Here is a 139,798-nt window from a genome sequence, read left to right as displayed (position 1 = left end):
GTCAGGTCACTCGGGATTAGCTCTTTGTTCTCCAAGACTCCATCTGCACATCCCGAGCTCGGTGCAGGACGAGCTCTGTGCCCGGAGCCTGCTTGGTGTCAGAGAGAAAAGGCCTTATTTACACATAAATGAGGAAGGCAAATATCCACAGCAGATCCCAAGGTGGAAGGTCCTATTGGCAATTTCCTTCCCTACTTTGCCAAGGCTGAGATAACCCTGGGGGCCTGCAGGGATTCAGGCCCAGAAAATGGCAGGACCCTGAACCCACATGATCCCGTCCCATGGAACAGCCTCATTTTGGGGCTGGGATGTGCACGGAGATCATGGTGGAGCCTCGGGGCTGCCCGTGCCGTGGGTTTAAGAGCCAGACAAGATTCCCTGGGCATTGCACAGGGCAAAGCCTGCACAGGAAAGGGCCGAATTCCCACCTGGGATTCCCAGTTCTCTCCCTGGGGTTCCTAAACAGCCGCTGCCGTTCAAGAAATGCAGAGGTCTCCTTGTCCTCAGTACAGGGACACAAAAGTGGGATTTGGAGATGGGTCTCACTCGGGAAAGGTGAGGATCACTGGGGGGGTGGATGACCCCAAGGAAACGCAGCTCCCAGGGCAGAGACCCCTCCCAATCCCTGCTCAGGAGACTCAGTGCTGCTTCTCTGGGGCATCGACCCTGCGTTAGGGAAGGCAGACACTTTCTATTTGACAATGGGGAATATGGGAAGGAGGAAAAACCCAGTCTGGCGTCCTCCTTCAGCTCCCACTCGAAATACCAAAATAACCATCCAGGTTCTTCCCAGCCCGTCCGAGGGAGGGGGGTTTCTCCTTCCCTTGCTCAGATTCAAGCCAAAGGCAGATTGATGACAAATCCCTGGGGTGGGAAGGGGAAAGGGATCCATCACCACAGCGCTATCTGCAGACAGATTCTCAGAACGAGAAAACAGAATCTTTTTCTTTTTCTTTTTCTTTTTCTTTTTCTTTTTCTTTTTCTTTTTCTTTTTTCTTTTTCTTTTTCTTTTCCTTTTCCTTTTCTTTTTTCTTTTTTCTTTTTTCTTATTGTATTGTATTGTATTTATAATTTTTATTTTAATATTTACTCTTTTATTTTCTATTTGTATTTATTTTTCCTTTTTTTTATTTATCCTTTCCTTTTTTTTATTTATCCTTTTCTTTTTTTCTTCTTTTTCTTTACCCTTCTCTCTTTCTTTTATTTATTTTTATTATTTTCTCTTTCTCTTTCTATAGTTCTCTTTCTTTTATTTTCTTTTTTTTCTTTTCTTTTCTTTTTCTCTTTCTTTTGCCCTTTCTGCTTTTCAACTTTCTTTTTCCCTTTCTTCTCCTCTTTGTGTCCAAATGAAGTTTAACTCCTCGGGCAGGGCTCCGAGCATCCCCCAGGCGGGCCCTGCTCTTGCTGAGGGCTCGAGAGCCCTCTGCTGTCCACGCATCCGTCCCCTGACCACGGCTGTGGGACCTGCTGCTCCTCACGGGCCGTGTCCCCTGTCCCCAGGGGCTGGGATGGACGCGGTCAGTGGCGATCCTTGTGCCGGGAGGCGCCTGCCAGATCCCAGCAGTGCCCACTAAAAATGGGTTCACAGGGCTCCAGGACAGTCATAAAGTCAGGAGAGGACACTGGTGGCTTTTCCCCCGTCCTCCAAAGCCACCAGGTCCAGGCAGTTGTTGCCCTGCTCTTGGTGCTCCATGAACCTGGTCAGGACTCTCCAAAATCACCAAAGAGCTGAGCACAGAACCACTAAATCATGGAATCACAGGCTGGGCTGGTTTGGGAGCAGCCTGAAAACTCATCCCATTCCAGCCCCTGCCAGGGGCAGGGACTCCTCCCAGGAGAACAGTTTCCAAGCCCTGCTCCAGCTGTCCCTGGCTGAGTCACTCTCAGGCAGCCTGAGGAGTTCTCTGGCCCGTCAGAACCATCCTGGGCTCGGCAGCCTTTCTCCTTTGGAAGTGGGGATAGCTCCCTCTGGAAGGCAGGAATGCTTCTGCACTCCTCACCTGCCTCCATCCCCCAGTTCTTCTGTTACCTCACATTCTGCCTCCAATGTCAACACTCAGCTCAGGATTCTCCATTTTTCCCTGTGAGAGACAACCTTAGAAATGATAAATGAATAATTAATGCAATGTTTATCTACAGCATAATAAATGTGTAAGAAACGCTCCTATTACGCAGAGAGGTGCTAAATTGGATCACCTACACAATTCCCAGCACAAAGGTGGTAATATCATTCCAGTTCCCATATAGATCACTTCAGCTCAGTTGTGCACACACAGAAACCCCCACAAGAGCGTTCCTGCTGGGGCCCTGCCAGTGCTGCCACAAGTCCTCAGCAACACAGGACATGGCTAGCTGGAATGCAGGGAAAATTTGGCTGGATTCAATAATTCATGTCTGTATAAAAATGGCCTGAGTGGGGAAAGGGAGGATTAAACACAAAGTGGTCCCCAGAGCAAAGATTACTCGCTCACGCTGGCGGCGTTACCTCAGACAGAAGGAGACTTTTCCTGTTCTCTTTATTAGTTGTCCATAAAAGCCTCGTTAGCCCATTCCGCTGGCCATCCATTATTGATGTGTGACATCTCCTTTGGAGTGCCTGTGGCTCTCTTTCCTGGCCTCTTTTGGGTGTGGGGGGTTTCTGTCCCTCCTTGGCTTGAGAGTGTGTCCTGAGAGACACAGGACAGGACAGAAATTCCCCAGCCCCATGGCCAGGGCTCTTCCACACCCACATGCCACCAGCAGAAGGGTGGCAGGAAGGACACTGGGACAACCCCATGAGACTCCTTGGCATCTCCCTCACACCAGCTTCAGGCAGGCTGCAGCACGTGGATTCCTACAAAGACACTCTAGGAAAAGGAAATACTCACTTGCTGGTGTGAATGGCAGGACTTGCTGTTCTCTCCAACGAGATGTGAAGTAATCCTTCATTTTTGTTAGGTGTTTAAGTGGGAACGAGCCAGACCCCGTGGCTGGGGGGACTCAGCCAGACAAATGGCCAGCCTATAGGCAGAGTGTTTCCAGAGGCAAAATCCTCCCTGGCTCATCCCTCAAGGCCAGGTGTCGGGAAGATCCCTGTTCTCCATCTCAGCATCACCCACTCCTAGGGGCAGGGATGGGGGCAGGAAAGAGATCCCCCATGGGAGCAGGGACAGCTCTGATCCCTGGGGATCCAGCTGTACCACAGCACTGCCCAGTGAGGTTTTGGCCCTGCTGGAAATCCCAGCAGGAGTTTGGAGCTCTGTGGAGGGGAAGCAGAGGCAGGGGTTTCCTGCACATGCCCTGGCAGCTCGTGCAGCTGGGATCCAGGGCCTGCTTTTGGGGGAATCTCATTCCTGTAATCCAGCAGCACTGAGGTCTTTTTAGGCTGGGACCTGGGCTCAGGCTGGAGCAGACATCTCCACGCCAGCAACAGCTCTAAATATCCACAAGCCTCTGAAGTTCATGCTTGCTCAAAAATCCATCTCTGCTTGCAGTTTTCCTGCCAAACCAATCTTTTCCTAAGGATGAGAACACCCGGCCCATGGGTCTTGGGCCACGGAATCATCACAGAATCATGGAATGATTCAGGTTGGAAGGCCCCTGTGTTGGGCCAGCATTTCTGAGCCTCCAGAGCCAACCAAACTGGGCTGAATAGGAGGGATTTCATCCCTGGGTCCAGATGTCCCCAGGCCAGGAGCAGGTGCCCAGTGCTGCAGCCAGGCTGTGGCTTTGCTCTGGCTGTGGAGGGCAGAGGAGGGAGAGGAAAAGGGGCGAGGACCCATGTTTTTGCCTCCTCTGAATCCTGCTGATTAGCATTCCAAATCTAATGAAGCTGGAGCGAGGAAGCTCCTGTTTGTCCTCTGTAATGGGTCATGATGCCGAGGTGGCTGGACGCTGCATGTGGAAATGGAGGGTTGTGGTAATGTGACAAGAATTAATGAAACATAACCAGACTTTCATATAATTAAAACCAGTAATTGCTGGAAAGATGGCTCATGCAAAGCGATGGGCTGGGGGTGGGCAGGGTTGATTAAAACTGGTGACTGGCTACAAATGATTAGATTAAAATCAATTAACTGTAGAATTGCTGTCTGGCATATGGAAGGATAATTCAGTTACGTAACTGACAGCGGGATTTGCACTTTGCGAATGTTGTTTCCGTACATCAGACCAAGCTTAGGCAACCTGGTTATTTAACAGGACACACTCGTGATTCCCGGTTCCGAGGGTGGGATTTGGTAACAGGATGCAAGGCAGAGCCCAGAGCCTGGGGCTGTTCTCTCTCTGGGTAAGGAGCAAGACAGACCAGAGACGGCTGCGATCCCCTGCTCTGCCCTGGTTATTTGTAAACAGGAGCTCTTTTCATTACTCTTTTAAAGACTGGCTGGATTAAGGAAGCATTAGTGGAATTCAACGCTCGGCATGCTCCCTCCTCCCGAGAGCCTGTTGGTGGCGGTGCCCATTAGCGCTAATGCAGCCGCATTAGCACATTGAAAGGATTCCTGTGTTACAGCATCCCTGACGGCTCCAGTTCCTCTTCCTTCCCTAAGCCCCGGGAAAAGCATCGGGGGGATGAAACCCTGCGCAGGGACAGCAAGCAGCTGCTGGCTGCAAGGCAGGATGGAGCCGGGATCCTCAGCTCCTGCCACCAGCACTGCAGGTGACCCTGCAACACGCTCCTGCTGTGAGCCTTGGAGACTGGTGGCTCAAATAAACCCTACAGCATCTGTGTGTCATCCTGTCCCACCTCTAAGGCTCCTCTCGGCCCTGGGGATGAGCAGCCAGCTCTGGGAAGAAGCGCTGGAGGTACCAGGGCAGGGCTGGCAGAGCAGAGGCATTACATTTTAATGGGCTTCCAGGTCCTGCTGAGATCCTGGAATGGTTCCTCTTGGCTACAGCTGCACTGAAGATTCACCCTCTCCTTACACATGGTGGTTTTCAGCTGACATTTTGTCTGCTCTGAGCTCCTCTGTGGCCAGAGACAAAGCGTGACACACCTGTCACCAACACCGTGACACACCTGTCACCAACACCGTGACACATCTGTCACCAACACCGTGACATGCAGGGGCAAAGCAGCTCCACTTCAGGAGTTGTTCCAGGCCAGTCTGGATGGGCCTTGGAGCAGCCTAAGCCTAGGACACTGGGAGGTGGCACTGGGTGGGCTTTAGGGTCCTTCCTGCCCCAACCCATTCCATGATTCTCCTTCTGGTGAGCTCCACTCCAAGCCCATCTTGTCCCCCAGGCCAAGAGCTGCACCCTAGGATGGCTCCCAAAACTTCGTGGTGGTGCAGAAGGAGGTTCCAATGGTGCAATGGATTTGGCCCAGCTGCACTTATGTCCTCAAGAGAGAAGAGCTGCTGGTTCTGCTGTCTGCAGAGAACCTGGTCTGGTCTCTGGGAGGAGTCATTGTCCTACCAGGGGATGGCAGTGGGCTTTCCCCACTCCTTTCCCAGAAAGCCGATCCTGGAATTGCTCTGGAAATCTCCCACACCAACAAATATCCGTGTGCTTTCTGTAGAAGAGGCAAAAGTAGATTTAGGTCAAAAATTACTATGTATAGAGCAGAGAAACATCTCCTGAGCCATCTGCCATGCACCAAAGCCAAACTCTGCTTAGAGCCTGATGAGGCTTTAAAAAATATATAAAAACCTGACTGGCTTTCATTCAGGGCTTTCAAACCACTTCTGCTCTTCGTAGGGCTGTTCAAACATGGCTCCACTAAGCTGCTGTCCATCATAAATAAGCTCTTGGTTCTTGCTGTCAAGGAGAACATTAACCCCACTTCTGCCTCTCCACTCCAGGAAGATGTGGAAAGAGCTTCTTGGAAGAGCCCTTATGTCCAACCCCAGCTCTGCCAGGCTGATGGAGCACTTCTTCCATTTTCTGCTGCTTCCAAAGGTTCTGGGAGGAAGCTTTGCAAACAGTAAAAAAATCCCTTATTCAATTAACCTGCACTGGTAATCTCCATGGAGATCCTGCTTCTCTTCCCTTTGTCTGCTCTTGTGTTTGCTTATTCTGGATTGATGCAAGATCCCTCTTTTCCTTGCTCTCCACTTTCCATGCTTCACCCACAGCCCATCTATGATTTCTAGATCTTAGCCAGGATCTTTTTTCCTGCTTCTGTTCCCCCCCTCCAAGGCCAGCAATAATGCAGAATTGTCTGGATGCCTTTCTGAAGACATGGAAGTGCCCAGAGCAGCATCCCCGTGCACAGCCATGTTATTGCTGCATAAATCCCTTTCCCATCCCATGGAAGGTCTGCAAGTCACCAACAGGCTTCAGGATAAAGTCCCTTTCATCACGGAGAAATGAGTAATCATTTTCCCATCCTGAATGAGATGGAGCAGATTTATTGTCCTGACTCAGCCCCCAAGTTTATGTGAAAGAGAAAGGTCAGGACAGAGTTTACAAACTCTGTCAATATTCCTGCCCTAGGAGGTTTTCTTATCCCTGACAAAGTAGTTCAGCAATGCTGCTTGCTTGTTTGATGCCTTTAATAAAGGCAGCAGGACACAGATATTTTGCTGATAATTCACTCATCTGCAGTGAATCAAGCAGCAATCCACACCATGGAAATCATGACTGATGCTGGAAAATAACTCCATTCTCTCCAGCCCTTGGGCCATGCCCAATCCCAAATGAGGACAAAAACTTCTCTGAATTCTCATTCCAAAATAATCTCAAAAACTCTGTCCAGAAGCCAAATAATCTTATTCTAGTTGTGATTCAAAGAGGACTGGTCTAGTTTGGGACTTTTTAAAGTGTTATTACACGCCCAAATTAAAACTCCAAGCAGAAGTCCCAAAAGGGAAAATGAACCTGCTCCATTTCAACTTTACAATAACTGTTTGCTCTGGGGATTTTTCAAGGAGTAATCAAAATTAAACATATCTGTGAAATGTCCCTTGTTGCGTGAGCCATGGCCCATTCCACATCAACATCACATGTGGAATGAGGGAGGCACAGGCATTCCCCCTCATCCTGTGCCTCTATCCCTTGTCCCCAGTCCCTCTCCAGCTCTCCTGGAGCCCCTTTAGGCCCTGGCAGGGGCTCTGAGCTCTCCCTGGAGCCTTCTCCTCTCCAGATGAGCACCCCCAGCTCTCCCAGCCTGTCCCCAGAGCAGAGGGGCTCCAGCCCTGCAGCAGCTCCGGGGCCTCCTCTGGATTCTCTCCAGCAGCTCCAGGTCCTTGTGCTGCTGGCCCAGGGCTGGGGCAGCTCTGCAGGTGGGGTCTCACCTGAGCACAGGGGCAGAGGGGCAGAATTTCCCCTTCCTGCTGCCCACGCTGGGGGATCAGCCCAGGGCACAGGGCATGTCCAGCCTCTCACCCACCAACACCCCCAAATCCTTCTTGGCTTGGGCTGCTCTCAATCTGCTCATCCATCAGCCAGGATTGATCTCAGTATTTAACATCCCTTTGCTCTCAGGTCACTTTGGAGCACACACTTTATTTATAGGCATCCCAGAACAGCCTGTGGAAAAACAAACACCTGACTCTTCCCAGTTTGTGATGTTTCCTCGTGCTTCTCCGGCAGCTCCACGCTGGAAGGCTCAGCCAAGGAGAAGCACACCTCTCTCCAGATGGTGAGAGCTGCTGTCAGCTCAAAGAGGGGAATCACAGCTGAAATGAAGACACAAACTGGCGTGTGGGAAGGTAGACAGCGGAAATCTTTGTGATGCCTGAGCTCTGTCACTCCCTGTGAGCAACAGCCCAGTGATTTCCTGTCAGAAACCTGCCCCTGCTGAACTTAATTGCAAACCTGATCTCGCACATTTTGAACAAGGATGTTGTGTTCAGTTCTGGGCTGAGTACAGCAGGGACAGGGAGTTCCTGGAGCTCAGGAAGGGCCTGGAGCATCTCTATGCCCAGGAAAGGCTGAGGGAGCTGGGGCTGCTCAGCCTGGAGAGGAGCCCCAGCGGAGAGGGACCCTCAGCCCTGGGTGTCCTGTGTGCAGGGAAGGGCAGAGCAGGGCCAGACTCTGCTCCAGGGGCCACAGTGGCACCAGAGGAACGGGCAGGGACTGATCCCAGGAAGTTCCAGCTGAGCATGAAGAAGAACTTCTTTCCTGTGCGGTGACCAAGCACTGAACAGGCTGCCCAGAGAGGATGTGGAGTCTCCCTCACTGGAGAACCCTCTGGACACAATCCTGACCTGGGATCATCCTGCTGAAGCAGAGACATGGCACCAGATGAGCCACTGTGGTCCACTGCAGCCTGACCCATCCGGGAATTCTGTGATTCTGTGCAATGCAAGAGCCCCTCATCCCAAGTCTGGGAGCTCGCAGGATGGGAGGCACTGGTCCCAGAGGGGTCACAGATCAGTGTCATCCAACCCCAGCTCTCCTCTCTTAGGAGGGGACAGGTGCTTTTTGGGTGGAGAACAACTGCCCGCCGCGGTGACTCAGCCACCCTTACGCTCCACTTCTAGTTTACACTCCCCAGTGGTAATGTTATGGTACTTAATGGCTCACAGGGCCCTATTTCATCTTCTAAATATACATCCCCATTGTGCTGCCTGAACTCCCTTCATTATATCACGAGCTGACTGCAGGCATCAGTCATGGCTGTGATAAACACAAACTGCCCTAATATCATTTCCCAGGCTGTGAAGAGCCTGATCTAAGCTGTGCTGGAGCCAGATGGAAGAGGGAATTTGGAATAGAGATTTACACTCTGTTAAATGTATGTGACATTTAATTATGACTGCAAGAGCTTCTCTCTCATCCAGGGTAACATGAGGCTGAATTCTGCAAACAACAGGAAAAACCCAGATAATTCCAGTTCTGCTGTTCCAGCCCCAGCCTGGGCACTCGCTGGTGCATTCTGCAGCTCAGCCCTGTTCCCGGAGGATTTATTATCTCAAATGCTGCATCACACAAACACAAGAAGCTGCTCAGGTTCAGAAATAACCTACCTGAATCCCTAATGAGTGCACTGAGTTTTGCAGCCCTGGCAGGGGCTGGAGCACAGGTCAGTCTCTGCTGATTTCTGCTGTTGCAGAAAACTCCAAGGATGTCCCCCAGAAATTCTTCCATGCCTGCCACCTTCCAGGCCAAGCTGAGCCCGGCTTTCCATGCTGGAGAAGCGATGGAATGGAAAGCAGGGATGGGCAATAAAGGGGCTTAAACCAAGGAGGAACAGCTCATGGTGCTTTGGCAGTACTGCGTGCTCAGGGAAAGGCTGGGTAATCAAAAGGAACACACAGATAAAAATCCTACTGATGACTTCCTAGTTTGTCCTGATATCCTTTGTGAAATCAAGGTATTTTTCTTCTTCTTCTTTTTTTTTTTTTTTTTTTTTTTTTCCTCAGCTAGTGGCAAGCACAAATATCAGTAAACAGGAGCCCATTTAACACCAGACTTTTAGCAATGGTTAAGCCTCTATCCAACTCTGAAATTCTGATAATAATCTGCTCCCCAAAGGTCTGCTTTCCAAAATAATAAAGCCCTTTCCTCCAATAAAACATAGCCTTTAGACAGCTTTAAGGGTGGTGGGAACAGAAATAGGACCAATTTGTTTCATGCCTGGAGGAATATTTCTTTTCTGGCAAATGAATGTCAGAAAGGCAGTGTGTGAAAACACAATTTTCCTGCAGGTGGGCAGCTCTCCCTTCCCAGACAACACCCCCACACTTCCCTGCCCAGTCCTTGGACGACAATCTGGTGCAGACTGGACTTTTGGAGCAGGTACAACATCTTATTTATGCAGAACTGGGCCAGGATGGATTTCTCCATAGCTCAAGGCAGAGTTGGTGGAATCACAGAAGGGGTTTGGTTGAAAAAGACCTTAAAACTTATTTCATTTCTCCACCTTGCCATGGGCAGGGACACCTTCCACAATCCCAGGCTGCTCCAACAGCTCCACCTCCTTCTGCTGTTGGCCCCAGGGCTGGAAAAGATGTCCTAGAGGAGCTTTTCTCCACACAGAAGACCATTAAAACCCTCCTGTTCCCACAAGCATCCCATGCCAGGCAGGGCCCCAAGTGCAAGATGAGATTTCTCTGACTGTAGGGTTTTGATTCCCCCCTGGAGGAAGAAAACCTCCCCATTCCATTCTGACTGGCACACGCTGGCAGATCAGAACAATACCCAAAGTCAGAAATAAATGGGTTGAATAATTCAGTGGGCTCTGGAACATGGGAATGGCAGAGAGCGTCGTCAGGAATAGGAAAGCACAGCTAATAAAAGCAAGAGACAGAGGGAAATTTATTAAACATTTTTCAGACAAGAACATTTTGCCACTCGCAGAAAAAAAATATTAAGCTGGAAATGAGGGAAATTTTGTTCACAGATGGGGTTTTTGATAGGAACCATACAAAAAGCTAAAAAAAACATTTGATTAAAGATTGGGAGAGAAAAGCTTTCCAAAAAATGAGCAAGGAACAGTCTACAAGCTTAATTTCAATTTTCTGAGGGTCAGATCCATTCCTTTGGGTCCTGCCTGTGGAAACAAGCCAGGGACTGGTGACTTCTGGGGTGCGATGAATTCCTCACCCCTGACCTTGGACCCTCAGTCCCATCTGGCACGGAGATTTCAGCTCAGTCCCTCAGTGCTTTTGGAGCCCTTCTGACGCTTTTTGGCACTTTACCATTCCCCAGGGGCAGAGCACTGCTGTCCCCTGGGTGCAAACTTGTTGAGGACTTGTTAGCAGGAAAATCCCTCATTAAGTGCAAGGAACATAAAGATCCTTCTTGAAGTGCCAGGGGATTTACTGGCAGACATAGCATTGTGTTGCACGAAAGTTTCTCCATGTCTCTATGGATTTCTCCTCTTTCCTGTCCTTTTCTCGGCCACAACCCTTTCTCTGAACCTGCAAATCTCTAAATTTACTTCTGGTCCCAGCTTTTAACATCAGGATGGGTCATTTCTATCAGCCTTTCCCTCTCTGTTTGCAAACTGCACCACTTCTGACATTTGAAAACTAAACAAACCAGGCAAAAAGCTTCTGGCCTTTGCAAGAATAATGGCTGCAAGGGTGATCAAACTAATCGATGCTTGCAAGCAAATATGTGTGAATAATCCCGAGTGCTCGCTGGCAGCCTTGGAAAGGCAAACCAGAGCAGACACGGGCTAGAAAAAAGAGGTGGTACAATTGGAACAGGAAAATTGCTGGCATAAAATCACCAAAACCCAGGAAAACATCTCCCTTAGGAGCAACAGCTTCACCTGTGCAGTGAGAGGAATGGAGGAGCCTCCTCTCAGCTGGGGCCACGAGCTTTCCAGGAGGCTGTGGTTTGTGGAGCACGGATGGGTGGGAGGTTTAATTGGTTGCGGATTTATTATTTGGGCTGGCCTGAAGGAAAATGAGAATTTCTGTCCCGGCAGCCTCTTTTCTTTTTTATTTTCTTGACTAAGTGCCTAGCTGGCAGGGAAGAAGCAGGGCTCCAAATGAAACCAAGACTTTTCCACCACAGGTACATATCAATGTAATCTTCCAGGCCATAAATCCAAATTTAATCCGACACGAGAGTACAACTCCAGTCCCCACAAATTCACCTTCCTTGGTTACACGTGAATATAGAGGGCTGCCTGACTCATCCAGCCAGGAGGAGCTGCTCGGTGTTTCTTTAGCTGCTGAGGCTTTATCTACCAATTCCCACTCCCCTGTGTCCATTCCTGAGCAGCTGATTAGAATTTATTGAGATCTGTACTCCACCTCAAAGCAGATCCACTTCCCCTTACTGTACTTTCCCTTTCATCAAGGGAAATGTGAATAATTATCAGCCCCGGATATAGAGACATCAGAAAAAATAAGAAATTGCCATTCTAAGGCTTCTTTTCATTACTTTTTTTTTTTTTTTTTTCTCCAATGCCACTTTCCTGCTAAACCAAGAGTAACAGCCCTCTCACACAACTGTGCTGTCCTGCAAAGCAGAGGGAAAGACTGACCACACCCAAACCCTGAGCTTAATTCCCTGGATCCCACCAAGAGGGAGGGGAATTGGGGCAAAACCCTGCCTGGATGGAGATTTTAACTCCATGGGGCTGCTTTAAGATACGGAAAGCAAATTAATTACTTCCCTGTGCCAGTCTGCTGGCAGAGAGTCACCATTTGGGGCTGACCATATGACTGTGGTGCAAAAGTTGCACACCCTCAGCCCCATTCCATCACTCCCTCAGCCCCATTCCCCTCGTTTTGCACCATAGCTCCAGTTCCCCTATCGCTGTCAGGGCTGTAGCAGCAGCTCTTCCAAAGCCCAGCATCTTCCCGGCAAAGCTTTGTTAACTTTAGATTAAATGTAGGAGAAAAGTAACATCAAAGTTTCTCAAGTGTTAATTGCCTTTTGAGGGCACAATCCTGTGTCTGTGGCCATCCACATATTCAGCGAGTACTTTGATTTTTCCAGATTGTATTTCCAGTCCCTGGCCACCTGCCTCGTCTTTCCCTTTTCCCACCTTCCTCCTTCCCCACTTTTTCCATCAGCAGCACACAGCAAACGTTTAATTCTTGCACCCAAGTGCCTGTCACACTGTTGTGTAGCCAATTGCCTTTGGATGTGGGATCCCAGGGCTTTTAACTGCCAGAGGGCAGAGTTAGGTGGGATATTGGGAAGAAATTGTTCCCTGAGAGGGTGCTGAGGCCCTGGCACAGGGTGCCCAGAGAAGCTGTGGCTGCCCCTGGATCCCTGGCAGTGTCCAAGGTCAGGCTGAACAGGGCTTGGAACTTCCACTGGGATAGTGGAAGGTGTCCCTGCCCATGGCAGAGGTTAGGAATGGATGGGCTGTAAGGTCCCTCCCAACCCAAACCAGTCTGTGATTCCATGATTTCTCTCCCAGAAGGGCCCAGTGCAGCTCTTCAGGCCGAGCACTGTACATCCTCCCCATTCCAGAGACACTTTCCAGCAGGAGCCAGATCTCTGGACACTTCCCCACGAGTCCCCTGCGCCCCATCCCTGCATCCAGCCCCGCGGTGCTTACTGTCATTTCCATTACCCAGCACTTAAGTTCCTCATTAGGATGTGTTAACTCATTTAATTCTCTCTCAGGACAGAAAGTGCTCATGTTTAATGAACTCTCTGCAGAGCCAGAGCTATCTGGGGAGATTTAAAACAAACCCTCCAGCAGCTGGCCAGAGTGTGATTAATGGTGCTGTGGACTCCAGAGGAGCCAAACTGAGGGGACAAGAAATCAAATGCTCCCACACAGGGTTACACATTCTGCCTTGGTGAAGAGGCATTGCTTCCCAAAATCCTGGGCAGCTGGCGGTGAGGGATGCAGTCAGTAAGGACATCCATCATCTCTGCACCATCAGAGACAATGGGTGAGGGTCAGGGTTGGGGTCACCAAGCAGAAATGGGGACCTAGAAGCCAGGGATGAACTCACCTAGGAACTGGCACACAAGGATTTCAAGCCTTTGAAAAAGTACTCCTGAACCACAAAAGCCTTTTTCTATGGAAAGGAGGATACCCTGGAGTGTACACCTGAGCCACAGTGCCATGGGACATCCCTGAGAGGGAATTCCTACCTGGACACTCTTATTTCTACTGCCTGGACTCCTGGAGGTACAAAGACAACCCAAAGACGTCTTTTCTTTGTTTCCTCTTTCACTTTTTCTGCCAGTCTGTAGTTAAGCCTTTGCATCCTCTACAATGTCCCCAATGCCTCTGTCAGGGAGAAATCTGTGCTGAGGCAGTGGCCGTGCCCCTCACTGCAGCCCACAGCAGGCAAACCCCTCTGCTGTGGGACTGTCATCGAGGCAAGGAGCAGCCGGGGGTCACTGGGAGCAGCTTCACACTTGTGATCCATCACAAGAAAAGCTCTGGCAGTTCTGCAGCCATCAACGGAGCACGAAATAACTTGGCAATAATTTTGTGTCACCAGCAAAGATAACGAAGTTGCAGTCAGCTCCTGACAGATAACTCAGGGAAATTCATTTAACAAGTCGTGGCTGCTAACAAACATAACTTCCCCAGCACCGGGGGCACACTCCGTGTCCCTCCATGTGCACACCTGACACTGAGCAGGTTTATTCCCTTTTTTTTAATGCCGAAGCATTTCCCCAGCTCTTTTTTTGTGCACTACAAAATCTGTACGGCAACAGATCACGAGCATGCTCTGCTGTTTGACATCCACAGTGTTAAGGAAATTGTAGCAGTGAGCTGGAAGCACTGGAATATAACCTGGGACACAGTTGCTGTTCAGTATGTAGTGGTCAGAATTTGAGCCTTTTGCTGCAGGAGATGAGGCTCTCCAAGTCCTCCTCCAGACTATACAACTGCCCCTGAATTTCTAGGGAGGTCATCAGACATTACCAGCAGTGGCATTTACCCAGAGCTCTGCCAGGGGAATACTGAAGCTCCAGAATGTCACGCTGCGATGTCAAGGCTGTAAAAGTACAGCTTTCCCCCAGATAGATCATATTTCTATGTCACAAGCTAGGAAAGTTGTTTAACTCTGCAGTGCCTGGCAGAAGGGTCACCTTCCCACAAAACCAGCAGCAAAGCCAAGTGTAATCATCCCTGCACTTCCTCTCCTGACCCCAAAGGGGTTTTTCAGCCATTCTTGTGCAGGAGCCATAAATTCTTTCAATCCACTTACTTGCTCCTTCTTCCCCTTCACTATGTCGGGGTGAAGGGAAGCTCTCAGGTGTCTGGGAGAGCTGGGGGTGCTCACCTGGAGAGGAGAAGGCTCCAGGGAGAGCTCAGAGTCCCTGCCAGTGCCCAAAGGGGCTCCAGGAGAGCTGGAGAGGGACTGGGGACAGGGGATGGAGGCACAGGACACAGGGAATGGTTCCCACTGCCAGAGGGCAGCGTTGGATGGGATATTGGAAGGAAATTCTTGGCTGTGAGGGAGGGGAGGCCCTGGCACAGGCTTGGAGCAACCTGGGATGGTGGAAGGTGTCCCTGTCCATGCAAGGGGGTGGAACAAGATGATTTTTAGGGTCTCTTCCAACCTAGGCCCAGGCAGTTTTACAAAGAGGCTGAAACAGCACCTCCCACCCTGCGTGGAGCGTCCTCTCTGCAGAGGGGGCTGTTCCCACCATCCTGCCCGGAGAGGTGCTTTGCACCTGGCATTTCTGCATGCCCAGAGCTCCAGGGAGGGGGTGGTGCCCCGGGGAGCACTGAGGAGCCATCATTTGGGATGGTGGCACTCTTCCCAGCAAGCACACTGATCAATCCCTCCGGCTGCTGCTGGAGCCATCAGGCTGATGCAGCACTTTCATTCCCACAGCGAATTGCTCTCTTCCTCCTCATCCCTCTTTATGATATGCAGGCCTTTTATTTTTCCCTCTCAGTTGCTTATTCATGCCTTAATGCCACTTGATTTCCAGTGGGCTCTCTGAGCCCTTTCTGCCCCTGCTCTCCAACGTTACTGGGATTTTCTGCCTCCTTCACTCCTTAAACAACCTCTGCCTGCCTGTCCTGCAGAGACACCTCACTGTGCCAGGGTTGCACAGCTTCCCCTCTTGGATCTGCCATCCAGCTGCACGTGGCCATTGCCAAAGTGAAGTGGGAATAGCTGCAAAGCCTTTGGAATATATAAACAGGCTGGGTGAGCCCCTCTTGGTCGCTGCTCAAAAGCAGGGACGCCTCCGAGCAGACCAGCTTGATCCAGGTCTTACCCAGGTCCACAACCTCCCTGAGCAATCTGTTCCAGGATCTCACCACCCTCACAGCAAAGAATTTCTTTCTCATACCCAGCCTCAACTTCCACTCTCCCAGTCTGTACCCGTGGACTGCAGCTCCTGCAGAGTCCAGAGAGTTTCCTAAGCAGAGCTGGGTCCCAGGAGATGGGGCTGGCAGAGTCCTCCCTGCCTGATCCAGCTGCAAACGAGGCACCTCTACCCCTGCCCAGCCTTTTGCATGTCTGCTCTGTACAAAACCCTTTCCATCTCCCAGAGGTGTTTCCTGAAGGGATCTTGCTCCTTAAGCCTCCACATTCCCCTCCTCCTCTCCAGCAGCTGTTCCACCTGACATCCTTTCCTGGATGAGAAGGAAGAAGGGATCACAAACCCTCCCATGGATATTGATACTGGTATTTGCTGTTCCATTTAACAGGCAATCTTTCCTTGAGCCGTTTGCTTTCCAAGGCGTTTAGCTGTTGCTGTGAGGTCTGGTGCACCTCCAGCTTTCACTTCACTAAAAATCCTCCTATGGGAGCAAGAATTGACCCTTTGCACATGCCCATGGGTGTTATTCCTTTTCTGTGGGGCTGACCAGGGATGGATGAAGATGGAACTTCTCTGGAGGCAGCTGAAAGGCCTGTCTAGACTAATGCGATCTTCCAGCTCACTCACTGAAGCTCTTTTTCCATGGCCAAAGCACAGATATTTTAACTTGCTCCTTAATTTGCTCCTTAAAGCAGTTAGCAGAATTCCAATCATCAATCAGTCCTGGCAGCCTATCCAAAAGGCATGGCCAGGAACTGTGCATTAATTGTGAATGCTTTGCTGAATTTACTGCATGGCAGCACCGAATTTTTCACTCTGAGATGAAGCATGAATGTGCTGCCTGGCACAATCAATACTTTTCTAGGTTGCTAGGAAATTATCAGGGACTCAGTGCCCACGCATGGGGTATTTCCACCCTCCCTGGCAATGCACAGAAATGGATCAGCTCCTTCCCTGCAGAGGAGCATCTGTGGATCAGCCTTGGAAACAGGCTGGGCACAAAACGGGACCCCCATCAGCCAGGGCATCAGCAGCTGAGACAGAGAAGTCATTATCCCACTCAGCACTCCTCGTGCCACTCCTGGAATACTGTGCCCAGTTTCGGCCCATGCTATACAGAAAAGGTGTGGGAGAAGGCCCAGGGAAGGGCCCCAGAGATGACCCAAGGACTGGTAAAGCTGACAAGTGAGGAAAGGCTGAGAGCCCTGGGTTTGTCCAGCCTTGAGAAAAGAAGAACATTATCACCATATTCTGGGGTGACTACTGAGAAGATGGAGATTCCCTTGGACAGAAAAGATGAGGGGTAATGGGTGCAGGGGCTTTTTTCCCTGAGTATATTCCAGCTAGACACAAGAGGATCATTTTTCTCAGTGAGAAGAATCAGCCATTGGAATAATCTCCCCAGAGAAGCAGAAGATTCCTCAACTCTGGACACTTCTAGAATTCATTTGTAAGGGTGCTGGGCTGTCCTGTCCCAGAAAGGTTGGACGAGATGATCCCTGAAACACCTTCAAACCTCATTTTCCAGGATGTCCTGCACAACCTTTCCTTCACCACTGCATCCACTCCCGGGAGCCAGCCCAGGCTGGGCCAGCAGGGGGACTCTCAGCGTGTGACAACCAGCCGGCCGCTGTCCCCAGAGTGGCGGTGGCTTGATAACAGCTTGCTGCACAGAGGTTGGGGTATCTCCCCTTCCCAGCTCCACGGAAGGATGCTTGGCCAGCTCTCCGTGCCCCAGGAGGCTTGGACTGCGTTTTGGAGAAGGCAGGACACGCGGTGTGGCACTTGTCCTGCCGGGAGCTCTAAAAGCTACAGCAATTAGCAAGGGGCTTTTTTTCTGCTGAGGGGTGAATACGGTCCCTGTGTGTGTTATTCAGGAGGGCTTGAGAGAAGTTCCATCATGGTTGGGTCGAGAGCTGAGAAGTTCCAGACATTTCTTGGTCGGAGTTGCAGGTCTGTTGGTTTTTTTAGGACAGACAACAAAAACTTCTCATTTCCTGGAGAATTTTTTAAGGGATCCCAAGTGACACTGGCATGTCCCAAACACATGGGCTTATGCTTTTGCACATCCTTGGAGCAGCTGCCAATCCATGCTGCTCCCATGGGAGATGCTCACAGGAGATACAGAGGCATCGCTCCCTTTTAATCAGCCTTAGCTGGTCAGCCTATTAAATTTTGTTTATCTTAACTGAGCTGTGTTCAGTTTCAATTAAAATTATCCCAAGGCTTTGCTCAGCCCCGAACCACGTTTTGACTCCCCATGGATGTCCAGAGCCTCCTGATGGTGTCACTATGTCCCAGAGTGAGCTGCATGCTCCTCAGCAGCCCCATCATAGGTCTGCTCTCACAGAAAAGGCTGGCCAAAGTCCACGACCTCTTGCTTTTCCCCAAAACTTCAGTCATAAGAGCCTGAGGATTTTGCTGGTCCCATTTCCAGCACTTCAACCCTTTGCTACTCAGCCTTACAGGACAGAGTAAGCATTTTTCATTCATTACAGTAAACAGAGCCTTAATCCAGGCTCTTAAATCTGTCTAGATTTTGAAATAATTACAAACAGCCTCCTAACTTGTACGAAGTTTGATTTAAGCCTTAATTTAATGGCTTCTCTGGAGAGCAGGAAGTAAGCTGGCACTGCCAATTAGGAGCCATCTGTTTTCTCCTAATCTTTTGCAGGCCTCAGACCAGTAAACAAGAGCCACCACAGCTGGACCATCCCTGGTGCAAGGCGGAAACAACCCGCCAGGGCTGCCTCTGAGGACTGGGTCCTGGGCTCCTCACGGGTGTGTGACTCCTTCCAGCCCTGGAATAGTGCTGAGTGGGGCAAGATGGGACAGGGATGCTTGGGAGAGAGGGTCAAGGACCAGCATGGGTCAGTGCTGGAGAGCTTCCTCGACAGAGAGGACAGAGGTCATTGTTTTAAGCATCCCTTACTCCCTGCTCCCTGGAAAAAAAAACATTTTCTCCAGGGCAGATGGGTGGGACAACCCTGGACAACAGGGGTTGGGCAGATTCTTCGTGCAAAAAGAACTGCTTCCCACCCCCATCCTTACAGCAGCCCAAGGAGAAGGTGCCAAGGAGCATCTTCCAGCCTGGAGAGGAGCAGGGCTGCTCGAGGCCAAGCAATTCCCTGCCCAGAACAAGACACCAGAGGCAGCCATGTGCCAGAACAGCCAGCACAGGGACGTGGCTTTCCCTGCTCCCAATCCCTGTGTGCAACAAGCCCAGGCTGAGGATGGATACTGGGCACAGAGCTGGCCCTGCTCCTGGGCCAGCTGGTCCCACACCCTTGGGGCATCACCAGAGTCAAGCAATTCCAGCAGCTCTGAAAATAATAATATGTCTGGACAGGACCACATCAGGCTGGTGCACCCCTAAAGCCTTCTCCACAAGCATTTATTTTTTTAACCCTTTAATCTAAGCCCAGCATTTGGGGAGTTATTTGGGGCTGCTGGGAGGTACCTGCCCTCCCTGGTGCAGGAGCCCTGAAGAGGCGACACCTTCCCTCAGCTCCCAGGGCTGCAGCAGAGAGATCCCCTGGAAAGGTGACACAGAAAATGCCTTTGAAAAGTCAGAAGCTGGGGGCTCTCCTTGCCCTCCTCCCACGCAGCAGCCTCAGAGCAGCCCTTTGCTTCTCAGAAGGTTTCACTGCAACCTTGATGAAGCTTGCTGGGGTTTTATACACCAGCCATCAAACAACCATAAAACAGCAATTAGAGAAGGATCATTTACCAGACGTTATCACCCCCCTTGTCTGCATTTTCTTCTGCAAGGCTTCTGGCTGCAGCATTTTGCTCAGGTGCTGCCAGTGCTGCCCTGCCCACGGTGGCAGAGAAAAGCTCACCCCTTGTGTGAATGGCCTGATAACCAGCACAGGGAGAGGACCCAAGTCTCTGCCCCAGCCCAGCCTCAGGAAGGGCTTTGAAGGTTTTTTGCCTCTTTTGGGCTTTAGTTTGTGAATCTCCTAAAGTGCACTTTGAGCCAGCAGATTGCTGTGCTTCATAAAAGAAAATGGGATGCATTTTTCTCGCTGGGTTTCTGCTGCTGTTTCAGTCAGCAGTGCCCAGCCAAGGCCCCGGTGCTTTACAGCCCTCACTAATGCACCGGTACTTCCCAAAGCACAGGATTTACGACTGTGCTACAGAAGGGAAGCTGGAAGGTCCTCACGGCAAGTTATTTATAATCCTGCTGAGCACCGGCCTCTGCTTCTCCCCCTGAGCATCCCCTCTGCAGGCAGGACCTCAAAACATTGCAATGAGCCCTGCTGTGACTCAGAAATCATCACCAGTGCACGAGGGCTTTCAGTTTCTCCGGGATTCAGGATGAATTCATCATAACACTCCCCTGCTGGGGGCAGGTTCCCTGCAGAGGAGCTGCTGGATGCTGCACACACATCCTCCCACCCATCCCAGGTAGACCCAAACCCCATGAAAGCACTGTTACCCGTGGCAGATGAGGAAAAAAGGCTGAGCTATAATGTAGGGGTTTGGGGCAGTGTGGGACACCCAGGTCTCCTACTCTTCTTTGCAGAGGTCTTGCACTGGGTTCTCCTTTGTCTCCCAGGAGGTCACATTTGCCCAGTCCCTGTCCAGAGCAGGACTGGGACTAGTGAGGGTCACCCCCAGTCACTTTCTGCCAAAAAGGAGCCTTGGCAAAGCCATGCTTGCCCTTTTTTCCCCCTCTAGACTCAGGAGATTATTTATGTCACCTAAATAATGCAAAACCAGGCCCTCTCACAGTGCTTCAGCAGCTGGAGGACAGAAATTCCCTGAGGAATTCTCCATCCTGCCTTCGCCATGCCCACAGGAGGAGCTCTGAGTTCAGCTCTGCCATCAGGCATCAAAACCAGGACTTCACAACTCCAGGCTCAGGTTGTCTGTGAGCATTAATTTAATATTCTCCAGGTGCTGTGCATGATCCCAGGTGAGCGTGTAATTTGTCAGATCTCCATTATTAATTGTCAGCTCCAGTGTGAGTAATTGTGACCTTCCCCCCAGTCTCAAGCTTGGGGAAATTTATACTTTTCCATTTGCTCGGTGTAGTAACGAGAGCTCAGCTGGCTGGCAGTGAAAAATACCCAGGGTAGCACATGCTGGAGCAGTGGAGGGAGCTCAACAGCCCATCAGCCGCCTGCTCTCTGATTGCATCGCCCCCTTGGCTTCCACTTGACTGGAGAATTTGGGATGCTCAAGCAGCTTTGCATCAGCCACCACCTGGGAATACATCTCTGCCCCAAGCGGGGTCTGGGAGAAGGTCAGCTCCCCCACTGCCGTCCTGCTCACCCTCTTCTCATCACTAACCCACACCATGCACTCTGCAAGAGGAGTTGGCACCCTGAAAAGCAGGAAATAGCAGCTCTCCAAAGAAATGCAGGAGGATAAACAGGCCTGAAGGGCTCAGGGAGGAGGGTAGGAGAGGGAGAATCAGTGGTGAACAGAGATGCCTGTTCCCTGCACTCCAGCAATCCCGTTTATTATTCTTTTGGAATGGATCTTCATGGCCTAAGTTGTCTTATTAAACAGATACACTCTTGCCATTCCAGGCTGGTCCTGGCTTTGGAGATGGCCGGGGTAGATCCAGGAAATACAATGCATATGAAATTTTATGGGGATATTATTCTTCTGCTTTTAGCAGCTCAAATACACAAATCACAGAATCCCAAAATGGTCTGGGTTAGAAGGGACCTTAAAACCCATCCAGCGCCGCTCCCTGCCACATGGACAGGGACACTTTCCTTGATCCCATGTTGCTCCAACCCCAATGTCCAACCTGGCCTTGGACACTGCCAGAGACCCAGGGGCAGCCACAGCTTCTCTGGGCACCCTGTGCCAGGGCCTCAGCACCTTCACAGGGAACAGTTCCCTCCTATTGCCTAATCCAAACCTTCTCTCTGGCAGTTTAAAGGCATTGCCCTTTGTGCTGTCACTCCACTTCCTGATGGAGAATTGCTCTCCAGCTTCCCTTTAGATCCTGGAAGGCACTGCGAGGTCTCCACACAACCTTCTCTTCTCCAGGCTGAACAGCCCCAGTTCTCCCAGCCTGTGTCCATAGGGAAGGTGCTCCACTCCCCTTTTAACTGTGTCCTCTGGACTTGCTCCAACACTTCCACATCCTTATTCCTGTGCTGGGGCACCAGAACTGTGCACAGGACTCCAGGCAGGGAGTCTGCCCTCACAAGGGCAGAGTAGAGGAGGAGAATCCAGAGGGATCAAGACATGAGCATGTCCAGGTCAGCAGCCCCCAGCCTCAGCCAGACCTTGAGCAGCAGCCCTTGCAGAGGGGAAAACCTCGGGACTGCCGCATGCCCAGCCAGTGCTCCCAGCCCATCCAGGAGTGCCCAGCCTGGCTGCAGGCCTGCCCTGGGACACACTGGCTACCCAGGCTCTCTGCCAGAGCCCCTTGCAGAGGAAAGAACCCAAGCAGACCGTGACACTCCGGATTTGCCGGTTGCTGACCCTGAGCTGGGCTGGCACAGCTCTCAGATCCCATCTCCATGGCTGAGCCCGAAGCTCCCAGGAAAGCTGGGTAGATAAAGGGCTCATCCCTTTGCTCTCTTCCGAAGCAGAGCCATACCTGAGCTGTTTGCAGCCAGGTGATGGATTGATGCCCAGCTCTGGCAGAGCAAGGCTGCAGGAGGAGAAGGGCTCAGAGCCAGCTTGTTTTCCAAGCCCTGTTCTCCTCTCCAGGAGGACGGTGGACTCTGGGATGTATCATTAACAGCTGGTACCAGGCAGGTTTGCTTTTATTGGGGGTTGTGAGGACACTTTGGAGGCGTCAGAAGACCCCCCTGCTGTGCAAACCCTGACTGACTCTGACCAGCCCCTCTTTCAACTCTCAGCACAAGTCTCCTCCCCAGGTGGCGGGTCCCACCTCACATCCATTAATTCATTTAATCTCCTCATCTCTCTGCACATCAGATGGGTGTCCATGCCACCCCTTGGGACCATCTGTGGGCATGGTCACCATGGTGATGGGGACAATCCCCCCCAGCTTGGGAATGGGGCCGTCTTCAGCCACAGGGCAGTGACTTTTGGGGAGCATATGCAACTGGCATGGCTCAACATTTCAGGCGCATCCAAGGGGGATAAAACCTCCCAAATCAGGGGCACTCCCAAGCTTTCTGGGATGGAGTGTGCCAGGGAGAGGTCTCTGACTCCTTGGGAGGGTCAGCCCATGCAGGCAGAGGAGCACCACAGGCAAAAACGCTGACGCAGGCGAATCCAGCGTGCCATCGGGAGGAAGACTCTGCCCTCCGGACTATTTTTGGTTTGTTTTTGCCAACTCTGGAGCCACTGATCTATGATATTGTCAGCGCTGTGACTAAGGGCTCTGCAGTTGGAGTAACATCAAGCCGGACTTAGAGAGAGGGATGCTCGTGGCTCTCGGGGGACCGGTAATGGGAGAGAGCCCTTCACCTCCTGTTTACACTTTAATGCCCATCCAGGTTATCCATTATTTAGTGCTAATGTATTTATAGAGCATTACCAGCACACACAGGGCTCTGCAGGCGGCTGGGAGAAGGTGCTCTCTCCTTCCGATGTCGTGGTTTAAACAGAGCAGTTAAACACACCCCGGCCTCTGTAGCCGAGCCCTGACACTCCGGAGGGGCCCGTCCCTCCCTTCCCGGATCCTGTGGCTTTGCCGTGAGGGATTTGTTGTTTCCCTGCTGGGCTGGGGTAGCATTTTCTCCCTTGGGCCCTGGACACAGCAGAGCCAAGCCTGGGTTTGGGCACTGTTCCCTCGTGCTCAGGGAAGCCAGCACAGCCCTGCGCCGCAGGGTTCCACTTGTTTGAGGTGAAAAACCACCCTGGTGACTCCAGGTCACCCAGGGGGTCCTGATTCACTGCCTTCCCTCGCCCCCTCCCCTCCCTCCTCCACTCTACAGGAACCAGCTCTGCTCCGCAGGGCTGTGACCACGAGGAGCAGCCCCCTGGTCCTGCCCCCCTGCAGCTGCCTTTGCAAGTCTGGAATGTTTAAATGCAAAACCTTCGATACCATCTTAAAATATGCACCAATAGCTCAGCCGTGTCCAGTTCCACCCGGCTCCCTGGATTAGCACGAAGAATCCATTAGTGGGGCTGCAGCACTGACGAAAGGAGCCACCCCATTCCCCGAGCCAACAGCAGATGGGATCTGGGTGGTGCCAGCTGGGACAGACGGACACGGGAGCTGTGCAGAGGGAAAAGGAGGCAGCGTGGAGCATCCAGCCAGCAGTGGGCCTCTGCCAATCCCAGGGATGAGCTCTTCCTACAAGGATAAGCATGGCCAGCCACAACCCACAGGGATATGCTATCCCCATCTGGATTTTTCAGCCCAGCCTGGCCTGGCTTTTATTTCCCACTTTTCGTCTGCTGGTGCTGGGGAAGGCAATTTCTGCCAGGTCATAGGGAAACGGGTTAGCCGTGGGACCAGGGAGGCTCAACCTGACCTTCAGCCCCAGCATCATCCCTGGAGCAAGACACAAAATTTGAGAGTTGGCCTCCATTGTCTTGAGCCTGGGGACTCTCCCATCTTGGCTTAAAAGCAGATTTTTACAAACTTTTCTAATCCCAAGAGAGTGTGAGCAAGGGAGGGAAAGAAATCAGCTGGGACAAATCTAAGCCAGGACTTCAGTGCCAAACCTCTACAAATATAGGTGGAAGAATTTTTTTGAAGTGAAATAAATGAAATTTCCAACAGTTTCATGTGGGAAACATCAAAAAACTATTCTTTATTTTCCAGCATTTTTTAAAGTGTCCTCCCACACTGAAATGAGCAGCTCCAGTGTCACAGGTGTGAATTTTAAAGGGATGCTGCTGCCAGTGTTTGCTGAGCAAAGGTTAATGGCTGGGTTCAAACGCTGCAGTGCTGGCAGGGACACCTTCCACTGCCCCAGGCTGCTCCAAGCCCCATCCAGCCTGGCCTGGGACACTTCCAGGGATCCAGGGGCAGCCACAGCTGCTCTGGGCACCCTGTGCCAGGGCCTGCCCACCCTCCCAGGGAACAATTCCTTCCTCATATTCCATCTAAACCTACTCTGTCGGTGTGAGTCCATTCCCCCTGTCCTGTCCCTCCATCCCTTGTCCCCAGTCCCTCTCCAGCTCTCCTGGAGCCCCTTTAGGCCCTGGCAGGGGCTCTGAGCTCTCCCTGGAGCCTTCTCCTCTCCAGGTGAGCACCCCCAGCTCTCCCAGCCTGTCCCCAGAGCAGAGGGGCTCCAGCCCTGCAGCAGCTCCGGGGTCTCCTCTGGATTCTCTCCAGCAGCTCCAGGTCCTTGTGCTGCTGGCCCAGGGCTGGGGCAGCTCTGCAGGTGGGGTCTCACCTGAGCACAGGGGCAGAATCCCCCTCCCCTGCTGCCCACGCTGGGGGATCAGCCCTGGGCACAGAGAGTTTTTGGGCTGGAGCATGTCCAGTTTTTCACCCATCAACACCCCCCAGGTCCTTCTCCTCAGGGCTGCTCTCCACCCATCCTCTGCCCAGAGAAGGATGAGGAGAGCCTTCAAGCCTCAGTGTGCAGCAGCAGGAAACACAGAGGAATGGAAAGGGAAGGAACAGTTCCCTCCACCACTAGAAGGAACCAGCCAAAGCATCCACTGTCTTTTTGTTCCAGCCTTCACTAAAAAGCCATCTGGAGAGAGCAGCACCAGCAGCAAATAAAACCAAAACAGTGTGGGTCATGGTGGGAGAGAAACCAGAGCTGTGCTTGCACATCCCCAGGGTGCAAAACCAAAAATAACCCAGACCACCACTGAGGAGGGGGAAAGAGAAGCAATGTCACAGAGCAGGTGGCCTGACAGTGGTTACCAAAGACATGGCACAAGCAATCAATTCTCCTTGGAAGCCTCCAGAAGATAACGAGGCAATGAGTAACGGTCTGTTTGGAATTGTAGGAACAAATCACATCAACCTGACCTAATCTCATCCTGAGACATGGCAATGGCAGAAGCAATCTCCCAGCCTTTAACCACAGGAAGTCTTCAATGCTGCTTCAAATGCAGAATTATGGTTGGGGGGGGGGGGGATGGTGGAGGAGGCTCTCAGATCAAACCAAGTCCATCAGGGGTTTGAAGTTCTGTATACAGCATGTTTGAGGGGCTTCAGGTTCCAGCATGACAGCTGGGAAGGAATAACACCAACCTGGTGGTCGATGCTGGTGCACGGGAACTGGTGCACACACTGGCACAGCCCCGGCTCTCCAAAGGCACACAGCTCTGCTGAGCTGGATGCTGCCACCCTACCACCCCCCTGCCACCCCTGGGGAAGTTCAGGGTGTTTGCAGCAGGCAAGGAAGTCACCATGGTGCCACCAGGCAAGAGCCCCCATGTTCCCAAAGTCACCCTGCCGCAGTACGGCCCTGGAACACCCGTCCCCTCCAAACCTTGGAGCATCTCCACCCTTCAAAGTCAAAGGGGTCAGCTGCAGAGAACCTCATGCTCTCCCATAACCTCTAACATCACTCAGCCACTGTGTTTTATGGCTTTTGGACCAGGAGGGAAGGTGCCTGCCTTTTTTTACAGCAGCTACTTCTCCGAGGAGGACTGAGAGGTGCCAGGATCTTCGCAGCCCGGCTGGTGAGAGTTGCCAGGACCTGTTCACCTGACCTGACCTCACCCACCCACTGCCTTGTCTTCCAGAGTGTTATCAATTCTTTATATTTAGCAATTAAATGTGATAAATGGGCTGCAAAGAGCTATTTTGGGAGAGAGGAGGCTCCATCTGGGAGTGCTGCAGTGCTGGCTCAGCACGACCCACTGCACACCTGGCTCTCCCCACTAACCCGCCGTGGATGCTGCCCCACACCTAAATATGAGATGGCACACAGTTATCTGGCATGTTCCCAAGTCTGGTTCTCTCCCCCGTCCCTTCCACAAGCTATCTTGATTTCTCTGGCTACTGTTAGACACCATCACTTTAAATACAGAGCTTGCCCAATTTCTGGTCAGGAGCAGCTCAAGCCACCCAGTTGTAGCAGCATCTACAATTTACCTGGTCCCTGTAAAATTCAGGTGAGCTTCTGGAAAAAGGAACCCAAATAAGAGGGGAAATACTTTGGGGGAAATGTCAGGATTAGCGATAAGGACAGAGAGGAGGACAAGAATCAAGATCCACGAGTCCCCCATCCCTGGAAGTGTCTGAGACCAGGTTGGATGGGGCTTGGAGCCACCTGGCATAGTGCTAGGTGTCCCTGCCCATGGCAGGGGGTGGGACTGGATGCAATTCAAGGTCTCTCCCAGCCCCAAACCATTCTGGGACCCTGTGCGCCCAGGATGGGGTTTATTTAATGTGACCCCAGCTCAGGTCCGTGGAGGTATTCAGGCACTGAAGGGGATCCAACTGCTGCATCTGGCTCTGAACACAGCGCTCACAGTCCCTGGCTGTGCATCGCTCCAGCATCCAAAAATCCCATGCCCACCCCAACACCATCCTCTATGACCAGAGGCTTGTGATCCCCCCCTGTGCCCCCCAGCCCTGGACTGCCCCCGGGATGCCAGTGGGGACCTAGCAGGCTCAGAAGCAGAGGGAGATAACCGTGCAATGCTCAGGGATGCTGTGGGGTATCTGGCTGGTGGGGCAGGTCAGGGAATGGGGTCCGGGGCTGGAAAGGGGAACGGGACAGCCCCTTGATCCTCTCCGGCTGGAAGCGAGCTGAGACAACCCCCCAGTTCCTCCCTGGAATGAAAGGGGTCTCAGGTAATTCCCCAGATCCTCCCTGGGATGGAAAGATGCCGTGACAGCCCCCATTCCCTCCCCAGGACCGGGGGGAACACACCGCGGCCGCCCCCCAACTCCCACCTTGCTGGGAAAGGACCGGGACAGCCTCCAAATCCTCCCTGGGCTTGACGGGGACCGCGACATCCCCTAATCCCTCCTCGGGTAGCAAGGGGACCGCGCCAGCCCCGTCCAGCCCCCAGGACCCCGCAGCGGCGGGGGCTCGGTGGGTTCGGTGCCGAGCCCGGCTCAGCTCCCCCCGACGGCCGCTGCCTGCGGCGCTCCCCAGCCCATCCCGCAGCGCCGGGCAGCCCCAACCCGTCCCCTTCTCTTCTTCCTCCTCCTCCTTCTCCTCCTCCTCGCTCTCCTCCCCTTCCACCACCCCCCCTCCCCGGCCCGATTTGGGCAGCGGCGCGCCCGGCGCTGCCGGCAGAGCCGCCGTGTGCGGGCGCGGCGCCGGAGGCAGCTCGGCCCCGGGGGGGCTGCGGCCAGGCAGGAGCGGGCTCCGCGCTCCCCCGGCTCCCCCGGCCCGGCCCCGGCGCTGCATGCCCGCGCAGGCAGCATGGCCCGCAGGCAGGCGCGGCCGGCGGGCGGCGGGCGCTGGCTGCCCTGGCTGGGGCTCGCCCTGCTGCCGCTGGCCGTGCCCCCCACCGCCGCCCCCCGCCGCCTGCCCCTCCGCCTGCTACTGCGTGGCCACCCCGGAGCTGGTGCAGTGCCGCTACGAGAGGCTGGAGGAGCCGCCCAGGGAGCTGCCGGCCGCCGTCCACAACCTCAGCATCGCCGGCAGCAACCTGAGCGTCCTGTCCCGCGCCGCCTTCGCCGCCCGCCCGCTGCGCGACCTCCGCCTGCTCCGCCTGCGCCACGACAACATCCACACCATCGAGGACATGGCCCTGCAGGGCCTGCCCGCCCTGCGCACCCTCGACCTGAGCCACAACCCGCTGCTCTCGGTGGCCGCCGGCGCCTTCGCCGGGGTCCCGCTGCTGCGCACGCTGCAGCTGAACCAGGCGCTGCTGGCGGCCCCGCTCGAGGAGCAGCTCGCCCTGGCCATGCGCAACCTCAGCCTGCGGCGCCTGGAGCTGGCGGGCAACGCGCTGCAGGCGCTGCCGGCCGCCCTGCTGCCGCCCGGCCTGGAGGAGCTGGACCTGCGGAACAACTCCCTGCAGCGGCTGGCGGCCGCCGAGCTGCGCAGCCTGGACGCGCCCGAGCTGCGGGGGCTGCGCCTCAGCCTGGGCGCCAACCCGCTGAGCTGCGACTGCGGCCTGCGGCCCTTCCTGGCCTGGCTGCGCGCCGCCGCCGCCCGCGTGCTCGACGCGCGGAGCCTGCGCTGCGCGGGGCCGCCGGGGCTGCGCGGCACGGCCCTGCTGCGCCTGCGGCCCGAGGCGCTGGCCTGCGCCCTCGGCGACGGCGGCGAGCCCGGCCAGCTGGAGACCGCCTCCTACGTCTTCTTCGGCATCGTGCTGGCGCTCATCGGCATCGTCTTCCTCATGGTGCTCTACCTGAACCGCCGCGGCATCAAGCGCTGGCTGCACAACCTGCGCGAGGCGTGCCGCGACCAGATGGAAGGCTACCACTACCGCTACGAGCAGGACGCCGACCCGCGCTGCGCCGGCACCCCCGGCCTCTGACGGCGCCCCGGCACCCGCCCGCCCGGCCGCCGCTCGACGCCTCGGCGCCCGGCCCCCGCCCCGCCCCGGCCCGGCCGTCCCCTTGCCTCGGCCCCGCCGAAAATCCCTGTCTGAGGACAAGCGGGCCTCGGGGTGAGCGCCGGGCTGCGCCGGGGCGAGGTGATCCTCCCCGCAGGGCTCCGGACCGGCTGCCCCTTCTCCGACCCTCGGGGTTCCCGCGGGGAGCCCGGCCGCACCGTTCCCCCGTGGCGGTGCCCGCCGGCGGGGAGCACGCCCGGCTGGGCCCCGCGGGATGGCGGCACGCACGGCCCCGGCGCCCCCGGAGCACCGGGAAGCTCGCACGCCTGGTGCCTGCGCGGCGGCGGGTCCCTCAGCACTCGCACCCGAGCGATCGCTTGGCGCAGCCCGGGAAACCGCGGGCAATACCTGAAACTGTCCTCCTAGACGTTCCTGGAGCCTGGACTTGACTTTGACCATGTACAGCTCTCTTTCCTATTAGATTTCTATTTGACAGGTGCAAAGTTAAACTTGATTTCTTTCTTCTTTTTTCTTTTTTTCCCTTTTCTCTGCAAAGAGGAGAATACATCGTCCAGCTGCTCCCCCCTAGGAAGCGACGTGCTTTTCCGAGCCCGTTTTTCCATTTAGTTTTGTTCAATGACATTTCCGGCTGGTTCTAGGCACAAGGCGATGCAGCTGTAGGAAACGCCTCTGCCGGCTGCGTGCATGTTCCCCCGGGCACGCGGGGGCAACCCCTTGACTCTAGAATGTAGCGTAGACCTGGCTGTCTCAGCACTTTGTAATTTAAAACGAGGGAAGCAGAAGCTCCCGCCCTAGTTCTCCTGCTCGTGTTTGCTTTAGTGCCTGTTACTATATCCTAGAGCAAATATATTGAAAGCTGCACCCACTCCATCGTCTATTTTCTATAAAGCTCCTTGCAAATGATTTCCGAACATCCTCGTGGCTGAGGCGAAGTTATTGTGGTTGGTTTGCCAGAGGAAGGGAGCTGTGGGCTCTGTTCTCATCAGTGCCTAGGAACTTCTCTTCCCGAACTGGTTTGGTGGCCAGGGATGTAGAGGGGTTTTGTGTGGCTTGTGCACAGATCTCAGGCTCAGGAAAATTATCCAGGTAACAGTTTTCTAAAGCAATCTTTCTCTCCTGGGTGACTTGGTACCTAATCCACGAGGTGCCAGAGTGCTGAGCATCTCCGGCTGCAGGGCTTCCCCAAAGGAGGCTGCAGCTTTTGTAATGTGGCGTCTTAAAACGCTGAGTTTTGGTGCTGGGATGCAAACTGAAGCGTTGCATTTAGATCCATCTGCGTTTGCCTTTCTCCACGGCGGGAGGTGGGCGCAGGCAGGGCGGGCAGGCTGAGGAGCACGGCTGGATGCAGCCGGGGCCGGTGCCAGGGTTTGCCGGGTGTCCAGGTGCTCAGGAGCAGCTGGTGCGTGATGTGCTGCGTTTGAAGTTACAGTTCTGCGGGAGTTGTGTTTCCTGAGCCTGGCTGCGTGTGGACTCCGCTGCCAGGTGGAAAGCACAGTTATTTCCACCCCAGGCATGCCCGGAGGCTCTGGGGGGTGATGCAGCCTGGTGCAGGATCCTTTGCATTTTTCCCCTTTGAACTTCTTCCCCTTGAAATCCCGGTATCGAGGTGGGTCAATTGGGAGAGGAGAGTGGGAACAGCCTGTGACTGGGTTGTGTTCGAGTAGGGATACAGCACTGGGAATCAAAATGATTTTCCTTGGATGCTCTCAGCTAGTCCTATTGAGCAGGGAGCTGGTCCCCCACTCTATCCTGGCTCCTGGGGAATCCCAATATCCCCACGGCTCAGCTCTTTGCAAAACTTGTTGCAAAGACAAATTTTGAAGACCTTTTCCTGAGGCTTTCCCCCCACTGGAGCTTGTATGCTCTGGTGCCACCTTGTCACTCCTTGCAATCAGTTACAAGGGGAGAAATCTCAGCCTGCCCTCACCTTTGTTCACTTCTCCGCTCCTCCCTCCCTTCCCCACCCCAGTGCAGCCAAACTGCAGCCCCTGAGCAAAAGAAGGGGCAGCGGGGTGGATTTGCACATCTGGCAGAGCAAAGCCCAGCTGTTAGCCCAGAGGTGCAGCATCTGTTCATGGGGACAGAGATGGGAACCGTGGTGAGAGTGAGCGTGGAGCAGGGAGGAGCCTGGAGGTTCTGAGGGCAGACCAGGGGTGTTGAAGCAGGGAGAAGCCTGGAGGGCTCTGCAGGTAGATGAGGTTTCTGGAGCAGGGAACAGAGCACCGGTCTGGCAGCAGGCACCAGAGCCTGGCAATAGATAAGGGGAAGGAAATCACCTCCAGGCAGAACGAGAAGTGGCCAAACACTCGCTGAGCCCAAAGCCTTTTCTCTGAAGGGGTGGCTGCTGTGGGCAGCTGGTTGCTCCAGCTTTTCCTGAGGGAGGGAGGGAAGGGGGTGGCTTTGATCCAGGGATGAGGACACTTCTCCCTTTGGCACCGAAAGGTTCGGAGTATTCTGGCCCTCCAGACTGGGAGCAGTGAGACCCCTCCAGGGACACCAAGCCCCCCTCAGGTGACGTGCATGGGGTAGGATGGGGGTGGATAAGCAGCTGTGGGAGCACAATTCCTGTGGCTTGTTAGCATCAATATTATTCTGTACAGCACATACCCCACACATGACGAAGGAGTAGGATCAGGGAACCTCTAGACTGGGGCATTGTCACTGAGCTGAGACTCAAAATGTGCTTTTTGGGTTTCCAAATGCAGCCCTGTGTTTGGAGAACCCCAGCTGCCATCACGTTTGCATGCAGTCCCTTTCCATAAGGAATGTGGACCTCCCAGTGTCCTAAGCTTGTGGCAGGAGCTGCTGCCCGAGTGGAAAGTTACCCCAGCAGCTCCTGGGGCTGAAGGAAATGCAGGATAGAAACAGCATCTGTGATATGAATCAGGCAAAGCATGGCCAGAGCCCCCTGCAGTGGCTCATCACCGAAACAAAAGGGGAAAAAAAGCTAAAAAAATGTCCATTTATATGCCCTGTATATGAAATGCCCCTGGTGCTTTGCAGCCAGCACAGGCTTTCAGATCTGCTTTTCCTTCCGTATTTTCCAAAGCTCGGATGTTCCCTTTGCCCATCCAGCCAGCAGGCAGGAAGGTTTGCCTGGGGAGGGGGATGTGGGTGCAGCTGGAGCTGGGATGGGCAGCCCTGCCTGCAGCCAGCCCCCAGAACATCCTGGGGGCGTTCAGGTGCTCCTGTCACCCAGCCAGGGGATCCCAGCTGTGGCCCATGGCGCTCCCTGGTGCCCAGGGCTGTAGGACAGAGGCTGAGTGTGATCTCCTTTACTGCAAAAGAGGCCAAAACTCCCAAAAGAGTGGTGATGGCAGCTGGATTTATGCAGGAGAAATACCTGGGCTGGAGCATCACCCTTGTCCTCGCTGAGAGCGTGGATGTGGTGCTCCTGCACTGGGGCAGGGAAGAGAATCAGCCACAAGCTGCCTGTCCCTACAGAATCACGCTGAATTAATGATAATTAATTCTTCCCGAGCAACTTCACCCCTGACAACCTACACGCCAGGCTCCTTAGTCCTTGCACTTCTTCCTCCATTATCAAATTAACCCAAACGTTCAGAGGGAGGGAAAATACCCTCTGCTTTTCGTTGATTCCTTTAGGAAAAGCAAGACAAGGACGTTACCCTCATACCTTGGGGAAACTGAGGCACAAACAAAGCAAGGTTGAGTTCCTGATAGCAGGGGAGGGTTTGCACAGGGGAAAAACCCCACAGAAATGGATTTCAGCCCTCAGCAGGCTTCACCTGAAACACTGGGCAGCTTTGGGAGACCATCACACCCAGGACAGTGCTCTGCTTGTCATTCCTGTGGTTCAGAGGTGGCTCCTGTGCCCTGCCAAGAAAAGGGGATTGTTAATAAGGATTTCTCCCATGTACCTGTGGATGTTTCTAATTAGCCAGGTTGGGAGGTGGGAGTTGTTTGCTGAGCACGGACCTGTCTCCAGCAGCAAGGACTGGAGGTGGCATCACCAAGGATTTGGGGGAATTTTCCTGAGGGACAGGGACTGGGGACACTCAGCTTGGCCAGGGGGCTCACAGGGCAGGTGAAAGTCCCTGGAATGAGCAGAGCTCTGTGCTTTCCCTAAGCCTGGCTCTGGGCAGCCCCTCGGGGAGCTGGCACAGCACTGCCCAGGCAGATGAGGAAGGACATGTTTCCACTAATCTGCCCCAAGCTGGATTATTTTTCCAAATCAACCTCTGTTCCCAGCTGGTTTAAGCAAGGTTTTGGCATGCTGGGGCCAGGTGGGATTCTGGGGACAAGGGAGAAGCTGGCAGGGGTGGAGGGGATGGAGAGGATAACATCTGCTGGGTGTCCCTGTGCCACCAGGCTCCCATCATCTGCACAGAGGGAGGGACCAAACACCTCTGAGGTGGTTTTGGCAGCACATCACCCAAATCCTGAGGCTGAGATCATCCCATTGGACCTTGGGCCTTCGCTGAAGTTTACTCCTATCAAAAGCCAGTGGAAAATAACTTACACTGAGGGTCTGGTGTCCCCCACCTCATCTCCCACCCAAAGCAGAGCTGGAATTCTCTGCAGCTCCTGTCAGGATAAAACAGCCCAGAAAAGGCCTCTGGTGTTGGCTGTCCAGCCCCTTCTGGGGGTATGGGGATCTCTCAGGGAGCCAGGACCAACCCAGATCAGTGCAGGTCCCTCATCCTGCCTCAGGACACACGGGCACAGACAGAGCTGCTGCATCCTCCCAGCACGTTCCCCAGCCACTCGCCACCCTGACATTTACAATTCCCTATTTTTAGATTATCTGCATCACTTCTAATTGTTCAGGCTCCTCTGCCTCAGAGATGCTGCTCTGCAGGATGGGTCCCTGAGCCCATTTCTCCCTTCCCCTGTGCCTCAGTTTCCCTTTTGGGGAAGTCTGAGTTTCCCTCAGACTGCAATTGAGGGTCTCCCTTTGACTCGGGGGACGCGATTTTGGAGGCTGTTGGTCCTGCTCCTACCCCGGGCCCTCAGACGGGATTTCAGGCGCTCCAGCACGCTCCATACAGCCAGACACCAGTCCTCAGCCTTCCACCAGAAGGGGAGAGCAGGAAGCACCCAGCGCTCAGCCCTGCCCTAGCACCAGCCCACGGGGCACCAGCCACGTCCTCCCGCAGGCAGAGGCAGCCAAGCAGGATGAATCCAGGAGGGACGGGCGCCAGAGGTGCCTCAGAAGCCCGCGGGGAGCCGAGCCGAGCCCAGGGGACAGCCCATGCGGGCCGCGCTTGGCGTAGTGGTAATTAATTTAGTTACTAAATTAACATTTAAATTGACAAGACCTGAATGTGAAGTCAGGCACTGCTGCCTGCCAGGACTCGTCAGCTTCCAGCGACCCTGGCTGCTCCCAGGCAGATGTCCCCGGGTCCTGGTGCTCTGCCAGCAGCGTGGAGCCTCCAGGAGATGCTCTGGTCCCCCACACTGCTCCCACCAACCCTTTTGTGCTGTTCCTGGAAGAAATGTCTGTCTTCAGAGGGACAGGGACAGCAGATGCCAGTCCTGGGGTCCACCCTCTCCCTGCTACAGTGTACCCCAACCCTGAAGTGCCAGGGCTCGTGCCTGGCCTTGGGCTGTCCCCCACACCGAGGAGGACACACGGACAGCCCCGGGGCTCCGTCCCTCTGCACGGAGCGGTGGTGACATCCAGTGCTGGATGCTGCAACTGCAGCCAGGCACCGTGTCCCCAGCGCAGCCCCTGCCCTGCCCGGGGTGAGCCCATTTCTTCTCCGGGAAAGGCTGTGGCTGACTCTCTCCCTGGACAGCACCATCGCTGTCAAGGGCTGCAGAGGATGGGCTGGAACTCAGGGGTAACTGTGGTGAGCGGGGGGGAGGAGAGGGGCTCAGGGAGAGCAGCCATGGCAGGTAAAACAGCCACGGGTACACAGGAGCCCTCGGGATGGAGCCTGCAGCCAGCACTGAAGGCACAACTCCAGGTACCAGCCCCGCTCAGCCCCAGGGACACCCTCCACCATCAGGGCAGAGCTCAGTACTAGCAACAGGACAAGGCTCTGAACAGTCCCTTGTTCCCAGGCCTTATCCAAGTGACACACGGATATTCCTCCAAGCCCAACCCAGCTTCCAGGGCAGAAGTGTTTGGCTAAAGACAAAGAAACCCGGATTGAGACTACAAAGGGAATATTTTATTACTCATAACAAACACTTCATTCAGCTACATCCACATAGCAGTACACAGAAACTCTTCAGAAAAGTGCAAATTTTCACTCTGCATTTGTAATACACCCTAGTTTTACAGAACAGACACTGGGTAAACAGGAGTACAGATGCAGAACTCTCCAAGGTTCGAGGCAAGGAGAACGATGCAACTTGAGATACTTCAATCACCTTGTACAAAGCCGTTCTTGAGCAGAGGGAATGAAGCTGGACTGTGACCACCCAGGTGTCACCCTGCAATGAGCCCCCCTCTTTGTTGGGAGAGGACAAAAAGGGGGAGGGAAGACAAAAAGTGATAACAGTATCAGTTTTAAAATTAGAGACCACTCAGGTGCTTCCTAGAGCAGCACACACATCCCACCCTGCCCAAGTGGCAGAACCCATCCTTCCTCTCCTGCCTTCCACCGTGGTGCCACACACACACTTCCTGTAAGGAAAGGGGAGCTGGAATCCCCAGTAACCTCAGGAGCCTGGCAGGGAGGGCACCCAAAGTGCTGCCCAAAGAGCACAGCAGGACCAGGTAGCAGCACCAGGGATGTCAGCATGGAGGTAACAACCACCAGAGCTTGGGAGCAGGCCAGGCAGGGAAGGGAGCCCCAGACAGCAATGGACAACTCACCTGGACAGCTGAAACCCCAGCAGGTCTGCCCTCCTCCTTCACTGATGTCCCCATGGACAGCCCCAGTGTGTAGCTGACCTCCTCACAGGGAAAGGCTGGGTATCTCAAAGGGGGGAAACAAGCAGGGCTCCTCAGGTGAGATCCCAGCTCTCCTGCAGCCCAAGGCAAGCCCAGCTCCTTGGAGTCACATCCTGCTGGGGACTAAGGGAAGCAGAGCTGCCCCAGCAGCCCAACACAGTGTGGGGCTGCACTGCTCCTCTGGGCCACAGCTGCAGCCCAGCTCTCCCTGTGACACATTCCCTCCTCCTCTGCTACACCAGAGTCTGCAGTTCCCTCACACACCCTCGGAGGGGCTGGGAGAGAGACGTGCACAGCACTTGCAAATATTTAATCCATACCCTGGTGCTCTCTCACAACCTCGGTAAGAAACCCAGCTACAAGTTCTGCCTCACAGACATTCACCCTTCCTGGCAAAGCCCTGAACTTGGAAAGCCTTGCCTGGCAAAGCCTCCTCCTGTCCCAGGAAACACAACCTCACCACAGAGATTAAACCTGTCACAGCCAAGGGACAAACCTAAGCCCTCGGGATTTTATCAAACACCAAACCCACACAGTGGCCGTGTGACCACAGCTTTAGCCACTGTCCAGCCTTTGAAAAGGCCAGTTTTACCTGGAAGCACCTTGGAAACAACATCCACAGCATCCTTTGATCTGCTTTCTACTCAAGTTAGAAAAGCCTTTGTTCTTATCTGAGAAGTGGGCAAGAACAGCTGACAACTAAAGGAAGGCTGTGCACAAACCAAGTAAACTCTAACACGATGCATAACAAAGTTACAGTGCAAGGAAACGAGAATTCCAGTCCTTCACAGTAACAGAAGTAAGGGATGCGAGATCAGAGGGAGGAGATAAAGGAGTTCCACAAATGGAACAGTATAAATATATCAAACAGCTCCAAAACAGTAGGAAAACAACAGTAGCAGCAGTTTCAAAACAGCAAATACGTATTATACCCTGAAAGTACATTCAACACGTTGTGCCTGCTGCTGTCCTCCCAAAAGCATCACTACAGCTACAGCTCACTGTCAAACCTACCCATGGGCCAAATCCCAGATACTTGACATCCCACAGCTGGCTTTTCTTCTTTAGTTAAACAGACTTAGACAATGAACAGTTACCAGCTTCTAACAATGCTCATTGGAAAACATTTTCTCCATTTCTAGCACTGCCTATTGACACAAAGCAGATCTCTGGGAAGCTGCAGCTTCCTGCTCTTTGTAGGAGCACAACCATCACTCACAAGACCTGACTGCTACAATAACACCCAGCTGGGCTCAGCACACATATACACTATGCTTTTTACAGTGTTTGTTCAAAGTTATGTCCCAAGTCACTTGTTCTTTTTGCTGCTTGGAGAACAAAATCCTCAACACCTCAGGGTTTAATCTGCTGCCAATGGAAGGAATGGCAAGAGCTCCTTCGGGTTCAGTGCAGTGAGGATCACCCTTTTTGGGAGAGCTGAAGGCACCACAGCAGTCACAAATGCCTTCCCAGCCCTACCCAGCATGGACAACAACAAAAGCATCCTCTGAATGTAGCTGGGTTTACCTGTTTTCCCCACTATGTCAGTCAAATGTACAGTCAAGGTAAAAAAATCCAAGCTTTTGGCATTAGATACATTTCACTCAATGGCAGAACAATTTGGAGATACTTTCTCTTAAAATAAAAAAAATAAATAAATAGCAGTGACAGGTCAGAATTTGTGCAACACAGACCTTCTCTAGTACATGTACATTCACAGACACTGAAATACTTCTCCATGGATATAGTGCAAAGCTGCTGGCAGCAGGAAACCCCCAAACCTCAGGGCTCTCTGAAGCCATGGAGAGAAAACACACACAAACCTACCCTGTGCCATTCTGTGGCATCCAGCTGCAAGGGCATCATCAGAGGGAGGATGAATTTGGAGAGGTAACAATAGTGGCAAAACAACAGCTTGAAATCCAGAGCACCCTGAGGTCTTCTCCCATCATCTCCAACACAGAAAAAAGCCAGCACTGAATTGCTGCTACTTCTCTTTACTTGCTGTCAGTGACAGCAGAGAGCTTCCAGAACCAGCTCTCCTGAGCCAAAACACACCCCAAACCCAGTATAATCACAAGGAGAACTTGAGTATTGGTTTGGGTGGATTTTTTTGGAAAATGTGATTAGCTGTCTCACTTGCTACTTGAGCAGAGGAAGAAAACAAATCAGAGAAGCTGGCAAAAATTTGCCCTTAAAGAAGAATAGAATTTGCTAAGTGCTATTCTAACAGAAAACACCCAACAGGACACAATAAAAAAAATTCAAAAAAAATCACAATTTAGTAACTGTGCCAATCCCTCATCTCCACTTTCTTCCTTTTTTTTTAATACACAGACAATATAAATTCAGGCCAGCAAAAACAAAGAAATCACTGACTGGCATTTTCAGTCAAAGTAATGAATACAGAAAACCATGAAAGCTTAAGACTCTTCAGAGATGTGGGACAGAAAGAAGCTACAAAACCAATGGTAGCCAGAAGGGGCAATTTTACTAAGGAATGACCAAGTTCCTGCTCCTTTGGAAGCCTTGGAAAGGCACCAGGCAATTCCAATCCCAAGTTGCAGTTATTGCCACTATTGTTTCACTGCCAATTATTTTGAGACGCACAGAGGAAAGCTACAATGCCCAAGAACGCCTTTTCCAACAGAAGAATTCTATAGTAGCTGAAAAATGTCCACAATTTGCCTAAACAAGAAATGCTGAGCTCTGCTTCAATGCTTTTGGAAGTGCAGACCCGTATGGAAGGTCTCAGAGAGCTGCAGGGAAGAAGCAGCCTTTGTTGTCAGTTTGGAGTGATCACTCCTTTAAAACTTTAAAAACCTTCTCACACACAAAAAAAGATGTGTTCTAGGTACCTGAACTGAGCTTAAGACAAGATGTAGCAGCTAAGCTCAGCTGCCTCAAAGGTACTAGGGCAGTTCATTTGCATTGGTGTGGGTTAATTAAACTTTTGGTCGAAAGGACTGAAAACTGCAACAACAAATTCTACCCTTTCCTCTGACCTCCACTCCTTGTTCCAATTTGGTGAAAAGCATGACAAAAGAATGCTTCTTCTTTACAGAAAAAGAATGCAGCTGCTTCAAACACACACACACACAAATATGAGACTGGTTCTGCTCCTGGATTCTTTGTTCCACGCGGTGCCTCCGGGGCTCTATGCAGAGCGCCAGGTCAGCCCGTTCTTGTCAGGCTCCAGGAAATTCTCAATCAAGGCCTCAATCAGCTTCTGGAGCTCCTCTTCCAGCACATTTCTGTCACTGCAGGAAAGAACAGGGCCAGACTCAGAGGTTTGGGAAATGCCCAAACATAAATAAACAGCACGACCTGGATGGGGGAATGGACTTGCTCTGCTGGGTTTCCTACCCCTCCAGGTGTACAGACTCCAAACTGCCTGCTTTAACAAGCTCATTTTCAGTGGGGATTATCATGGAATCGCAGAATGGTTTGGGTGGGAAGGGACTTTCAAACATGGTGTCCAGAGCCCTCTAGCGGCCTTTTTCTTCTTTAACTAATTTCAATTAATACTGCAATAATCAGGTAGTGAGGCCCTGGCAGAGCCTGCCCAGAGCAGCTGTGGCTGCCTCACCCCTGGAAGTGTCCAAGGCCAGGTTGGAGCCACTTGGGACAGTGGAAGGTGTCCCTGCCTGTGGCACAGGGGTGGAATGAGATGGTCTTTAAGGTCCCTTCCAACACAAACCACCCCATGATTCCACAACACAGGAAGTTTCTGTGGTGTAAACACACCCTGGATTTTCTCCCCCTTCTTTTAAACTGGAAGAAGCTCAACCCGGGTGAATAACATCTAGTTCCTCTCTGCAGCTCACAGTAACACAGCAGATCCCCAGAGGCAGTGGGAACCCAGCTGGCTGCAAGCACTCACCAGCAGCAGCACAATCTCAGAAGAGAAAGCCTGGATTCCATACTCAGTGCCCTGGTTGTGTTGACAAGGTGAGGGCTTGGTTGGACTCTGTGATCTCAGAGCTTTCCTAGGCTAAATAATTCTGTGATTTTGTCACCTGATCACTTTTTAACCCTAAGTGGGGAAGAGGGTTTGTTAAAGAAGCCCACTCTCTGTGTGTGCCTGCTGCAGGCAGGCAGAGGGCTGGGACACTGACCTGTGCCCGGGCACTGCACACATCTCGGCGTAGTACTTGATCTTAGGCTCGGTGCCGCTGGTGCGCAGCGTGGCCACGCAGCCGTTCTGGAAGGTGAACGTGATCATCTGGCTGCTCTTGCTCACTGGCAGCACCTACAAAACAACAGCAGCCCCTTACTCCCATGGCAGCAGCACCTGGAAGCCTAGGAGCTGCAGGAGCATCAGGCTCAGTGAGCCAATAAAGGTCACCGATTGTTGTATGGGAATAACCACCACATTCCACATCTGCCTCTCTCCCGGTGTATTTCCCTTTCAGTTCCTGCAGGCCCTTCTCTGCAAAAGCACTTTGTAACTCACCGACTTCTTGTTCAGCTGGCTGCTGTCATAGCCAGTGGTGATGTCTCGGACGTGTAAGATGTTGTAAACCCCACAGCATTTGGGATAAGACTGAGGGTCATCGAAGTTCCGAAGTCTCTCAAATATCCTTTTGATAGTGGGAGGATCATAGCACAGGAAATAGGAAGTCTTGGATATGTGATATCCATACCTACAAGCAGATTAATGTTGTCAGTTTTAAGATTTAGAAGGTTTTGGCACATTTGGTACCCAGAAGGCCCCAGTACAAGGCTTAATTCTGACAAACACAACCCTTATTTCTGGGATTGTGTCCACGGCCATTCCTTCCACCTCTCCTCTGTTACAGACCCCTTCTGGCAGTGGGAAGCCATTCCCTGTGTCCTGTCCCAAATCCCACTCCAGCCCTCCTGGAGCCCCTTGTGATATCTGCACTAGTGATGGGCTGTAATCCATCCTACATCAAAAAAAACCTCACAACAACCTAAAATGAGAAATCATCTGAGGGACACAAACATTTACTTATATATGTATTTATATTTAGATAAATATTCCTTAGATTATTCCAAGCTCTAAAACAGTGGGGTAGAATATTCTGATGAAAAACACCACTCACGTTTCATAAATGTCAACAAGTTTCTGTGCCAGGGTCAAGCTCTGGCCCTGCAGGTAAGTTGCCATTTCAGCAATGACCACAGCTGCACTCACTCCATCCTTATCCAGCACTGATGTGCCACACATGAAGCCTAGGAAGAAAAAAGCAATTGTGGAAAAACAACCTGACAGATTATTACACTGATTTACTTGACTGAAGTTTTAACCTTTGATCCTGTAGGGGAAAATTGGCCAGTACATGGAAGCTGCTTTATTGCTGCACATGCAGGAGAAATCTAATTAACTTGGGGGTTAGAGGGCTGGAAAGATAAGCACAACACCAGAATCAGCAAGTCAGATAATTAATTATGAGAGTTGGCAAGTCAATTTAATGAGAGCAAAATACCAATGCTATTATCAACTACAATAAAAATTACTTAATAAGTACTTTCTGTGTGCTTTATTTCAAAACCAAGATCAGTCCTTCCTATTCACATTCCCCCCTCAGTGCTCAACAGTTTAAAGGGATATCAGCACTCATACCAATAGACTCCTCAAATGCAAAGAGAACTTCTTTTCCATTATCTAGGAGATTTTTTACTCTGCTTCCAATCCATTTAAAACCAGGGAGTGTTTCCTAAAACAGGAGGGGGAAAAAAGTGCTTAAAATATGTATTTTCAATTTCTTTTCAATTCAAAGAAAAAAATTATAGCCACTGTTGCCTTCACGTCAAACAAACAAACAAAAAAAAAAAAAACCACCAAACACAAACAAACCCCAAAGAAAATGTAACTGTATTTTGAATTTTAGAGTCAACAGGAAAGACTGCTGCAGAGTCAAAACAATAAAGCTTAAGTCAGCTTTCCTGATTTTTTTAAGCTATTTCCTTAAAGTTGAATCTAATTAATTGACAAGCAGAATAGGGACAGTAAGAAAGCATCAGGCAAGTCGTATCTTCAGTTAGGATGAGTCCAAGGCAAAGAACCACTGGATAGCATTTTCCTAGTGGATACTCAACTAGGACACAAGTATCAAACCAAGGAAAATGTGTGTCAGGGTACTCTGAGATCACATCAGATCATCTGTGCTGCTCATCAGATGAGACACAGTTACTCAGGAGGAAAAGCTACAGAAATATAAAAGCAACACTTTTAGGTGCTGGGAGGGGAGAGCACGGTTCTGAGGTTTCTTTACATAAATCATGCGAAGTCAGTCAGAGGCTTAGAAACAGTTTTTCTTGGAGAGAAGGAAGTTACAAATAAAAAGGAAGTGGAGCTTTTAGAGAAGGCCAAGAGGTTCTGTAAATTCCCAGCTTCTTTTTCTTTCAGTCTTTTTCCAATTAAAGAAAAAACAACAGTATTTAGAAAGAGAACCAAATCCACTGCAAGGAACTGACATTTACCCTGATTAGGCTTATCTGGCCAGTAACTTAAAGTAGTTTTCAAAGTTGCTTTTAATTTTAAATTCCTCATTGTTTGGAAAAATATTTATTTATACTGCACATGGATTGAGTTAAGACATGGACAAAACGAGGCCTGGCACTTTGTATGTTTGTGCTATGATTTCAGGCACTTACTTCTCTTCTGGCTAACATCCATCAGAAATCAGATTTCATTTGGATGCAGGAGCTGAATACCCAGTTTCTTTTTTAGCACATTCTTAACAAGGCTGCATTAAAGATCTGAACACAAGAGTTCCTATGCCTGTCCCTGCCTCAAAACTCCAACTCAAAACCCATCTGAAAATCTGAAAGGCCCCTGTGTAACCTCCAAGTACTCATTACAAACCCATCAACATCGTAGTGAATACTCAGGCTGCACAAACCTCCCTTCTCACACAAGATTTTCTCTCTAGGGAGATAACCACAGCTAAAGGTATTCCTGTTATCTGGAATTTAGTGGTTAATTTGTGTCCCTGAGCTTTGCCCACACTGATCTCCCAGTCCAAGAACACTGAGGAGATTGAAGATTGAAATCAGGCTTGACTGGGTGAAAGAACATTCTGAGTTGGAATCCCTCAAAACTCACAGCCAGAAGCCTGGAAGTCCCCTGCCCACTTTCCATTCCATGAGGTCACCAGCAGGGGCTCAGATGGAGACAACAGCACATAACCCACACTCACCTCAAAGTGAAATCCCTCTTTAAGTGCAATTGCCCTCAAAATCTTGGAGGAGACCGTGGTTGCCAGCATGTAAACATTCTTCACATCAGCATCTTGGGAGCAGTTCTCCTTCCAGCGGGAGAACATCCACCAGCCAAACAAGGCTGCCAGCTCATTGCCCGTGAACACCTTCCAGCAGCCACTGCAGGGAGAGGCAAGGTGAGGGCTGGGGGACACTGAACACCTGGAGAGGCAAGGTGAAGGCTGGGGGACAGGAATTCTGCAGTCACTGAACACTGAGCTGTGAGCACAGCACTGACAAGCTGCTCTAGGCAAAGCCACTGTACCGACAGGACTCCACACTTCTCACATGTCAAGGATTTACAAGCCCAGAGTGTTCTCCCAGCAAGGAAAGGCACCCCTGGGGCATCCTCACTGGCAGCTCTAGCACAGCTCAGGCCTTTGGCTACCCAGCAGCAAGAGAGCAGTCTAGAACTGATCCATACAGATCAGTTGATCCATTGCCTATGCAATCTGTACACTGCAGTCAGGCAGGGCCTGCACAGCTTTTACTTACACAACCATCAGAACTGGGGCCTGCTAGTGGGAGAAAAATAATTTCTATTCAATGCAAACTAGCAGGGGAAAACAAAGGATTAAAAATAAAAATATATTTAAAAAAAAAGAAAAAAAAAGTCCATGACAACTCCACCACAAAAGCCCATGACAACTGCCAAGGAAAGTTTGCCTAATAGGAATGAAAACACATTAAACAACAAGATTTTCCTGTCTTTAGTAACCACTCAGTTTTCAGTTGAGCTTTATTTAGCCATTTACTATAACACCACCAAGTATTTAATCACTTTTTTCTGAGTGAACTGATTTAAAACGCATTTAGAGCTATAGCAAAGGATAAAGCTAGAAGGAAAAATATCCATATACCTAAAGAAAACAGTGTATTGAAGGTCTGTGCCTGGCAACCATTTGGGGACATTCTGTGACTATCACCACCTTTTCTGCAGAAAGACACAAAGAAGGGTCCCACCACTTACTTTTCCTGCTGCTCTGCCACTGCCAATCGATCTGCATCTGGATCAGTGGCTACTACTACTTTTGCATCTTCTTTCTCTGCAAGCCTCAGTGACAACTCCTGGTGGGAGAAGAAGGAGGGGGCAAAAAAATCCCAAAACATAAGAGTAAATAAACCCACAGCCTTCCTACTTACACCTAACACCTAGTGAAAGAAATCCCCCATGGATGGCCTGCTGTATTAATACAGCTGAAAGAGAACAGGGAGAATCTACTTTCTCAAGTTTGTTTTTCCCCACAGAAATCGGACAAAGTAGAAACCAAAATACCAGCACAGATTCTCCTTCCTCAGGATTTGGGCACTTGACAGTAGAGAAGTCTGGATCTGGATCTTTTTGTTCTGGTACTGGAATGGGGGGCTGAAATCCAAAGGCTTTGAAAGCCAACTGCACGTAGTCATGCCCAACTCCATGGAAAGAGGTATGGACAAACTTCAAACTGCTCTGCATGTTCAGCTCCCTGAGGAGAAAACAGAACTTCAGTAAGATTTCAGCCATTTAACAAGACTATTTTCATGACAGAAAGCAAACTGAACTGCAGTTCCCCAGTGTACTATTCTGCTGATTTCTGCATTAATTTCAAAGGAATGAGGGAAAGTGCTTATTTTGCACTAGAATTTGCTGGGTTAAAGCTTCTCCTGGAAAATGAAATATTTCCCTTCCACTGAAACAGATCAAAGTCTCCCAAGAATAAACTGTTGATTTCTACATCAAACTCAAGCTCTTCTGCCACCTTCAAGTGTTATTCCAGATCTGCTTTGTGTTATCCATCCTCCTCTTTAGTCTTATCTTCTACCCCACCTAACCTTTAGACTGAATGTATTTTATGCACGTGCAGCTCACTTCCACTCTGAATTTCTGCATTTTACTCAGAACTCTTGGAGCATATTCCCTTGCATTAAATGGTTTCCACTGAGGTGCTTCACAGTAGCTTAACTTGCAAAGACAGCTGGTTTATTCTCCACTAAATGGTTTAATCCTAAGGATGGTGACTCCTGAATTTAATGACACCTCAGAGAACACAGTGAGGTCTGTCTGCAGTCAGTTGTTCCACATGCAACCCATAGCTTACTTAAAAACGTGACTTAAGGTATCTTTTGCTTTGTACAGTACCTATGATAGCAGATCTTTGTCAGATCCTCCATGTAGCTGTCACAAATTTTCTTCAGAGGATCCTGACTGAGGGGACTGGTGTCTACCAGATTCTCATTCCAGGAGCCATTCCATGGTTCAACACACTCTTCTATACATTTTATAATTTCCTTATCATGAGGAGAGGTGATCTGTGCTCCATTTTCCCAATAAACCTGGTCAAAGTTGAAGGAAAACAAGAGACAGTTTATTTACAAAGATTATTAATCTGGTAAATTATTTTAGCTATAGGATTCCACCTACTTTCTGCCTAAGTCATACAGAGAAGTCCACATCTGACTGGCTTGGTTCTCAAGACATTTGCAATCATTCAATATGAACCTCTGAGTTCATGACTACAGTTGTGATAAACAGAGCTTACACAAACACAACCTGCTTTCACAAAAGCTGGTATTGAACTATTACAGCTGAAATACCAGCATGTGAGAAACCAAAACCAGGCACTTACATCTGGGAGTGCTCTGCAAACTGCAACAGTAAAAAATATCACCTACTCCAAGGCGGGCATTCCTTTTTCAAAAGGAGTATAACTTGCTTTTGAATCCAAAGCAAAACAGATAAGCAGTGTGCCAAGGTCCATGTTTTTCCACAGCTGAACAACTGTAATCTCTCAGCTGGAAACACTCCCTAGAGTGGAAACACCATATCTAACCTCAACTATAAAAAAGTCTTTGTTAAAGATTTAGAGGCCACTTTTCCCACAGTCTGTTGCCAACAGCATGGCTGAGCTCACATTGCAGACACTGCTCAGAATCTGCACTGCCTCTGTTTTCTCATCAGTGTCCTCTGGGTTTGTCACCTTCAGTTAAAACGGTCCAAAACCTTCAGAAGCTGCTAAAATTCACACAGGAAATTGTGAAAGAGGAAACAGTTCTTGGGAAAGACTAGGAAACAAACCAGCATCCTGGCAAAAGTAAACCAGGAAATAAACCAGCATCCTGGCAAAAGTAAACTGTTGTGTATCAGAAGACAAACATAACACTGCTTCTTGACAAATGAAGCATCTGGGAAATTCATGTGGCTTCTTTCCTTACTCATTGCTCCAGCTAAGCAGAAACAAAGGCTGGTGAAGAACTTTACAACTTGCTCCAGAAAAGACAAGAGCAGTCCAATCACCCCCAAGAGTTCTCTCTGGGCATGACAGGACTGCCTTTCCTCACATTGCCATCACTCACTGACCTACCACAGGGCTTCTAGAATGCTCAGCTAAAGCTGAGAGTTTAGTTCAGGTTTTTATAAAGCTGAGGAAAAAATACTCAGTTGAAACATTGCACTTGCTATTGTGGACAGTTTTATTGTCCCAAACTTTCAAAGTGAAGCCACCCAGCTCTCCTCAATGCCCAGAAAACCAGGGAACAACACAATGCTACTGTGTTTTATTAATCCACTCTTAAATAAATGCCATCTTCAGCCCAGTCCCCTACTATATGCATTAATTCCCCTCAGTTCTGGCTTAGTTTTAAACCTCAACAATGAACACAAATTGCTGGAGCATTTCTTCAGCTGCTAATTAGATTCTATGGAATGCCACTACAGATTTATGCTCAAGATACACAAACTGTGGTCTTATGTTCTTATCCCAGACGAGTATGTCAGGTTATAGCAGGATGAATTACTTAACATAACTTGTCCTTCTAATGGACACACACACACAAAAAAAAAAAAAAAAAAAAAGCCTTTTCACCATGAGGGTGGGGAGGCCCTGGCACAGGTTGTTCCATCCCAGAGGGTTCCAAGGCCAGGCTGGACGGGGTCTGGAGCAACCTGGGATAGCGGGAAGTGTGGGAAGTGTCCCTGCCATGGCAGGGGGTGGGACTGGATGAGTTTTAAGGCCTTTTTCAACATAAACCACTCTGTAGTCCCACGACAGGCCAAGCACAGGCAAGGAATGCTGGAAGGCAGCTGGCAGGGCTGTGCCAGGCCACAACCAAGGCCTCACCTTGTAGCCATTGTCCTCCTTGCGGTTGTGGGATGCTGTGATCATCACCCCAGCCACAGCCCCAAGCTGCTGCACGGCGTAGGGCTGCAAAGGAACACAGACAGCACTCACAAACACTGCATCACTGGGACAGCCTGGCAATTACACCCCACAGAAGGGGCTTTTAACCCTGCACCAGCTTATCTGGATACTACATACATGAACACTCTGCACTGGCTCTGCAGCCAGCAGCAGAAAGCTGGTTCTAATTCTTCTCCATAAGAGCATTCTTTTTATCAATTACAAAGATGTTAACTGGTTAGTTAAAGAAAGTCTACACTCAGGTTACAGGAGCACTGGGAAAAAGGCTGAAACAGAGCAAAGGAATTCACAAGAAGGCTTGTTGAAAAATTACAGGTACTCCAGGCACTCCAGTCCTCCCCTCAAACCAAGATCCACAGAATACACAGCATGCTGGAAGAACTTATGGAATACAAGCAAGGATTTAAAACCATGCAAGGAAAAGCTTCTGTGACTAGAAGAGTCTATTTTTGACATACTAAAAGCAGAGGCACTGAGGAATTCGGCAGCCTCATTACAGCTTCCTTGAAGAGCCAAGCACACCAAGAAGCCTCTATTTTTGGTAAACAACAGAATTTAAGAAAATTGCTAGTTGTTCTTCTCAGTAAATTCAAATACCCTCTTAACTGTGTGGTGCAACAATATGGATGAGAAGGTGACTCACCACAAAGGGGGTAGGGACATAGGTGGAGAAGAAGTACACGCGGACATCTTTTGCCAGCAGGACTGCTGCAGTGAGCTTTGCAAGCCTACCAAAAAGCAAAAAGAAAATACTCAGTCACTCCAACTCCCCAGGGCAGCCCAACAGCCAGATGGAATTCCTGTCACCTCCAGGCACTTGTTTCTAAAAGCATTCTACTGCTTTTTGGCTTATGCTTGGAGTGGTATCCTACAAATTGCACCGTCAGGGTAAGAGTTTTCAGGCTGCTGAATCTGAGCCAGCACTTTCAGCTGCTGCCTGGACAGTGCAAGGCACTTTAGTCCCTCACCCAAACAAAGCAGATATCCCACACAAAGATACAGAACTTGCTGGCAAAACACTCCTCCTTTGCCCAAGGACAGAAACAACTTCCCACAAAGTTTGAAGTACCAGATGTCTGCAACAGCAGGTTTGGAAAAGGATTTGGTATCCCACACAAAGCTCGTTTGCAAGCCCTGCTCAGCAGCTTCAGACAGTGTCCAGGAAGCAGGTCCATTCCTAAAAAATATTTCTGCAAAGCAGCGCCCCTCATTCCAGAATGTTTAGAAACAGGAACTGTGCCCATAGTTCTAAATCCTGCTTTATAATAAACTTGCCCTTTCAAGCACCAGGGAAGCTCATTCTCTTCCAAGTAACTGGTATCAAAGTTCTTTTGCACTCAGGGACCCACAGTTCAGGAGATGAAGGGAAGTCTCAGACTCAAAACAGATGAGATATTAAATGGCGTAAGCTCACCTTGCTCCCTTGTTCTCACAGACAAGCATTAATACTGACTTTCTTCTTTCCATCACCAGCAACTCAAGTTTCACTGAATCAGAATTTCACTACAGCACCTGTCAAATGTCACCTGAAACCACCTGGAGGACTTTGAGAGCTCAGCTTGGAGTTGAAGGTACTAAAATTCTGCTTTGTTTACACCAACTTAATCACAGGACAGAGCTGGATGTCCTGCTGCCCACACAGCACTGGAAAAGCACTCTGCTCCCACGGGAGACTCTTTTGGAGGAGTTCAGTTTGATTTTAGCACTGCTGTGAGGGTGCATTATCCCAGGAGAAACGTGTAGTGGGGAACTGAGGTGCTACTTTGGCACGTGAAACAACTGTGTTACCATCAAGTCTGAATTCCAGGCTTTGTGTGGCTAAAACAGCATCACTCTTACCCTTCCCCATTTTTAGACCGTGCCTAACCCACAGAGTCTGGGGGTCAAAAGCCTGGGGGATAATAGGCCACAGATATCCTCAGGCCCAGGGAAGAGCCATTCAGAAGAAAGGAGAGACAGTCACTGGATTCTGTGCTCTGTTAGACATACCAAGGACGACTTCATCCCTAAAACATCAAATACTACAAGATTTTATAAAAAAAGAACTGTTAGTCACAACAATAACTTCTCCTTACCTAATTACTAATTAGCTCCTGGGTTGGCTTTTTTGCACAGCATGCCATCACCACATGTGTTTTGCTCCCCAATGACAAGGGGACTAAGATTCCTTAGAGATTTCAGGAAGCAGTGTTCTCCCCTTTCCTTGCAAAGAACATAATTTGCCATTGCTGGAAATCCACATTTTAAGCATTCCAGGTAAAATGCCCTCAAAGTGCAAATACATTGGGTTGCAGCAAGCTGCAGGTGGAATTGTTCTTCCCCAGTCAAGCTTAAATCAGGTATGAAATACCAGAGAATGATAGTGTTAAAAGTGCATTAATATTTAGGGGTTTCCAGCTGGATGTTAATGCTCTGGATTTACCTTCATAGTCAATTTTAGGCATATTAAGCCTAATGTTCTTGTGCATTTAATCTGTAAATTCCGTGGTGGAGCAAGCAGCCCTACACCACTCCTTTGCTGGTAAACTGGTGCCACAAAGAATTTAGTCCCAGCCTCTCCTCATTACTACTTCAACGGACTAAAGGAGAGGAAAGGGTGTGTGTGTCCAGTTCATCACAAACAAAAAGTGCTGATAGGACAGAAAGCATTTAAAGCCACAATTTCATTTCTAGTCTTGCAAATGTAATCAATACTCATACTTCTTACTGCTGCAGTTGCTGGTGACCTGACCTCGTGTATCATATCCAACAACAAAGCCTCTCTGCTTAAAGTCTGAAAAGTTCATCTCAAGATACTTGTAGATCCCCTGGAGGAAAAGAAAAAAAAAAAAAAAGAAAGAATTAGCTGGACTGCAGCACATACAAACATTAAAGGTGATTTTTAACAAAGGATGGGTAATTTCAATAGGCAAAACTGACAGCTCAAACACATCAATAACAATATTCACAAAAGCAGCAGTATTTTTTTTCCCCTGCTTTCACTGAAAGAAAGCAAGTAACCAGAGAAACTGTTGTGGGAAATAAAAGTGAGTAGGACAACAACAAACCCTCACGAAGCAAATACTCATTTTCAATCCATACTGTGTTTCATTGATTCAAATCACCTTCTCAAGATGAAAGTGAGAAAAATCCATATTTTCGAAGTCCAACCTCTCAAGCAATATAAGATCTCTCTGCCCACAGTACAAGTCAGACATTTTCAACATTGTTTCCAAAGTGTTAGTCCTAAATTTGCCTTAAAAATCAGGGAACGGTCTGGGTGGGAAGATCAGCTTTTACTCCACACTTTCACTTCCATTCATTTCCCAGCCAGAATCTCTCTGAAGATCCACCACGGAAACAGCCCACGATGGATCAGCAGTTTTAGATAAAAAGATGGAAGCACTATTGTTAATGGAAGTTTCCAGAGGCTGCAGCTCCCCACAACAAACACGGTACAGTCAACTTAACAGAGCCACACTGATCCTATAAATGCTGCCTCTCACAAAGGTGCAAGTTGCCTCTTGATGGGAGTGGGGGGGTGCTCTGTACCAGAATTAAACAGATTTTCTCCCTAGGCAGTATTTAGTGCAATCCTTCAGGATGCTTTTATCTGAATCAGACAGGGTATGTGGAAAGCCAGCCTGACTCCTACCCTGAAATCCAGCCAAGATCTCTTTTCCTAAATGGCTTTGGCCCTTTAGAATTACAGATTGTTAAGCCTGAGAAATGCCTTGGAGAACAAGGCCAAGGAGGCACTCCAAGGATGTGCTCCAAAGCATGGCCTGGTGGATACTAGCACCTCTTTGGAGAACCCTCTCAGCTGCAGGCCTTGAGGGATTTACACAGAGAGAGGGATAGAGTTATTCTTAAAACAGATATAACTCTTTGTTATTGTAGTGTGACAGGTCTGGAGGCTGTGCCATGGCAGGATCACCTGCTGAAGTCACCTTCACGCTGAACCCAACGCACACAAAGTGTTCACCCTGCCCTGACAGACTGCCAAGAACTTTCATTCACAGCTGCAAAGAGCGAGGAATTGGAAAAACTCTTCAGCTTGACTCGAACAACCCAAATAACAGGAACAGATTTCTTACAACAGATCCTTTATCTAGGCTAAGATTTTGTATGAAGAAAAACAGGAATGTCTTTACTTTCTGCTATGGAGCAGTTTGCTTAAAATTAGTCCCTTAAGCTCAGCCAGACTTCACAGCCGAAGTTCACTCAGTCCTACTGGACTTGCTTGCTCTCCAAACATCTCTATGAAAGCTGCAGGAAATAAAAGTCAATCAATAAATGCCAGTGAGGAAGTGAATGCAGAGCCTCTCCACTGTCTAAACCCCCTACCTGAGCTCCCACATTCTTCTTCCAGGTGCCCCAAGGGCAGCTACGAATTCCTGCACCTCTGGGGTTAAGTCATCGCTTGAAAAAGTTCCTCAATTCAAAGAATTCCTACTTCCCTTTAATAAGACTCGGGCTTTGATAGTATCCCTAATTGCTACTGCCATTAAATTTCTACCACTTCTAAAGGAGGCCCAGGGGCATCTCGTCGTGATAATTAACGGCTCATTAGCAGGTGTCAGCACACAACTGTATCAGTCCCTCAGATCTAAGCCAAAATTCTCTTCGGGTGACTGAAGTATTACAATTACCTCTCCTATTGGGTGGTTCAGATGATTTCCTGGTGCAAAATCCATGGAACAGAACAAGTGTACATCTACAGCATGCCCAGTCCCTTATGCTCAAGTTCAAAAGAGAAGAGAGGGAACAGTGATTGTATCAAGCATAAGACTGAAAGATTTTTGGTTGATGAAATCCAGAGAGGTAGGAACAGCTTTGGAAGGTACAGCATTTAAATTTTTCATCTTTTACCTTTAGCTTTGCTTTTTAAGCAGCAGGAAACTCCTTGATGCAAACGTGGCTGGTTTTGTCACTGTGGAGATCAGTGACAGGCTTCTTTCCTAGTAATAAAAGCACTTGGACATGCAGCAAAATAGGACAAAAGCCAGGGAACCAGGACTTGGCATGGAGTTTATGTACCTGCAGTTTTCAGCAGAGTCCACAGCAACTGCTGAATATCCTGTACCTTCCTGAATCTGACTTTTCCTAATATCAATATAATCAAATCAAATGAAGAAAAATCAGATCAGATGAAGAACACAGAACACATGTGCAACTTCACTACAGCTTATTTTAACTGAAGAAGGGTTAATTACATTCAAGTCTGCTATTTGACTGGCCATTTATTCCTGTCCCAGAAAAGGGCAAATCCAGAGCACCAGAGCTGCCCATGCTCAGACCAGGTTCAGCAGAACTGTTCCTGCCCTCAGCTTCTGAAGCAAGAATGCTCAAACAAAGATTAAATCTGCTACAGTTTACTGCAGAAACAAGTTCTAATCCACTTCCCAGAGGCTGCTTTTCCCAACTTGATACACAGCTTCAATAAACAACTAAAAATAACAGCCGTGCAGAGGGAGCAGATGCACACACCCCCAGTTTGTAACTCTCAAAACCCAGCAATTCCCATGAAACTGAGCTCGCCAACACATTCCCTGCTGAGCAAAAGGGAAGTTTTTTCCCTTGGTGCCAGGAGAGTAGTTGAGCCAGTAGATCCACACTGGGTCATGCTCCATCAGCCTGAAGTACAAAGGGAGCAGGCAAGGGCCAGCACCTCCAAACTCAAGAGCAGGGAAATGACCCCCAGAAATCTCCTCTGCTTCCAAGAAAAGTGGGCTTGTTTAAAGCAGCTCGGCTGCATTTAACAACTCCACCACTGGCAACAAAATACGGACTTTTAAACCCCCTTTTCTCAATTCTCCTCAGTCTGCTCTCACTGCATCCAGAGAGTCCACCTGGACCTGTTCATGCCATTACAGCATTTCTGGCAGAGGAGGATGGCACACCTCAGGAATCAAGAAGGGCAGAAGTGAAGGAAGCATCATTCCAGGATGTGTCCAGTTTACAGGCCAGACACCTGAAGGAAGCTTTTTGTTAGATCCAGGAAGATAGTGCAGAGCAAAACTGCCAGAGAGAAGGCTGGGTTTCAAACCAACACCTCAACACAAAACCTCTATAAACAGCATTGGAATTTTGCCTCTCTAAAGAGTGTGGGCTCCAGTTGTACAACTCAGACAACAGAATGTCAAACAGCTTAAAACTGTTCCAAGCTCTAAGCACATCCCTCCATCCCAGGCCAACAGAAAGCATTATTTCAGTCACATGTCCTAAGGGAGGCTAGAGAATCAGCCTGCGAAGAGAAACCAGCTACAAAGTTTAAGCACACAGTATTAAATGGAGGATTTACCAACCCTTGCTAAACTGCGTAATAAAACACCTTCCATCGTACAGCTGAAGCTCCATTTCTACAAAAAGTATCTGTCAAAATAGGTAATATTCAATAGTTTTGTCATAAACATTTTATTGATTTCCCAAGAACAAAGGTTCCAAATATATCAGCTCATTCTACTTTCAATAGTGAAGGCTAGAGGTGGGCACAAATAAACTCTTGAAGTACACAATATACTCAGGCCATACATATTCACAACTTGTGCTAAAAACAAAAGGAAAGGCTTGTTTGATTGGGGCTTTGCTTTTTTGGGTTGGGATTATTTTTGTTGTTTTGTTTTTGGCAAATACTACAGGTTGTCCTTATGGCAGCTCATAAGATTCCCGACTGCAGGGCTGTGTAACAGACTAACCACTGGCCAAATTCCAGCCCAGCCAAACCTCTCCAAGCCACTTCCTTTCCTCAGAGCACGGAGCCTTTGACGCTCCCACCCAGCTGCTGAGCGGCTGCAGCGTGCCAGCTCTGGGATCTCAGCAGGATGCTGCTCCCAGCTGCTGTTCCAGCTGCTCCCTGCGGGGCAGAGCCTCTCCCATAGCCCTGCCCAGCTCACCTGAGTGGACTGGATGACTGTGAGGTCGTTGATGTAGCAGAAGCCGGCGCCCATGGCCGAGCGCAGCCCGGCCGTGCCGAAGGTCAGCCGGCAGCACAGGCGGTCGCGCAGCTCCTTGTGCTCCCCGTTCTGCAGCAAGTTCTCAATCTGCTCCTTTGTCTTCTGGTTCTGCAAAAGAAGATTAAGGTCTCCCTTTAGTGCTTGAAATCAGGAGCTGAACTGTACGTGCTCATCAGTTTTAAATAATTCCAAGAGCAAATTCCTCCCATCCTATAAAATGTGTGTGCCCCAGTCTCCACTGTAACTCATTTCTCTCACATTCTTCCCACATTATCCGTATTAACAAAAGGTTCAAGAGCTCTTGCTGCCACTGATATGATGATCTGGTTGTCTGGTCATTAAGAGACCTTCCAGCTCCTCTGCCTGAGGAGCACAGACTTCAGAACAGGTTTTTCCAGGGCAGAAAACACAATTCAGTTCCCCATCTTTGCCACTGGAAGGCAGACAAAAATCCAAACTTCAAAGCAGCATTTCCTTCCTCCCCACCCACAGGAAACAGGCACAGTAAGATCACAGGATGGTTTGGGGTGGAAGGGGCCTTGGAGATCACCCTATTCCACCCCCTTGCATTGGACCATGTTCCTAAGCCCCCTCCAGCAGTGGACAGGGTGTTTTGGAGCAGGCTGGACTGTTATCCAGACTCACACCCCTGTTCAGCCAGGATTTTCCAAAATCTGCACCACCATCACAGCTGAGAACCTGCAAGTGCACAAACGGACACTGCACACATCTACAGTTTGTTCCTCAGTTACCCAACTAATACTGAATTAACCTGGTCATCAGGAAACTCAGCCTGTCTGCTAACACCCAGTTTGGACAAGGCACCTCCCAGATCCTACACACAGCAGAGGACTAAGAAGCAGTGGTTCCACAGCTGGAAAAAACTGACTGCAGAGGGGTAAAACACAGCCCTGATAGCACAAGTGCTTCTCCAGAGTGGTGTTCCTTCAAGCAGGGTCACAAGGAAGGGTTAAAAAAGGCAGATGGAATCTGCAGGGCGGGGGTGAAGCACCCCTGACATTTAAAACAGAGGTCAGTCAGCTCCAGCAGCACTGGGAAACATGCTCCACACAGACAGGGGGAGATTCATCAGGACTGGCAAAATGCTGAGAAATGCACAAAGATATGAACGGTGCACATTCATCAAGAGAAAAAATAATCAACTAAACGCATTAAAAAATCTGAAATTCTTTCTGTAGCTTGATAACAGACCCTGAACACTACACATGTGATTTTCAAATAACTTTTTATTTCTGTGTGCCCTAAACCAAAAGGCAAGCCTTTATTGTCCAGGCTCCTGGATGGCCTGGCAACCGAAGCAAGACATTGCTCACTACACAACTAAACACAGGCCTAGAAAGAAACCAAAACAATGGGGTACAATAGATATTAAACTGCAAAAGTGAAAGCTTCTCTTTCAGCTGTTCATAGGCAGCCAACCAGAAAACAAATGACTGATGTGAAAAGAGTCTAAGTCAAGAGTACTGAAAACCTCATTTCACACTATCATAGTGCATGGCTGTGCTTTAAAATACAGTTATTAAACTACACAGCATCCTCTACAGCTTTTTTTAGGACACATGGCATTGCTTCCCTGGAAAAACAGAATAGAAACTACAAATTCCATAGCTTATGGACCTTTGCAAAACTGAGGCAACACTCAAGCAATAACACAAACATTTATTTTAAAAATAGACTAACAAGCATTTTTGACCAAAGCTACTTAATTTCCTAAGGAACAAAAATGAGTTGACCAAAACAGCACCAGAATAACATTTGAATTTGCTCAGGTCACACTCAGTTAAGCTGAAGTTGCAGAAAATAAAGAAGGGGAAAAAAGTTACAAGTTAAAATCTCCAAGCTTTCTACAGACAACCTGAAACCCTTGGGCTAACAGAAAGAGGGAAGTCTACAGGAGTGGATGTAAATTCACGAGTGCTGGTGGTCTGTCTCACACTCTGGGCTCTATTGAATGGATAAGGCTGACTCCCGGACAGCCCTTACCCCAGCCTGGCACCATCCTTCCTGCTTCTCATGCTTTCCAGCTTGCCCTTTTCCCCCAAGCTGAAGCACACCCTATGGCCCAGCTTAGCTTCTTGCAACAGCCAGCCTGGCTCCGAGCACCATCTGCCACCCTGACCTGGGAATTCCAGAACAGCTTCCGCTGCTGACACTCAGCCCCACTGCAAACCCTGAAAAAAACACACGGGGTTTTGCTGGTTTGCTTGGCAATCATGAAATCCAGTCTTACATCTGAAGCTTTTGTCATGGTTCATCTTCCCAAGTGCAAAAAAGAAAAGTTCCTTAGAGATTTTAGACTAGTGTTTTCATTAGTAATATCCTTTAAAAAAAAAAAACAACCTGATAAAAAGCTTCCTGTCTTCAGCAGAAATAAACTAGGCTATTTGGTACAAAAACAGTCAGGCCTCAAAAAAGCAACCTTTTAAAACATCCCTGCATCCCAGTGGTTCTCACAAAACAACTCAAATTCTCAGGAGTGAAGGGTTCAGAGACTGTAGGTGCTCACCTGAAGGAAAGCAATATGTGGATGCTGATGAGATGAAAACAGCCTTTATTTCAATGCCCAAACGTGCCAAATCTCTGCACTGCTGGTCAACCCAACCAGCCTTCCTGAGATCATGGAATGCTCTGGGCTGGCATAGAGCTTAAAGCTGAGCAGGGAATATCCAGCACCTGGCATGGCATCCAGCAGCACCAACTTCTCAACAGGGAAAAGGAACCCTTCAAAGCCCCACACAAAGCTACTGGTTTTCCAAGTGTCATTCACTGATGGAAAAGGCTTTGGATTTAGCTATGGAATAGCCACTGACTCCAAACTCTATTGTTATTTGATAAATGTTTGCTGCATGTAAATATTTATTATTACATTTCCTCTAACTTTCTTAACAACACCAGGAACTTTCAACAAAAAAATTCCATCACCTCTTTATATTTTCACTTTGCAAACAAACCCACTCCAAAAAACCCCCAAAAAACCAAAATCAAACCACTACCAAAATACAAATTCACACCTTCAAACCATACCATCAGCACCACAATTTCCATAGGAAACTCCAGACATTAGTTTATTTTATCACTCTCCTAAAACACCAGGAATACTTCATAATGTATGTATAAATAAATGCATGATATCTCTCTAACAGACACACATATATGTACACAATAAATCTACAACTAATATAACTGTATATATAATAAATGATGCCAACCCAATACAAATAATGACGCCTATCTAACACATCCCCGTGTTCTCTATGGGGTCTGTACAGCACACATCTGTAAATGTTTAGCACACACAGCACAGCCTATAGACGCCAGGCCAAGGCCACAATCAAGAGGCAACAGCCACCACCCCGCCAGCTCCAGCTGGAAAAGGCTCCTGCCCACGGCCAGCAGCACAAGGAGGTGGCAGATAAGGTGACAGTGGCCCCGGGAGAGGCTCCTGCTACCTGAACACACCCTCTTGGGTCAGGAAAGGGACGGGAGGACAGGGCTCTGGCTGCTGTTTGGGCTAGGGATGGGTGAGCTGGCACTGCCCCAGGGAATCCCTGCTCCTCCCTGCAGGCCCCCCAGGACTCCTGGCCTGGGTGGTCCCTGAGGGGCAGCTCTGCCCTCACCTAATTCCCATTCCTGCAGCACCCACCAACACGATGGGAGTGCCCTCAGGCAGTGACCTTGCCATTTCAAGATGTAAATTTGTGTGGCATCCCTAATTTTCCAGTATCTTTGAGGCTTGCCGTGAGTACGTGGGGAGTGAGCCCAGGCAATGCCTTCCTATGGCTTCCCAAACCTGTCCTCAGATCCATCCATCTCAAGCTCAGAGCACAGGGCTTGGCATTACTGCCAGGCTGGGAGGAAAATGAGACTGTCAGAACCTTGTATTCAGTACTTGGCCTTCCCTGTCAGAAAGAAATAGAACTCAGAAACATTTGGGACAGAGGCAGACAGGCTGCTGTGTGGGTGACAGACTGAACATTGTTCTGTGCTCACAGAAACACCAGAATAAAACAAGTTCTGTAATTCTTTTCTCTAAAGTTATTACACTAATATTCATATATATACACATACATATATAAAACAACTATTTATAAGAAGTCACTGCCAGAATCACAACTCTAAGGTCACAACCTGCAGGAGACTGTGCAACACATTTCAGAAAGCTTTGAAGTATTATTAAACAAAACAAAAAAAACATTCTCCATTAAATTTTCAGCTTTCCATGTACTGCACAGTTACCTGCTGAGGCAGAATTGCACCTTTTTGTGGCTCATCAGGGTTTAGAACAAGCAGAGAACCAAAGACAAGGGCATTAAGTGAGCATTTCTCACGGATCTTTCACACCCAATAATGTTAATCATGTGTACTTACCACCAGAGTTAGGTTTCAAAGCAAATACCCCGTCAAAATAACTGGCAATTTACTACTCACCGCAATTTTTTTGTTGTTTTTTTTGTTTGATGTTTTTTTGTTCGGTTTTGTTTGTTTTTGTTTTTTTTTCCACACTCTTTGCATGTGTAGCTTAAAGAAGGGGGAAAGCCTCAAGCTGCTTTGAGCTTGAACGTTTTTTTTCTGCGGCCTTCATTTTCCCGACGTTATTTCTAAAAATTCACTTAAAAGTCTTAAGCAAAAATACTGCAAGACAAGTGACTGGAGCAAGTTACTGGTCTCAAATGATCAATCCCATTTCCTCCTCGAAAGCATCTAAAAACCACAAAAATTAGAAGAACATCGAAGGACACTCCAAAAGCACCCCAGAACCACCTTATCAGCAAGGAAGAACTCTCCACAGTACAGCTGAAACGACGATATTGAGTCCATGAATTAGTAAAATCAAGGGAGAACGCAGTGAATGGGGCCTGCACAAACAGCTCCTGGATAATTAAATCCAGCCTTTCCCCCGTCCCATGAAAATTTTAGCAGCGCCTTTAGGAGCCAAAGCTTCTCCCAGGTACCCCCAGCCAGGAGCAATGTGTGTACAAAGGCTAAGCAGCTTTTCACACAAGCCAGACTCCCTCACGAGACTCGAGGCAGATGTGGAAGCACAAGAGGAAAATTAGGAAGTGGCTGAAAGGGAATTAAAGGGAGAAAGTGGAGAACAATGACTAATTGTTCACATACTTTACCAACAAGGATTAGACAAAAGGCGCTGCCTTGTGTCTCCAAGCCTGGCTCAAAGGCCAAAGCAGTAACTAAGGAGAGACGATGGGGAGGGGGAAACGCCAGGAGCATTAATGAGGATGCAGGATGCTGGTGAGAACGGGAGGAAAGCAGGATACTCATCCCACAGCCAGGCTTCCTCCACCCACCCAGCGTTTTAGGCGAGGTGAGCACTGAACACCCAAACCACAAAGGACACAGAGCACAGCCCTGGTAATTAATTACAGCAAGCAATTTTCAATTAAGTTGGAGGACAAAAGCCTCCCATAGCTGTGAATGGAGTGCATAGATTTTTCCCTTGATCAGAGGCAACAAAAATCCCTGCAGCTCAAGAAGCTGGGGGTGGGAAAGGGGGGTCAAGTTTGATAAGCAGCAAAGGCCCCACGTCCTCAGTTTATGGTGAAATACGAGGGCACCGGCCCAACAATCCCTGCTCATGCCATATTTCCTGGTTTCTCCTCACCTTCCCCTCCCACAACACCTTCACCTGATTTGTTAACACCTTTCCTAAACGACCCCTGGCCCCAGCAAGCAGCCCCCAGTCCTCCTTCTCCTCCAGGTGATTTTGGGTGGTCAGATTTCCCAGGAGCTCTCCTGGAAACCTCTCCAAGTAGTTCTGAACTCTCCAAGTTCAAGCAGCTTTATAGGAAAGGTCATGTTTGTCACCTAGGGAAGCAAGGGCAAAACAGGTACACTCACACTGACCCTGCAGTTTGCATTTTACTCGTTAATTACAGCCCTATAAGGAGCTCTAGAAATGGACATTTCACTGTTGCCAGTTTTAACCTCAATATTTTTCTCCTGGTGGAAGTTCTCTGACGCTATACACTTTTAGGAAAACAAAACGATCCATTAAAAACAACAGAAGTTTTTCAATACGCTAACAAGATGTTATTAAAAAAAATATTTACTGGAGTTCAACCTGGGTTATCAAATGTGTTATCAGGAATGCTATTTCCTTTCTCCACTCCTTTCCTCCCCCGTGCCACTATTCCCAGATATTTTCACAGCAGCAGCTCTGGGTGCAGATGGCACCTGTTAATTTCTGCAAAGCTGGGAGGAGAGACCATATTTCCAAGTAGGAGAAAACACATCTCAAAGCCATCAGGTGGCATTTTTGCTGCAGCTCTCCTGCTTTGATCCTGACAAAATGACATTAAAGAGGAAACAGTACCAACACACTGGCAGTCCTGGTTTATAAAAATAAAGGTAAAAGCAGTTCAGGAGAGAGAAACCTAAAAAAAAAGTAAAAAGCAGTCAGAAGCCTAAACCATTAGTGTACTGGTAGTTTACCCTCCTCCATCATCAAGGTATTTTTTTTTAGAGCACAGGCCATGATGTCTTGGCAAACCAGCTGCAAAAAAAAACCCTCAAAAAATCCCAAGTAACCCATTCAACCACAGGACACGCAAAATACTCTCCAACACCAATTAATCTAAATTAACCAAGCCTGCAGTGCTCTTGACATCGTGTTGGTGCTGAAAAAAGGGGAATGCTGGAACCTGACTGTTTCTTTCCTGGGAAAGGGTTAAAATCAGGCATCTGAGGAAAACAGACTCCTGCCGCATGTTAAAGAGCCACCGATCCGTCCATCCCTCCTGGCAGCTGGCCGCCCCAGCCCTGCACTAAGGGGGGAGCAGGTGGGGCGGACACAGTGCTCCAGGATGCCACCATCCATGCCTACCCCTGCGGGCGCTCCAGGTGCCAGGACAGCACCATCCAGCCCCATCCCTGCCCAGGTGAGCGCCGGGCGGGCGCAGCCTCACGCTCCCCGCCCAGCTGAGGGATTCCTGGGGAACAGCTGGAGCATCTGTGGGACCCAGGGCTGCGCTCCGAGCGGCAGGAGGGAGACGGGAGCACGGGCGGAGGGGCCGCAGCCGATGTCGCACGAGGTGTGCCGGGGAATGGCCGCCGCTCGCCCACCTTGTCCCAGCTCAGCCACTGCCACACCGCCTTGTCCAGCTGCGGGTCCCCGGTGCTGCGGGCCACCAGCACGTTGGAGTTCACGTCCTCGGGGGCTTCGCAGTCGCCCATGGTTGCGAGGAGGAGGAAGAGGATCAAGACGGAGACGCCGCCGCTCCTTCACTTCGCCACGCCCGCCGCCGCACCGCGCATCGCCCGGGAGCGAAGAAGAGGTGGAGGAGGGCGAGGGGCGCCTGGGGGCTCCCGCGGGGCCGGTTTTTATCTCCGCCCGGCGCTGCCACCGGCGATTAACGGGGAGAGAACGCCCCGCCGCCTCCGCCTCCTCCTCCCCGAGCCCGCCCCGAGCCACCGCCTCACCCAGCCCCTCCAGGGGGCGAGACGGGAAATGTAGTCCCTGAGGCGGGGAAGGGCCCGGATGGCAGCCAGCGAGAAACTACAACTCCCAGCAGCCACCGCGGCGCGCCGTCGCCTCAGGGAGCGGGGCACGGCCGAGGGGCCGAGGGGCCAAGGGTTCGAGTCCCACCTCCTCCGCGATTGAAAAACAATGTCCCGTGTGTCCCCTACTTCCCACTCACGGGCACAGTCCGCGGGATGGGTTCGAGGGAAAGGCACAACTCTCCGCAGTTCTGCCCGTCGGGCTGCCCACAGCAGCATATGGTCCCTGCGAGAGGGTAATGGATACAGCGCTGCCCTGGGGGATGAGCTGCTTGCTTAGAAGCGTTTCCAGATGGCAATTCCAAAGCCATTAGGAGGAGAATCATAACCCTCTCCTGGCTTCATCAACTCTAATTGGATTGCCTGACCCTGAGCAGCAGGCTCCGAGTGAACACACCCTGCTGAGCATCCATCATCCTGCTGAGCATCCTCATCCAACAGAACATCCCACCTCACAGAGCACCCTCACCCTACAGAGCATCCCAATCCCATACAGCATCCCAATCCCACGGAGCATCCCCACCCCACGTCCTCGCAGAGGTTGCCATAGTGACAGCAGGCACTGCAGAGGGATAGAATCATGGAATCACAGATGGTTTTGGTTGAAAAAGACCTTAAAGTTTATTTCATTCCCAGCCCCTGCCATGGGAAGGGACACCTTCCACTATCCCAGGCTGCAGGGAAGATGGGCAGAGGCTGTGGAAGTGCTACACAGGAGGTGTTGGGGGGCACCCAACAGGACACCAAAGTGTCACAAACTGTATGTTGAGAGGGGAATCATAAGAAAGTTTGGCTCACACACAAACAAACCCTCCGGTCCAGAGGTCTGGCTGGGTGTGGGGAGATAAACCTTTTCGTTGGCCTATTACAGTGAAATACTGATTGAAGTCAACAGAAGATAAAGAAAAGGAGGAAGTATGTCACCAGAGGTGAGGGCGCTCCTAAGTCCTCTTCTATCCCTGTTCATGGTACAGAGAAGAAGACCCTGGACACTGACAAAGTAAGGAAATGGGATGTAATCATTCCTTCTTGTACATCTGGCAGCATCTGCAGCAGCACTGATGCCATTCTGAGCCCAGAAGTCTGATGAGAACCACGTCCCTGGCACATTTCTCCAGAGCTCAGTGCTTTGCATGCTTTTGCTACTCTTATCTCTTACTTTGTGTTTTGTTTTCAAGGAGAGAAGGCCAGAGCCCAGGATAACAGGAGCTCCAGCCCATAAAACCTTGGGTTTCCCCCAAAACCAGATGGAAGATAGAATTATCCTTCTCTCTGTTGTCAGCACTCCTCCGTGATTATTCTCCTGGAGAACAAAATAGTCTCACGAGAATAAAAGTTATTTCCTTACAGGAATAGCTGCAGCACAGAGCGTTTGATACTTCCCAACATCTCACCAGTGCACCTCACATTGGGAAGTGATGATTAGTTCCCAACACTTTCCCTGTGAGAAGGCTTTGGATAACTAGCTCCAAGGCACCTCGTGGCAGATGCCAGGCAGCCTGAGCAGCACTAGAGCAGGGCAATCATGGAAAAAGATAATGGTGATACAGCTTAGATGGCACTGATGGAGATTGCCTGTGTTGGCCTGGAGAAAACACTGACCTCATAGGAGATGACAACTAAGTCCAGTATATTTGAGGAATTAATCAGCCTCCAGAAGAATTTTTAAAGCTGATTATCTTGCTCCAGGAAAGCTAAAGCCAGTCCCATCTGCTGGCATGACTGGAGTGTGTGGATGTCCAGCAGAGCAGGGCTCTCCCCGGCACTCTGGGGGGATTGTAGGGCCTCCCCACGCTCTCTGCCTGCCAGCACAAACACTTCTTTTCATCTGCTGCTAGCAACAACATTTCCAGTCCTCACAGTCAGGGAAAAAAAAGCCAGAACACGGGCAATTAATCTGTGAGTGAAGGAAAGCCAAGGTTTCCATGTTTTCGCCCTCATGCATCGTTTCGCCTGATTGAGGCGCAGCACGCCCAAAGCAAAGTGAGCAGCAGCAAACAGCCCAGGGACCAAAAGCCAGGGAGAGGCCAGGCTGCCAGCCAAGGACAGGAGCCAGGCTGGGAGAAGAAGGGCTGCCAGGCTGCTGGCAGCCGCCAGCTCGTGTGCTGGGAGCTGCCAGGGCCAGCAGGGACCGTGGCAGGGCTCAGTGGGAGGGAATGGCTTTTCCCGAGCCAAAGGGAGCATGAGCACCCACACGGGGCTGTGGCACTGTGCAGACATTGCCCCTGCAGCCAGGGAAAGCCCTGCTCTCTGCCTGCCAGGAGGAAACCCAGAGAGCACATTTGGGACCAGATTCATTCCAGTCCCAGGTGGGACGCCTCCCACCATCCCAGGTTGCTCAGAGCCCCATCCAGCCTGGCCTTGAACACTTCCAGGGATCCAGGGGCAGCTTCTCTGGACAAAGAATTTCCTTCTAATCTCTAATCTAAGTCAATTCTTTGTCAGTTTGAGACAGACTTGTCCTGGAACGCCGGGCCCTTGTAAAAAAATCTCTCTGTCTTTCTTATAGGTTCCCTTCAGGTACTAGGAGGCTGCAATTAGGTCACCCTGGAGCTTCTCTAGTCTGGGCTAAACAACCTCAATTCCCTCAGGCTTCCCTCCCAGCAGAGGGGCTCCATCCCTCTGATCATCCTGGTGCCTCCTCTGGATCACTTCAGCAGCTCCAGGTCCTACTGGAGCTACTGGCCCCAGGGCTGGGGCAGTTCTGCAGATGAGGTCTCACCCGAGCTCAGGGGCAGGATGCCCCCTGCCCTGCTGTCCACGCTGGGGGATCAGCCCACAAGAAGGGCTAAGGCACACATCAGAATCAAAAATATCTGTCCCATTCCATTAGCATCCTCAGGGATCTGGTTCCGCAGCCCAAATCCTCGTGCACAACAAATGGGATCAGCGCCATGATCTCACAGCTGCCGGGAGCCTGGGGAGGAACCCAGCAGGAGCAGTGTTTCCATGGCAATTTGCAGTTTATTCCACACCGTGTACAAGCAGCCTGGAGCTCCCCTGACATTCCAGGTTGCTTTTCCACTCTCAGTTTCTGCGGAGAGCCGGGGCTGTGTGGGATGACCCCAGCATGTTCCTGCAGCTGGTGGCTGAACCTCTCAGCACTGTGCACACCCTGGCTCTGGGGCACAATTTTTGGTTTATTATTTATGTCTCCTGAACACCCTGTTTGTTCTCCTGGGCTTCTTGGGCTACCTGGTTATGACACAGCAACTCCCATCTTTCCCTTCCCTCCCAGAGCCGTGGATTGTCAGGAAGGCAGTGCAGTGCTCCAGGCAGGCAGCGAGGACATCCCTGCCGAGCTGTCACCGCAGGGCAGGGGCACAGGTGTCTTTTTGGGCTGGAATCCCGGGTTCTGAGCAGATCTGGGGTCACAGCAGGAGAAGGGCTTTGTCCTGAAGGAGCACAGGTGCTCTGCAGGCAGAGCATGGACACAGAGCACAGGCTGGCAGGTGGGAAGGATGCAACAGGGACTACTGGCATTAGGAAATGGCTTTGGAAGTTCTGCACTGCCCCTGGCTTAATGCCTCATGATGTCAGCTTAGGGAAGGCCTGATCCCACACCCTCTGGCACTGGCAGCACACTCCTTAGCTTCCTCAGGAGCATAACACTCTAAATATGCTTTAAAAGCAGTTTGTAATGTGCAGCTCAGAGCCACTAGAAAAAACTCTGCTGTAGTCCCAAAGGGAGGGCAGGAGCAGCTCCCTTCACCATTCCTGGTTTCCTAAAATTTTTGGATTCCCAAAACCAACTTTCCCCATCGTGACCCCTCTGTCCCTCAGGCTGCACAGAAAGCAGCATTGGCGATGTGAGCCTGGCTCAGCACTCCTGAGGGGAGAGCAGCCCTTTTCTGGCCAACGCCCACTCCCCGCAGAATGCAGCACTCCCACAGCACTGACAGCTCTCTTGGAGCAGCAGCTCCCCTGGAACACAGCTTCCCATTGCTCAGTCAGGCTGTGCCACCCATTCCAAACCAGTATGACCCGAGGCAGCCCGTGCTGGCAGCTCAGCATTCACTGATACAGTCGCTCTCTCACCCTGAGCCGCTATCATTTCACCTCATGCATTCCTTATCGAAATGCCCAGCATCAAAGCAGTCCCAGGAACAGGCTCCTGTGATTCCAGCTGCTCCAACAATCCAACCATTGATCCACCAAGCCAAGGTCAGCCCCGACTTCCCACACATTTTGATATCCTTTTCCAAGTACCAGACACTGTCTCACCCGTGATCTATTGCTGTGTGCCAACAAAAAAAAAAGTATTAAATAAATTAGCCTCCCAGGAGCTTTTTTTTTTTTTTTTTTTTTTTTTTTTTTTTTTTTTCCTAGCTGCATTGCTTAAAACCCAAATGTAATCAGCTACAATTTGCTCAGTTGGATTTAGGGACTCAGCCAAGACCGGCACACTCCCAGTGCTCTTCTCTCTGTGTTCTGAGACCATCTCCTTGCTGTTAAAAGCTTTGTGAGCATGACCCAGGAATTGTCTGCTCCTAGGGCTGCAGTCCAGGGAGTGAGCCCTGAACCCATCAGCTCCCAGGAAGAATCTCTGAGCTCTGGGATAAGCAACTAAATAGTTGCAAAATGCTTCCCCTGGTTCCTGAAATAAACCCTTTTCAAGAGGCTCCCAAATCCAACCTTCCCTCATATATCCCTATTTCTGTATGCCTCAGAGCAGCCCAGCACAATCCACCCAGACCATGGATCCCATGGGGACACCAGCCAGGCTGGAGCTGTGGGTGCCATGGGGACACCCAAACAGCCCAGAGACACGGATCCCATGGACACCCAGCCAGGCTGGAGCTGTGGGTGCCATGGGGACACCCAAACAGCCCGGAGACACGGATCCCATGGACACCCAGCCAGGCTGGAGCTGGGGGAGCCATGGGGACAAGGACAGACAGACAGGAGCCAGAGGTCTCGTGGATACAAGTCCCTGCTCTCGCCCCAGAGGTGCCGGGGTTTCCCGAGCATGTGACACCGGGACCCTGAGGCAGCTGCCACAAGGTGGCACTGGCATCTTGTCACCCGGCTTGGTGGCATCCAACCGGCGACTCCAGAGTGGGGACACCCGGGGCGTCCCCCCAGCCCTGCCCTTCGCTGCAGAAGCTGTGTCTTGCAGGAGGGAATTTTCACCCTCAGAATCTTCTGGATTAGCAAGAGCAACATTTATTTTTTCCCAAATTTTTACGACATGCTATCCTTCAACAGGGCTCCCCCCACCTTGAGTCACAGCATCAGAAAAGATTCCAGAGTCACCAGATTCATCCCTCTCTCCCAAAAATGGGAAAAGCAAGAATTCCACATCACTGGGGGAATTTGGGAGTGCCATGCTCACCGTCCAGCCCCCATCCCATCACAGGGTCCCACATCCCGCCCTGGCCGCTCCATGGCTCATCCCACTGGAGGGGCTGGTGTTAGAGGAGGACAAACACTGGGGAGGTGGAGGAAAAAGGATCAGCACGGCGTGTGTCTCTGTCCCCACCTGGCCTGATTCCCCTGATTTATTTGCAGATAAAGGGTTTATTTCCCTTTCCCAGCACTGCAGGTGCAAGATAAACAGAGCAAAGCCTCTTGAGCTACTTCCCGCTCGGGCCAGGTGCCGGAGGACACCTGCGCCCCAGACAGCCCTGCCTGGCTCAGGAATCCCACTGGGATCAGCCCCAGAATGGGTTTCCCAGAACCCCCTGATGCAGGTTTTGTGCCCAAGCCAAGGGCATGGCAAATCAGGAATAGGTCGCTAAGCTGCTGCTGTCTCGGTGCCTCCGGTGCCAAGGTTTCCAGCCCTACCCCAAACATGCTCACATGCACTATTATTTTTTGGATTAGGGTTTGGCGTCACTGTTTGGGCTCAGGATTGGAACTCAGTTTAACCTTGGAATGCAGGCGGAAAGGCCCCTATGGGCCAGCTAATCTAGCTGCAATTAAAGACATTCATTATGCCGTTACCAACAGGTTAAGACATGTGAGACACTGGGTCACTGGCGCTGCCCCACAGCCTGTTTTAAAGGACAGGGACATTTACTGTCCTGGACACTGGCCACTCCACAGGCCAGGTCCAAACCCAGCCAGCTTAATAGCGGAGTCAAAGCCAAGGAGCCCAGCAGGACCCAAGAACATCCCCTTCCCGTCCACCCCTGCGCCCTCGCCCCATGGAAAACGCATTTGGGACCTGCGGTACAAAAGGCCAAAGCTACAGCTGACAGCAGGAAGGAAGCAGGAAAGACTCCGGCATCGCCATCCGGAACCTGGAGAGACCTTGGGAGATGCCTGGAGCCACACACCCCCAGCCAGGCTCGGGCCACGCTCGCAGCGTGCCCAAGACTCCAGCAGCAGTGCCCGCACAGCAATGGGGACAAAGCATCCTGCTGGGAATGTGGGGACAAAGCATCCTGCTGAGAATGTGGGGACAAAGCATCCTGCTGGAAATGTGGGGACAAAGCATCCTGCTGAGAATGTGGGGGCAAAGCATCCTGCTGGGAATGTGGGGACAAAGCATCCTGCTGAGAATGTGGGGACAAAGCAACCTGCTGGGAATGTGGGGACAAAGCATCCTGCTGAGAATGTGGGGACAAAGCATCCTGCTGGGAATGTGGGGACAAAGCATCCTGCTGAGAATGTGGGGACAAAGCATCCTGCTGGGAATGTGGGGACAAAGCATCCTGCTGAGAATGTGGGGGCAAAGCATCCTGCTGGGAATGTGGGGTCTCGCTCTGTCCTGGGGGATTTATGCCATTGTAGGGGCTGTGATGCCACCGAAGTGCTGTCCTGGAATCCACCTTGGCAGCACACAGGCAGCAGGTTTAGCCCTTTCAGCATCCCCTGGGCTCTGGCACAGAGTAGTGTCCCAGAGATTGCCCCAAACACCAACTTTGCTCAGAGGAGAAGCAAACACAAGTCTCTTGGAACCCACCACCTCCTTTAATTCTCTTGCCAGAAAAGCAGGGCCAGCCCAGCTCAAACATTACAGGGTTTCAGCACCAGAAAAACCCACGAACCACTGTCACAGCTGCTGGGAGCCCAGAGAGGTCAAGACTGGCTGATCTGAGTAGGGAAATGGGGAAATATTCTCCTTGAAGACTCCTGCCAGCCCCCGCAGGTCACGGTGGGAAAGGTGCTGCCCCTGCCATCCCCATGCCCACAGTGGAGCCGAGGTGGGTCAGCAGGACAAGGACCTGGTCACAGGTCACATTCTTCCAGCTCCTGCCAGAGCTGCTCATACCAGGACTGAGCTCTTCCATGGTGGGGATTCCCAGCAGCTTTGCGGGGTTCTCAGCAGCTTTAGGGGGTTCTCAGCAGCTTTGGGGCCAGCAGCACTGTACCATCATACAGCGAGTGGGATGTGCACAGCAAGGTGACCCCAAGCCTGGTGGCTCCCCAGGGACAAGGCGTGGGCCAGGCTCAGATCATGGAGACCCTGTTCTTGATGTAGACGTGGTAGGGGTCACTGCGCTTGTCCACCTTTCGGGAGCGGGTGTAGCCCAGGATGAGGCTGCCCACGGTGGCGGCGAAGAGCGTCATGACGAACAGGATGTACATGTAGGCGTTGTCATTGCGGCCGGCGTGGCTGGTCTGGCCGGCACGCGTGGCCCCCGCCGTGCTGGCCGGGGGGTCACCAGGGCAGGGGATGGCCCCGTGCAGGGTCTGGTTCAGGGCGTTCAGGATCGCCCGCAGGCTTTGGTGCCAAGTCTCCGTCCGGTTGTTCTCGTCCATGTCATCCACAGGCTGCAGGGAAGGACAGGGAGACTCAGAAGAGGCTGCCCTCACAGTGGAGGTGTTCCTGGGACCCAACAAAGACCCCAAACTGGTCCTTGAAGCATCTCCTCTGCCACAAAGCAGGGTAGTCAAACCTTTTGCATTCCCAGCAGCCTTCTCCCTAAATTTCAGTCCTTTCACAGAGGGGATAAAGCTCCCAGGGCTCTGGGGCAGCTGCCTGCCGCTCTCTCCTCCCCAGGGCTGGGGACAGTGTGGGGCACAGGTGTGCCAAGGGACCAGGAAGGCTGGCTTTGAAGTCTGGTTTTCCCAGGGATGTGTGGGGATGGTGGGCACATATCCTGCACCTCTGCAGGGTGCAGAGCTGGCACAGCCCCCCGCTAATCCCTATGAACCTGTCTTGAGGGGTTGCTGCCCTAAACAGCCCCAGGAATTTCCCTTTCCTTTGGGTGCCAGACCCCCTCTGACCTGCCATCCCTCCTTTGCTATGGTGCCCTTCTGTCAGCCCCCCTGAGCTCCCTTGTGCAACCTTCACAACTTGCAGGGGCCCTGGAGCAGACACAGCCAGGAAGGGACACTGGGACACAGTCCCCCACGCGTGCCATTCTTTGGGACACACCAGTCCCACAAACCACCATAGTCCCTCCAGGTATCCACCCTGTCCCTCACCAGCTCCCAAGCACCCCTTGACTGCTGCACCAGCAGCTCCACCCAGTGCAGAGGCAGCTGATCTCCCTCCCAAATGGGTCACCCTTAACTCAAGGGTGCACCTCCCAGGATGAGACCCCAACTATGAGGAGGAGGAGGAGGAGGAGGAAGGGGCTGAGCAGCCACAAACCCACGGGGATGAGGTCAGATCTGGCTGACTTCCTGACTTAAGAGAAGTAGGATGAATTTGGGAGGTTTAGGGCAAGATCTGGGTTTACCCACCCACAGATAGGGTACGACTTGGAGGGATCCACCTTAGAAGAGGGTGAAAGGACAGGGAGAGGAGTGGGGGACAGGGCGTGGGAAGGGCGGCTCGCACTCACCTCGTGTGCCCTCCCTGCCTGCGCTGCTGCCAGGCTGAGCCGGGACTGAGCATCGCTGCCGCCGGGGAGGGATGCCGGCCAGGCTGGGAGCGCCGCCAGCCTCCTCCCCTTCCCGGGGCAGAGCCACCTGCCACAGCCACCCAGCCCTGCCGCAGGTCACCAGCCTGTCCCCAGCCCCACGGCCCTGCCACAGCCCCTGGGCCCAGCCGGACACCGGGGGCTTTATAGAGCGGGGCTCCACGCCTCCCCCGGCACACACTGCCGGTCACGCTTTCCTGTCCCTCCTCGTCCGGCACCGCTGTCCCCGAGCCCTCACACTGGCACAGAGCCTGCCTGGGCATGTTCCTCCTGCTCACCATTCCTTCCTGGAGCTCAGACTGCTTCATGAAATGGGATTTCCTCCCCTTGCAGCCCCATTGGACACCCACGAGTGGCTCACAGGGAGCTGCCAGTGCTGTGCAGCAGCAGAGAAACCCCAAAGCTCATGGACCCAGAACAGCAGTGAGGGACTGTGAGTGGGGGTCAGGTCTTGCTCTGAGCAGGGTGTGGGTACTTCAGCCTCAGGCTGACTTCCCACCCCTGAAAAAAGCCATCCACTAAGTCACCTTATGATGCTGCAGCTGAGACAGCAATTTCAGAAGTGCTGACAGTAACACCTCCTCCAGCAGCAGTGAGAGCAGGTCTCCATCCCCCAGCCAGGATGCTGTGTGGGCCTACAGGATTTACAACAGCCGTGGCTTCTCTCCTTGTAAACCTCGACCCCTTTTCCTCCTCCTCCCGCATTTTCCCTCCATCCGCAGTGCTCCAACAGCCTTTTCACCAGCGTTTACAGCCATCTTCCACCCGCCCTGACACCAGGATCTCTGCCACATGAGGATTTCCCTGGGCTCAGGGTGAGAAGAAGGCTGTCATTGACAAAATCTTGGGGTAAATAAATGAGAAAAGGATCAGCAGTCCAAGTTCCCAGCAACTCTCTTTATATATAAAATCTTCCTCTTTTTACCCATCAGTAAGGGAAGGATGCTCGACTCACATGAAGTCATGTGAATTCATGAGCATTCACATAAGTCTTTAGTTTTTCTGGGGCAAAAAGCAGAAAAAAACCCTACAAAAGCACCTGTTTGGGTACCTCCCCAGCAAGTGACGTGGGGATGTGGTACCCATGGATGTCTCAGCCGAGGGATGGAGACTCACAGGGCTGGAGAGAACAGTCCCAATGGAGGTTTGGATGTTTGAGCAGCATTCTGAAACCCTGTGCCACTGTCCACTCACAGTCCACAGGCAAAGGCACAAGAACTTGTCTCATAACAGGGGCCGCCGGGGCTGCGCCACGGCTTTGCCGAAACACCTGACCAAGGCACCACAACAATCCTAATCCTCGGGGTCTTCTGAAGAGACCAAAGTGCAGTCAAACACCTCCTGGAAGGAGTCGAGGAAGGGCTCGAGGACATGGCTGACAGCAATGTGCTGGCCCAGCTCGTGGCTCAGCGAGGTGACCCCCTTCCCTTCCAGCCCGCAGGGGACGATGTGGTCGAACCAGGTGAGGTCGGTGCAGCAGTTCAGCGCCAGCCCATGCGAGGTGATGTAGTTCCCACAGTGCACACCTGCAGGGGCAAAGAGCACCCACCCGTCAGCACCATCACCAGGGTGAGCAGGGACTCAAAACTGTGCTGCCCTCTTCTCCTCCTGGACGCGAACTCCACCCCTGCATGCTCCCCTGTGCACACCCACCCTCCCCGGTGCCTACAGCTCCATGGCAGGTTCCCGCAGTGCTCTGACACTGCGCCCCGCCTGATGCACATGGAATCACAGATTGGGCTGGGAGGTATTCCATGGGCAGGGACACCTCCCACTATCCCGGGTTGCTCCAAGCCCCGTCCAACCTGCCCTCGAGCACTTTCAGGGATGGGGCAGCCACCGGCGTTCTGGCCAACCTGTGACAGGGCCTCCCCAACCTCACAGGGAAGAGTTTCTTCCCAATATCCCATCTAACCCTGCCCTCTGGCAGTGCCAAGCCGTTCTCCCTTGTCCCAAGTCCCTCTCCAGCGCCCCTGGAGCCCCTTTAGGCCCTGGGAGGGGCTCCGAGGTCTGCCTGGAGCCTTCCGTTCGGCACGTGGAACACCCCCAGCTCTCCCAGACACACACACACACGCTCCCGGAGCCGTCCGTGCTCACCGATGGCACAGAGTTTGCTGTCCCCCATCCAGACCCCGGTGAAGGGCGGCGGGAGCGCGCGGGCCGCGCCCAGCCCGAGGCGGCGGCAGAGCCGCAGCACCAGCGCCTCCAGCCCGGCCACGTAGGCGCGGAGCGGGAGGCGGCGGCGGCGCAGGTCGAGCACGGGGAAGGCGAGGAGCTGCCCGGGACCGTGGAAGGTGATGTGGCCTCCGCGCCGCGCCGCCACCAGCGCCGCGCCCCGCGCCCGCAGCGCCGCGGCCGCCGCCGCTCCCGGCGCTCCCCGCAGCCCCCAGGTGTACACGGGCCGCGCCGGCTCGCTCAGCACCACGCTCTCGGCCGGCAGCGGCCCCGGCAGCGCCGCCGGGCCCCGCGCCGCCCGCGCCGCCGCCACGCAGCGCTCCTGCACCCGCAGCGCCTCCGCGTACGGCACCGCGCCCAGCCGCAGCACCCGCACCGCCGGCCGCGACATGGCGGCAGCGCCGCCGGGACACCGCCGGGACACCGCCGGGAACACCGCCGGGGACACCGCCGGGGACACTGCCGGGAACACCGCCAGGGCCGCCGGGAGCCGCCGGGCGGGGCGAACGCAACGCAGCGAACCGGGCAGCACAGGGGCGGCGGGCAGGGGACAGGGACGGGGACACGGGCACAGGCTGGGGCACAGGGACAGGCAGCGGAGGTAGGGACACAGCCAAGCAGCGAGGACGGGGACAGGAGGCGGGGAAAGGGACAGAAGGCGGGGACGGGGAAAGGAGGCGGGGGTAGGAGCAAGAGGCGGGGATAGAAACGGGAGGAGAGTATAGGGACGGGCGGAGTGGACGGGCAGCGGAGGCCGGCTCCTGTGGCCATAGGGACAGGAGGAGCAGTAGGGACAGGGAGAAGCAGTGGGGATGGAGACGGGACACGGGGACAGGATGGAGGACAGGCATGCAGGGGCAGAGGATGTGGGACAAGGCACAGACATGGTGAAAGGGGAGAGGGAACAGCAGGACAGAGGATGGTGGACTGGGGTTGGAGAGTGGGGAGCAGGGCCTGGGGACATGGGACATGGCCCAAAAACGGGGATGGGGCCTGGGTGAGGATTTGAGACAGGGGATAGGAGATGGGGGACAGGGAACTAGTGCCCGGGGACAGGGGTTAGAGATAGGGGACAGGGGATAAGGCACAGGGAGGAGGTCGTGGGCCTGGGGGTGGCTGATAGGGCCAGGGCTGCAGGAGGGGCACAGGGACGAGACACGGGGCCCCTCTCACCATAGTGTGGGACATGGGGCACTAGGGTGGGGGACAGGGTGAGGAGGGGACAGTGCAGTGGTGCCGGGGGGGCAGGAATGGGCAAGGTGTGAGGGCAGGGAATGTGCACATGACATTCCAGTGCAGCTGGGCAATCACAGGCCTGCTCAAAGCAGGCTAAAATTAGGATTCTGGGGTAAAAACAGGACAGCTGTGGATGCTCCAGCCCTGGAAGTGTTCCAGGCCAGGTTGGATAAGGCCTTGAGCAACCTGCTCTGCTGGAAGGTGTGCCTGCCTATGGGAGGGGGTGGAACTGGATGAGCTTTAAGTTCCCTTACAACCCCTTAACTTTGTATGATTTTGTGCTGGCACCTCAAGGTTGTGAACTGTAAATAAAGTTCTTGTATTCTTGTATTGTATCTCGTATAATATTTATTTTTTTGTAAATATAGTTCTTGTATTGCTGAGGTGCTGGTGAGAGCTGCAGTTCATGACCCTGGGACTGTGAAAGAGAAAATGTTCCCACCTCAGCTTTTGATTCCAAAGGTAGAGAATGGAACAAATTTGGTCAAACCGCTAATGAGTCAACCGTTAAAACCTGAGCAAACTGTTCCCAGCCTGCAGCGCTTCCAGCTTATCGACCGGGTTAAGCATGTGAAAGTATGTCCTGATTTTATAGAGCAATCACGGTGTTACTGAACTCTTGCTTTTATCAGAAGCAGACCTTGCTGGTAATCTGCCCTTTGTCGCCACAGGTAATTTGGCCGTCAGCTGACAAGGTCAGCCTCTGTGTTATTGGCAAGGAAGGAAAGGTGCTTCCCTTCGTTAGGTCATTTTCTCAATGAAAAGGAGAAAAAAGAGGGGGAAAACCCACCATAAACCTCACCAGCAATCGAGCAGCACCCAGCCTGAGGATCCCACCTGATGTGGGATCATTGCCTAAACCAACTCCAGGAGAGCTGCTCCGGGTCTCTGCCTTGGCAGGAGAGACTCATATTTTGCACCAACAGCGTGTGTGCAGCGAGTTATTTCCTTTTTTTTATGATTAGGCCCCCACTTCTTGCCCGGAGATCAAAGCCAAGGGCTCTTCCTTTCTGGCTGGCGGCAGCTCTGCCTGCGTAGGACAAGGGGAGTTGTGTGTCACAGGGCTGGGACCCTCGTAAACAACACGGCAGAGCAGCGTGGTGGCGTCACTGCCCCAGCCACTGTGCACATCCTGCTTTTGAACCAGGGCGGAAATCTGTATGGAAGGGTGCCATGGATGGCTCGTGTTTTATCCTTCTGGCAGGGATGGGGTGTTTCTAAAGCAGGGTGGGCGTTTTTTTGTCTCCACGATGCAGTCGTCTGCTGTCCTGTTGTACCTTCTTCTCTGCGCCCCTCAAGGAATAGCAGCACCCCTGCAATCCTCACTAATTTGTTGGAGTGCAAAGCCTGATTTTTTTCTGTAAAGAGAGCCTCCCTCGGTAAACTTTAGGGCTAAATGCAAGTCAGGGCTTAATAGCAGGAAGAGGAGGGGACGACAGAGGTGGTGGCTGTGAAACAGGTGCCTGGCAAGAGGCACTGTCACAGCTCACAGAGAGCTACAGACAGAGGCAAAGGGCAACATCTTGGCTTCAGTGAAGGTCGGGACAAAATTCCTGTTGAGTTTGGCAAGGCTGGCATGTCACAGAGAGGTGACAGAGCTGTGATGGCATCAGGGGCAGAGCTGAGAGTGGAGTGCCCAGCTCAGGCTGCCTCTGGCACCCCCAAGCACAGCAGCCCGCTCCCCACACTTCCTTTCAGCAAAATCCCTCTTTTTTTCCCCAAGGAAATTGTACTCAAGGGCCATTTGCATGGACCAATGACATGAATTATTTGGAAGGTGTAGGAGTTCGATGTGTGGCCAGGAACCACACAGACTCAGGAGAAGCAGCCTATCCAGAAGGAGCATCCCTGACCATGTTTCTGGGATCATGGCTGCCTTCCTCCCTTCTCCCACCGGGCTGGCAGGAGTGCAGAGATCACCTCTGGCTGGTCATCCCTGATGATGTCCAGGTGGGTCTCCAAGGCCTCAGCTGATGGAGAGGCCTCCTGGCTTGGTGCAGGACGTGGTGCTGGAAAGCCTTAAGCTGTGGTTTTATTTTAACTTGATCCAATGACACCAGGTTCCCATGTGGTACCTTGGAAGCATCAACCAACCTCCCTACATGGAACACCAGCATCATTCAAATCCTACAAGTACCAGCCACCTTCTTGGGAAGGACAAAGATTTTATTCCAGAACACACCTTTCCCCACGAATATTGGGAGGGAATGGCTCGGGCTGAGATCCCCAGTTCATTTGGGCAGGATCTCGGTGCATGTGTCCCACAGGCAGAACTGCTCTGCCCGCACCCCGATCTGTTCATGGACTCAAAGAAGCATGTTCCCAAGGCTGTGCCAAAGGGGAAGAAAAACAAGGAAACGCATGTGTCAGGCTGTGCCACGGGCTGTGCCCCATGGGTGCATTAAGGAAGTACTTAAGGAAGCTCCTTGCTGGCCTCAGCAGATGGGTCAGAGCTGGTGTTTCTGTGCTGATTGCACTTCTCTGGGCAGTCATCATTTTTTGGCCCGTCTTGGAGCCAACAAGGCAGGCTCCATGCTCCTCTGAGCTTCCTGTGCCACTGGGAGCTGATGTTCCCACTTGCAAAACTCAGATGTGTTGTTTGTCCTTCATCAACACTACTGAAGATGCTTCCATCTCCAGGTTGTCCCTGGCCAGATCCCCTGCCAGGGGTCACCCTGCCATCTGGACAAACCAGCACGACTTCAGACCAGCCAGAAGCACTGCTGCTGAGTTAAACACCCTTCACAGCACTGCCTTTTAGAAAGATGCCCCAGAGGAGCTCAGGGGCATCCCTCAGGAGAGGGATGGCAGTATTTCGGGAACACCAGAGAAATGTCCAAGTGGCCCCAGCCCTGGGACCAGCAGCACAAGGACCTGGAGCTGCTGGAGAGAGTCCAGAGGAGACCCCGGAGCTGCTGCAGGGCTGGAGCCCCTCTGCTCTGGGGACAGGCTGGGAGAGCTGGGGGTGCTCACCTGGAGAGGAGAAGGCTCCAGGGAGAGCTCAGAGCCCCTGCCAGGGCCTAAAGGGGCTCCAAAGGACCCAAATGCTTTGGTACAAATCACACCCAGCCTCAAACAGTGCCAGGATTACAAATCTCCAGGGCACTTCCACACAGCCTGAGGAGGTGAGGGCAGAGCTTGCTCAGAGGGTTGTTCTGCAGCTCCAACACAAAGGAGCCAGCCCTGCTTGCCGGTGTGTCCTTCAGAAACTTGGCTCTTTTGAAGTAGCTGCACCTTGTTGACTCTGTCTTTCACACCTCAGAGGAGCTGGCGCTGAAATTTCAGAGTTGGCACAATAGAGGAAGAAAGAGAATGAAGCAAGCCCACATTAAGAGAGCTCAGAATATTTCACCAAGGAGATCAGGAGCAACCTGGTCTAGTGGAAGGTGTCCCTGCCCCTGGCAGGGGAGTGGAACCAGATGGTCTTTAAGGTCCCTTCCAACCCAAACCCTTCTGTGATTTTAATAACTTCTCCTTATGTCCAGTCTGAACCTCTCTTGTTTCAATTGATGCCCACATAGCTCCCTCAGAGAACAAAGCAGGTGTGAGTGAGACCAGATCCAGATCCCACGGCACTTTAATACGGAGGAAAGAAATCCTCAGCTAGAGAATTCTTACCTCTCACACTCACTCGTACCCTTAAGCCACCCTGCAGTACCAACACACACTGTGCCCTGAGGGTGAAAAGTGTAATTTTACAGTTACCAGGCACCTTAGCCCAGGTCAGGAAATCATCCAGAAAGCTCAAAGCAGGAAACTTAAAGAAGAAAAAACAAAAGACAAAAAGAGACTTAAAACAACAAAAAGGTGAGTAACGTACTTAAGACCTACACACTCCTTCTGTAAACCAGACAGAAATGCCAAGCCAGGAATGTCACAGCACAAGAGTAGCTACAATGAAATCAAGAAAAAGAGACAACAAGAGTGTGAGAGAAAGCACCTGGGACACAGGAGGAAAAGGATGTGGATAATTTTGTTACCAGCAAAACAAAACCGATGCCAGCTGAGTAATGAATGCCATTGTGAGCCCTAGAGTAACACTCCAACACAGGGCCACTGTGAGTTTATTTTAACACTTATTAAATGTGTCCAATTTCCCTCCCTGACCTTTGCCAGGTAAAAAACTCTTGTGTTCAAGTGAGGATCTGCATCTGCTTGGAGATCCCATGGAGTGAGAGACTTTGCTCAGGGCAAGGGACAGTCTTGATGAACCTGGTGGCTACCCGGGGTGGCATCACCACTGCCCTCCCCAGCCAGAGCTTCTTCCTTCTGTGCCTGTTGGAGCAAGAGCCCAGCTGCTCTTGATCATGCAACCCTGCTCAACCAAAGCCCAGACATGTGCTGGTAAATGGATATTTTTCAGCTTGCTCAGCTCCTTCTGGCACCTCTTTTTAGAGGTGCTGGTGCAGACTGAGCAGGGGGCATGAAGGGGAGTGGGACTGTCTCTGCTCCTAAGGAACAAGTGACAGGACAAGAGGAAATGGCCTGAAGTTATGCCAGAGGAAGTTTAGGTTGATATTAGGGACAATTCCTTCGTGGAAAGGGCGGTCCAGGTGAGAGCCCGTCCCTGGAAGGATTTAAAGCCATGTGGATGTGGCACTTGGGGACAAGAGTTAGCGCTGGAGGAACGATTCCCCTCGATGATCTTGAAGGGCTTTCCCACCCATTATTCTGAGATTCCTCTCTCCACTCCACCGACACTTTTGGGTGGCACAAGCCCGGGGGGTGTCACGCAGCCGTGTCCCTGTCCTGCTGCGGGCAGCAGGAGCCCTGGGGCCGTGCCGCGCACAAGGCGAGCGGTGACAGAGGTGACAGAGCTCCCTGGCCATTCCAGCGCCGGCCGGGCAAGCGTGGTGTCCAGCTGGCACCTGCTGACTCGGACAGGGAACTGCACGAGGAGGGACGATTCCTTCGGGAAGGCGCTGCCCATGCCGGACCGAGGCCGGCGCATTTGCAGACACTCGAGCTGCTGCTGCCGCCGGCCGCTCCCGAGCTCTGAGGGGGCCGCTGACCCCTCTCATGACTGCAGCAGGGCTGATCTGGAATTGCTGCTTCTGGCTGTTACAGGTTGGTTTTCCCCAAATCTACTACGAAGTTATTTCATTTCATTTCAATCGGGTCTGCCTGGTGATGGAAGGAAGGGTGGAGAGGTGGCAGATAAGGATCAGGGGAAGGCCGACAGGGCAGGTATCCAGGTGGGAGCCAGGTACACTCCATCCGCCAGGACTGCGAGGGAGATGAGAAGGCCCAAGGCCAGCCCTGGTTCCCGTGAGGGCTTTAACACACCAGACCTGTGCCGGGGATACACTCCGGCGGGGAGCAGCGACTCTGGGAGGTCCCTGGAGCGTGCAGGAGAGACGTTCCTGACAGCGGCACGGAATTGATCAGGCTGGGAAAGCGCTCCGAGGCCATCGAGTCCCGCCCGTGGCCGATGCCCGCGCTCACCCCGCCCGGAGCGCTGGGTTCCGGGCCGCCCGTTCGCCGTTCGCGCGCCGCCCCGTGTCCCAGCGCGGCCGCCGTCGGCGGCGGGGCCGTTGCCATGGCGGCGGCGCGCGCGCGCGGCACTGGGGCGCGCGGGAAGCGCGGGCCCGGCGCGGCCATGGCGGACGAGCTGTACCTGGAGAACATCGACGAGTTCGTCACCGACCAGAACCGCGTCGTGAGTCCCGCGCTGCCCGGAGGGGGCTCCTCCGTTCTCCGGCCTCTTCCTTCTCTCCCACTTCCTTCTCCTCCGTCTTCTCCCCTCTTCCTCCTCCTTCCACCCCTTCCTCCTTTCCCACCCTCTGTCTTCCACTTCCCTTTCCTCCACTTTCCTTCTCTTTCCTTCCCCTTTCCTTCTCCCCCTCCCTTTCCTTCCTCCTCCTTCCTCCTTCAGTTCCCCTTTCCTTCTCCTTTCCCCATCTTTTTCCCTTTCCCTTCCTTCTTCCTCTTCCTTCCCACTTCCTTCTTCCTTCTCTCCCTCTGTTCTTTCTCCTCTCTTCCCCCTTTCCCTAACTATTTTGAAGGCAGTTCAGAAAGCTGATGATTTTCTGCGTGGGTCTGTTCCTTTCCAATTTTATTTCAAAGTTTTATTTGGAAAGAAATAAAATAAAACAAAACAAAATAAGATGGGTTTTGCCTAGAAAATGGTGCAGCAAAGTTGGTGCAACTTGTCTGACAATGTGAACAAGAGCAGCCTGTGGCTTTGTAGCTTATTCCAAGAAAAATCTAAACAAACAATTTAATTGTTGTGTTTTCTGCCCTGAGCCTGGGGCTTGGTTAAAAGAGCAGAGCAGGAAGAGGAACAGGTGTCAAAGATGTACCTGGTCAAAATGGCACAGCAAGGCACGGCAGGGCTGGGATTCCAGCCCTGAGATCCTAATATTTGGCCCACTGGTGCAGCTGGAGATCCCCGTGTCCCCAGCACAGGAGAGTGGCAGAAATTCCCCCCACACGCCCTTTGGTACAGGACTCAGGAATTCAGTGTACTCATTGAAGCACAGGTGCCCTAGTGCTCTCACTTTTGTTGTGAGTTTCTTGGAAGGGAGGGGGCTGTTTAAAGAATTTGACTGACCAACAAGCCAGAGATGGGGGTTTATGGAATTGGGAGGTGAAGGTTTTCTTATTAAAGTCTTTCGTTGTTTTTTTCCCCTTTTCCAGGTGACGTACAAATGGCTGAGCTACACCCTGGGTGTCCACGTCAACCAGGCTAAACAGTAGGTGTCACTGCACCCCCACAGCCTGGGTAGTTCCTCTTAATTCCATGTTAATTCCTGGTTCCATCATTGTCCTGAGCACATTAAAATGATTCCTCTGGAAATATTTAAAAACCCTGCCTGTCTTCTCAGGCACTGCCAGTTGTGTTACTCCATGTGCCTGACTGTCTTCTGGGCTTGCTGGGCAATGAGGCACCAAAAAGTCTCCAGTTCCTCTCTCAGGGGTTTCACAAATGCTTTTCTGGAGGAGGCACTTTGGAACAAGCTGCCCAGGGGCTGTGAGACCCACTATTAAATGTATTTACCCTTTGGTTTCTGTAGCTGTTGGACTGTGATTCTCCGCAGTGGCAGAGGAGAAGGGTCTCAGGAGGATTAAATTAATCCTGGGGAAAATAACTGTGCTTGTGTGACAGGTGTCTCTGTCAGGCTGGCTTTCCTTGTTGTTTGCAGCGTGGGCTCCATGGGAGGGTGGCTGCAGGCTCTTTCCTTTCTAGTGGCTAACGCTGGTTTCTTTGGGCAGGATGCTCTATGACTATGTGGAGAGGAAACGGAAGGAGAACTCAGGAGCTCAGCTTCATGTCACCTACCTGGTAGCAGGGAACCTCCTCCAGAATGGATATGTTGTGAGTGTTTCACTTTTCACAGGGGTCTGTGAGCCCTTTGCCGTCTCTTCTGCCTTGTTGTGTGATCTTGGGGTCAAAAGCTGGACTGGCTCTTTTTGCAGCAGGAGCTGCAGTGTGCCAGGGCTTCTGGACAGGGACAAAAAGAATTCTCAGTGTCTGTCCCAGTGTGCAGACAACAGGCAGGAAAGATCACTTGGTCATGGTTGGGGAGCACAGTGCTGAATAACACACCAGGGTTCTTAACTAATTACCTCATCCTGATGTCACTCATCTCAATCCTCTCACTGTTGTGGGGCAGCAAAGATTACAGAACCTTGTGGAGGGGCCTTTCTGAGATCAACTTACCCACGTCCCAGGATCTGCTGTGGTGTGGAAGTGTCTGAGTGGGGTTTGGAGAGAGCCTGGAACTTGTGTAGCTTGGAGTAATAACAAATGGAACAGCACATGCACTGTTGAAGTTGTCTTGTTAATTAAACCAGCTTCCTAATCCTGGTAAACAAAAGAAACATGAATTTATTAACAGTATTTAAAGTGCTTCAGCTTATTGAGCAAAGGAATTGCTGCTTAATGCATGGAACTTGTCAGATTTTCAGGAATGTCATCTCCAACTTCAGGCAGATACCCCAGAGGTTTTTAAAGGAAGATGAGAAAATTCAGTGTCTGCTCCCCTTTGCCCACAAATTGAAGACCCAAACACTAAATGTCAAAGACATCCCACTAAGTGTTTTTAAATACACAAATATCTATTAGAATATGATCCAGTCTTCTTTTAGGAATAGTAAATCTCAGGGTGTGCTGGCTTTTATTTATAGATTGAATGAAAACCCAATGAGCTTTTTTTTTGTTCTCCTAAAGAATAAGCTGGTTCACATGTATGAAATACTCTTTCAGTCTCCAAATCTGCCTGAGTTGGAAGGTTATTGTTTCCAAGGTTATATCTTCCACTAGATCTCCCAAGGGAAGCTGTATGAAGGTGACCTTTGTTCCCCATTAGTTTTAAATCTCTTCTTTTGGAATGCTGCAGTGTGGATGGCTGCTCAGGCAGGATGGCTGTGGCTGCAGGGCCCTGGGCTGGGAGAGCTCCAGGCCAGCCCTGGCGTGCCGGAGCCCTGCACTGCTGCCTGCTGGCAGTAGGTGTAGCCGGAAAGCCGCGGATCCAGCTGCCGCACTCCTGAAGGGAGAGGGATGGAAATCCCTCTGCACTAGTCCTCCTTAACACTGCATGATCTTTCCTTGCTGCTTGCTGCACTGGAGGGCAAGGACTGCCCATCTTTATTTGTCTTCTGACCTGCATATATTTTCTTGCCACTTTCTCTTTTGCTGCCTAATTAAAGCAACTTTTTAATCCTGGTAAACAAAAGAAATGTACCAATTAATTTACAGTATTTTATATTTAAAGTGCTTCAGCTTATTGAGCAAAGGAATTGCTGCTTAATTCCTTTCTTTTTCTTCACTGCTGCTTGTCAGATTTTCAGGAATGTCATCTCCTACTTCAGGCAGATACCCTGGAGGTTTTTAAGAGAAAATGGGAAAATTCAGTGTCTGTTCCCCTTTGCCCACAGACAAGTTTAAGACCCAAACACTAAATGCCTTTGACATCTCACCAAGTGTTTTCAAATACACAAGTACCTATTACAATATGATCCACTCTTCTTTTAGGAATAGTAAATCTCAGGGTGTCTTGGCTTTCATTTGTAGATTGTAAAAAAGCACCAACAATTTGTTCTCCTAAATAATAAACTGGTTCACATGCATGGAATATTGTCTTTTAATAATCAGATCTGCCTGAAATGGAAGGTAATTATTTATTGCATTAGTTCTGTATAGTGGGATGTATTTAATTAAAGCTGCACAGGCAGTGTCGCGTTTATAGCCTGAATTTAAGAGAATTTTCCCTGATTTCAGACAGATCCATGGTATTTGTTTAACCCAGAATTAGTGGCGAGGTTTTCAGTCTGTCTCTCTGGATCCTCCCAATATTAACCACAGGCTGGTAAATGTCCTGGAGCAGGTCTAGACCTCGAAGACTGGCCAGAGAGCGCATTTCCAGAAACACTCGCTTTTAAATTAATGCTTCATTTTGGTGGTGTTTTGCTTCCCTGGTGCCGTGTCTGGGCTCCAAGTTGGAGTGCCCGGGCAGTGCAGGGTGCTGTGTGCTCCTGGCTGCCCACTGGCTTTGCTTCTGCTGCACACCTCTGCAGGCTCTGCTTCATCTGTGTCTCATCTCCCAGACCCAGGAGTGCAGGACAGAGGCTTTCTTCAGGGATATCTGTGCAGCTGGAAAGTGGGATGACAGAGCTTTAAAAACTGATGAGCGTTTAAAGGTGTTGGCAGTGTTCTGTGCCTCAACAATCATTAGACTTTCTTATTTAATAACTGAAAATAGCAGTCTTGCATATACAACCTCAGATTTTAAGACTGTATTTCTTTTTTCCAGTGCCACAAGGTTGCAGTAGTGAGGGAGGATAAACTCGAAGGTAAGCAGACTGGGGAAGTTGTGTGGCTTTAACTTTTTTCTTTGAAAGAACAGCTAAATGAGCAAAGCTCAGAACTTGCCATCTGCACGTAAATGCTCAGCCAGGCTCTTGGGGTCAGGTGTGTACTTCTTGTACCAGCTGTTTCTCAGAATTTGGAGTATCTGAGCCAACAGCTGAATACCTTCAGGCTTGTGATTTGAGTCTGATTTTTTTCTTTTTTAATTCTGAATATTTTGTCAGTGATTCTTTTCTACCTCCCTGCCACTGACAGCAGGGAGACAACAATACACCAAGAGTGTCTCAGAACAATTGTGAGCTTTCAGACTGCCAAGAATGCTGAAACTGGTAATTCTGATTATTGGTTCAATGCAGTTGCAGTCTCTACTCCGAGTCCCGTCCAAGGGGATGTCCTGGATTCCAACACCGTGGGTGTTAAAATGTTCTCATGGGACATTTACCTCACTTTTGTGAGTGAAAGGTGAAAAAACCCCATTGCAACACTGCTCTGTGCACTGTCCATTGTCTCACCACCTTCCCAGCTCTGGTCCTGCTGATGAAATCTTACCCACAGAACTGAAACACAACTTCAGGCTCTTCATCACTTTCAAATAACGTCTTTGGCACTTGAGAACACACTGTGGTATTTGTGACCTTAAGGATCTGTGCTAATGACCTCACTTTGTTTGAAAGGCTTGCGTTGTTGGAAATCTGAAGAGGATTTCTAGCTCAGGCTGTTTTCCTCGGGGTAGGAGATTGTCAGGCAGTGCAACTACTCTCTGTCATGTTTGTTGAGTTATGTGTGCTGCGTAACGCTCTTGTTTTGCTGTGGAGGAAAGGGTTGCTCATGGTTTTTGTATTGGAAGGCAGGCCAAAGGTATGACTTATATTTGGAAGAGGCTGAGATTTTTGATGGGAGTAGGGCTGCATAGTCTAGGACTGGCCCCAAGAAATGATTACTGTGTGTATTTTTACAGTGCCTAGAAGCTCAGCCTCAGACCAGGACTCTGTGGAAAGAACAATATAAGCAATGAACAAAGAATTCCTAAAAACCAGCCCTTTACTCCAGGGGATTGCAGTCTAAGTAGCATAAAAGAGATGAAGTTTTGATTCCAGCAGACTGATGGGGGTGACACTGTGGTGCTGGACTCAGCCCCAGTGGCAGAGGGCAGTTCCAGCAGGGCAGAGCAATGACCAGCTACCTTCTGCCTTAGCTTTAGGTACTCACCCAGATATCCCGAATCCCATACACTGGATGTTTTGAAGGTACACACGGAGATATCACTCGTAAATCAGTTGTGCAAGAGCCAAGAGTGTGTAGTGGAAAACATGACAGGCTTGTGGAGGTTGTTACCTTCAATTCTTCATTAGTGAGCTTTGGGAGAAGATGTGGTTGGACCTTTTTATATTCTAGTTTTGCTGTCAAGTAGTCTGTCAGTCTTTCTGCATCCTAAAGGGTGTGCTAACAGAGGGCTTTCTTTTTTCCTCTTTTTCCTCAGCAATGAAGTCTAAGCTGTCCACACTTGCCAGTGTGCACGTGTACAGCATTCAGAAGGCTCTGCTCAAGGACAGCTCCCCCCTCTACAGCACCGACTATGACATCGTCAAATCAAACCTGCAGCACTGCAGCAAGTGAGTCCTGGCTCCCTCTTCCTTCTGAAGCATTTCCAGACTGCTGTTGCACTTCAGTGCTTACTAGATAGGCCTGGATTTTTAGAAAGCTAGGAAAAGATATCCTCAAAGTCCTGCCTGACCAGTGCCCAAAGAGCACGTCGTGTGATTGTTTTGTAAACTGAGCTCACAGTAGGTTCACTTGGTCCTTACTCCAACAGGGAGACTGTTCCAGTACCTTGTTTGTCTGATGGCTGGAAACATTTTTCTCTTTTCCAGGCCACTCTTAATCATGACCATTTTAATCTCAGCCACACAGGAAGAGAAAATCGAAACAGGCTGATAAAACCATGAATGATGTGCTTAGCAAAGCATTTACAAGGGTTTGCTTTCTGTTCTGTGAAACTGTGTTTTCATCTTCTGGACTCATCCACCTTTCTGAAGATGTCTCACAGGAACTCCTTCTCCAGGAGTTGGGCTTTGATCTGTGTGGGTTTGTTCCAGCTCAGAGTAGGCTGTGATCTCTGAGACGTAGGAGAAGCACACAAAACAGTCCAGGTAGCACTTGGAAGTGTCCTTCATGGTGGAAGTGGAGCAGAACTGGGAGGGACTGCAGTCTCCAGGAGTCACTGTCTGCCTCCTGAGCAGCGCCTGGCCAGCTGCATCTTTTCATTTGTGTGTGTTCCCACCACGACAGCTTCAGCTTGAAGTCATGGGGATGCACAGTGCCATGACCAATCTGGTTTAAAGGAGGATGCCTGAAGGGTGTGTCATAGGAAGAGTATAGAATTTGAAAGGGGAAAAGTGTTTGTATCCAAAGTGTTGACAAGAGAGCGGCAGAGAAATTAGAAATTGTGTGTTTGGGGCATGAGTGTGGATGCCCTGGAAGCTGCTGGATAACCCCACCTCACTGGAGTGATGCCCTGGGTGTGGCTGCAGTTGCCTTGCTCCGCTCTGTTTACTCTTAGGAACCCCAGTGTGGTGATTCTTGTGCCTTGTGGATACTTGTATCCTTTGGGATTTAGACATCCAGAAGGTTTAGATAATCCTGGTTCTGAACAAGCTCTCTGAAGCCTGTGTGTAAATCTAGCTTTGAAGCAGATTTTCCCAAGCAAACTAAGAAAAATTGCACCTCCTTAATTTGTGACCCAGCTGAAGTAAATACAAACTGAACCACATTCCCTCTCTCTTGCCAGTTGCATGGATTGTCTTTGACACTTGGGAAAGATTCCTGCAGAACCTGCAGAGGTTTAATTATGGGAGGTTTGTAGCAAACAGAACCTCCCTGTCTGTCCAGATATTTCACAGCTCTGTGACAAGGATCTTTGTTCTCTTCTGTGTTCCTACGGGACCTGCTTTGCTGTGAAGACAGTGGAGGTGGTTAGATGTACTAACTAATGCCAATATCTGGGTTTAATGCCTGTTGCCATTGACAGCTTTCCAAACAGAAGCAGCTCCTTGTTTGCAGAGCATAGTCTAAGTATTGCCTATTTTCTCAGTGATCATTTAGTGAATTTTGGGTCAAGCCCATAAAGGTATGGTCACACAGTGGCATCAAGGCAAGCTGACTTGGAATGTGGGAAGTTTAGCTGAGCTCTGCTGCACAGTCAACATAACTATTGACAATATAATTTGTGACAGTGTTGTATATTGGAGGGTTGGTGGTGTGCAGAGAAGGAGCTCAAGCTGCACTGGACTGTATTAACCATGTTAAAAACAGATTGAAAGTATAAAGGAGAGGAGGATTCTTTTTCTTCAATGTCTGTTTTCCTTCCTTTAAAGGTTTGAATGTCAAGAGGTTGCTGCTGCAGCCTCGGAATGCTGTGGAGATGGTGTTGTTTTGTTAATACAGGTCCTGATGGGAGTAGAAGTGGACTGTGCACGTGAGCAGCTAGTGCTGAGGCACAGAAATGAACTGCCAGAAGGCTGCTTTATTTCTTAGGCAAATAGAAATATGCTGTGTAATTCGGTGGGCTGGGAGGCGTGAGTCTGGGCTCTTTTGTGGCATTTCTGTGGGAAATCTGGAAAGCGTCGCCTGTGATTTGCACAGTGGGGAGCAGAGTTCAGCTATTTTTGGGAACTGCTATTCCTGACTGTCAGTGAGTTGTGCTGTAACAGCGAGCACGTCATTTAGTTCTTGTATCTCCATATCCCCAAACAATCAACTTTCAGACCATTATAAGCCAAGTTGCTTCTCAGTCTCAGGGATTACATGGAAACTACTTTGTATAGTTAAATTGGAATGTCACGGATATCTTCTGAGCCTTTTCAATTGTTCAGTTTCAGCTGGGATTTGCTTACCTGGCCGAGTGTGGCTGCTTGTTGCAGCAGCTGTGGGCTTTGTCAGAGCATCAGAAAGTTGTAGAGGTTTTAGATCCTCACACAGCCATACAACTTCTGCCAGAGGCTTTAGAGAGTGTAACCCATTTAGGAATAAAATGCAGCCTGCTCCCTGTCCAGCCTGGGTGTGGAGAAGGTCCTTTTCCCCCCCAGGAAAGCTGCACAGCTTGTTTAACATGCGAATGCTGTGGCTCTTGCTGACAGGTTCAGCTGATCTTTTCATCAGAGGTCTCTTGCTCTGTGCCAGCCTTTCTTTCTTGTCCCACGCACAGATTAAATTGCTCCTTTTTCCATAACAGGAGAACCAGGCCCAGAGGAGCCGTGGCGCTGCAGGAGGGGGGAAGGCGAGGTGAACGCTGCAGAGCTGGGAAGGCTAATGGGATTTTTCACTCCATCACACAGGTTCAGCGCCATCCACTGCGCTGCCGCCGTGCCCAGGACGCCGCCTGACGCTCCCCGAGCGCCGGCGCAGAGCCAGAGGGGCCCCGACGCTGCCAGCGTGGTCAATGGCCACGGGCCCCCGGCTGCCAGACCCCCCCCGCAGCAGCAGAGAGGGATCATGGGGATGTTTGCGGCCAAAGCAGCGGCCAAACCCCAGGACACACCTAAGGAGACCAAAGCAGAGGCCAAGGAGGCCCCGGGTGTAAGTTGCCTCAGACCCCCCCGGGTTCATGGCTTTAATGATCTGCTCGCACGCCACCTCAGTGACCTCAGCCGCGCCTGCACTGCTCCTGGTGCTGAGCCCATGGCTCACTGGGAGTGCTCAGTGACCCTTTGTAAGTGTTTAACTGTGTTCAGTCACCTGGGGCAAAAACGCCTCGTGCCACACTCTTGATCTCTCCACAAGAGCGTATTTGCCATAACCTTGGCATCCCCCGAGGAGCCGGATCTCCGGCAAGTGTAAACCAGCATAGCTGCCTTGTGGAGACAATTGTTCCGTTGTCTCCGGCTAGCCCAATATACACACCAGCTGAGGGCCTTGCTCTCTCCATTGTGCTTAAAAGGATTTGTTTTGAGCAATAAGTGAAACGTGAGAAGCCCAGGTCTTAAAAGTATCAAGGTGTTTAAAATTGGTCGGTGAGGGAAGTTTCAGAGCTTGACCTGTGTGAGACTAAATTGTTTATCTTCTGGACTGCCGTTTTTCAGGACAGGATTATGTTTTCATTTTAATTAGTATAAGTGTTTTTAAAGCAATGTGGCCAGAAAAATGGGTGTCAAAATGGTAGCACTCTCTGTGGATGGGTTGGCTTTTTTATAACAGCTGAGTACGTTTTGGTTCCTTTTTCTGATTTTTGCAGGGAGTTTAGAACTGGTGAAGCCTGCGTGTTTTGGGAACTTTAGTCTGTGGTTGCTTCTTATTTGCATGAAAATAACTTGGATTAGGAGGCTGCACTTTATTTGGTGGGGGGGGTGTGTGATTTCTCACTTTGGTGGCTGCATTGGTGCAACAGAGCAGTGATACTTCCTTGCAAACAGCTTATGTGCCACATAAAGCCTTCCTGGTTTGGCCAATCCCTGTTCTTTCCTCTGTCAGCTGCTGTGAATTGAGGCACTGATGGTTTGCAAAAAGAACAGTTCTTTCCTGGGAACCCTAGTTGCAAGCACTTATTTCAGTAACACTGTCAGCCATCAGATGGGAATGTGGCCTGATCCAGATCTCTGGCCTGGCTAAGGAGTCCTTAGTAACTTACTCTGGCCCCTTTGATGCATGTAGTGAGTATCTTCAAATTCTCCAAAATAGAGAATTTGCTAAAATCTAAGGCAGTGTGAACAAATCCCATCTATTATTTTGCTTGTCCAGGAGCAGTGCTATGCTCCTTGAGGGCTGGGAGCAATTCCTCTGTTTATTTGTCTCTCTGCTTCCAGGTGTCTGCAACAAGCAGCAAACCATCAATAAAGAACAGCATCATGAACAACTTCTTTGGAAAAGCTGCTATGAGTAAGTGCTTTTCTGTTTTCAGAGGCCATCACGGTCAGGGAGCAGCCTGTTGTAGCTAAAAAAACCCCAAACATACAAATGAAAAAAACCCCCAAACCTGAGGATTATTTGATGTATTTTTTTAAATTGTATTTTATTTAAGCTGGATAGAAATTAAAAAATACTCAGTAGAATGAAGTGTTTCGTACTAGAGCTGTGATGGGAGGCACACAGAAAGGAGCAGAACTCTCCCTCCCTATCCCCACTCTACCAAACTCATTGGATTTTCTTTCTATCCCCTCTTTCCTAATAGTTTTCCATACTTTCTTCTGCTCTTTTGCACTCAAAGGGGTTAATGTTTTTGCACACAGCTTTTAAAGCAAAAAATTAAGAGTTTTCAGTGGAATTTTTCAGACAAAAAGTTTGCTGGAGGGAGATCAATTAAAATGACATATTTGAGCAGACTAACCCAGGAAGGATTTTTAGTGCAGAAGAAATCTGATTTAAAGTGAGTTCTCCTGGCTGGAAGATCAGCTATTGGTGAGATGTTTGCCAAATCCTGTGTTGCATGGCATATTAATGGTGCTTGCTTTTCATCACACAGCACTGAGGAGCCCATTGTTAGTTTTAGGGTTAATTTCTTTCCTAATTTTTTTCCTAATTTTTAGGGTTAATTTCTTTCCTAATTGTAGGGTTAATTTCTTTCCTTCCTAAAAACTGAAGGACTGATAAATAGAGAATAAAAGTAAGGGCTGGCCTTTCTCTTTGAGCAGAGGTTTGGACTAGGTGGCCTCTGCAGTCCCTTCTGAATTACCCGAGTCTAAAGAAACTATGCTGAAGCTTTAAAATATTGGCATATTGGAAAAAGGACTGTGGGACCTCCTTCAAAGATTCCCTTATAACAGTGAGTGCAAGAGGCTTCAAAGGGGAATTTTGGGAGAGAGTAAACAGCAAAGTTCACTTTCTGACAGACATCTGTCAGAGTTTGCTGAGGACAGTTCCAGCACTGAGCAGACAAAGCTCAGCCCTGCTTGGACAGTTGCTACAATTAACTGGAATAAAGTCTGAGGAGAGATCTAGACCAAAGCTCATGTGCTGAAAACCCAGAGTGGCATGGTCAAGGTGACCCAGTGGTGATGGGGAAGGATTTGTGGATGCGTTTCCATCTTTTCCAAAGGGGTTACCTTCTCTGCTGCGTGCTGTCGGGGAGCACATCAAGAAAACTTGTGAGGTGGCTGCAGAGAAGGAGCAAACAGAGCAGAACTGGAAATGATTATGTGTGTGCAAGAGAGGGTGGGATTCCAGGAGTAAGATTTATTCCCTATGTACATGTCTCTCCTGGCTTCAAAGGTTCCACCATTGCCAGAAACTCCCGAGATAACAACAGTGGGGTCCTTGGGCTTTCTGCTGTTGTTCATAAATAAGAGAGCTGTCGTTCCAGTGCTGTTTGCCCTTGCACAGGGAAGCAGCCAGCCTGTTTTCCCAGCACTCCTACCCTTGGCACGATGTTGTGGCCCTCCCAGCAGCCTCTGACCCCACTGGTGATCTCCTGCCACTGCCTCCCAGTCCTCTTCCACAGTTTTAACTGCTACAGCACACATGGCTTGACATCAGGAACAGCAGAACCAGGGAAAATCGTCTAGAAATTTAAGCATGCCCTTGTTTTTCCTATGGCTGGTACAGCTTGGTCGACCTAGGTCCCTAAATACATGATAGGTAGTGTTGTGTGTATTCTTGGTGCACAGAGCTAGCTAGGTGCTTTGTAAAAGTTGTCATTTGATCTGAATGCCCAGCGTTTGTTCTTTTTGAATTGTTTATTCACAGATAAACTCAAAGCCAACTCTGTGCCTGAGCAGCTGAAGGAGGAGAAAGAAGTAGCGAAGCCTTCAGTTGCTGTGGCAGAACCAGAGTCATCTCCTAATTCTGTAGCAGAGAAACCTGGGAAGAAAGCAGAGTCTGCTAGAATTCAGCAAAAGGACAAGAGAAGGTGGGTCATGCCTTTCAGGGTCCCTGTGAACCTGCTTGGGGACAGCCTGCATGGAGCTGGCTGGTCATACAATGCTGGCTCACCTCCTGTTTCCATCTACTAAATTGTGTTAAAATTATCTCTCAGGATTTTTTCCTGGTGTGTCTTTTCCATTTGCTGCTGTAGGTGCCTCAGGGCTGTTGGTGCCATTGCATATGGCAAGGGACAGGGCCCAGGTTGTCCTCAGTGGGAGGGGATGGCTTTCCATGAGACAACCTCCCACTGTGAGCAGCCGTGGGAGAGACCCTGCAGGCAGCGTGGGGAGGCCTGGCAGGAGCACCTGTCCTGCAGGGAAGGTGGGATATTCCCAAGCTTGTATGTACACAGCTTGCAGCACAAAGTTGTGCTTGTTGATGTCCATAGCTCATGTACGGCTGCTTTCAATGCCACTGGTTTACTTTGGGCTGAGGCTCCAAGTTAATTTTAAGTTCAGCCCTTTGTGTTTAATCCAACCCAAACTGACAGAGACAAGGAATCACTACAGTCTGATGGCTCTCTGGTGGCCTATGAGTAATTAATTGGTGGTCTCAATCCATTTTTAAATAAATAGGTAAGCACACCACCCAGCCCACCATCGCAGTTAGCACTAACTGCTTGTCTTATTGATAGTCTTGTCCAGGAAGCCAAGGGCCCAGAGGTGTTGGCAGCATGGAGCAGGGAAGGCCACTCGGGCTGTCCCAGCTCTTTGAGGATATGTGGGCCTTTAGCCTCCAGGCTTGTTCGTCTGACACGTCTCGCCAACATTAAAAAGAAAGAAGCTATTTTATTTTTCCAGTAGTCTTTAAAAATGGCTCCAGGATTCTGAGACACTACCTCATAGTCAGTCAGTGGCAAGCAGTCTGTCAAAAGAGCTTCTGAGTGATGCTTTTGGGGACATTGGGAGCCTGAGCTAAAGAGACAAGATCAGAAATACACTCTTGCCAGGCTGCTGTGGCCAAGCGAGGTGAGGTACTGGGCTGAACTGCAGAGGGGCTGAAGAAATCCTCCTTGTTTTGGAGAGCTGGATCTGGGGGAGGATGAGAGGTCTGGAAATGCCCGTGCACCTATGCCTGGTTGTGCAGTGGGTGTACAGTTCTGAGTATGAGATGCTCGTGTTTTTAAGAGGTGTTTGATTTCCTTCCATGAGGAATGTGCTTGTCCAAATGCACGTGATGCTTTCATGCACAGATGAGAGATAATGGGTGTTCATTCCCCTTTCTTCCCCTCTATTTTCCATGGCAGTAAAACGAAGAGAACGGATAGGTCAGATGACGAGGAAGAAAGAGATCCCGAAAATGTCAAGAAAAAGAGGAAGCGAATCAAACAACTTCAGTCTGACAGCAGTGATGAGGAAGGTAAAAAGATCTGTAAACAATCATGCATGTAGGTCTGATTTCCAAAACATTACTCTCCAAATCTGTTGGTCAGCGATTGAGGGAATAGTTTAAAGAACTAAAGACCATGGAAATGGCTGTAGCCTGAGCTTTCTGTTTATCTTTGTGCTGCAGGCACTTGGGCATAGAGTTGAGATGTCACAAAAAAATATTCAGTCTTTGTTTTAGCTTACCTCAGACCTGGCTATCTCCTCACCAAGTGTGCTGCCAGTGCCACTGATGTGTGGCAGGAGGTTCCCAAATCTCTTGTGAGAGATAGTGCGCCTTCCGGAGCCGTAGGGCTGGCCAGGACCAGTTCATGTGGGGAGGAAACACTCACAGATGGCCTCTTTCTCCTCACAGGGTCATTTTTAGTATCTTTGTTCTGTCTGTTCATAGAAAGGGTTTGGAAGACAGTGTTAGAAGCAAGACATCCAAAAAGAAAAGAAATAATGGGGAAGCTGGAGGCAAAGCAGTTGAGCCATATCCGATGCGACTCTACGTCTCCTCGGTGGCTGTGACAGGAGTGGGGTGCCCAGAACATTGCAAGATTTGGGCTTATAATGAGGAACAGCAGGGCTGGATCCCAAAGAATTTGGATAATTGAGGTGACAAATGCCGTTTAATATAGATAACTGGAAAATAAATTGGAATTGAGCTTGAGATCATGTGCTAAGTGGAACAGTCATCCAGCAAACTGCTGTGGAAAAGAACTTGGGGATCATTATGGACGAGTAATTGAAACCACCAGTTTGGGATAGAGCTTCAGTAAAAGAAGGTGAAACAGCAAATGGGGTGTGTTGGTGAGGAGGTGGAGTCCCTCAGGACATCCTGAGCTGATTCCTCATTTAGTATGGCTGGCACATGGGAAGCAACCAGGACCTCAGGAAAATCGGCAGTGCCAGGGAGAGGTGGCTGCTGTTGGTATCTCTTTTCATTGTTTCCCTGCTGCCCACATTGTTTCAAATTATCTTTGTCATGAGGTATAGATCACTTCTGAGACTATTCCACAGGATGGTAAATCTCTCAGGAAGCTGTTATTCATGATCAGCCTTAATTCCATTACATTCCAGTGTGAAACTCCTTGTTTGGCTATAAAATATATATACACATATATGCCCACACTCTTTGGTGTTTATTTCTTTAAATGTTTGTCTTTCCATTTTCTCATCACTCCCCTACTGACAAGCTGAGTTGTTTAGCTCTGAGGAGGGAATTTTGAAATCATCCCATCCTTGCTTGGCTGGAATCTCTCAGCTTCTTCCCATCCTGTGAGTGAGATCAGGCAGGAGTTTGGAATGTTAGAACGCTCTGGTCTCCTGTGAGATACCTGCATGACCTCAGCATGTGTTTAACAGTTAATGCTTTTGAATGGGATACCTCCTTGTTTCATTTATTCCAAGGTTTTTATTCTCTTTAGTGACCAGGGATAGAACCTGAGGGAATGGCTGGAGCTGTGTCAGGGAAAGTTTAGGTTGGATATTAAGGAAAAGTTCTTCCCTTAGAGGGTGGTCAGGCACTGGGGAGGTTTTTTGTCACTGCTGTTGCTGCTCCTGCATCAGAACCCTCTTTGTTCTTCAGTTCTTTGTGTCATGAATTAGACTTGTAAATTTATGCAAATGACAGCACATGTATACAAATTTGGATATCACTCAGTTTACCCTTTCAAAAGAAGTAATGAGAATTGAGAGAACTCAAGCCTTTGGTCCTGCTGCTTGCCCTTCTGAATCCAACCAGATGAAAGAAGATAGATTTGAATTGTTTGGAATATTTCTAATGAATCCAAACCAGTAATATTATATTCCGTATTGAAGTAGAAGACTGAGTTGGATAAAAAGAAAAATTTTATATATATATGTACATATATACAGGAGCTGGACTTCAAGGGCTTTTGTCCTTGGGGAGGTTGGAAACAGGTTTCTCCAGAGAGCAGGGGCAACGTGAATCAACAGCATCAGAGAGCAAAATGGGATCTGGAGTGATAGATATACTCAGCAAGGTTTTGTGGGTGTGAAAATCAGCCTGCATGGCTGATGTGAAAGCTTATGGGCAATTCCATGTCAGGCCAGGCCTTCTGCCTTGTTCTATATTAGTCTGCTCTTGAGGTACTAAAAGTAGCCCTAAATAAGCTCTCCTTACACCAGCTTCAGCACATTGTACCACGCTGGAAATGCAAAGAGGGCATAAGGCACAATCCTCTCCATTTAAATGATTTTTCATTAAAAAGTTATATTGGTATGAGGGTTCCTTAGTCACTGCAGGTTGTTTTGCTTCCAGTGCCAGGATAAACTCCACAAATGTGCCCACAGAGGACAGGAGGTTTGGCAGCCTCAGCTGTACCAACATAGGCAGCGTTTCACAGTGTTGACAAGTGTTTTACAGCCACTTTGGAGGGTGATTGCAGTGGCACTGTGACCTACAAACTCCATGGGTTTTGGAGAGCCACAGTAGAAGCACTAAAGCTTCTCACAGTTTTTCCAGGCAGGGTCAGAGCAAACTGAACAAAGCCAGGATTTACATCTTTGGTCCATCCAGTTGCCCAGCTTGTATCCATTTCATGCAGCTGTTGCTGTTGAGCAAACTGTGGGCAGCAGCTAGTGGTTGACTCAGGAGTTATCACATGTCAGAGGGCTGTGTTGGCTAGAAGAGGATAATAAAGTAATAAAAGAGCTTGATAGTAGTCCTAAACACTCTGACGTGGGGAGAAGGTGCCTTCTGCCTGCCAAAAGCTGGGGAAATTGTTTGAAGGAAGCTGAAAAAAGCCCAAATTCCCCCCAAGGAATCTAGTGGAGCTGGCACACCTTCAGCAGCCTCTGCTTGAGCACCGTAGAAGCTTTTCACCAGGCTGGTTTTCAACCCTCTTAGCTTATCCTCTCCTGAAGATAATTTCCAAAGGCTGAGGCCAGCCTGGGTAGTGCAGGTTTGGTGCTGGGCAGTCTGTAGAGGCCTTAGCCCATGGTGCTGTGAGGCTGGGATAAACTCTGAGAGTAGTGAGCTCCCCGCAGCCCCTCGGCCACCCCAGCACTTCCACCTGGGAGCAGAGCCGTTGTTTGGCTCTGTCCTCACAGCGCTCGGAGCAAGGTGAAGCCCCAGGCACGTTATCCCACTGTGTTTGCATTCCTCTGCCTCCTTACTGCAGTAGTTGGGAGGCCGAGTGCGTGTTTGAGGAGTGTAATTTATGACTGGGCCTTGGCAGCCCAGCAGCTCCACTGGAGCCCTGGGTAACCTCGGAGGTCAGCTGGCCGTGTGCCTGGCAGCGCCGGAGCTCCTCACACCGCCCTCATCCCTCGGGACGGCTCCAGAGCCCGGCTCCGTGTTGGGATGAGGGCGGTGCTGCAGCCAGCAGGGCTGAGAGCAGGAGCCAGGCAGGCACTGTCTGCTCCAGTCACATCCATGCCGTGCTGAAGCAATAGGTCACAGGAGCAGTTTGTTCCCCCACGTTCCCAGCTCTCCCCCACATCCAAGGGATTGCATGGCAGCGTTCCTCACTTGGATCTCCTGGAGCTCTGTCCCCCTGCCAGCCCCACGGGAGGGTGACCCTGCCTTACTCGTTGGTCTAAAGCCCTGCTTGTCTCACTTTGATGTTGCTGGTAGAGGCTCCAGAGGTCACTTTGCTCCGTACAAATGCGTGAAGGTGTCCTGGACTGGTTTGATCAGTCTTGGCATTGATGGGAGTCCACTGAACCCAGAGGAGAGAAAGGAGATGAAACAATGAGAGAACCAGCTTTGTTTTTTTGGTGGTTTGGAGTTTTGTGGGCTTTTTTGGGTTTGGGTGGTTTTTTTCAAATTAATGTGTGAGATGTCCCTTAATGATCTTTTAAGATGTGTGATAATGTACTGCACTTCAATCTTGGCTTAAGCCAATAGCATGGATTGTTAGGAATGTGTAGCACCACCAGTGAAGCAACAACTGTTTTACCACACCCCACCTCTTTTAATTTCTAAACAAATTACAGTCAGTCTTTTTAACAAGTAAGTGAAATGTATAGCTAAAACCTGCCAGTTCCTGTGCCTGGTTTTAAAGTTTCCCTTGGTGGAACCAATTTTTTTAGCTTACCAAAAATTCCCAGCACACTTCTCCCATCCTATCCCACTCTCCTTCCTTTGGGAAGCGCAGTGTGTAGCATTAGACCCGTGTGCCATCAAGGTGTTCTTCTTCTTAGCAGATATCCCACCGTCCCCCACACGTGAGGAAGAGAGAGCTCCATCTCCACCACTTGTCCCTGCTCTGAAGACTGAACTGGAGCCTGCATCCACAGAGGTGAGAGCAGATTAGAGTGATTGACTGCCAGAAACGAGCTCCTGGTTTCTCACAATGCTGCAATGTCCTCCAGGGGTCAGCTGCAGGGAGGAAGAGGAAGCGGAAGCGTGTGCTGAAATCCAAGATGTTTATTGATGAAGAGGAAGGCTGCATGGGTAAGACTGGATGTGCCCTACACTCACTTTATTGGCTATTTTAACAGGCCAGCCTCTCCCAGACTTAGAAAGAGGTTCACAAAATCACTTAGTTATCCTACTTGGAGCTCCTGCTCCCAGACTGAGGTGTCTGTGCCTCTGGTGAAGGCCTGGGTACGGGATCAGAGCTGTAGCTAAATCCTTACCCTTTTTTGATTATTCACAGATTTTTCCTTCAGTTTTTTTCACTTTCTTCCTGCCATCATGATTGCCACCTTCATTTTCCTCTCCTCTCCAAAGCTGCAAGCTTTTAAAGATGGTACAGAAAGAGGTTTAGGGTTTGGGATAAATTCTGGCTGAGATAACTCTGTTGTTTTTCTTTCTTTCCTTTGAGGATAAATCCAGAACCATGCAGAACTAAAGAAATTTACAGTATCTCAGATAAACAGGGAATAAGTTGGGGCTTAAATACTTTATAGGGTTTCTGTTTCTGATAAGGGTGGCTCTGCTTTCAGAAGGGAAAAGAGTCCCTGCAGAAGTCCTGAGAGCCAGAGGCTTTGAATTCCAGTCTGAGTGGACTCTGCTTCCTCCTGTGACCTGGAGAAAGCTGTAACACCACTGTAACACCACTGTAATAATTTCCTCCATGTTTCCTTTGTTTGCTCCATTTCCTTCATGACATTGAAGTAGAGATGCATACCTTCAGAATATGTTGGTTTGGGTTTTGTTGTGTTTTGGGGTCTTTTTTTGGAGGCTTTAAACACTTAAGAGCATGGAATGTGTTTTTTGTAATGCTGTTGTCAGCCTGATTGTATGAGGTGCTTTCATTCTCAGCCTGGCTGGGCCGAGGGGATGCCAGAGGAGCTCAGCCAGTGCTGGGGAAGATGTGGTGCTGTTGTACAGGTCTGTGGTGTTGCTGGGCATGGAGGGACCTGGGCATTCCTGGGCCCAGCTCTGGAGCTGCCCGGCCCAGACTCAGCCTGTGTTTGCACCTGTCTGCAGAGCTGCATCTTCTGCTTCCCATTAACTTGCTGTGTCTCCTTTAAAGAAACAAAGCTGTAGCTCTCAGCAGCTGGCTGCACTGGGACTGAAATGCCAAGTACTGCATTCTTGTCCAAAAATTGGACTTGCACAGAGTTATCGACAGCTTTGGCTGATTACCTTTTGGGGTGTTTTGCTCTCCCATCCCAGATAGAGCCATTAAAACACTTGGAAGGAAAATGGAACAAAATAGCATTAGATGGAGAGTTGATTTGTACAAACTCTGTATCTAGAGCACAGAAATGTCTTCCAGGTTCAGCTGGGAATATTGCCTTTCTTTCTCTGCTCTTCACCCCATCAGGGTTTCATAGTCCCTTGGAAAATCCAGACTCCTGGTTTTACAGTTGAAATCCATTTTATAAAAAGGGAATGCAAGGCCCTGTTGTGCTCTTGGGAGACAGATCCTGTGGGATGGAGAGAGGGATGGAGCTGGGATGCTGAGGAACTGGGTAGGGAGGAGATACTGCTTTCTCTACTGCAAATCCTCCAGCCTGTTGTGCAGGACTTGCTGTCTGGTTATTGTCCAGTTTCTCTCCTCCCTTCCATTGCCTACCCTTTCCATGCACAGTCCTAATAATTCAAAGGCTAAATAACTTGCAGATCTCCCAGGCTAGTGTCAATTTTAGTTATTCTTTGAAATACAGGGTTTTTTTCCCTCTCCCTGCTGTCCTTTTATTTTTAAACTAACACTAGGTTTTAAGAGATGTTAAACCCTAACATTACAATGAGGCTGTACTTTATATTTCTCCACAATTTTAAGTGATGGTTTTCACAATAGCTGCAATAGCAAGGAATTGGTGTCAAAAAGCAAAAGTAATTTAGGGATTAGCCCTGAGGGAAATTGAGCAATTAAAGTCTGTGTGGAGTTAAGCACAAGACACATTCCTAGGCATCAACAGAAATCCATGAATTGAGGGCCTGCTCTTAGTCTCTAGTAAAGGGGAATTGTTGAGGTTTAAGCTTGTGTGTTTCTACCTTGCACTTTCTAAAGCTTCAAAGGGCACACATGGTCTTAGAGATTGGAATAGCCACACGTGTATTGGAGGGAATTTCATGTTACAGCATTTTAGAGCTCCCATCATTTGAGCCACTCTGATTTAGATAGTGGCTGTGAATGCAGCATCAGTAACTGTATCTGTGTACCATAGGTGCTGCAAATACAGACTTCTGAAGTTCAGCTGAGATTGCAGCCAAAGAAAGTTGATCTAAGCTGTGTTACTGCAACTGGAGGGGGTTAACTGCATGCTTCAGGAGTTACCACTGGTTCCTGACAGGGCTCCTGACAACAGGATAAGGTTTTTAAGTTCACCCAGTAGTATGTGGAAGCTGCTCCCTGGAAAGCCTGTTGCCTCTGAAGGGAGATTGCTTGGTTTGCAGTCTCTGTTTGAGGTTCAGCTAGTGCTGCCCAGGAGGATTTCATAGCATTCCTCTTCCCAGTCTCTGGTGACGTAGGAAATATTATTTAATTTGATGCATTAATACAAGTGAAAGCCAGTTTCCCAGAAGAAGGGAAGTTAAGACATCTGTTTAAAAGAATACAGTTGCTAAAGAAAAATGGCTTACTAGAAGAATCCCAGAGCACTGCTGGGAAAGCTGATATAACAACATTTACTGGGATTTGACAGTGGCTTTCATCAGTGGAGCTGACTCCAGTTTAATTTCCATGAGCGTTGTTTTATATCCCTGGGCTTTCCATCACTGGACACTGACAGCAGTGAGCTGGCAGTCCCCTTCAAGGCAGAGTCCCTGATTGCAGACACGCCTTTGGGTTGATTTTTTACAAAGGATTGCTTTGTATTTGCCCTGTTTGGCCACCTCTATGGAAAGAAGCTGCCCCAAAGGGTTTATGCCTCTTGAGATGGGGGACATCTGCTTTGCTCTTCCCTAACTGTACAATGTGTTGTTGAGAGCAGCTTGGGGATGTCTCTAGGTTGTCTTGCCTGGATTTTTGGGCAGTCTGATTGCTTTGGCCCCTGTGGAAATCAGACCAAGTCAGAATGGTGGGGTTTAGCCATAAAGTAGGTGTTCCATTGTCTAATGCTAAGCTACTGATTCTGATCTCCTTCAGATTCATCACTTTCTGATGGCTGCTTGTCAGCCTTTGCCATAGGAATTAGAATCTCAGGATCACTGCAGTTGGAAATGCCCTCTAAGGTCATTGACTCCATCTGGTTCCCCAGCACTGCCAAAGCAATACTGGCCCATGTCCCCAAGTGCCACATCCACGTGGCTTTTAAATCCCTGCAGGGACGAGGATTCCCTGGGCAGCTGTGCCAGGGCTGGACAGCCCTTTTATGGAAGGAATTTTCCCTAATACCCAACACCTTGGCACAACTTGAGGCCATTTCCTGCTGTTTAACCTTGAGCAATGGACTTCCTGTGTCTGACATGAGCTCCTTGAACCCAAAACATCCCTTTCGAGGAGTGCAATGGGAAGGCTGAGATGAGGAGGTCTTTAATATAGAGATGGCTTAACCATCATCATCCTCTCCTCACTTCCCTCTTCTTTCCACCAGTGACTGAGAAGGTTTACGAGAGTGAATCCTGCACGGACAGTGAGGATGAATTCCCCAAGCCCAAGGCACCAGCTCCAAACAAGCAACCTGTGCTGCCCGCTAAAAGAGAACCAAAGGAAGAAAGGAAGAACCTGAAGAAAGGGGCAGCTCCTGTCAACAGAGCCAACAAACAGGCATCCATCATGGGCTTTTTCCAGAAGAAATGAACTGGGTCTATCTCCCAGTCCTCTTGGCAGCTCGGGAGTGTTTCTCCCTTTTCTCGTGTGGCTCTCTGCAAGCTGCTGCTCCTTGTAGGGGCCAACATGCAACCCCTGGTTACGCAAGGTGTCCTGCTTACTGTGTAAGGAAGCCCTCTGGACTAGATTTTGTATCAGAGAAAAGTTCTTATTTGTTACTGCAATAATTTCAGTCATCCTCACTAAGCAGTGTGAGAACTGCCAGCTAGAAGCAACATCTTGAAAGGCTGTTAAATCTGTTCACGTGAAATTGTATTTTCTGTAATCACCCCTTTGGTGCTAAGTTAGGAGAGGAGTTGTGGTGTCTTCCTCCCCTCTTTGTATACCCTCAGCTCTTCAGATTGATCCAGATGTTCACATGGGGTAGAAGCCGTAATGTAGTAGATCTTCAGGCACAGACACCAATATTGAACATCTGCTTCAGCTTTAACTGAATGAAACGTACTTCATTTTCCCCCTAAGACTGGTAAATAGTTTTTGCTCTGCCTTTCATAATTTTTTTTTGGACAAAGCAGTGCATATAAAATTCTCTTACTCTTTTCTTCCTTGAGCATATCCTCAGTAACTTGCTCAGATGCCTAATTATAGACTGGGACACTGTTGGTGTTCTGTCTTTACAAAAACATCCTTGAGGCTTCCCACCCAATTGGCTCCAGAGTACTTGGGGGAAGGCTTTACTGTTATTGGGAAAGAATGGGATCTTTAGCCTTGGAGGCCAGTGAGTCAGAGGGAAGGGTGATTAGAGGGCACTGCTGATAACACCAGGCAGGTACAGGGGAACAGTGCAGCTGCATTGCGGCGTGGGTAGGTGTTGGGTTATCTGAAGGCTTTTTTTACAGCCATAAACCAGACAAGAGAAGAGTTTTTCCTTGGACGTATCATCTGCCCGCTGAAGGAAGCGTGTCACAGCACATGGTTCTGAGGAACCTGTTATGGGAGAAAAATAAGGCACAGCAATCCTGTTAACCAGGAAGGTGCTCTTGGTCTGGACCTTCTGCGTGGCTGGTGCTAAGGCTGATAGATGGAAAAGATTTCCCAGAGGGGGTGATGCTGAGGACTCCTGAAGCTGGGACTGGTGTCAGACAGGGGCTGGTGTCGTCAGTGGTTGGTTGAGAGGAGCTTCTGCACCCCAGCAGCATTGCTGGGTTTGTGTCTGTGCTGTGGCCTGGGAAGAGAATCAACAACCTTATTCTGGTTTAATGACGGAAGTTTTAACTGTAGAGAGAAAAACCCACCCTGCTGTAGTGGTTATGTTGTTCTTGGTAGAGTTGAGGGGGTGTTTATAAAGGTAACAATAAGTAACAAATTCCATTTAAACACAGATTTGTTTGTTTGTTTGTTTGTTTTCATTTGTCCTTATTAATTAAATAATATGTCAAATCCTGATTTCCAAGGGTTGTGATATTTGACTGCATGGAAGTCAAAGACATTTCCCTGGTGGAGTGGGTGAAGATTTCTTCCATCAAAACCAGGGCTGGAAGCTTTCAACGGAGTGTTTTTGGGCATCTGAAACCTTGAAATACCAGGATTTATATTGAATTTGGACCCCTGGAGTGTCACTGCTGTGGCAGAGGGACAGGTCGGGGTGTCCTGGTGCTCCTGCTCCTCACCTCTGCTGTGGTCCTGCTGGAGCTCCTGCTGGAGCTCCCGACTCCTGTAACCAGATCGACGTCATACGGCACTTCCTCAGGAAAATGACTTAATGTCTGCAGGAGCAGGACCCGGGAGAACTTCACACTTCCAAAACTCATGATCTCATACTCCCCACTCCCGCGCTCCATGGGCTGCCAGCCCCAGGGGGGCTTCAGGTCCCTGCATGCCCCCTTGGCCAAGGCTGGAGTGTCTCCAGGCCATGCCTGGGAGCAAGGAATTGGGGCTGGAGAGAAGGGAGAAGGCTCCCCTGTGGGTGGGGGTCACTCCTTTGGCCCCCAGGGGCTGGAGGGGTGAAAATGTCCTGCTCCCAGACTCTGGCTCTTGAAACATGGAGCACATCTGTCTCAGGACGTGGTACTGGTGGGGCTCAGGGTCCAAAGGCTCCTCCTGGAGATGCAGAAATCTTTGTACCTTTGCATGTGTCATTTGTAGCTGGAGATACAAATCCCAGGGGGATCTGCTCTCCTCTTCCCCCTGTATCTCCCTTCCTACCACATTTACACCCTCAGAAGAGTCTCAGAAGAGGCAGTGGAAGAGGTTCATTCAATGGAGTGCAGTTTATAGTGTTTCTTTCCTCCTGACAACCTTACTTCAGGCAGAGGAATCTTCATCCTTGTTTTCCAGGTGCACCGAGGAGTTGCACTGTCAGACAGCCCAGGCTAGAACTGTTGGTACATTGGGCTGTGCTTGGACAAGGTGCTTCTGAACCAGCAGCCCCTGGGAGGGGGCTGGAAGTGCTGCTCTGAGGGATGCAAAAGCCCCATCCCTTGTTCAGGAGACAGCTGGGCTGATTTACAACCTCCTTCCCACAGGGCAGGTCCTGCTCGGAAGGAGCCATCCTGCTCTTCCCGCTCGGGCATCGGGCAGCTCAGAGGGAGCCGCCGGAGAGATCCGAGGAAGCGCCGCTGGAGGATGACTGGGCTGGGCTGGGCAGGAGGGTGTCCCGGCAGCCTGCTGGGAATTGTTTTGCTCTCCCAACAGGCGATGCCAGCTCGGCCGCAGACACCGGAGCAGGGAACAGCAGGGCCTTATAAGGAAGCAAAACGCAGCTCAGCGATTCCGAGGGGCAGCGGGACCTGCCAGGGCCGTGCCTCGGCGCAGGGACTGCGGAATCACAGTCTGTGTTTTGGGAAACCCCTCCAAGGCCATCGAGTCCACTCTGTGCCTGATCTCCACCTTGTCACCAGCCCAGAGCCACTGATGTGCTACATCCAGGCCTTCCTTGGACACCTCCAGGGATGGGCACTCCAAACCTCCCTGGGCAACCTCTGCCAAGGCCTGAGCACCCTTTCCATGGGGAAATTCCTGCTGATGTCCAACCTGAGCCTCCCCTGGCTCAGCCTGAAGCTGGTCACTCTCCTCCTGTCCCTGTTCCCTGGGAGCACAGCCCGACCCCCCTGGCTGTCCCCTCCTGTCAGGGAGTTGTGCAGAGACACAAGGTCCCCCCTGAGCCTCCTTTTCTTCAGGCTCAGCTCCTTTCCCAGCTCCCTCAGCCTCTCCTGGGGCTCCAGCCCCTTCCCAGTTCCATTGTCTTCCTGGACACACTCCAGCCCCTCCAGGTCTCTGTTGTCAGGAGGGGCCCAGAGCTGCCTCAGCACTGGAGGTGCCCCAGCACAGCCCAGGGCCATTGGCCTCTTGTTCACCTGGGCTCACCTGGGTTCGTGTCCAGCAGCTAGCACCTGCACCCCCAGTACCTTTTCCAGCACTCCAGCCACTCTGCCCCAGCCTGGAGCCCTGCCTGACTCTCCTTGTCTGGGGAATGTGCACATGAGGTGTGGGTGCTCCTGCCCAGGTGGAGCCAAGGGATGAACACAAGGGCACAGCCAGAGCCAGCCCAGGGAGCATCACCACGACCTTGGCCTGGGCACAAAGAAGGGAGCAAAGCTGCAACATCAAGGGTGAAAAAGCACCCGTGGGTTTTTGGAGATGGCTTTTCCACATCCTTCCTCCCACAGTGGGTACCACATCCCACTCCTGCGGTGGGATCCATGTGCAGTAGCCAAGCATCCCGTCCCATGAGGGCACCAGGGCTGTGATTCTGGGGAAGATAAGCCATCCTGCCTGGGTGCTAAGCATCCCCCCCAGGAGCTGAGCATCCCACCTTGGGGCCGGGCATCCCCCTGAATGTGGACCTCCTTTCCTTGGGGCTGAGCATCCTCTCATGGGGCTGAGCATCCCCCTGGCACAGAGCCCTGCAGCCTTATGCAATCCCTCATCTCCCTGTGGCCACATCCCCGGCTGGTTGTCCCTCTCTGTCCCCATCCCCAGGAGCATCCCCGGAGCCGCAGCTCCCGAGCCGCCCGGCACGTCCCGGCGTTGTTTACTCCTCCCGTCCCGCCGCGTCTCTTCACCCCAGCGCTTCCTGGGCTGGTGTCTGAAAATAGATATTTTTAACCTTTTAAAAATAGAAAGTCTCGCGGAACAGCAGCTCCTGTTTTTCCATTCCCTTCTCATTTCATCTCAGGGCGACGGAACCCGAGCCGGGCCGCGCCGGGGGTGGCGGGAAGGCGGCCCCGTAAACAGGCTCCTGCAAAAGGGGCACTGGGGAAAACACACGTGTGCCTTGAGAACGAAAAGAAAGGGAAGAAAGAGAAGGAAAGAAAAAAAAGCAACTAGAAAGGCCGGCCACTTTTCGCACGGAGCCTTATTTGGTATTTTCATGAAAAGTTATATCTTCACACTGTAAAAAATGCCACTTATTACTCATGCTTTACTAGGTAAGTGTATTTTCCTTGGCAGCAAGTTGCTCTGGGGTTTTTTTCTCACTTCACTACTCCCGTACAAACTATTTCGAAGGTTTCATTAGTTTCTCCATCAGAACTGGCGCTGCTGCCGCTGTCTGAGGGCCGGGCTGTTAAACCGAGACACAGCCGCTGTTTGTTCGGGACGTTTTGGGCCCGACCTGCGGGGCTGTAAAACCCCAGCGCGGGTGTCCCGCGGCGGGGCCCACCGTGCTGCCCCGTCCGTGCTGCCGCGGGGACACGGCTGTCACCGGCGTCACCCTGCCGCCGCCACCGCCCGTCCCACGGTCACTCCGCGGTGTGTAGGCGTCGCTGCGGACATCACCCTGTCCCGTGTCACAGAGCAGGGGCGCCACCCCATCCCCTGCTCCTTACAGGTGCGTGGGTGTCACCCCTTCCTCATGATGCGCGTCGATGTCACCCTTTCTTCACGACCGCTGTGGAAAGGGGCATGTCACGCTCTCCCTGTTGTCACTGCAGGCACACGGCGATGTCACACTGTCCCTACACGCGTGGATGTCGCTAATCCCCGTGCGCTGCCTCTGCGTGGACATCAGCCATCCCGTGGTCCGTCCCACGTGTGGGTGTCACCATCGCTGTGCTCAGCCACCACCTCAGTCCTCGGGGTCACAGCACACCCAGAGACGTCACCCTGTCCCCAAGGCCACTACGTGCCCGTGGGTGTCACTGTGCTCCAGGGTGCCTGCAGACACAGGGAATCCCCCCTTTAGCACCCCTCGTAGCCCGGCGTGGGGACGGCGAGCAGTGTCACAGCGCTGCCGCCAGCCCCGTGCCCGTCGTGCCGGCCACCACCGCCCCCGGGCCGCCTGGCCGCGCTTCCCAGCCGCTCTAAAAGCCAGCTTTGTGTTTTACAGCCAGGCCCTCGCTTGGCACACGATTTTAATTAGAGTCTGGTTACACGGCTCGGCAGATGTGGAATGTATTTCTTAGCCCAGGTGGAATGAATCTATTGCCATAAAAACCAACCCCCCTGTTATTAAATTCTCCTTTCTAAATAGCCCAGTATTAAGATACATAGCCCCCCGGCCCCCCCCGCCCACTCCCCCTCAATGCAAACCCTTTTCTAAGTGCTTAATGAGCTTTAATTTTATTATATTCCCTGACTGTACGGAACCGGCTTCTGGTCCTGGCGCAGGTTCCCGGCTACCGGCTGCTCTGCCAGGGGCGCAGGGACCGGTCACCCCGCGGCCGCCGGGCTGTCACCCTGCCCTGCATCGTGTGCTCAGGTGACCGGCCCGTGCCTGGGGACTGATCCCCGCAATTTGGAGACCCGTGGCTGCTGGGGGATCCAGGAACCGGCTGCGAGGTCCCGGTCACCCCAGAGACACCCCTGCCCTTGGCGGGCCCCCTGTGATGCACGGGATGTCCCCGGGGATCCGCAGAGGGTGTGGCTCAGTGCCGAGGCTCGAGGTGACAGGGTTTGTCTCGCCGGGATGTCACCGCAGCTCCAGCGGCGAAAGAGCGGCCCTGTGCTCACTGGGAACGGGGCCAAACGGGGGATCATAGCCGCCGGGGGCCGCTGGAGCCGGGACACTGCGCCCCCTTCCCCAGGGAACTCCCCAGGGTGCGCTCCGAGGAAGGAGCATCTCCTCGCCCACACTCCCCTCCGTTAGTCTGAGCTGTGCCATGGCCAGTGGCTGGCAACTTCAAAACTCACTGCAGAGGGGAAAAAAACACCCAGGAAGCAGCACCTGCTTCCCGAGATCCCATCTCTCCCAGCAGGGACCATGGGCTGGAAAGGGGAGCAGACTCTGCCCTGCTGGAATCAAAGCAAGGACTGGAGCCCATGTCAAAGCCTGGAGAGCTTTGTGACCCATCACAGCGCTCTGTTGGGCCTCTCAAAAAGCTCCAGGATGTCTAAAAAATGAAACAAACAAGGAGAGGGGGAAAAGAGGAGGACATGGGAGAGGAGCAAGCTCCTAGTCCATCCCATAGGATCACCAGGATGTCATTTCCCACAAGTCTTCAGGGACATCCCCCACTGCATCATCCTTAACCACGATGTTTGAAGAAGAAAATCTCGGGGATTTTTGCTTGCAAGAGATTCCTCCTTCCTCCCCATACCTTGAGGAAAGGGAATAAAACTGCAGGCCCTGTGAGGAGTGGGGCCTGAGCCCTCCCCACCAATTCCCAGCTGAGAGACTTGGCTATGGGCTCCCCCAGGACTTTTCCCTCAGCTGGCCTCTCCTCTGGCCCGCTGGCTGGGAATTTGTGATCACTTCTGTGCCAAGGAGCTGCGGATGACGTGATCCCTCCTCCCCAGGCCAGGTGTGGGGAGCATGGCTGCTCCCTGGGGGTGCAGAGCTCCAGGGGAATGAGGGACCATCCCCACCATGAACAGGGACCCCCAGGCGTGGGGAGAGCATCACCCAAAGCTTGTCTTGGAGCCCCGTGCAGGGATCAGGCTGCTTTGCTGCTCTAATCTCCAAAGGGAAGAGCAGGGAACCAGGCAACCCGTCCCACCTCTCACCACTGCTCCACATGTTTGTCCTAGGAGACACCAAGTCCCTTGGGGGGAACTGGCAGCCAAGGCAACCCAGACATCCACGTCCCAACCAGCACATGTGGGGCCTGGCCAAGGAAGAGAGGGAAAACCCAGCTTTTTTGTCATGGGACAGTGATCTCACAGAGGAAATTACCAACTAGAAAGGTTTAAATTGCCATTTCAAAGGCAAAACCTTCCTCAAAATCCTTTTGGATTAATTAGGGTTAATCATGGCCTTGCCAGCCTGAAGGACAAATCTCCTCAGATACCAGTGTGTCCCAATTTACATCAGACCTGCAGGGCAAGAGCTTCCCAAAGGTACCAAATGCCTCTTTGGGGACCCTGGTCAGCTTGGGCCAGCATTTCGTGAGGCTGATCTAGAAATCTAACACCAGTCCTGTGATCTCTTGCTTATTAGCAGGTCAACACCATCTGGGGAGTTTGACCTGGGAATTTTGGGTGTCTATCACAGGCCGGGGGTTTCTTAGATGAAGAGCCAAATTAATTGACCTTTTTTTGTTCCTTTTGGCGATCCCCGTTCAGCTCCAAAGGCCAATAATCCATCCTGGGAAGGCAGCAAAGCAATCTGCAGTTTTCCCTGGAAGCCCTTTGGCTCAGGTGGTGACGGCTGAGACGCGCACCCCAGACCAATGCAGCTGTGGGCACGTACTGAAAGCCTCCATCCCTTGTGGAACTGGGTCTTCCTGACTTCCAGGGAAGGTCATGGAGGGAAGGACAAAGTGCAGTTCTCTGCTGTGTCCATCCAGGCCATTCTAAATTCCCTCTCTCCACTTGGGAGGATCAGGAGCCCACATGGGTGTCTGCGTAACTTCTCAGGACTTGCTAAAAGCAGCTTGGAAGGAGATCAATATTTCCATTCATTTTTAAGTGCCAATCTTCCTGCCACAGAACAGGAGCCGGAAGCCTGACAGGGTTTGGAGGAGCCCCCATGGGTCCCTCTGCATCCCCCTGCCAAATCCTGCTTGCAAACTTCTGCCTCAGGCAGCCCTCAGTGAGCAAAACTCCCCTTTCCCAGGTTTTCCTGTGAAAACTGCAGCCTGCAGCACTCAGCACCAAGCTAAAAACAGATGTATAGACAGGTGAGGTAAAAACAATTTAACCCCTCTAAATTTGGCCTGTTTGGATGGACATTGACATTGCAGGTGGTGTTGGGGAGACACTTGCCTACATTTCCCATCTAGAAAGTTTTCCTGGGGACCTGCTTGTCCACCCCTTTTTGGACCTGTGGGATTAATGCCTTGTGGTTCTCCTTGCCTGGAGGCTGGAAGCTGGATTGCTGAGGTTATCCTGGAGTTTAGCCCTGAGCGGGGCTCTGTTCCACAGATGTGTGTGCATCACTCTGGAGCTGGAGAAGCTCTCAGTCTTCACCCACTCAAACTCAGCCCCTAAAGCTGGAAGAGGAGGGGATCCAGGGTGCAACACACATTGCCAAGCTCTTTTTCCCTGCTCCTTCCAGAGCCACCACCTACCAGTTGGGGACACTGCCCTCAGAGGAGCTGGGCTGATGTTTGCTCTGCAGTCCCTCTCCCTGTGTCCCCATCAGGATTACTTGCCTTGTCCATGCAGCTGGGAAGCAAAAGGAGCTGTCTGGGCCAAGCAATCCTTCTTACTTCATTTTCAACTGTTCGCAAAGCCCCTGATCAGACGACCCAGATGGTGCTAAATGGCCATGAAGAGCCATTAGACAGTGGGTTTTTGTCGTGCTCGTTGAGTTAGATAATTGTGATGGGCCCGAACTAATTAATTTCTACCCAAAAAAGTAGCACTGAATCATGGTATTTTGGCAACGCTGGTGAGAAGGGCTTGTAAGCAGTTTCCTTTGGATTTATGCAGCCTGTACAAACAGGGATCTCTGCTGGAGCTGCACACTTCCATGGCAAAAAAAAAAAAAAAAAACAACAGGGGAGCAAGAAAAACCACCCAGGCGGTCAGTCAGAGGCAGCAAAACTGGATCTCCCTGATCCTGTGGAGCAGGAGAGCCATGGGACAATCCACCAGTTCCTTTGTGCCATGGGTCTGTCCTACCTCTCCTCTGGAAAGCCCACATTTGGGAATGGGCCAAGGCCAGGCATGCTGCTGGAGGAAAGGGCCTCTGGGGCTGCGCTGGTGCCATGCCGCTCACATTTCCTCCATCCCTCCTTTGGCTCCAGCTGTGATCTCCAAGGGTTTCCCTGCTTTTCTCATCTCCCCTTTCTCAGCACCCGTCTTCCAGGAAGCCAGGGGCTTTTTCCAGTGGCCGGATAGTCCTGACTCTCTGGCAAAGCTTCTCTCTGCAGAGATTTCTTTGTTTCCTGCTTCTGGGGGTGTGAAGCTTTGACAAAGCTGGAGACAGGGAAATGCAATCCCATTTCCCCAGCAGAGCTTGGACAACCTGCCAGATTAGGTACATCCTGAGCTGCTCCTGCATCCAAAAAGGTGAAGGAACAGGAGAAAAGAGTGATTACAGACACATTTCTGTGAGAAGAGACAGGAAACATTAGGACTGTTTAGTCTGGAGAGGAGACAGGTCTGTGGTGGCACGAGAACAGCCTGTGAGCCCTGCGGCATGGACAATCCTCTGGTTTCTCCATTTCTCATCCCTCAAAAAGGATGTGCAGAGGAGAGTGGATGCAGGGGAAACGTTTGCCCAGTGGAGTATGTGGGTCTCCATGGAGAGATTTTAAGGGAAATCCTATCCTTTTGGAGAGAAATCCCTCCCTTTAACTGGGGGAAGGTGATATAAGAACATACATCCAAATTCATTGGGAGATGCCTAAAAATTCAGACCATCTCCAGAGCTGTGGGCTCCATGGAGGACATTTGGAGCAGTCCAAACCCGCTTTTGCTGGCTGCATTTCCCCATGGCAGAGTCCCGGTGATGCAGTGACACCCCGAGCTGAGCAGTGCCTGTCACCAGCACCAGCTCTCCTGGCTGCTCCTGTGGGAGCAGGACTCCAGCAAACACAGCCACGAGGTGTTGGCTTCCCCACAGGGAAGGGGGCTCCGTGCACATCAGAGTGAAAGTGGATATTCTGTGTGACTGAAAACCCGATGCAGTGGAAAGCAGCAGGGGCCAAGGAAGTGAGTGTAGCCTGCGATTATATACACATATAGTTTGGAGAAGTGTTTTGACTAACCTGATAATGCAGCATGAAATAGCAGGGCTCTGACGTAAAAAAGCCCTGAGATCCCAGAGGTAGAGCCAAGATTTTTGATGATGACTTGCCATCCATCCCAGTGCACACAGCCACGGGGTAGTTCTGGCTGGATGGGACCCCAGGAGGTCCCTGCTCCAACCTCTGTCTCCAAGCAGGGGTAACTTTGAAGTTACATCAGGTTGTGTCCAGGAGACGACTGGGTTTCTCCAAGGATGAGATGCCCCTCCCTCCCATAGTCCCAGTTCCAGCATTTCTGAAGGGGGAAATGTTTCTGACATATCTTCCAGCTGAACCAGGTCCATCCAGTCCCTGCCTGCCTGGTACCAGGGACTCAAACTGGAGCTGGTGCCCAAATGTTCTCTGCAGAGAGCAAGGGTGTCTCAGCACAGACTGGACCAGCCATGGGGCACCTACTGCACTCCAAACAAATCACAGAGGATTGCAGGAGGGCTGGCAGGAGGTGCAAGTCCCAGAGAAGAAGCAGCAGGAGGTCTGAGTCCTGCAGGAGTGGCAGGACCTGCAGAAGCAGCAGCAATCCAATCATGACATTTCCCTGAGGACTGAGAAGTGACTCAACAACAGCCCCAGGCAGGGATGCTGCATTGCGTACTCCTGGTGTCCTGTGCCCCCCTGGAGCCAAATCCTTCCCTGCGGGTGAAGTGTTGCTGTGGCCCAGGCTCATGGATGCCCCTGCCCCAGGGAGCCCACAGGAGTGCAATGGAGCAGTTGCCCCATGTTTAATCCCTGTACAGGTGAAAGCGTGGTGCCAAATTCCCTCAGTGTCACCTCAGCCCTAGTGCCTGAGCCCTTCTCCTTGCAGGGCTGATGTCCGTCTGTCTTCTTGGCTGGGCTGGTGTCTAATCCATGCCAGGCTCTCTCAGACAGGACATTTGATGTCCCAAATCCCTCAGTGTCACACAAGCAGGATTTGGGTGTTTGCTGTGTGTTTTTTTTTCCTCTCAGGACATCAGGCTGCCTCCAGGGGACACCTTCAAGACCCTTGATGCTCCTCCAGCTTGGTGGTGCCACCAGTGGGTGCTGACTTTCTGCCCATGGGTTTCATCCACATCAGCAAAGGCCCAGGCTGGCTGAAATGCCTTCTGATGCCCTGTGGCTGTTCAGGAGGAGCCTGTCCAGAGCAGGGGGCATCAGCCAGGTTGTGCAGAGAGGTGGAAAGCTCAGTTTTTTCCTCAAACCACCCATCACTGAGCTTACCACAGCATCACTGAAGTTGGAAAGGACTTTTCAGATCAATGAGTCCAAACGTGCACCCAGCACAGCCAGGGCCACCACTGACCAACATTCCCAAGTGCCACATCCACATGGCTTTTAAATCCCTCCAGGAATGGGGACTTCACCATTGCTCTGGGCAGCTGTGCTACAGCTGGACAACTTTTCAGGGGAAGAATTTTTCCCTGATATCCAACCTGAACCTCCCCTAGCACAGCTTAATGCCGTTTCCTTGGTCCTGTCCCTGTTCCCTGGGAGCAAAGCCCGACCCCATCCGTCTGCTCCCTCCTGTCAGGGACCTGGAGAGAGTGAAAGGGTCTTTTCCAACCCAAACAATTCCACGCTCCCATGACCATCTCTGCAGCCACAAGCTGAGGCTGCTCCTTTGCTCATCGATGTGCAAACACAGTCCATGCTGCCAGAGATGAAAGGTGCCCTCGGATCAACCCCGTGTTCACAGCTCGGGGTCTCTCCGGGGCGATGCCTGCGCACGGAGCGCCCGCAGCGAGGAGGAGCAGGGCGAGGAAGGCGATGCCACCGACAGCGAAGCGCTGGCTCCTGCCCTGGGGCTGCTGATCCCATTACAAGGGTTAATCCCAGAGGTGCCCCGCGGGGTGAGCGGCCCCTCGGGGCTGCCTGAGGGCAGGCTCCTGGGAAGGCTGGGCACCGCTGGGAACCACCGGCACCGCTGCAGGGAGCGCTCACTGCCCACAGCAGTGCTGTGACAGAGCCTGGACGCCAGCCCGTGTGCGTGTCCCCAGCGCTCCGGCAGGATGGTCCTGTACCTTCCTGGGGAAATGGAAGTCTCTGACAGCCCTAAGCCAAGGGGAAACTGGTGTCCTTTCCCCCCCTCCATGCCCCTCTGCTCTGGAGACAGGCCAGCAGAGCTGGGGGTGTCAGGGAAAGATGGATGAGCCACATCACACAGCAGGAGTTTATGGAAACCGGGGCGAGGCAGCTCCGTGGTCACTGCCGACACGTGGTGCTCTCTACAAGTACAATGTACCACCCTCGGGCAGGGATTACTCAGGGAGGGATGTCAGGGACCACATCCATAGAATCACAGAATTGTTCGGATTGGGAAAGCCCTCTGATTCCAGCCAGCCCAGCCTCTTCCCCAGCACTGCAAGGCCACCACTGGCCCATGTCCCCAAGTGCCACATCCACACAGCTTTAAAGCCCTCCAGGGATGGGGACTCCATCACTGCCCTGGGCAGCTGTGCCAGCGCTGGACAGACCCTTCAGGGGAAGGATTTTCCCCTTTTCCCCTAATATCCAACCTGAACCTCCTCTAGTGCAACTTGAGGGTGTTTCCTCTTGTTCTGTCACTTGTTCCCTGGGAGAAGAGACCGACCCCATGCAGGTTCCTCTGTTACTGCTCACCAAGGGGTTTCCCCTGGCCGTGGAGCATCCAGCAGCACTCACTACCCTCCTGGACATGGCAGAGGGGTCCTCTGTGTAAGGCACTCAGCTGGGTTGCACCCAAGAGGTCTGTCTGTGTCTGGGCTTAGTGTCCATGGTGCCAGAACAGTCTGTATGGGCTCAGCACCCTGTGGATAGCTGCAGAAAACCTCACCTGGACCAGGCAGTGCTGAATTCGTGCTGGTTTCCCCCCAGCCTTCCCTATGAACCCACTGGAGCGGCTTCATTCCAAACACTTCCACTTCTGGTAAATGACCACAAATTTGCCCTCGACTCAGCCCCAGTTAGATCACACAAGGACCAGCTAATTAGGCTGACAAGTGAGGGGTCAGCCTCTGCCCGAGGACTGGCAGCATCCTCGCTGCCCACACGCAGCTACAGCCATGCAGATGGCTGCGGGGCAAGGAGGAGGCTTGGCCCCTCTCCCTTCCCCTCATGCCATGGGGAGCCTTCCCTAAGGCTCAAAGCCTCACAGGGATTTTTTCCTGAATAAATTTAGGCAGCTCAGCCCCATTGTGTGGCCCTGGTGAGCAGTGCCAGCTCAGGGCCCAAGCCCCAAGCTGTGTTTTCAGCCCAGAGCCATGAGCAGACCACAAGCAAATCGGAAGGGATAATGCCCTATGGATGAAAAAAGCATCTGTGGGATTTCTCTGCATCCAAACCTTGAGGATGTTGCCCAAGTGAGTGCAAAGGAACCAGACCCCACCAGGGCCCCCAAGCACTAATACAGACCCCAGGGAAAGGAGAACCAGCACAGGAAGATGAATCAAGAAGATGTTTTAATCAGATTTGTCAGACAGAGTTGGATCTCCAAATAAATAGATTTATCAAAACAGAATAAAACAAGAATTCAGGGATAAATACATGTACCAAAACAACCTGAAAATCCCCCAAAGCTGTTTCCAGACAGGGGGAAGGTGATGCTGCTGCACACCCTCCTCCCCATGCTGCCAAAATGATCCTGTTCACCCTTTGGGAGATGATCCTTCTGTGAATACAGCCCCGTAGATATTATATAGGATAGATAAAAATATATAGCACAATAAATGCTGAGCAGCGACCTTAGTGCAGTGCTCAGGGTCTCAGACCCTGCCAGCAGGTGGGTCCTCCCAAAACCTACATTTTCACCTGCAAAGAAGGATAAAGAATTGTCCCAGCTGGAAGAGAGGAGATTTTTAAAAAAAAACACCCCTTGGAGGGCATTCACCCCAAGAAACTTCTTTGCACATCCCAGGGGCTCAAAGGAAAGAAAGTAGGATGATTTTTCTTTCTTTGAAGGTCATCTTTCCACCAGCAGCTGGTAAGAAGTGCAGTCATGTTCTGCTTTGCTGTGTGCTCCTGATGCTCCTCAGGAAGGCCGGGGTGTCCAGGATGGATCCCACCTCCTCGTGTCGCACCAGGTCTCACCCCTGCACCATCTCTGCTCATCACCTCCTCCCTCTGCTCATCCAACATCTTTGGGATAGCGGGAGGTGATGACTAACCTTCTGCACTCTCCCGCCAGAGAGAGGCACCTACACGGCTGTGGCTTCGATGCCAATGGATTGGGATTGTCCTCTGGAGTTGCTGGAATTTCCACTAGTGTAACCTGTATTGCAGTGCCAGTCTATTTAATAATGCAGCTCTGGAGTTCATATATATGTGTATGTGTGTCTGTGTGTAGATAAATCAATAGTTAGAGAAAAGTTCTTTGCTTTACAAGTTCTTTGTTTCCTTCTCTGGGCTTTCTGTCATCCTCAGCTCTGACGTCTGGGCTCGGAAGATGTTCCAGTGACCTGGATGAGCAAAGACAGACACACATTAGCGACAACCTCGGAGCAGGAAAGCACAATTCCCCACGCGTAGCACCCTCGGCACTGGAGCATCCACCTTGCTGTGGGAGAGGTCCACCCACAACACCGGCCGTGCTCAGAGCTCATCAGTGATCCCAGCCTGAGGTTTTGTAGTCTTGGGATTAAAATGGTGCTTGGAGGGGCTCTTGCCCTTGCAATGCAATTAATGGAACCATCAATGGCACTCACAAGGCTTTTTCTGGAAAACACTTGTGTAGCAATGGGGAGCAAAGCGACACGGAGCCCCTCATGCACATGAAGATCAGTTTATTGTAGAAATTGCGCCCTTTTTGTACCTCTAATCTCTACCCAACATAACTGAGACTGAACCAAGGCCTAACAGAGCTCAACAAAAATGGCACCCATTGGCTGTTCCAGCTGCAGTGCCACTGTCCACGTGTCCTTCCAACCAATCCCCTTTCTGCTCATTCGCTGCCCGTGCGTCCCACCATCCAATCACCGTCCTGCTCATACACTGCCCACTCATCCCTCCAGCCAATCAGCGTTCTGCTCGTACACTGCCCACTCATCCCTCCAGCCAATCAGCGTTCTGCTCGTACGCTGCCCGCGCATCCCTGCAGCCAATCACCGTTCTGCTCGTACGCTGTCCGCGCATCCCTGCAGCCAATCACCATCTTGCTCCCACCTGTCACTCACGTGACTGTCCCCTCACCCTCAGAGGACCCCAGTGTCCGCCCTGCTGCTGCGCTGCTCCCACAGGACCCTCCGGTGAGCCTCTAACACTTTCACAATCATAAACCAAGCCCTACATCTCCCCCTCTTTAATTAACCAACAAAACCCCAGACGGTTCCTAAGACATTAATAATGGTGATGAGAGCTATGACAGCCTTTCCAAACTGTAACGTGGGCGTGTAACATGGTAACTACATAGGTGTGGAATGAGGAGGGTGCGACACAAGGCGGCACACACCGTGAGGGAATCCACCTCCCTTGGTGGCCTGTAGAGACACACACACACCGGCACAGTCTAAAAAGAAAAGGGGCTCCCATTGGAACAGGGATAAATCTCCCTCTCCACCTCTTTAAAGGGTGCTTTGACATGGTGTTAGGTCTGTGTCCTCCCTGGCGTGTCTCAGATTTGGGCTGACTTTCTGCCTTCCGGGGGAAGAAGCATTTTATTTGTCTTCCGCCTCAACCTCAGAAAGCCAAAATTTCAGTTTCACGGGCAATGGACAGGTATAGTTCTCTCCTCCCTCCGGTCAGCCCCATTTGTTTGGGGTGGGTTGCTCAAAACCACCCCATTTATATTCGTTTTTTGCTGCTGCCTCAGCCTTGGGTCTTCATTCAGCAACCTATGGAAGGGGAAAATCCTGCTGCAGAAGAAGAAGAAGGAGAAAGAATCCCTTTGAATCCCCCAAGGAGCAGCAGACTCCCAGCAAATCAAATGTGGAGCTGTGAACTGCTCCCCAAACCAGGACAAAGGGTTCCAATCCCTCTCCTTGCTCCCCAAAAGAATCCCTGGATGTGCAGGTGGTGGCTGGAGATGCTTTCTCTCCAGGTGTTCTCTTCCCTCAGTGCAATGCCAGCAAGGATTATGCAGCCCCGATGTCATCACCCCGGGGGTGGAAGCAATATTTTCTAGCTGAATTAATCTTCTGCTGTGAAGAAATCATCAGTCAGAGCTTTCCTAGAACTCACAGCCACAGCAGTGGGATGGTTTCACAACAGGGTTATTTGTCAGGGGAAACTGAGGCAAGAAGAAGGAGAACTCTGGCAAGAACTGTGCCAGAGACTCCACCAGGGTGTGAAGCCCAGCCTGGGAGCAGAGACTGGAAAATCCCCCAGGGTTGCGTCAAAAGATGCTGTCTCGAATGGATTGAGGGTGGAAAACCCCAGCATGCCTGGGGAACTGGGAGTGTGCACAGCGCTGCTCCGACTGACCCCATAACCCACGGGTGCTGGACACTGCGGGCAGGGCTCTGATCCCAACCTGTCCCACTAAACTCCACCCCAGCCGGGCGAGGAGGCAGCCCGCAGGAAACAGCCTGGCAGTTTCTCTCCACACAGGCACTCCCAGCCTGCGCACCGGCATTCCTGCTCTTTGTCATGCTTACGCACATCCCGGAACATCCAGAATGATTGGTAAAAACATTTCAACAGTTTATTTTTTTGCTAATCCCTTGCACCATTCTTTTTTTTTTTCTCCCCCCATGCTCCCAGGAGCACCAGATGGATTAGATATAAAAATCAAACAGTTTTACGGGCTCTGGAGAGACAAAACCTCTGGATTTCACAAGAGTGCATCCACTTTTAGAAAGCTGGCTGCCCTTTCCAATACCATAAAGTGAAAATGTGGCTGTTAATCAGGAGTGTTGCGTATGGGTGTGAAGACAGGTCAGCCCCAGTCCAGCTACACTTGCACAAGTGTTTTCCCTAGGGTTCAGGTCCCCACGCCATGCCGGGATTGACACAGCCGTTTTGGAATGGCCAGAGCAGAGCAGGAAATCAGGAGGTTGGTTGGGGCAGGGAGTGCTGGAGGAGTGAGGAAACGAGATTTTCCTCTCCCTACCTTCGTTTGTCCTGGTGATCAGCCTGAAGTTTTGTGCTTCTTGCTTGAATTCTTGTTTGCTGATCTTCTTGGTCTGGATCAGATGGAATATTCCTGCAGAGGGGGACACCGGGTGTCAGATTCTGCAATGCCCAATTCAAGGTTCACACAGGTTTGGATTCTCTGTCCCCTCCTGACACTGTCTGCCCCAGGGTCCTGGCTTGGTGCAGGACCTGCTGCCAGAGACTGGTGGGAGCTGGGAATGAAACCAGGGCTGGCCAAGGCCAGGAGACATCTTATTTAAGTATCAGATTAGATATTAGGAGGAAATTCTTCCCTGTGTGGGTGGCGAGGCCCTGGCACAGGTTGCCCAGAGAAGCTGTGGCTGCCCCACCCCTGGAAGTGTCCAAGGCCAGGCTGAAGCAACCTGGTCTAGTGGGAGGTGTTCTGTCCCCACAGCAGGGGTGTGGAATGGGGTGGCCTCAATTGAAGCTCCCTCCCAAGCCAAACCTTTCTAAGATTCTATGGTTCTGTGAAAACAATCACTGCTTGTTAAAACAGGATGTTTCACCATGAATCAGGTGAAAGCAATAGGATTTTGTTGCTCCAGGAAGCATCTTGTCCTACAGGAGTTCCTATCTCCCCTAAAACCGTTAAAGAAATAAGGAGATGCTGGGATCTCTGTCCCCTATGCTCACTCTCAAACACCTCTGTTCCCCAAGAGCAGAGACCCCTCCATGATTTCCTTTCCTGGAAGAAGCCAGGGACCAAAGTTTTCTGTTTCTCTGTCAGCAGCACTGAAATTGCTCCAGGACAGGAAAAAACGCAAGTGACCTCAGCAGAGGTTAATAGTTCTGCCCCTGCCAGCATTGTCCCCTTAGTGGAGGTGCCTGATCAGATGTTTGACCCATGCAAACCAGAACCTGTATTTAGCAATGAAAGTGACCTTCCTGTGAGATTAGGGGTTATGACATTCCTGTTCTCCTGCAAGGCATGATAAACCAGGCAGGTATGCCTGGAATATCCTTCCCCACCTCTCCTCCCAGAGCATCCAGCCTCTTGCTGCCAGCAGATGTGAGAGGCAACATGGTCCCCCTTATTTGGTTAAGAGACTTTCCCTGATTCCCAGCAGCAATTACACATAAAAAGAGTATGTAATGAAGGGGAACTGCCTCACAATACATATAAATGAGATGTTATCAACTGTGGAAAATTACTACAGGAAGTCAATGACATAGAGAAAAATAGATGCATATTTGAACTATTAATTAGTCCTTTCAGTGGGTTGGGTAAAGAAGTCCTACCAGTAACAAAGGGAGATACTGGATGGACATAATAAAACTGTTATTGACGCAAGAAAGGCACAAGTGTTCAATAAATTCTTCTGGTCTATACTTAGAAAGGAGCAGGAGGGTGTGCTTACAGTCCCTGGGGCTGATGAAGCACTCTCCAGCACATTAGTAACCAAGAGGATATTTTAAACAAGACCTACAAGAGATAAACATCTTTGAATCAACCAACCTAGATAATGCTCCCCAAGAGCTCTCCAAGAGCTGGCTGAGACCTTTGGTCCTCAGGATGGTGGTTCCTGACACATGCCAGGAGCTGGGGAGCAGTGGAGGAACGCAGGCCACGCTCCAGCAGCAATCAGGACAGCACAAGTTAAGAACAGTTCACCAGCTGAGAGGCAGGATGGATGGAGCTGGCATAGGACAATGCCATTTCCTGGCAGGCACACCCCATCCAACAGGCAGGAGTTTTCCTGGCAGCGTTTGGGATGAGATGGAGTGAGCTGCTGGGGCTGTGGGGCTCCTACCACCTTTCTTGGTACTTTAAGAGGGGAGTGTATGAAAGATGGGGATAGACTCCTTAACAGGGCCTGTAGCGAGAGGACAACAGGTCAAAACATCAGAAAGTCAATTTTCAAACCTGCTGGTGAAGTTCAGACCCCTAAAAAGATGGGGAAGCCCATACTGTAACTCTTCTGGAGGCCACTTGTGTGCCACCAGCCAGCTGGGTAAAACTTTTGGCTGGGAGTTGGTGCTGGTTTCTCCTCCCAGCTCCTGCTTCATGGAGGAAACCATCCTGGCCCAGAAATAGATGAGGCCACGTAGGTATCATGAGCCCATACAAAGGCAGATGGACGAGGTCCAGGTGTGACTTGCAGCCTCTTTGCTCCACACACGCTGCTCTGTTGGTAGAGTGATGGACCATGGAGAGGTGGAATCCATATGTGAGTGAGCTCATGCTCTTTCCCAATAATAACACTTCACTCTGCCAAGCAAAAGAGCTGTGTTGGCCTCAGGGACAAGGGCCTCCCCTGTCCCTGGCTGGCAGGGCTGGGGAGCTCCATGCAGACATGAAGCTTTTGGCCTCGGAAGGTGCCGAGAAGGTTTGGGTGCTGCCCCGTGCCAAGGAGCGAGGGGAGGAAGTGGCGGGGGCCAGACAGCGTGGGCTCAGAGCTGTCCTCAGCTACAAGGTGTCATTGTGAGGGAGGCCCCGCTGAGGCGAGGGAGCACCATGGAGGATGGCAGGGGCAGGATGGAAACATGGTGGCAACCAGGGCTCCGTCTCTGGAGTTAATTTCTCAGGCTGCTATCTGTGTGTGCCCAGTCTCAGCAGCTGGCTGAGGTCTCCCTGGGGAGTGATGTGGCACATGGACATACCAGGAGGCCAGAATGGCTGCACATGTCCAGCAGGCACAAGCCAAGGGTCACTGTATCCATAGGAGAGGTACAACCAACCTCAAGTGCTCAAGTTTTTTGGGGTAGGGTATGTCCAATGGAAACTCAGGAATGGGACCCTGGGATGCTTCCCTGGGCCACAGAGAAACACAGCACAAATACCTACTGGACCAGGTGTCCCTGGACGACTCCGGTCCATAGGAGCAAAGCTGAAGGTGTGAGGAGAGAGCAGGAGAGCAGTGCCATTTGACAGCAGATTTGCTATGGTCTGGAGGACACACCAACAGGAGCATCCAAATCCACCCCTCCAAAAAAACAGGCTGAGGACAATTCATCCCCCTTGTATGCACCTTTGCAGCACCTTTCAAGCTGTAGGTGGACTGGGGTGTAAAAATAAGAGCAAAAGCAAAACCACGGAGTCACCAGAACAATTTTGTTTGTTTTCCACGTGCATTTGGCATGAGAGCAGGGATGTTTGGAGGAGCAGCCCCTAGGCCCCTTGTCTTGCCTGCCTATGTGCTGTGCCTCCAGATGGTGTTGCAGCTCATGCTGAGGTCAGTGGGGCCAAAAGTGGTTTCCAGCCCCTGATCTGCATGGAATGCAGGAAGAGAGTGTGAAATGGGGGAGTCAGAAAAGCCAGCCTGCTGTCAGCAGGTTTTGATTCACCACGCAAGGGGTGGAGCACCTTGAGAAAAGCCAGAAAAATTGAACAAAGCTTGGAAAGCACCAGGTTTCCACACACATCTCCCACTCTGCTGGCTGCTTTCATAATGGTGCTCACCTTTAATCAGCTTCCAGTTGTAGATTTCCACCTCTTCTGCCAGCTCCTTCTCGATGGCCATGGTCCTGAGGACCTCCTTGGAGGCCTCGGAGCGCGGCGGCACAAACATATACACCAGGACACGGCTGGGGCTCCTGCCACACCGGGGGGTGGCGATTTCATCCGTGGGTTTGACTCTGGTTTCTGAGCAAGAACAAGGACAGAGTTCATTAAAGAGGGGCAAGAAGGACCATCTCAGCACCCAGGTGATGGAAAAGGCATCTCATTGGCTTTGGTGACACGTGGCGCAGTTGTGTCTGTCCCATGATCCAATCCCCAGCTCCAGGACCAGCAGGAAAGGAGAGGTTAATAAAGGACCTGTGGACCTCCTCATTCTCCTGTTTTTCACTCCCCCTGACCCCTGCAGCCTCTGTGCCAGCAGGGATGGGGAAGGAGGATTTTGTCCATCTGGATCCCTCATACTGCCTGCAGGGACCTTGATGGCCGCAAAGCATGACCGGGATTCCCCACTTCCCATCTCGCTCCTGCTGGGGGAGGAACATCAGGGGAGCAAGAGGATGAGCCCACAGCAGGGGAGCCTGGGTTACCTGGGCAGCATGCCAGGCTCAGCCCCACAGGTGGGCTCAGCACCAGGCCCAGCACCCTCCCCACATGGAGTGTCACCACAAGGACATCCACACCGGGTCCTACGTGACTTTTTTGGCATTCTTGGTAAAGAAGAGCTGCTAAGTTTCCCCTCTTCTTTTTTAATGTATTTGGAGTAATTAAGAATCAATCCCCCGTGGTTTTGGAAGGAGATTTATTGCCTTTGGTTGTGGTCCTTGGAATGCAGAGGAGCCCAGCTCTGCTGAATTTAGCCTTGTTCTCTCAGTCAGTTTGGATGCTGAAGCTTTTTACACTACTCGAAAGAAAGTTTGGCTATAAATAGATGCCTGGGGTTTATTTTAGTAAGACAGTTATTTTAGGCCTGATTCTGCTCTCCCCCAGGCATTCTGGGGTGGTCCTGAGCTCTTCTTCTCTGACATGGGATGGAAATCCCAATTTAAAGATAAGCAAAGCCTTTCAGCAACTCAGTTCTGCAGTTCAGTGGGAGGCAGAGGAGGATGAGCACAGCCCCAGCACTCTCACCTGTCCCACTGCAGGGTCAGGGAGCAGGGAAACCTCTGTCCCAGAACCTTCAATTTCACCTGCTCCAAGGCATTCACAGAAGCATGGAGTTGTTAAAGCTGGAAAAGCCTTTTAAGATCATGGAGTCTGTGATTAAAACCTCACCTCCACAGCAGTAAAGGAACCCCTGGAATTCAACAGGAATTTAACAACGAAGGAGCTTCACAATGGAGCAACTCGATTGCCCAGCCCAGAGCACTGGGGAGGAGGAGCAGGGAAACAGAGGTCGTGGTCACCAGCTCTGCCCACAGCAGTTCTCCCTCATCCAAACAACACATGGCAGCAATTCCCGGGATCAGCTCCCTTCAGCAAAATCACTTAGCATTTCTAAGTTACTGGGTACAAAGGAGGAAGATAAGGACAGTCACAGAAAGCACCTGGGAAAAGAACCTGGGCAAAGCCTCCAAGCAGTGAGAGAAAGGGCAAGGATGTAACTTGGCTGAGCAATGTGTGTGATCACTATCTGTGAGAACTGCAAAGCAGGAACAAAACCATTTTGGCTGCATCGGGGTGTTTAATTGGAAATAAAATGAAGTCTGAACAGCAGACAAGAGATCCAAGCAGGGAAAGTTGTCGGATTTAAACCAGAGAGACCCACTAGAGTGGGAATGCAAGGCTGGAAGGATTCTGCTCAGTCATCACATCCCATTCCCACTAGGCACCACATCATAAATCCTGCTCATAAACATATCAAAAACCTTATTAAAACAAGCTGAGCTTCTGCCCTTGGCTCCCCTGAGGAGGCCATCCCAGAACCTCTCCAGTCAGGGGCTGGAAAAACTTGAAAATCTAAACTCAAAACGACTTTGCAGCCATTCCTAAACATGGCAGTGCCCTTTGCTTGCTCTCCTGGGTGAGACCCCTTCACAGAAACCCCTGGAAGATGCAGATCAGAGGGGAGCACACAGAATCTGCTACCTGCCAGGCTCAGACACTCCAGGTACCTTTAGTGTCCCTAGGGAAGCAGTGGGTGGTCCATCAGCTGAACATGTCCTGATAAATGTCAGTACAGAGAGGTATCATCCACAAAACATTCTCCAGTGGGAACAGGAGGAGATGTCACGCCCTGCCACATCTTTGCCAGGTCTATGGATTAAGGCAAACAGCTTTCCAAAGGCCAGGGAGCTAAGAGACCCAAAACACACTGAACAGAAAAGGAAAAGTGGTATTCTCCACCATGGAATTGCCAAATCATTCAATTTGGAAGACTTTTGAGATCATCAATTCTAACTGTTCCCCCAGCACTGCCAAGGCACCACTGGTGCATGACCCCAGCTGCCACAGAGCTTTTAAGTCTTTTGGGGATGGGGACTCACCACTGCCCTGGGCAGCTGTGCCAGGGCTGGGCAACCCTTTGGGGGGAAGAAATTTTCTGTAACATTCAATCTGAGCCTCCTCTAGCCCAGCCTGAGGCCATTCCCTCTCCTCCTGTCCCTGTTCTCTGGGAGCAAGGCCTGACGCCCCCAGCTGTCCCCTCCTGTCAGGGACTTGTGTGGAGCCACAAGGTCCCCCCTGAGCCTCCTTTTCTCCAGGCTGAGCCCCTTTCCCTGCTCTCTCAGACATTCCCCTGGTGCCCCAGCCCCTTTCCATGTCCCAGCCCCAGCCCAGTTCTACCTGGACCACCCTAAAACCTGTGTCAGCCTCCATTTCCGGAGATGGGGGTTCCAATTCCAACAAACCATGAGTACCACAGACAACTCTTCTCCTGAGATGTGTCCTCCCTCCTCCCCTCACACCTACACCTCAGCTGCCACAATTTAACCCTCTGGTTTTTGTCCCACCTGGACGTTTGGAGAACAGACTGTGTATCCTCTGCCCCGAAGGCATCTTCCATCTGAGTACTTCTCAGCATGTCCTGCCTCAAGTGTCTTTCTCCAGACTTCATCCTCCCAACAGACAGAACCTTTTGGGGATCAGTGCATGTTCCTTACCTCGGGAAAGCCCTGCTGCCCTCCAAGGCAAGCTAACTCTTCTATCACTGCTTGCTCTACTGACTTTGTCTGGTGTGAATTCTAGCCACCAGCATTCTGAATCCCTACACATTTGTCAGCTTCAGTCTTTAAACCAAGGTTTAGGAAAGAAGTGGAAGGCAGCCGCATGAGTGGGAGGGATCCCACCTACCTGGACATATTTTACAGCATTTCCCATCTACTTTTTCTGGATATTCACACGGATACTCCTTAGGGCATGTGATCTTCTGGCAGTCCTGGACGCCGTCCCTGCAAGTGCAGAGGATGCAGGGCAGGAGGCCGTAGAGCCGGAAGACGGGGTGCCATACTTCCCCATGGGAGTAGGTCTTCCCATTGTAAACACAAGCTGGAGGAGAGAGAGAAAAGAGAGGAAATAAATCCTCCTCCTCTTTGTTAACCCAAGGCTCTGTGGAGTCACTGCCTTTCAGCACCTCAGACATGGGTGGTCCTGCTGAGTGGAGGAACGAGGTCCTCTGGCAGTGGATCCGGCAGCAGCGGGCACCAAATCCCAGCCACCACACCCAGAAGGTGCCATGGGACACAGGGAGCCAGGAGATGGCTCTGCTGGGTTAGACCACCCTGGCGGGGATTGGGCCAAGTGTGGTCAGGACCTCACCTGCCTCCCAACCTCTGGAAGCCCAGGGTCCCTCCGAGGCTGTCGCAGGAATGAAGCACAGTGAAGAGTGCCACCTGCTGACTCCTCCATGGAAATTTCTGGAGGTCCCAAAATTTCCTCCTGGCCTTCATCTCCAAGGACTGGAAAAGCCCTTCCAAAGGCACAGTGGTGGGAGAGCGGCCGAGAGGAGAAAGGATCTGTTATTCTCCCTTTGGATCAAGGGGCTTGCCTCCTCATCTCACTTTCCTACTCTTTCCTCCAGGAGGAACACCAGGGACAGCACTGGAGCAGACCCAGCACTTGCACATCCTTACAAGGAGGAATATCCTGCCCTTCTGTGGCACTGTCCTGGAAGGTCCATGTGGAGTCCTCCAGCTGAGCTCCTTCCTTCCCAAGTCTCACTTCTCCAAAACATTCCAAGGACCAGTCTTCTTCAAACCCATTTTGGAAACTGGTAGATTGGTGCAGTCAGGAGACTGCAGGCATAAGGACTGAGATTTCTGGTTGAGGCTGGCTATAGAAGAGGGGGGAGAAGGACTTGTTGATGGAAACCTGCTGCTGAATCAGATTCCTTGAGGAGTTCCAGACTCGGGTGAAACCATTTTAAGTCACATGCAGACTGCCTGGCCTCTCCATCCCTTACCTTTCTTGTGCTTCTCTTTCAAGACGATCTTCACAGTGGTGCCACCTGTTCCCTTGGGTTTGAAGCTTCTGGGAATTAACTCCAGGGAAGAACTGAGAACAGTGGACACCGTGGCTCCAGGTGGCTTCCTCCCCACCACCTCTCCCAAGCACTGGTCTTGTGAGTGTCTCTGTGAGCAGCCAAAGAAGAGAGGGGATTCAGACTCTGGCAGTTGAGTTGTTCCCACTCCAAAGCATGCTGGAAAAGTCCATGCAGTGTCCTGCACACCTTGCATCAGGAGTGGAAGAGGTAGAGACCAGAGGGATAAGCAATGACGCACAAGCCATATAAATCAGAAATGTTAAGGTTGGAAAATTCCTCTGAGATCATGAAGCCAAATCGTTCCCTCAGCGCTACCAGGGCCACCACTAAGCCATGTCCCCCAAGTGCCATATCCACACAGCTTTTAAATTCCTCAGGGGATGGGGACTCACCACTGCCTTGGGCAGCTGAGCCAGTTCTGGACAGACCCTTTGCAGAAAGAAGCTTTCCTAATATCCAACTTGAACCTCCTCTGGCACAGCTTGAGGCCATTCCCTCTCCTCCTGTCCATGTTCCCTAGGAGCCGAGCCCAACCCCAACCTGGCTGCACCCTCTTGTCAGGGAGTTGTGGAGAGACAGAAGATTCCACCTGAGCCTCCTTTTCTCCAGGCTAAGCCCCTTTCAGCTCCCTCAGCCATTCCTGGTGCTCCAGCCTCTTCCCCATCTTGCTGCTGCCACCACCCCAAGGGTGCTGAGCAGTCGGTGTGAGTGGGCCACACTGGTGTCCCCCTCATGTGGATCACCCTCACTGGGGAAGCACCTTTCCCTACCCAAGCTCAACCCAATGCCCTCAGAGAAGCACGTGTGGTCCCACATTCCTAAAACACACCGGGAAATGGGCTGGTCTTTCCTAGATGGGAAAATGAGGACTGGAATCTGTGTGGCATCCTCAAACAGAATCAGAAAGGTGACGGTGGGCTGTATCCTGCTGTCTCACCTGGCTGGCAGTTGGTGTGGGACTGCCAGCCAGCAGGACTGAAATGCCAGGAACATCCCAGGAATATCCAGGAACATCCCAGGCTTCCAAGAGCAGAGTGCTGGGACAAGACATGCTGCACAAAGGGTCCCCTTGTGTCTATTTTGGAGGTTTTATAGGTGGTGGAGCAGTATGGAACAGGGCAGAGCCAGGAGCTAAGTGACCTAATCCCACAGACCTGGCATAGGCTGCCCAGCTCCAAAATGTCGCCGTTAAGGAACCCTCGGCAGCCAAGGAGTCACTTTTTCCTTGCTGGGGCTGCTGATACAAACAGCCTGGGGAAGGCAGGGGGTGGCCAGCTCCAGCACTGCCCTCTTGGTGGGAGGCAAGACACCTTGATGCCCAAAGGGAGAGAAGATACCTTTTCCTGAAGGAAAAATCCTCCTGAGAGATATTTGGGCATCTGACTATGGACAAGGGTCAGACCTGGATGCTGGTCACCTCTGGGTCTGCTCTGACAATGTCCTTCAGCTGTTTAACCTGGCAGACACTGGCCAAACAGGAGGAGAAGTGTCCCAGATTTCCAGTCCCTGCAGGAGTTTTGCTATTCCAAAAATGTCACAGAATCAGAGAATCAGAATCACTTAAGTTGAAAAAATTCTCCAAGGTCACTGAGCACAACCCTTTCCCTGACACTGCCAGGTCCAGCCCCTAAACCATGTCCCTAAGGTGCTCCCAAGGGAGAGTAGAAGAGTCTTTCCCTGGTAGCCTGAGGTCTCACCTAGGCTGATATCTCTCAGCTAGATTAAATTCCATGGCACAATTCACCTGCAAATCAGGTGTCCATGGTTCTCCCATGCAAGGATCTGAGTGTCCCCCTAGAGCTGCTGGGCGTGATTTCTTTGTAGAGGACAATGTGCAAGGGCATTCTGTGAGCTGTTCAGGGGGCCGTGCTAGAAGCAAGAAGCAGAGCTTTAAAATGCAAATGTCACGTACAACACCTCTGTTTAACTGCAGGGGTTCTTCTTCCGTGGACTTCTCAAAGGAGCCATCTGCAAGGGAGAAACATTGTCCTGGAAGATGCTGCAGGGCTGAATGGAGGTTTGCTCTCTGTGGCTGAAAGCAGCTCTCCTGGGAGTCTGAGGGGAGAGGAGCTTTGCACATGCAATTCATATTATCTAAGGAAAACCCAAGCCCTCAGCTTTTGCTTCCTGGTGCTCCTAGTGCACCCAAGAGGTTACAAGCAGCCTAATTTAGAGCCCAGGTTTCCAAAATCCTGCTGAAGCGGCTTGAAATGGCTCCTGCTGTCAGGTGGCAACAAGCTGGAGTCTCCCAACCCCCAGTCCCAGCCTCATTACCTTTGCAGACCTGGCAGCAGGAATCCGGCACAGTTAAGGGAGAGGAGCACAGCAGCTCAGGGCAGGTCACCAAGCCACAGTAAATCTGGCCTTCCTAGGAGGGCAAGAGGAAAAAAACCAGTGTCAGTGTTATTAAGAGCTCTGTGTCCCCCACAGAGGGCTGCCAGCAGTTCGAATTGCAGATTTGCCATAAATCATTGAAAAGGAATTCTTCCCAGTGAGGGTGAGGAGCCCCTGGCACAGGGTGCCCAGTGAAGCTGTGGCTGCTCCATGCCTGGAAGTGTCCAAGGCCAGGTTGGGTTGGGTGTGGAGCCACTCGGGATAGTAGAAGGTGTCCCTGCCCAGGTGGAACTGAAGGAGCTTTAAGGTCCCTTCCAACCCAAACCATTCCAGGATTTTACGATTCCATGATCAAGAGATCATAGTCCATCTTCCAGTACCACCAATCATGCAGAACCTACTGACAGCTGGAAGTCTGCCCCTGCTGCACTGTCCATCCTGCAGGGCACAGCAGACTTGTGTCCTCTCCTGGGATGGCTGTCCCATGAACAGTGCACATGCTCCCAAGTGGACTGCTCTTCCCCAAAAAGGGGCAGGCAGTGCCCTCCTGTCAGGCATCATTAGTGCTGCCAGACCTGAAACAGTCACCACACACCTTTCAACTCTGCAGAACAACCCTCAGTTTGAAGGGGCACAAGAAGATTTTCCTTGACATCTGCCAGGAAAAGGACCCAGAGGAGTCCAGCATCATTCTGAGCCCAGATTCAGGTCCACATGGAAGCTCTGCCCTCCCTCTCTTGTGGTTAATTCCATAACACCAGAGCCAAGCACGCAGACGTGCAGGGATAGACCTGAGTGGATAGTTTGGAAAATATCACTGCTGTAGTGATTCAAGCTGAAAACCACAGGTTGAGGGCAGCCTTGACCTTTGTGCATCCCAGTGCCACCTCAGCCAGTGGATTTGCACCAGTTTGTTGCAGGAATAAGTTTTTTGCTACTTTGCCAAAGGGAAAAAAAGGACGTTCAGCAGCCAGACCTCAACAGCAAGGTCATCTTCTCCATGCAGCAATTTTCTCTGGGGTATCCACAAGTTCCCAGTCAACCAAGACCAAGAGGTCAGCCAAGGATATCCTTAGAAAACCGAACCACAGCTGCCTCTTCTCTCGTCAGGAAGCCAAACCACTGTGCCAGGAACATGAGGAGGATGAGGGAAGTTTGGTGGGTGACAGGATCTGGCAGAGGTCACTGCATACCAAATCCTGCTCTCCACTTAGGGAGTGCAGGCCTGCCTCTTCCTTCCTTCTCCTTCTGCCCAGCAGCTCACAGCAATGACCTGCCCCAGGCTGGGAAGAGCCGGTGCCATAAAAAGCAGGATTTATCCCAGAGGCTCTGGTCTTGGGGCAGTTTTCAAAGAGGGTTAGGCCAGCTGTTCACGCAGCTGTTCTAGCAGCTGACAGCATCAGACACAGCCCGGGGAGATCCCCCCATTGAAGGCTCCAGAGCCAGCCCTTTATTTTCCCCCTTGTATCCAAGGCATCACCCTGACAAATAAACAGAGGCTGAGTGACAGCCGAGAGGGACATGGAGCTCCACGGGCTCCTGGGGACAGCGGCAGATGAACACATGCAGCTGGATTAGAGAGCTCCTTCCTGGTGTTTCCCACCATTCAGCAGGGGTCCCTAAGAGAGGAACCAGCCTCAAAAGCCGCATCATTTCTACATGTCAGTTATTCCTCCTCCACACAGCTCTGAAGTGGGTGCATGCCCCAGAGGCTCAGACCAGCTATTCCAGTATCACAGACAGTTCCCTGCCCAGCATCAATTGATGTAACCCCTGTGTGTGTGCTCTTAGCATGACTGAGAGAGGTGGTTTGGGGATGGAACCAGAACAGCTCTAAGGTCCCTTCCAACCTACACCATTTTCTGAATCTATGGATCCCAAGAGCGCCTGAATCCCAAGAGCTGTGACCTCATGTCCGTGCTGCCTTGCAGGCACATTGAGCTCTCCAGGCTCCCTGGCTACCAGGCCCACCTACTTTGCAGCCAGCACAGACAGAAAGGCTCCTGGCTGTGCCCTGCACTGACCAAAGCCTCCGTGAGGCAGGTGGGATTTCTGGATGCTGCTGGCCACAGCCCTGGAGCACTGGGATGCTCCACAAGGACAGATCTATCCCACTGTCCACCCTATATTGCCCCAGTGTAGACCACCCAGACCTGGCCCCTGTGATCTCCATCTTCTGCACTGATAACCCAATCACGATGATAAAGCATCCCCCCCACGGGCTGGTGCTACCAGGTCTCCTGGGGTTTTTGGGCTGGTGGGGCACTGTTGGGGTGAAGGAGGGAGGCCCAGCTCCCGCGGTGGCTTACGGAGCAGCTGCACTGCACACACTGGTTGGGCTGGCGGCCGGGGAAGAGCTCGCTGGTGCTGAACATCTCTCCCTGCTGGTACGTGGTCCCGTTGTACTGGCAGGACCTGGCGGGTGCCCGCAGCCCCGACGGGGAGTGTGCCTCTGGAAAAGAGGAAGGAGCGGGATGAGAGCCAGCCCTTGCCTGGTCCCAGCGCAGCACTGATGCCCCACCAGCCCACCCCTAAAGGACCAGTAGCCCTTTGCACACCACGGGCTCTGTCAAGTGGCCAGGGTGCTGCGTGGTTGGGCAGCAGTTAAGTGTCCAAAAGGTTTTGGAGAATGGGGCTGCCCTGACGGCACTGAGCTCAGAACAGAGGGAAAACCTGGAAGTCTGACCTCACAAGGTTCTCCACAAAAATCTTAGGTTTTTCCTCCTCTGGTGGTAACAATCACCAGATTCAGATGGAGTTAGGCAAAAAGAGTTCGTCTCATGGGTATTTAGCAAAAAAAAAAAAAAAAGAAAGAAAACTAATGAGTTTTTTTCTTTTTTTTCTTTTTTTTTTCTAGTTTCTTAAATCACTGATGGTTTCTGACCAACTCTGCCAGCACTCAGGTAAGGCACTAAATCTGGAGGTAATCTGTGGTGGTGAGAATGAACATACTGAGGTAAAATGAGGCAATCAGCAGTGGTAAGGTAGGAAAAGTTTTGGGGCTAGAACTTGAGATAGTGTCTAGTGCAGAGAAGAAAGTTGTTAAAAAACTTGGAGGTGGTTTTTTTTGTTGTTGTTGGGGTTTTTTGGGGTTTTTTTTTAATCCAAGACACTTTGCTGGCAAATGATCAGAATATATTGCCAGCTTCTGTTTTGCCACTGGAGTGTGAACTGACATTTTGTCCCTACAAAGCTCTTGGGATGGGGGGCAGAAGGTGGTCTGGCAGAGAGCCCTTTTCCATCAAAATGAGATTTTTGGAGGGAAAAAGCCGCCGCAGCTTCTTGACCAGGGCCAGACCCAGCATCGCTGGATTGCCACAAGAGGCAGCAGTGGAGGCACCGCCTTGCAGGACCGCGGCCACCTTGTCACCCCGCCCCCGAGGAATGCCCACCTACCGGGACACCGCGGGCAGCACTGCTGGGGGTCCGTGACCGGGCTGGCGCACGGTGGAGCTGGGCACTGGATCCGGTAGCACCTGATGTTGGTGTTCTGGGGAGAGAAAGACACGGTTTGTTTAGTCCACAGGGAACATTCAGTTCAAGGTTCACTCCTGCAAGAGGAGGAACACAACATTATCACAACAAATTATGCCGGCTGTAACTCACCAGAGTTGTCTCCAGCCCTGCCTCAAGCCCAGCCAGCTCATGGCTTCTCATCATTAAAGGCCACCCCTCATCTGACAGAAGCCCTGAGCCACCTCCACCCACAACCCACCAGGGCTACAGAGGCAGGACCATGGAATCACAGAAGGATTTAGCTGTGAAGGAACCTTAAAGATCATCTTCCACCCCCTATTATGAGCAGGGACACCTTCCACTATCTCAGGTTGCTCCAGCTTGGGCTCGAACACCTCCAGGGATGAGGCAGTCACAGCCTCTCTGGGCAGCCTGTGTCAGGGCCTCACTGCCCTCACAGGGAGCAATATTTGTGAACAATTAATCCAAATATTCTCTCTTCTTGTTTAAAACCTTTCCCTCATCCTATCGTTATCTGCCTGCGTAATAAATAACTCTCCATCTTTTTCACAAGCTCCCTTTAAGTACCAAAAAGACCTCCTCAAGGTCAGGGGCAGCTGCCTCACAAGGTCAACCCAACACCCCCCAGGGGGACAGCTTTTTCTGAAGGGAAGGGATTGATCCAGCGTCACTATGGGACTGGAAAGGGTTCTCTGGTCAAATGAGACAGTGGGACCCATCTGCCTGAAACCTGCCAAGTGCAGCCCCAGCGCAGCCCCAGCACAGCAGCAGCAGCAGCAGTGCCCCTGCCAGCCCTTGTGGCACCCTGGGGACCTTGGGGACGTGCCTCAGAGCAGCTGCAGCGGATGCAGTACATCAGGCCCTGGGGCTCCAGGTACGGGTGCCAGCTCTCCCCCGGGCTGTACTTCTTGCCATTGAAGTCGCAGAAGGTGTCAGGCCCTGCAAGTCAACCAGGAGAAGCTATGTGAGAAAAGGAGCTGGTTCCTGCGAGAGCTCTCTGTGAGGAGAGCCAGAACAGCCTTCACATTGTTCCCCACAAGTAGGTGGCCACATCCCATCCACCAGACCCAGATTGTGTTCTGCCCATTTTATTTTTTTGCATGCATTTTTTACACTGGACCCAAATGGCAACTCCTCCAAGCCCAACTGGACTCCCTTTGCAAGAAAGGAACAGAATGGGTGGTTTTGAGGCAGAAAATAGTGTTTTCATTCTAAACCAGCAATGCTCACTGGAAGATGGACAGGCGATTTCAGGGTGATGCTACAAAATGGAATTTCCCACAGTGATATCATTATGGTTAGGAGTGGTGACAGAGATGGGAGATCCTGAATTGGGTCAATTGATGGGGACATTTTCACTGTTACCCAAAAGAAACCAAAAAGAAGAAGGGGGGGGGGGGGGGCAAAACAAACAAATAAATTATGGCCAAAAACACATTCTGGAGAACAACCTTTTGCTCCCCCTAAGAGCTTCAGCTCTTTCTCTCAAGGATCTGTGGACAAGTAGGACTGGGCTGCTTGTGCCATCCCACAGGGTCTCAGCCCTTTGGCTTTACCTGGCTTGATGCAGCACTGGTCTGACTGAGTGACTGCTTTTTCATATATGGGGCTGTATAGGCGGACAGCAAGTCGACCTCATCCACTTTTCATCTCCAAAAGCATAAACATGTGGGGGTTTTCTTCCTTCTTAATCCTGTTATCCTGAGAAGAGCCAGTTTCCAGCTGTGCTCCTGAACTGGAGGTGTTTGTCCCAGAAATGATCCAGACCTGCCTCCACTGGCATGGGTTTAACCTCACCATGGCACAGGGATGAGATGGTGCCCAGTAGAGATGATCCTCTTTGGAGATGTCTGCCCTCCCCATATTTTAGCAGGTCCTTATCAACCTCCTTCATCCCCAAGTCCATAGTTACAAACCAATCCTCTGGCAGGACCAGGCCAGCCTGCCTCAGGAGGCTATGGGACAAGGCATGGCCAGGATCACCAACAAACTCCTCAGGAATTTGGCCAAGAACCCTGATTCAGTCACCCTTAATGTTCACATTCACAAGCATCCCCTGGTCCAGCTCCAAACGTTGCAGGTCCTGCAGGAACCTAGACCCTATAACAGCCAGGGTGCTGCTCCCACAGTCTTGTGACGTGTGCCAAAGCCCTGACCAGGCAGAGGGTCACCCCAGGACCCAAGCTCTTTCTAAGCACACTCTTGTGTGTGTGATTTTTGTGGTTTACGTGCTCACAGCCCTGCTGAAAACTGAAGGTGATTTAAAAGGTTATGTCATCGAGGGAATTTGAGGTAGTTTGGGTGATTTTGTTGCTCGAAGGCAGCAGAGACGTTTACGGTTCCTGAAGCATTTATGGGTCTTTTAAAACCTTGCAGCACTCTGGGGATGCAGGAGAGGAGAGGGCTGTTTTCCAAGGCATGATGCCCACCACGCAGTACATGAACTCGGGTGAGCCAGTGGGTGCTGACCCTGCCAGGATGTTGAGAGGGCTCCTTAATGAATAGCAGAGGGTCCCCAAAATTATCTCAGGGGCATTCAGCACCCCAAAAATGCTAAGAGCCATCCCAATTCCACTCTGTCACCTGGGACACAGCAGTGGCTTGGAGGGCCCAACTGGTGTTGTCCCACCTTGCTGAAGCTGGAGATGCCATGTGCTTAATGGATTTCTTCAATCAGCCAGACAAAATTCATCCAAATATGCTGGGGTGGGCTGCAGTTCCTCCTCCAGCTCATCACCACCGTCAGGATGAACCCAGGTGATGCTCTACCATGGCCAGACCCTCTGGCCAGCAGGAAAGGCAGCTCTGTGGGTCTACAAAGATCTTTATGGGTCTCTTCCAACTCCAGCCCTGCCAGCAGACTTGAGCCTCTCTTTGATGGCTTTAAGCACTCGATCCTCCAAACTGTACCTTTGTAAGCAGTGACCACCAGCTGTCCAGACTGCCTGGCCCAAGCACAGCAGCATTGCAGATGTGGAGGTTTGCAATAGCTTTGGAGTGGATGTTATCAGAGGGACAGACAGGCAGGGGTATTTTCATTCCTTTTCCCTGATCAGGACTTCACACTGCCCCCATAGCTCTTGACAACTCCCAATTCCTGACCACAAAGGTCACAAGCTTACAGCATATCCCACAAAACTGGTGAGCATGTGGCTTGAATATGAGGAAACGCAAAAGAGAGAGGAAAAAAACTCCACAAAACTAAAAAACAAAACCTACCAACCAAACAAAACAAATGAAAAAAAACCCAAAAAACATATTTTTGCAAAAGGGTGAGAAAATTACTTCATCTTTCCCTGCTTGCAGCATCCTCATGAATTATGCTGAGGGTGAAGAAATGGAGTTGCCTTGGTGTGACGCAGCCTCACTCAGCTCACAGACTCCCATGCCAGTTGGCTGCTTCCTTCAAGCATTTAATCACAAGTGGAGCCCTGGTTTGGGTCCAGCCCTCGAAAGCAGCCTGATTCATGTCTGCAAAGGGCCTGCTGGTAAAATTAAAGCTGACTGGCAGTGCTGGGCAGCAGGAGACACTTGTTGGCATCTCAGCAGTGCTATGTTTTTGGCAAGAGGTACTGGAATGTTTAGGCAAAAGCAAGATGGATGGATGGATGGATGGATGGATGGATGGATGGATGGATGGATGGATGGATGGATGGATGAGGCTTAAAAGCTGGAGGTTCTGGACCATTTTTTCCCATGCCAGGCTAGTAATTTCATTTTCAGAGGTCAAACTTTGAATATAATCCTAATTAACTTGGAGTGAAAAGCCATTTGTGACAGTGAATCGCTCCTGTGCTGATCAGTAAGGGGATCTTACTGATTGTACCTTCAGCAGCAGCACACACAGAAATGTCATGTGAGTTTACTTCTCACTGGATCTAGAGCAGGTCAAGAAGTTGTGCAGTGGCCTCTTGCTGGTGGCTGGTGTCTGAGGCTGTTGAGATACATCCTAAGGAGACATTCCCTTCTCGGGGTGTGAGAGATGCAGCCCAGGACAGGTACCTCCACACCATTCAGTTTGTCACTGCACTGGTGTCTCTGAACTCCCTTGTGAAGATGCTGCTCAGAGCTCCTGTGACAGCCTCTTGTGAGGTTTCAATTTCCTGGTAGCTGGAAAGCTTCCCACAATACCTACCCTAAATCTTTAATGTCCTTTCCAACCCAAGCCACATGTGATTCTGTAATTCTGTCTCTGGGAGTGTTCTGAGCAATTTGATGGCTCAACAAGAGGTTGTGGGGTCTTGCTCATGTCCTCTCACTCCTCCCATTTCATCTCGAGGCTGAGGGGGTGAGGGTGGTCCTGCATGCCCAGATGGCACCTTTGGGATTGTCTCCAGAGCAGGGCATTTCTGAGCTGAGCTCTCAACTCCCACAATTTTTCTGGAGGTCACACACCTGCCAGCCAGCGCCGTGCTGGGCATGAGGGAGGGAGTTCATGCAAACCAGTTTGTAAGTTTTAAGAGCAGCCATAAATAAAGTGTAAAGAGCACTGTCTGGTACACAGAGTCCAGGCACTCCTATGACAGCCTTGTATTTATGAAGGGCTTAAAATGCAACTTAGCTGAGAAGGGACTGGTTAAAACACACTGGGCCCTTGACATGTGACATCCTAAGGACTCCGCTCACATCCAGATCAATTCCTGTACACTAGCCTTGCTCATTTCTGAGCTGGAAATATCTTCTTGGGACTTTGAGAGCCTGGAAAACTCTGTAGCTCTGAAAATGCAGCCTCATGAGGCATCTCTGAGTTCTCCAGAGTGGAGAAGCCAGGCAGATAGGCCCTGCTTCCCCCTGCTCCTTCCCAAGGGAATGCTCCATTACCTATAGCAAGGTGTGTGCAGCCCTCGCCTCTCTCTTACCATGGACATGGTAGCACTTGCTTTCCATCATGGTTCTTCCCATCTTGGAGCACCCTTCATCCCTGCTGGATCCAAACTTGTAAGACATAAGGGATCCCAGGAACCCCCTTTTCTCCAGTAACCATGTTAAAAAGAAATGGAACAGCAGCTTCCAAGCTTCTGGGGAAAACCACTGCCCCATGCTCTCCAGAGATGCTGGTGTTTAAATGCCTCCAGCCAAAACATGGTTGCATTCAACCATTGCCCCTGAATTACTCAGAATGCAGCACATTCGTCCCAGTAACCTGTGCCTCTGATATTTTTTTTCAGCTGGAGTGCAAATCCCCTAAAATAGCTTGTTTCTGTGGGCAAATTCTTCTTTTCTGACTTGCCTTCAAGCCCGAGCATTTCTGCTTCTCACCTATTTTTAGCCACGACACTGTAGGTCCCTTGGCTGATGAGCCTGCTTGTAACTAATTTATTCCTGTCTTCACTCTCCCTGAACACCCAGCCCTGAGAAAAGTGTGAGGCTGCAGAGGTGGACAGTGGAGAGAAGTCCACAATTTGATAATGACTCTGTCACCCAAACCACCCTGCCTTTGACCTTGGGGCAGGTCCTGCCCAAGCCCTCCTCTGTGTGTGATATGCTCTGTAGCAAAGCTGAAGGGTTTCAGAGCTGAGGAGTGACCCTGGACCTCCCTGCTCCAACCCTGCTTCAATCCTATAGTCACTAGTGTTTTATCAACATTTTAAGTCCTGCAAATGCAGCTCTTCCTCCCAAGTCAGACAAACCCTTACTGTCCCATCCAGCATAGTTTATGCCCAGCTTATGGGCTCTGTTACCACCTCCAAAGAGCAAACACCTGTTTCACCATCTGGATGTGTCTCCCATTTTCCCAAACCTACCATAGCAGCCTGGGTAGAGGCAGAGAGTCAGACCCACATCCCTCGCTCAAGAAACAGATGGCTGTGCACCGGGTTTGGCAGCTTTGGACGAGCCCAGGGAAGGGAAAGGAGCTGAATTCACCAGGATTTTGCTCTCCGGGGCTTTGCACAGCCCCATCCATCCACCTGCCTCTTCCCCCCAGCACACCCCACAGTGGGATGAGCAATCCAGTGCTCACATTTTGGGTCCACACTCCAGGAGGATGATTATTTGAGTGCCTAATGCACTGCTGGCAGCAGGCAAGTTGTAAATCACCCTGACGAAGCCACCGGCAGACTCCACTGGGATTCCAGGAGATTAAAGGGAAGTATAAGTGTAGGGACACAACAGGTCCTGTTCCAATTTGCTCAGAGCTCTGGTGGTTCTGCGAAGTTGCAGGGCTGCTCAGCACCCATGGTAGGGTCCCAGTGCTTTGCCCAAGCCAAGCCAACCTCCTGGCCCCCGTTAACACGTCCAGCACCCTCCAAGCTCCTGAACAGCTCTGGAGAAGTCCTTCAAGCCTTTTTGTGGGAAGTGCTAAACCTCCCTTCCTTATCCCAAACCTTCTTTGCCTCAGTCAGCCTGCTGGGAGCCAAACTGGGAGAGACAGGGATGGACATGGAGATAGACAAGGGATGGATACAGAGGAAAGCTCCCAGCTTTTTTTGGGGCAGGGGAGGCATTGCCCCGGTCCCCCTCCACCCTCTGGGGGGACATGCACTCGTGCAGGGTGGGATCTGTGCAGAGGAAGGTCTGTAAGACAATCGCATGCTCTGTGGCATTTCCAGCCCTTAGAAGGGAGTCCCAGACCTTCCTCACGCCCTTAGCAGCCCCCGGAGCCCCCCAGCCCCTCACCAGCACGCAGTGCCGCGCTCGGTGCTCTACAGCCCGGCAAAGCAGGCAGAGACAGCAGCAGGCAGAGGGGGACACAGCCATGTCCCCAACAGTGCAGCACAGGAAACCCTGGGACGTCCCAGCCGCGGAGGTCCAGCACCAGCCTCCCTGTGACCCCAGGCATGCTCGCAGAGCACCCCCGCAAATTGCTGGGGACTCCGGTGGCGGGGAAACTGAGGCACGGAGGGAAGCAGCGCAGCCAGGACGAGAGCGGGTAAGACTTACGAGCCCGGGCTCGGCTCTCGGAGGCGAAGAGGAGCAGGAGGCACCGGAGGAGGAAGGCGAGGGGACCCGCCCCGGGAAGCATCGCAGCCCTGGGGCTTCGATCCCGGTGCCCGGGGGTGCGCTGCCCGATGTCCCAGTGATGTCTCGGGGTCTGTGCCGAGGGCTTCGCTCCCGCTGCCGGTGCCCGGCGGTGCCGCGGTCTCGGTTGCGGTGTCGGGAGCCTCGGAGGAGGTTGCGATGCCCGGAGGTGCCGGTGCCCGGGGATGTCGGTGCCGGCAGTGCTCCGGTGCCGGGGGCAGGGGTGTCGGTGCCCGGCGCCGCTTGTGTCCGGGGCTGTGGGTGCCCGGAGGTGCCGGCGGTGCCGGTGCCGCGGGATGCCGATGCCGGGGGTGCTGCCGCGCCGGTGGTGCCGGTGCCCGGGGGTGCTGGTGCCGGTGCCCGGCGGGGCTCGTCTCGCTCCGATCAAAGGCGCCTCCTTTAGGGAGAGTCGAGGAGTTGTTTGTTGGTATTAAAGGCGGAGATGGAAGCGGGAGGGGGCATCTGCAGGGTAGATTTTTTTTTTGTTATTATTATTATTATTATTGTTATATTCCCACTTTTTTTTTTTTTTGGGGTGGGGGGGGGGGGAAGTGTTTTGGGAAATTCCTGGGCGGCCGGAGGGAGGAGGGCGGGCGGGCGGGCGGGGAGGTGGTGCGGGAGCCGCAGGGTTAACCCCTGCAGCCCTGCAGCCCGGCCGGGGCTCTGCCGGCTGGACCTCGCCCTGGGGGCTGCGAGCCAAGAGGCGACTTAAATGGGGTACATGACCGCCCCAAGCAAAGCCCGGCTGCACCCCTTCTCCCCGTCAAACGCCACCTGGGCACCCGGCTGTCGCCACCAGCTCCTTGACATTCCCTCAGCTTCATAAAGCCATTTAAATGACCAGTGTAGCCCCTGCCTTGAGGAATTCCCCCGGCCCCAATCTACAAT

The 139,798-nt window shown here is 51.2% G+C and overlaps 6 protein-coding genes and 1 long non-coding RNA gene across 8 annotated transcripts; 2 read left to right on the top strand and 5 right to left on the bottom strand.

Annotated features, from left to right (window-relative positions):
- Nucleotides 1-27,836: 27,836 nt before the first annotated feature.
- Nucleotides 27,837-28,905, top strand: TPBGL (trophoblast glycoprotein like). The gene is given in 2 exon segments (XM_066338678.1): nucleotides 27,837-27,932; nucleotides 27,934-28,905. Coding segments are annotated over 2 exon segments (1,065 nt in total). The 3' UTR covers nucleotides 28,903-28,905.
- Nucleotides 28,906-35,059: 6,154 nt separating this feature from the next.
- PGM2L1 (phosphoglucomutase 2 like 1) lies at nucleotides 35,060-61,576 on the bottom strand. Its single transcript, XM_066340756.1, has 14 exons — nucleotides 61,254-61,576; nucleotides 54,093-54,260; nucleotides 49,918-50,024; nucleotides 47,861-47,945; nucleotides 47,137-47,220; nucleotides 45,159-45,352; nucleotides 44,316-44,505; nucleotides 44,010-44,107; nucleotides 42,979-43,159; nucleotides 41,400-41,493; nucleotides 40,879-41,008; nucleotides 40,266-40,455; nucleotides 39,928-40,061; nucleotides 35,060-39,069 (listed from the first exon to the last, which is right to left on the bottom strand). Exons 1-14 carry the CDS (start codon nucleotides 61,362-61,364, stop codon nucleotides 38,967-38,969), a joined length of 1,869 nt encoding a protein of 622 aa, XP_066196853.1. The 5' UTR covers nucleotides 61,365-61,576; the 3' UTR covers nucleotides 35,060-38,966.
- A 7,009-nt stretch (nucleotides 61,577-68,585) lies between these two features.
- KCNE3 (potassium voltage-gated channel subfamily E regulatory subunit 3) lies at nucleotides 68,586-70,893 on the bottom strand. Its single transcript, XM_066340771.1, is given in 3 exon segments — nucleotides 68,586-69,410; nucleotides 70,430-70,608; nucleotides 70,611-70,893. Coding segments are annotated over 3 exon segments (708 nt in total). The 5' UTR covers nucleotides 70,816-70,893; the 3' UTR covers nucleotides 68,586-69,086.
- Nucleotides 70,894-71,385: 492 nt separating this feature from the next.
- LIPT2 (lipoyl(octanoyl) transferase 2) lies at nucleotides 71,386-73,073 on the bottom strand. The gene is made up of 2 exons (XM_066340764.1): nucleotides 72,605-73,073; nucleotides 71,386-72,033 (listed from the first exon to the last, which is right to left on the bottom strand). Exons 1-2 carry the CDS (start codon nucleotides 73,071-73,073, stop codon nucleotides 71,801-71,803), a joined length of 702 nt encoding a protein of 233 aa, XP_066196861.1. The 3' UTR covers nucleotides 71,386-71,800.
- On the bottom strand, nucleotides 71,386-74,742 carry LOC136375326 (uncharacterized). Its single transcript, XR_010746064.1, has 2 exons — nucleotides 74,424-74,742; nucleotides 71,386-71,599 (listed from the first exon to the last, which is right to left on the bottom strand). It is a non-coding gene; the product is annotated as an uncharacterized lncRNA (long non-coding RNA).
- Nucleotides 74,743-79,482: 4,740 nt separating this feature from the next.
- On the top strand, nucleotides 79,483-102,531 carry POLD3 (DNA polymerase delta 3, accessory subunit). Of its 2 annotated transcripts, none has more exons than XM_066340744.1 (12): nucleotides 79,483-79,577; nucleotides 80,558-80,613; nucleotides 81,134-81,236; nucleotides 83,674-83,713; nucleotides 85,210-85,342; nucleotides 88,064-88,304; nucleotides 89,528-89,600; nucleotides 91,404-91,566; nucleotides 92,827-92,939; nucleotides 97,124-97,218; nucleotides 97,292-97,373; nucleotides 100,910-102,531. In XM_066340744.1, the coding sequence occupies exons 1-12, from the start codon at nucleotides 79,518-79,520 to the stop codon at nucleotides 101,113-101,115; spliced, it is 1,365 nt and encodes a 454-aa protein (XP_066196841.1). In that variant the 5' UTR covers nucleotides 79,483-79,517; the 3' UTR covers nucleotides 101,116-102,531. The 2 variants fall into 2 exon arrangements, with proteins under 2 accessions (XP_066196841.1, XP_066196840.1); XM_066340743.1 differs by having other exon boundaries at nucleotides 97,121-97,218.
- Nucleotides 102,532-114,617: 12,086 nt separating this feature from the next.
- On the bottom strand, nucleotides 114,618-138,917 carry CHRDL2 (chordin like 2). Its single transcript, XM_066338666.1, has 11 exons — nucleotides 138,833-138,917; nucleotides 132,777-132,889; nucleotides 131,870-131,963; nucleotides 130,783-130,925; nucleotides 128,414-128,507; nucleotides 128,052-128,107; nucleotides 126,059-126,227; nucleotides 124,951-125,145; nucleotides 121,663-121,845; nucleotides 118,219-118,311; nucleotides 114,618-115,630 (listed from the first exon to the last, which is right to left on the bottom strand). Exons 1-11 carry the CDS (start codon nucleotides 138,912-138,914, stop codon nucleotides 115,551-115,553), a joined length of 1,302 nt encoding a protein of 433 aa, XP_066194763.1. The 5' UTR covers nucleotides 138,915-138,917; the 3' UTR covers nucleotides 114,618-115,550.
- Between the last annotated feature and the right edge of the window lie 881 nt (nucleotides 138,918-139,798).

This window comes from Sylvia atricapilla, chromosome 2, assembly GCF_009819655.1.
Source record: "Sylvia atricapilla isolate bSylAtr1 chromosome 2, bSylAtr1.pri, whole genome shotgun sequence".
Classification (NCBI taxonomy): domain Eukaryota; kingdom Metazoa; phylum Chordata; class Aves; order Passeriformes; family Sylviidae; genus Sylvia; species Sylvia atricapilla.
Note: the sequence above shows the minus strand (reverse complement) of the source record. Positions and strands in the feature narration are given on the sequence as shown.

Bases quoted from the DNA above. Each gene is read 5' to 3' on its own strand.
- CHRDL2 (XM_066338666.1), bottom strand. From the start codon at position 138,914: ATGCTTCCCGGGGCGGGTCCCCTCGCCTTCCTCCTCCGGTGCCTCCTG. The intron at 131,964-132,776 runs GCACGTCCCCAA...TTCTCTCCCCAG, and splicing joins TCCGCTGCAGCTGCTCTGAG to AACACCAACATCAGGTGCTA. The intron at 115,631-118,218 runs GTAGGGAGAGGA...TTGCTCATCCAG, and splicing joins GATCACCAGGACAAACGAAG to GTCACTGGAACATCTTCCGA.
- PGM2L1 (XM_066340756.1), bottom strand. From the start codon at position 61,364: ATGGGCGACTGCGAAGCCCCCGAGGACGTGAACTCCAACGTGCTGGTG. The intron at 41,494-42,978 runs GTGAGTGTGGGT...CTCCTGTTTTAG, and splicing joins AAGAGGGATTTCACTTTGAG to GAAACACTCCCTGGTTTTAA. The intron at 41,009-41,399 runs GTATGAGTGCTG...TTTTCTTCCTAG, and splicing joins TGCATTTGAGGAGTCTATTG to GCTTCATGTGTGGCACATCA.
- POLD3 (XM_066340743.1), top strand. From the start codon at position 79,518: ATGGCGGACGAGCTGTACCTGGAGAACATCGACGAGTTCGTCACCGAC. The intron at 81,237-83,673 runs GTGAGTGTTTCA...TCTTTTTTCCAG, and splicing joins TCCTCCAGAATGGATATGTT to TGCCACAAGGTTGCAGTAGT. The intron at 91,567-92,826 runs GTGGGTCATGCC...TTTCCATGGCAG, and splicing joins CAGCAAAAGGACAAGAGAAG to TAAAACGAAGAGAACGGATA.
- LIPT2 (XM_066340764.1), bottom strand. From the start codon at position 73,073: ATGTCGCGGCCGGCGGTGCGGGTGCTGCGGCTGGGCGCGGTGCCGTAC. The intron at 72,034-72,604 runs GTGAGCACGGAC...TTGCCCCTGCAG, and splicing joins CAGCAAACTCTGTGCCATCG to GTGTGCACTGTGGGAACTAC.